General features: G+C 42.3%; 1 protein-coding gene across 6 annotated transcripts; it reads left to right on the top strand.

The window, feature by feature from the left end:
- The first annotated feature begins 42,858 nt into the window (after positions 1 to 42,858).
- SUSD4 (sushi domain containing 4) lies at positions 42,859 to 136,048 on the top strand. Of its 6 annotated transcripts, XR_010439639.1 has the most exons (10): positions 42,859 to 42,970; positions 43,173 to 43,328; positions 86,075 to 86,287; positions 93,278 to 93,457; positions 96,775 to 96,963; positions 111,310 to 111,501; positions 111,996 to 112,140; positions 113,360 to 113,766; positions 117,637 to 118,529; positions 130,695 to 136,048. XR_010439639.1 is itself a non-coding variant. In XM_064709187.1 (9 exons), exons 2-9 carry the CDS (start codon positions 43,208 to 43,210, stop codon positions 117,855 to 117,857), a joined length of 1,644 nt encoding a protein of 547 aa, XP_064565257.1. In that variant the 5' UTR covers positions 42,859 to 42,970; positions 43,173 to 43,207; the 3' UTR covers positions 117,858 to 118,991. The 6 variants fall into 6 exon arrangements, 5 of the variants coding, with proteins under 5 accessions (XP_064565257.1, XP_064565256.1, XP_064565259.1 ...); XM_064709187.1 differs by lacking the exon at positions 130,695 to 136,048 and having other exon boundaries at positions 113,360 to 113,742; positions 117,637 to 118,991; XM_064709186.1 differs by lacking the exon at positions 130,695 to 136,048 and having other exon boundaries at positions 117,637 to 118,991.
- Positions 136,049 to 144,179: the final 8,131 nt, after the last annotated feature.

Here is a 144,179-nt window from a genome sequence, read left to right as displayed (position 1 = left end):
ACTGTTACGTGATCCCTAGTGCAATAACTATATTGAAGAAGCCGAATGGATAAGATCTCCACTGTCATTTAGCCATACTCACCAACCTTTTCCCAGAGAGACTCGATCTGTGGTAAGGGTTGGGGTATAATTAGATTTCTGTCAGCTCAACTTCTGAATTGTTATGACTCAGCATGACCAGTTCAGCTGAACAGTTCCCTGATGTTTGGGGATTCAATGAAAGAAATCTCAAGCTCATTTTAGAAAGGCAAAGTAAAATACATTATCACTAGGTTGTTCCACAATGAAAAGGAATTAATAAGGTGCAAGCTCACCAGTTTTCTTTCTATTGCAGCAATGGCTGCAGCAATGTTCCTGTTATTAAAAAAAAAAATTAATTTCATCATATCACTGTGGCATTCCCTGTTTGCTCTATTTAAATATAAAAGATTTATTTTTTGCCATATTATTCAGCCATACAGATTTAGAAAATCAATAAATGGTCTGAGTACTGAGATACTCAAATTCCTACCCTATAACACAGAAAACCATTTATGTTTACACTGAGTATCCTCACAGCAATGGGAGCAATGATACACCCCACTAGAAATTGTTTGTTTCACTTTTCTCTCTGTCCAGTAACTCTTCAGGGCATTATCTAGAAAGCCAAAATCTTGGCACTAGGGAGTATGAGAACTTCCTTATTTAATCAAACAGAATAATAAAGATGAAGAGGGAAAATGTTAAAATTTTTCATGATGCCTAGTGACCATCTCTGGATTTAAAATTTGGATACTCAAGATGCCTAGAAAACACCTTATTCCCTTCAAGCCCAACTAGATAAGATTGTTGAGGCATATATGAAGTAACGTTTTTACTCTTTGCTCAGGGATTAGCAGTAGAATATGGGGCAGTGTTTTCAGAGGTTATTTGAATAAGGCTTAGTGAACTGCACAAGGAGAGCAGCATCCTTTTGTACCTGGATGTGAGTTACGATTGCTTTTTTACGTGTTACCTCCTTCAGGCTTTTTAGTGCTGCTGGATACAAAGCCTTGCAAGGTTTCAAACAAATGCTTATTTAAATCAAATGTAGAACTACACCACTGTTTTGTTTAGTTTAGAGGCCTGAGTTGGGGTTTTTTGCTATTATGTGTTTTAGCCAGTGGGGAGAGATAAAGAGAGAGAACCAGCAGCTTGCTGGCTTCTGTCTCAAAATGAATTAATATCTAATTGCTTTGTAGATGGTGATACATCCACTTTGCTGCCATAGATTAAATTCTTCAGTGACTGCATCCTAAACAAAACATAAACCCAAATATTGCCACAAAAGGATGTTTTTTCCATTGCTTTTGAGTTTTCAGTTTGAAATTTACCATTTTACACTTGAGTATGTTCATTTTTGTCTAAGTGACTAAAGAACTTTCAGATTTTTTCAATACTTTGTTATTTGTAGAAGAAAATGAGTGTGGTAATGTGTTGTTAGCGCTGGTATCTTTCAAACATGTTTCTCTGTTATTTTCTTCAGAAATAAGCACATAATTATTCCTAACACAGCTTTCCTTCTCATCAGAGTCAAATTTTATAGAGAGAAAGAAATTTACGCAAGACATAAGCATGAACATGAAATAGACAGGGCAGGACACTTTTTCTCCTTTTAATGCTTTTATTAAAAGTGATCAGCTCAGGATTGGGCAGCTCAACGGGGTTGCAGCTTCCTGTCATCTCTCCCAGGGCGACAAGGAGGAGGAGGAGGAGGAGGAGGATATTCGCAGCTTTGTCCACTAGGGACAGAGCTGGGTGTCCAGTCCTCGTGAGAGCCTTTAGAGCCTGGTGACTCCTTCAGATGTTGCTGTTCCCTGCTTCGCTCTGTCCACTCCTGGTTTCAGGACGACTCCCATGCTCAGGGTGAGAGGGACTACGAATGTGTTCCACATCTCTGCAGGCTCAGCACTCCGTTCCTGATGTCCAGACATCACTCCAATTTCTCAAGTCCTAGTTGGCTCGTTGTTTGGGGGTCTTTTGTTAACAAGCTAGAAGCAGTAGCTTCTCATGGCATGCTGGTCCTGGAGTTATTTTGCATATATCCCCCCCCCCCCCAAGTCTCTTCTCCTCACTGTTTGGGGAGGTCCCCACCCTTCACTGTCCCAGAGAAGAGCCATTAACGTGGCCCCAGCTAGGCCTTTACTGATACAAAATCAACTATTAATTGTTATGAACAAAAATTCAGTTGATTTTTTTCAGTTACCACTACTGCTGGGCTGCTGCTTGTGTTATGGTAATTACGGGTCGTTGTTGCTAATAGTTGTTTTTGTCTTAGTAAAAGCCCTAGCTGGGGCGAGGTAATGGCCCTTCTCCGAGACAGTAATGGGTGGGGACTTTCCTGAACAGTGAGGAGAAGAGACCTAGTGAGGGGTTTATGCAAAGTGACTCCAAGACCAGCATGCTGTGGGGGACTACGGCTCTAAACGCACAGAGAAAACCCCAAAAACAACGAGCCAAGTAAGAGTTGAGAGATTGGAGTGATGTCTAGACGTGAGGAGCCAAGTGCTGAGCCTGCAGAGATGCTGAACACCTTCAGAGCTCCTCTTGCCCTGAGCATGGGAGTCGTCCCGAAACCGGGAGCAGGCAGGAAGGAACAGAGAAAACTAACATCGAATGGGATCACCACGCCCTAAAGGCTCCCACGAGGACCAGATCCTCCAGCTCTGCCCCTAGTGGACAAAGCTGCGCATATCCTCCTCCTCTTAGTCGCCCTGGGAGAGACGACGGGAGACTGAAGCTCCGCTGAGCTGCCCAATCCTGAGCTGATCACTTTTAATAAAGGCCTTAAAAAGGAGAAGAAGCCTCCTAGCCCTGTTTATTTCATTAATGACAATGACTCGTAATTATCATAAACACAGGCAGCACCCCAGCAGCAGCAGTGGTAATCTTTTTCTCCCAAAAAAAAAAAATAAAGCAGAATTTCTGTTCATAACAAACACTTTAATGTGATTTGGTTTTAACAGATTTCCTCCTTTTGCAGTTAGAATGAGATTGAAGATTATGTCTCCTACAAAGACTATAGACTAGTCAAGTATTTCTTCTGTTGTGCATAAAAACCTTTTATTTTGCTGGTGTCAATGCACTGCCTTTAAATTTCCAATCTGTAATTGTAGGCAATTGAGCATGGTGTGGAGCACTTTACATGAAAATGCTCACTTGGGGATTCTCTGAGCAGGCAGCAGACTCTCAGACTTCCTTGGTACCTGCAATGGCAATGCCCACCATGGTTGTGCTTTTCACAGCTGAAATCTTCCCTCAGATCCTTGAAAAGGTTAATCCATCATCACAGGAAAATAATAGGAAATTAATTATTGCAGCCTCTGATAAACAAAGCTGGCAGTAAACTTTTGGGGGGCTGGCAGGGCCAGTCTAAGCACCAAGAGAATTCAGACAGGGGAGACTCAGTCTCAGAGCATTAAGCAGTTTAGCTTCTCAGAATGCAGGAACTATTCTATTTTAGAATTATTGACAACAATTGCACCTGAACACCAAGTTCAGGTTGCACCAACATCAAGAATAGGAGCTTGAAATGACTCCAGAATTATTATCTCAGATGGATATGGAATATATCAGCCAGAGGGGATAAAGATATTGCAGAGGCTGAAAAAAAGTGGCTCAGATCACAAGTCCTAGGATGCTCATTTGCTCTGCTGCTAGAAAGAACAGAAGCCACTTTGCATTTCTCCATTTCCAAAGCCATCCAAGATGTTGCTTGGTCAGAGTTGAAGTGAAAGTAGTGCTGATGTGAGTTAGAAGTACTTTGGATGATTGTCAGGGAAAATGTTAGTGCTCTAAACACCTTCTTTTCCTAAAAGAACAGAAGTAGAAGCCCAATTCAGCAGCAGCTAAAACCTAATTGCCATACAGCTGGAATTACAGATTCAATGTTAAATGAAGGCATCATTCCTCAATAGATTTAACGTACAGTGCAAGCATGACAATGATGAGATAAGAGGCAGATATAAGTGGCAATCTAGGAACTAAATCTGCTCTAATCTACTTGAATGTAAATCTACTTCAGTTGCATGGCTCCTGGAGTGATTATAGAGTGAGAAAACAGAATTTCACCCCACTATACTCTTTTGTTGCTATGTCTTTTTCTTTGTGATTTTTTACCTTGTAGTCACAGCACATAAGGTGAAATGGTAAATTGTATATTCTCAGAATTGTGTATTCCCAAGGACTTTTCTGTTTGTAAAGCAGGAATATGATCGAGCATAGGAGGTACAGTCGATAACCCGTGCTAGTAAAACAGGAGCAAACAGAGTGATAAAAGATTTCTATAATGATCCTCTAACTACTGGGGCCAAAGGCAAATCCCCATGAATTACAAAGGACTTGTGATCTCACTTTCCAGCAAGTGCCTAAAGCGGTTGTGGCAATGCTTTATGCCTTTGCTTGGATAGCAGTGAGAATAAACAGACTTGTGAAGGGACCAGGAAAAGAAAGTCTCTTTCTACCAGCATTATTAAACAGTTCTTCCTTCTATTGTGCACGCTGGTTTTAGGTGGAGGGCAGGAGACTTTTTCTCCTTTTAATACCTTTATTAAAAGTGATCAGCTCAGGATTGGGCAGCTCGACGGGTCCACAATCTCCCATCGTCTCTCCCAGGGCGACAAGGAGGAGGAGGAGGATATGCGCCGCTTTGTCCATTAGGGGCAGAGCTGGGGGTCCAGTCCTTGTGGGAATCTTTAGGGCGTGGTGATCCCTCAGCTGTTGCTGATCGCGGCTTTGCCCTGTCTGCTCCCAGTTTCGGGACGACTCTTGTGCTCAGGGTGAGGGGCTACAAAGGTTTTCAGCATCTCTGCAGGTCCAGCACTCTGCTCCTCACGTCCAGGCATCACTCTCAACTCTACATTGGCTCGTTGTTTTGGGGTTTTCTCAGTACATTTGGAGCAGTAGCTTCTCATGGCATGCTAGTCCTGGAGTTATTTTGCATGTCTCCCCCCCTCCTAAGTCTCTTCTCCTCACTGTTTTGGGAGGTCCCCACCCTTCACTGTCCCAGAGAAGAGCTGTTAACTCGGCCTCAGCTAGGCCTTTACTGATACAAAAACAACTATTAATGACAATAACCCGTAATTACCATACCACAAAGGCAGCACCCCAGCAGCAACAGTGGTAACCTTTTTCTCACAAAAAAATTGGCAGATTTTTGTTTATAAGAGAATCAAAACACTGCAGGTTTAGTCTGGCCCAAGAAGCAATGGCTGGGATGTTTGCAGCTCTGCTCCAACAACAGCCAAGGGCTGGTGAAGGAAGCAGAGAGTTGGGATGGCTGGGATGGGAACAGGACATGGATACAACAACAGTCCCCCTCCTCATAGAAAAATTTGTCAGATGTTATAGATGGATAATGAGATGATTGGCTCTCGCAATTAAGGGATAACTTAATTGCGAGAGCCAATCATCTCATTGTTGTGTGAATATTGAGAAAAACTTTAGTGATGTATAGTTATATTATTGTAGTTTAGATGTCCCCATAGTTCCCTTTTCCCCCTATATTGTGACCATCAGACAGCCAGGGTTGTCTAGGACAGGTAAAAGGAAGGTGTGCACACATGCCCCTTGCATGGGGTAGTTGGGAATGGAAAAGCTTCTTGCTTAGGGGGTGTGGCATGGCAACACCTGATCTCCAATCAAATTACAAAAAAGCAGTCTCCACTGGCAAATGGTAAAGCCAAGCTGACTGACAGACTTTGGAGGGAGCCAGTGCTGTCTGATTCAACACCAAGGGTATTAAAGACTGAGCATCCAGCCATGAACGAAAAAGAAGTGAAATAAACAGGGCAGGACACTTTTTCTCCTTTTAATGCCTTTATTAAAAGTGATCAGCTCAAGGTTGGGAGGCTTGATGGGGCCGCAGTTTCGCGGGCGTCGCTCCCAGAGTGACTCGGAGGAAGAGGAATGTGCAGCTTTGTCCACTAGGGGCGGGCACTAGGATCTCGTCCTTATGAGAGCAGTGGTTGTATATCCCATGTTAAAACTTTTGGGCTTTGCCGTCCGAGGTCCTGGCTCCACCTGAGGTCTTTGCTCAGGGCAAGAGGCAACAAAGGTTCTCAGAATCTCTGCAGGCTTGGTACTTTGTTCCTCACGTCCAGACATCACTTTAATCTCTTAATTCTGTGTTGGCTCGTTGCTTTGGGGATCTTTTCAGTAAGTTTGGTGGAGTGCCTTCCCATGGCATGCTGGTTCCAAAGTTATTTTGCATGCCCTCTGACATCCCCCCCCCATGTCCCCTCCTTTCACTGTCCGAGGAGAAGGGCTATCAACTTAGGAGGAGAAGGGCTATCAACTTAGCTTTACACAGCGCAGCTGTAATGATACAAAAGGAGTAGTAAACGAAAATGACTGGTGATTACAATAACAGGTAGAACTCCACCCTGGCAGCAACTGGTTTAACCTGTTAACTCTGCAACCTTTTTTAAAAATTGGCAGCTTTTTTTTACTTACAACAAGAAGGATCTAGAGGATTGTGAGTATATATGTGGGATCCATGAGGGCAGTTCCCAACGCTGCGAAATTTTCCTTATATACTCCTTGTTATGAATAAAAATTCCGTTGATTTTTTTCTGTTACCACTACTGCTGGGCTGTTGCCTGTGTTATGGTAATTACGGGTCCTTGGTGTTAGTGGTTGTTTTTGTCTTAGTAAAAGCCCTAGCTGGGGCGAGTTAATGGCCCTTCTCCAAACCAGTAATGGGTGGGGACCTCCCCGAACGGTGAGGAGAAGAGACCTGGAGGGAGGGGTTATGCAAAGTGACTCCAAGGACCAGAATGCTTTGTGGGACCCCGACTCCAGACGCACAGAGAAAACCCCAAAAACAACGAGCCAAATAAGAGTTGAGAGACTAGAGTGATGTCTAGACGTGAGGAGTCAAGTGCTGAGCCTGCAGAGATGCGGAACACCTTCGGAGTCCCTCTCGCCCTGACCACGGGAGTCGTCCCTGGCGGTGAGACCAAGCCGACTGGGCCAGGAGGGACAACAACGAAGGGATCATCACGCCCTAAAAGGCTCCCACGAGGACGTGATTCCCCAGCTCTGCCCCTAGTGGACAAAGCTGTGCATATCCTCCTCCTCTGAGTCGCCCTGGGAGACACGACAGGGACTGCAGCCCTGCTGAGCTGCCCAATCCTGAGCAGATCACTTTTAATAAAGGCCTTAAAAAGGAGAAGAAGTCTCCTGGCCCTGTTTATTTCAGCTGGGGGCTCTCGTCCGGAATAGCCAGGCCGCAAGAAGGCTCAAGACTGGCCATCTTGGAACTTCAGGACAGCTGGCTACCAGGACCAGACAGATCGGCTCAGGACCAGAAACGCAGAGGAGCACTGGAGCACCGGACTGGTGAGAAAGCTGGAGGCGGGAGTGGGAGACGTGCGCATGTGTGTGTGAATGAGACGAAGGCCAGTAGCCGGACCCTCGACCTGAGAGTGGAACCCTCAGTACCGCGTTTCCGGACTCCTGCGAAGGGGCTGCCCGGAAACAAGGGGAAGCGTGTGGAATTAGCGTGAGTGAGTCGTCTCCCAAGGGGGAATAAAGGGCCCCCCGCTCCGGGCGTGCAGAGGGAATATTTGTATGAGTGGCACGCACCCAAAATAGGCCCTGACAGAGGGAAGTCAGGCAGATTTGTAAGTCCCGAGAAGGATTTGTGTAAGATTTGTCAGTCCCGAGAAGGATTCGGGTAGCTCACAAGCTCTGCAGGCAAAAGTAAGTCCTGACACAGGAGACAGGCACAAACCCTAGCGAAGGAGGCTGTGGTTTGCTTTTAAGTCCTGATACGGTGAAGCCTAAAAATTGGCGGGTTAGGCAAACTAAAAATCAGGCAGTTGCTTTCCTGACTGAGGGAGTCAGGCACGACCCGGTTTCTTAAGGCCGAGGCTTTGTGTGTTCAAGTCCCGATAGATGCAAGACCTGACGTTAGGACAGTTGGGCAATCAAGAGATCGGGCAGATGTTTCGGTATAAAGTCCAGAGCGTCAGGCAGAAATTTGAAGTTCAGTGGAGGAGGCTGAAGCTCCTCAAAGAAGGTTTTTTTTTTTAAATTACTAGTCAATAAAGGCACCTTTGGGATTTTTTACGTGTAAAATGGGAAGGTGTAATAGTAAAAAGACCAGCAAGAGACTGAGGGATATACATCCCAATAGTGTCTTAGGAGAACTGTTAGTAAAATGGGATTCTATAGAGGCCACGGAGGGATTAGACAAAGTGAAAATGATCCATTATTGTATGGAAGTGTGGCCAGAATTAGCGTTACAAGGAGGATGGCCTTGGTGTGGGACAAAGGATAAGTGGATGTGCCAACAATTAAATAATTATCTGACAGCTCGAGGCGATACTGATCCTGAGCAATTATTGTAGGTATCTTGCTGGGTAAAGAGCGCTATTGGAGATGAAGGGGTGTGAATTTGTAAGGTACAGAGGAAGAAAGAGGGGAATGAAGGAGGGGATGATGGAACTAGTAAAAGATGGGACCCCCTGGATTATTTGCCTCCTTCTGCCCCTCCACCTTATAATCCTCTTCTTCAAGCACCTCAAATGGCAGGTCCGGTTCTTCCCCCAGCTGCCATCTCATTGCCACCTGCTGCATTCTCCACCCCTTTGCCAGCTCCACTTAATATCCACTCAGGCTCTTCTCCCCCTCCTATTGCTGTCCCTTTACCTCCTCCTAGTTGGGACACAAATGCCTCCTCACCTGATAAACAGCTATCAGCAAATACACCTGCTGATGGGCAGAACGTTCAGGGTAACCCAGATATCCCTCAAAGTAGTTTGGCATCTGAAGATGGGCCGTACTGTAGTACCAGATCCAAGACCTCCAAGGCGGAGAGACTCTTTCCCCTCAGAGAGGTTCCTATGGGAGGAGTAGCGGGAGGTGTTGGCTTTGTGAATGCTCCCCTAACTGCTTCTGAGGTGAGAGGATTCAAGAAAGAGTTGGGGCATTTAGTTGAGGACCCAGTGGGCATAGCCAACCAAGTGGATCAATTTCCAGGTCCAAATATCTACACTTGGGGGGAGATGAATTCCATCCTGAGTATATTATTTTCTCCAGAAGAGGTCCAGATGATTAGGGTGGCTGGCATAAGAATTTGGGAGAAAGATAACCATCCAGGACCCCAGGTGCCATCAGGTGAACAGAAATTGCCACTAACGGATCCCAGCTGGAACCCTAACCAGGAGGAGGGGAGGAAGGCCATGATGGAATATTGGTCTTTGATAATATGGGGGATCAAAGAGTCAGTTCCCAAAGGAACTAACACCCAACTGGCATTTGAGGGTACACAGGAGAAAGATGAAGCTCCTGCTGCCTGGCTAAACCGCCTAAAGCGGAACTTCCAGTTGTACTCTAGAATAGACCCAGACACCCTAGAAGGTCAAATGCTACTAAAAGTCCAATTTGTTACCAAATCTTGGCCTGATATAGGAAGAAAACTGGAAAAGGTGGAAGATTGGCAAGAGAGGGACATGAATGACTTATTAAGAGAGGCATTGAAGGTGTATTTAAGGAGGGAGGAAGAAAAAGCAAAGGCCAAGGCTAAGATCATGGTTGCTGTAGCTAGGGAAAGTGCAGGGTGGGCAGGTCCACCACCAGGAGGAGGCAGAGACAGGCCAGTACTGGCAGGTGCACAAAGGATAGGGACACCTCAAGTCTCTTTGAGAAAACAACATTGCTATTACTGTGGACAGGCAGGACACGTCAGGATGTTTTGTAGAAAGCTCAGTCTCGATGTGGCAATAGCCAGGGAATAGGATAATTTAGGGAAGATCCTTAGAGGTGACGATTAGAGGGTCAGGGGCTTTACACTATAGGGGACCCGATGCAACATCTGAAAGAGCCCTTAGTAAACTTTGAGGTGGGACCCCTAAATGAAGAATTAGAATTTTTGGTTGATACAGGAGCAGATAAGTCCTGTCTCAACAAAGTAACATCTGAATTTAGACAAAAACCAGCTAGGTAGAAAGGATATCCAATAGCACCAAAACTGGCCAGTAATACTTAACTTGTAATAAGTGGTGTGAAAGTAAAAGGTACCTTATTGTTGTCTTGTTGTGTGTGTGAGAGTGAGTCACAAGCAAAGTCAGCCTCAACCTCCTGGGCAGGTGGGAAGGTGGCAGTGGAAGTGTGTGTGTGACCTGCAAACCAGGCTTGTGTCCCCCGGGCAGGTGGGGGCTGTGACCAAAGTGTGTGTGTGTAGGACCTGAAAACCAGACTAGGGCTCCCCAGATGTGTGAGGGAGCCGTAGCTGTAAGAGTGTGAGTGACACGCAGACAGCCTCACAGGTGAATGTGCACCAGAGGCAACCAGAGTCGGGGCCCTTCCAAGAGGCTCAGAGACCTATAGGCCAACCCCCAGGGTGAAGGGGGGGCTACAGGGACCTGAGATTATCTAGGAATAATGATCCAGTTTTTGTCTTGAGGGTGTGAAGGAATGTGTGAAAGTGAATGAGAAATGAGAGAGTGAATATAAACCAGTCAGAATAGAGGTAATGTAGATTGTGCATTACAAGTTTTACCACATCTCCTTAGAGGGAAGTGTATTGTGTAGAAGAATGGTGTAAGAAGAAGAAAAAAAAAAGTGTAAGGGGTTGAAAGAAGTATTTAAGCTGTAAGTGAAAGTAAGAGACAGAAGCAAGAGATAAATAGATAAGATCTTGAAAAATAGAACAGAAAACCAGTGAATTAAATACACAGAAAAATAGGAGAATAAAAGTACTTTGGGAGTTAAGTTAGCTGAGAAATACAACTCCTTGCAAAATACAGAGTATGTAGAAGTTGATGAGAGAAACATACAAGCTATGGAAAAAGAGAAATTACCAATAACATTAAACAGAGAAACTGAGTTTTGATAAAATCATTAAATAGCAGACCATTAATGCCTGTGTTTGAAAGCCCATTTCAGGTACTCTTCATTACTAATTCGACTGTGCAGACCAAAAAGGAAAAAGGTTGGACACACATCACTCTCACCCCCTGGCATTGGACCAGGATTCAGCGCCAGGTTTTTTTCCCTCTGGCATTCTGGCATTGGACCGGACTCCACCCCTTTCTCCTTCTGGCATTGGGCCAGAGTCCCAGTTTTTTTCCCTCAGGCATTGGGCCAGAGTGCACACCACTCTCACCTCCAGACACTGGACCAGATTCATCTGCTTCACAAGCTAAATCACCTGAGTATACTGTGATAAAAGGACCAAAGGATTTAAAGTTGACTCTCAGGAGGAAGAGTCAAAAAGACTGAACTGTATGGGAAAAATTGGTATCAAGAGTTCTAATATTGCTTAAAATGTTTCAAAACTGTTATGTGTAAACTATGTTGGAAAAAAGTTTAAGACTGTAAATAAGTAATTCTAGTTAAAGTTCCCCAACATATTTCTAAAGACTCCAGGTTAATCCTCTACAGAACACTCCCCTGGGGGGGGAAACTAAAATTGGTATGGAACAGACCAATAGGGATTTAACCAGAGAAGCAAGTAGAAGGGACTCTAAAGAGCTTGGAAGCTTCTCCTCAGTAAAATTCCCCAAGAGGCAAGGCCGGGTGGGCAGGCTGGGCAAGATGACCCATACCAGACTCTTGGAAAGGGTAGTAATGATGGCTCTAATTGCTGGTGGTGCACTGGGGAGCCCAGCTGAGCCGTGCAGTGAATGCTACCAACCCCTCTATGAGGAGGAAGTTAGCTCCTTGTCAAGAGTCCACATCAGTTTTAACAATGATTGTGTTAACCCCTCCCAATTGGTCCTTTATCAGAAAAATAGGAGAGTGTATTGGATAGCATACAATACTGCGAATTTTAGGCAGCCATCCTAAGAGAGTATCCTATAGGGGAAGCCTGGTTGTGTTTTGAATGCGATGTTGCTGAAACAAGCTCAGCAGATCTAGTAAAAAGCAAAGAAATGGTGAAAATGGTAAGAAAAACTTTGTTACAAGTATTTATATGAGAGTACTAGAAAAACCCCTTTTGGAGCACATTTCAGGGGAGCTCTAAACCCCTAGGTTTGATCTCGTCTGGCAACTGCATTGCTAGAGTGATAAAACCAATTTTCTTATTACCCAAATAGACTGGATCAAGTTTGGGAGTTCCTATATGTTATGAACAAAAATTCGGTTAATATTTTTTTGTGAGAAAAAGTTACAAAAAGGCAGCCAGATCTCTGTCCCTGCCAAGGTTCTGCGTGTTTTGTTATTGTAATCATGGGTCGTTGTAGCTTATCGCTCCTTTTGTATTAGTAAAAGCCCTGCCTAGGGCGAGGTAATGGCCCTTCCCCGAGGCTAAGGTGCTCTTTTCCCAGCATAATGAAGACACCTGAGGGGGGGGAGGGGGGTTTATGCAAAGTGACTCCAAGACCAGCATGCTTTTTGGGACCCCGACTCCAAAGGCACAGAGAAAACCCCAAAAACAACGAGCCAAATAAGAGTTGAGAGACTAAAGTGATGTCTAGACGTGAGGAGCCAAGTGCTGAGCCTGCAGAGATGCGGAGTCCCTCTTGCCCTGACCATGGGAGTCGTCCCCAGCGGTGAGACCAGGCCGACTAGGCGAGAAGGGACAACATCTGACGGGGACACGACGCCCTAAAGGCTCCCACGAGGACCGGATCCCCCAGCTCTGCCCCTAGTGGACAGAGCTGCGCATATCCTCCTCCTCTGAGTCGCCCTGGGAGACACGACGGGGACTGCAGCTCTGCCGAGCCACACAATCCTGAGTTGATCACTTTTAATAAAGGCATTAAAAAAGGAGAAGTCTCCTGGCCCTGTTTATTTCACTATATATAATAATTTGGGAGAAAATAAACAGAACCGGGAAAGTGAAATAGAAATTGAGAAAATCCAAAATTGTAAAAGCCAAGTTCAGACTCCAATATCCATGTTAAACAAAGTCATCCGGCTCCAGGCAGTATTAAAAATAAAGAATTCAATTATCAGGAACATTTCAAACGAAATAAAAAGATTAGCATGTGTAAATAATCAAGATCAAACTCCTACACTTGATCCCAGTGGGTGGGCGAACTTGGAGATTTTCAGAAGAGATGTATGGGAAAAGGTGTTTTTTTTCGCTGTGTGCGTACTTGGAGGATTGCTCTTTTTACTATGCTTATTTATCTTTTTTAGTAGAATAGTATTTGCCGTGCAGACCAACCTGAAGAAACCAAGGAAAGTAACAAGGTTAAGTAACCATGATTACCAAAGTGTCGCAGTCGAGGCGGTCACGACATAAAGCAGAGACCACAAGTAGTCTCAGTTGGTAACACTTGGCAACAGTTTATTAATGAAAATGGCTGATCTTTTATACACTTTCCAGTTGTTTACCCTTCTTCTACCTTAGCTATTGGCCACAATAATTCAATATCATGCCATTGGTGAAAAGTTACTCTGACTCCACCTAACTTTCTAAAATCGCTTCGTCCAGCTGCAGAATGCTCTTATCTTCTTTCTCTCGATCTCCTTGGTTACGGCCTTGGAGAAAGCTCCTTATCAGCTTCTTCTTCTTCTTACTTCTTGCTCCTTTAGCTAACAGGCCCGCTGCTAGCCCCTTCCACAATTCCCCCTTTTTTGTTTTTGAACTGTAAATACAGCTGCTATGGATTTTTGCAGGGCCCTTTGCAAAAACCCAAGCAGAGAGGGGACACACAAAATCACAATCACAACCATCAACAAAATTCCCACTCTTAATACAATTGTTCCTGTCCTTCATCCATCTTCAAGTACCGATATATGGTCTTAGCCAGTGTCATCTGCACGCTCTGCTTCAGCTGCAGAACCATCGATCCTGTCCTTTCCCACACGCTCTAGGTAAGGTTTGACACAGCGAGCAGGAACCCATCGAGGACCATTATCTGTCAAAACACAAGCATAACCCCTTCCCCAGGTTATCAGTTCCACTGGACCAGACCATATACCAGTAATCAAATCCTTGACCCATACCTTGACATTTCTATGGAAATTTGGTTGTTTAGAATTCAAAGAAGAAAAATGGCAAAAGATTGGAGATAACTGTGAGTCAGGTAGGGGACGCAAGAAGTTTAACACATAAACAGCTTTATCTAATCTCACTTGAGGTGGCTCCTGTTGCATTCCCCCTTTTTGTTTTTGAACCTGACGTTTAAGAAGTCCGTGAGCTCTTTCAATAATTGCTTGGCCCGTGGGGACATGTGGAATACCTGTTGAATGCTCAATGCCCCAAGCACGAAAGAATGCTTGCATTTTGTGCGAAGCATATGCTGGGCCGTTATCTGTTTTTACATGACACGGAACGCCTAGAATAGAAAAGGCATGATAAAAATGATGAATAGCATCTCGAGTTTTTTCTCCTGTGAATGCTGAAGCAACCATTGCATGAGAAAAAGTATCAACTGTAACATGAATATACTTAAAGCGACCAAATTCTGGCATTTTTGTAACATCAGTTTGCCATTCTTCTAACGCAGAAAGACCTCTAGGGTTGGTACCATAATACTGAGTAACATGAGTCATATGACAGTTGGGACAAGAGGAAAGAATAGACTTTGCTTCAGCAGTAGACAATTTGAATTGCTGCTGTAAAGCTTGAGCACTCTGATGAAAAAATTGATGGGATAAAATTGCCTGCTGCAACACATTGGGTACAGTTTTGATTGCAGCAGCAGCTACTAAAGAATCTACATAGGCATTGCCTTCAGCAAAAAATCCTGGTAATGATGTATGGCTGCGAATGTGCATAATAAAGTAAGAATGTTTTCGAGCACCAATAACTGTCCACAACTTCACTAATATGGTAAACAATGGTTTCTCTTGAATATTATACAACACTGCTTGATCTAAATGCTTAACCAAATTGGCAACATAAACTGAATCAGTAACTATGTTTACAGAACCAGGAAACAAAGTAAAAGCCAAAAGAACAGCAGAAAGTTCAACCAATTGAGGAGATCCCTGCTGAATCACTGTCTGATATTCCCAGTGATCATCCTTTCTCCAAGCCACAGCTGCTTTTCCGGTTTTCCCGGACCCATCTGTAAAAACTGTTATACCTTCCACTGGAACAGGAGAACAAATTTGCTTGCCTTCAAAAGGGATCTCTTTAGTCAGTGTTAGAACAGGATGAGAAGGCAAATGATACGAGATTTGGCCTGTAAAACAAGATAAGGCAGATTGCAATTCATGATTATTTTGAAAGCACCATTCGAAATACCGCTGTTGTACAGGTATCACAATGGTCACAGGGTCCTGTCCCAAAATCTCATGACAACGCCTGCGACCCTTGATGATAATATCTGCAAAAAGCTCATAAAGTCCTGGAGCTGTTTTCCGAGATCTGAAAGATAAAAATATCCATTCCAGAATATGCAACTGATCTTCCCAATTATCATTCCATTGACACAGTATTCCACATGGTATTTCATGGTCCTTCAAAATAAAAAATTGAACATCAACAGAGGGATCTATCCTGTTAACAAATTTGTGTGCTAGGGCTAATTCAACTTCTTCTAGGGTCTTTTTTGCTGCTGAGGTCAATTGCCTCTCATCAGTGGAGGAAGTGATGCCTGAAAGCAAATCAAACAATGGCTGCATCTGATGATTAGTTATGCCTAAATATGATCGAATCCAACCTATTAAACCAACCAATTTCTGTACATCAGTAGCAGTTTTAACATCAATGTCTAACTTTACAGGTTGAGGCATAACTTGAGTGTTGGTCAGCAACATACCTAGGTATTTCCAAGGCATGTGTTCCTGCACTTTCTCTGGAGCAATGATCAAACCAAAGGCTTTCAAATTTGTCACAGCACATTGTCTAAGAGCTGACAACTGTTGCTTGTTGTCAGATGCCAACAAGATATCATCCATGTAATGATAGCAGTAGCAGTTTTTAAATTGCTCCCTCACTTTTGACAAGGCCTGTGCCACAAACCATTGACAAATAGTTGGCGAATTTTTCATGCCTTGTGGGAGTACCTTCCATTGATATCTTTTATCAGGTTCCGCATGATTTATAGAAGGCACCGTAAAAGCGAATTTTTCTTTGTCCTGCTCAGCCAATGGAATAGTGAAGAAACAATCTTTTAGATCAATGACAACTATTTGCCATTCCTGTGGAATCATCGTGGGTGTAGGAAGGCCTGGTTGCAAAGCTCCCATTGTTGCCATTACAGCATTTATCTGCCGTAAATCATGTAAAAGTCTCCATTTTCCCGATTTCTTTTTTATTACAAAAACAGGGGTGTTCCAGGGACTGAATGATTCCTCAATGTGTCCTGCTTGCAATTGTTCTGTAACTAATTCTTGCAGGGCAGTAAGCTTTTCAGTAGTCAGGGGCCACTGGCGAACCCGGACAGGCTTATCTGTCAACCATGTCAGGGGTACAACTGGACGTTCATTGCCCTGCAACACAGTGGCCCCCATTAAAAATCCGTAGTAATTTTGACACCCCATTGAGATAAACAATCTCGTCCCCACAAACTTTGAGGAGCATCGGCAACATAGGGTCTGATGTTAGCTTGTTGGCCATCAGGATGTTTTACATTAATTACAATGGCTGACAGGCCACCTGTTGTAGCACCACCCAATCCCAGGAGTCCAAAACTTGCACGAGTAAGAGGCCAGGATTGAGGCCAGCAAAGTCGTGAGAGTATTGTGACATCTGCTCCAGTGTCAATCAAACCTGTTACTGATATAGTTCCTGGATAACATCCACTGGCGGTGAGAGTGCATGTCTTTTCTGGACGGCTCTCTGTTACTTTCTCAGTCCAAAACACTTGAGGTTCTCCTGTCGATCCAAAGCTTCCTGTGCCGCGACTTCGGTCCACTGTATTTGGAACAGAACTCACAAAAGGTACAAGTTGAGCAATACAAGTTCCTTTCTGAATAGTAACAGGAGGGTCATCAATGGATACCATAGCATGAATCTGCCCTAAATAATCAGCATCAATAAGCCCTAGATGCACATGAATACCTCTAAGTGTAGTACTTGATCTCCCTATCAAAAACGCACTCAATCCCCGTCCTATCGGACCATAGGCATCAAGAGGCACTTTACATATTTCTTTTGTTAAAATGGTTACTGTGTCAGCGGTGGGTATATCAATCCCTGTGGACCCGCTTGTTGCCCCTGAGAATTGTTCGCAAATGGGTAGCTTTGCAGGGCTGGGAAGACCCGCACTTGCTGTTGTGGTTGTTGGGGTATTTGTTTCCCCACGCGCCCCTTCGCGCTCCTCTTTGGGTTTCCCGGCAATAGCTGACCATTTGCATGATATTTACTCCTGCATTGCTTAGCATAGTGCCCAGATTTAGCACAACGGTTGCATACAACATCACTGCTTGCACTTGGCCTAAATGTTGTTTTCCGGACAGTACACTGTGACTTTACGTGCCCTTGTTGTCCACAATTATAACACTTCGCTGAAGGTCTTAACACTGCAGCAAGAGCTGCCATTTTATGTTCAACTGAACCAACTTTTGAGCAAGCAGTAACTATTTCAGACAAGGTGGGTTCCCCAGGCAAAGTGTCAATAATCTTTCTGCAGTCTGGGTTTGCATTTTCTTTAGCCAATTGTACACACAATTTCTCTCGCAAAGTTTCATCATCTACCTGTTTCTCAATAGCGGCAGCAAGTTTTTCTGCAAACTGCAAAAATGGTTCTCTCGTCCCTTGTTGTATAGTAACATATTTCTGCTTTGGAGCTGCCATTTCCATTGTTTTAGTTAAGGCAGTCATGCCAATTTGCTGAGCTTGTGCCAAAATCGAAGGATCCCACCTTGCCTGTAAATCTGGATTAGCAAAAGGCCCAGAGCCCAGTAGGGCATCAACACCCACAGCATGACGAGGGTCATGTTGAGGCAACTGCATATTTGTTAAAGCCGTGCGCTCAGCCACTCGCCTCCAAGTTTCTTGAAATACACCATATTGTACTGGCTGGAATAGAATTGTAGCAAGATGAGTGATATCATAAGGTGCAAGCAAATCTGCATTAATCACACGTATTAACTGCATTACCTCTGAGGAATTAATACCATACTGAGCTACTTTTGATTGGAGGTCTTGCACAACCCTCCAGGCGAAGATGTGATGACTGTCATTCTGTCCTGCTCCAGGAGCTGCTTTGAAAACTGGAAAAGCCATAGGGTTATCACAAGCAACATTTGCATTGGCACTGTTCTCCTGAGGTACTCTTGGAGCACCTAACCTTTCTATGATGTCCCAATTCTTTTCTTCAACTGCTTTCCTCCTAACAAATTCCCAAAACTCCTGAGGGTGTCGAGGAAGCACAGTGACTTGGCATGGAGGCAAAGTCCATGGGGCAGTAAGGCTAGAGCTCTTAGAAGATGAAGGGACCAGAGCTCCTTGCCCCAACACAGGTGTTACTGCAGGAGACTCATCACTTGACTTGCTGTTGCTGTCACTGTCAGGTAAAGGAGGATACATCCTTGCAGGTTGTCCAAGCATCTCAGAGGGGAGCGGGGGGGCGGACGGCTGGACCAGAGAGGAGGGAAGCGGGGGGGCAGATGGCTGGGTTTTTCTCTCTGCTAGAGACATTTCAGCTAACTGGCGTAGCGGTGTAGTATATACAGGCACCATCGCGAGCTGCTGCGCAGGTGTGAGATAAGGAGGCTTAGGGGTCTGATAAGAAGAGGCTAGGGCAGGTTGCCCAGAAGTTTTGGCAGCTTTCCCAGAAGCCTTGGCAGCTTTCCCAGAAGCTTTGGCAGCCTTCCCAGAAGCTTTGGCAGCTTTCCCAGAAGCTCTGGCAGCGTGCCAGGTAACTCCCATGGCGCCCGAACTTTCTTCACCAAGTTCCCCATCAGAGCCCCTTCTACCTCAGAGGCCCCCTCTGCCTCAGCCCCCCGTCAGGTTCTGTTATCAGCCCCGACTCTTCGTCCGCATCTTGCTCCGTTTCTCTCTCTACTTTCCATTCTTTTAAAGCCTCAAAGAGCGAGTTCCAGGTTACTGCTAAATCAACAGTTGTTTTATCTCCCGCTCGAATAACTTGCCAAAGTCTGTCCCCGACTTTCTTCCATGCCTTAACACTAAATGCTGTGTCGGGATCAGTGCCAAAATTCTGTGATTTAGCCCACAGCAATATATTACGAAGCGCATAGTCTGACGTATTAATTCCCTTATTTCTTAACAAAACTTTCCAGGTAGACAAAACACTTTCTTCCTCTTTAGATAAATTTTGTCCCATTATTACTAGTTGGTGGCTCACCTACTTCCAGGTGTCTTGATTGGAGGGAATCAGGTCCGGACCTCCCTGTGGCTTCCACCTGCCACTCTCAGCTGCACCAACGCCGCCTCCCCCACTATGTCCCAGTGGGTCACGGTTGCCAATTGCTAGGACCCCGTATGGGCCCCCACCGACTATGTTCTTATCACGTCGGCGTCACCAAAATGTCGCAGTCGAGGCGGTCACGACATAAAGCAGAGACCACAAGTAGTCTCAGTTGGTAACACTTGGCAACAGTTTATTAATGAAAATGGCTGATCTTTTATACACTTTCCAGTTGTTTACCCTTCTTCTACCTTAGCTATTGGCCACAATAATTCAATATCATGCCATTGGTGAAAAGTTACTCTGACTCCACCTAACTTTCTAAAATCGCTTCGTCCAGCTGCAGAATGCTCTTATCTTCTTTCTCTCGATCTCCTTGGTTACGGCCTTGGAGAAAGCTCCTTATCAGCTTCTTCTTCTTCTTACTTCTTGCTCCTTTAGCTAACAGGCCCGCTGCTAGCCCCTTCCACACCAAAGTGCACAAGAGATTTATAGTAGATTCAAAACAAAAAAATTGTGAGTTGATGCAAGCTTAAAATTTAAGCTCGATCAAAGAAAAAGTGGGGGGACTGTTATGAATAAAAATTCCGTTGATTTTTTTCTGTTACCACTACTGCTGGGCTGTTGCCTGTGTTATGGTAATTACGGGTCCTTGGTGTTAATGGTTGTTTTTGTCTTAGTAAAAGCCCTGGCTGGGGCGAGTTAATGGCCCTTCTCCAAACCAGTAATGGGTGGGGACCTCCCCGAACGGTGAGGAGAAGAGACCTGGAGGGAGGGGTTATGCAAAGTGACTCCAAGGACCAGAATGCTTTGTGGGACCCCGACTCCAGACGCACAGAGAAAACCCCAAAAACAATGAGCCAAATAAGAGTTGAGAGACTAGAGTGATGTCTAGACGTGAGGAGCCAAGTGCTGAGCCTGCAGAGATGCGGAACACCTTCGGAGTCCCTCTCGCCCTGACCACGGGAGTCGTCCCTGGCGGTGAGACCAAGCCGACTGGGCCAGGAGGGACAACAACGAAGGGATCATCACGCCCTAAAAGGCTCCCACGAGGACGTGATTCCCCAGCTCTGCCCCTAGTGGACAAAGCTGTGCATATCCTCCTCCTTTGAGTTGCCCTGGGAGACACGACGGGGACTGCGCCCTGCCGAGCTGCCCAATTTTGAGCTGATCACTTTTAATAAAGGCCTTAAAAAGGAGAAGAACTCTCCTGGCCCTGTTTATTTCACTCCTTTTGTTGTATTCTTGTCAAGGTTTCATAAACCTTTTTAAATTTTCATAGTGAGCAGTTGTTTCTCACAATGGGGACTCGTGCCCGGGATATAAAGTCTCTTTGCCTATGACCCAGGAGATTTAGGACAAATGGCGTCGCTGCTGAGTTTAGCAGATCGAACAACTTCCCTTGGGACCATCAGTGATTGCAGGTAAACCTGGGGACTACAAAGGACTATATAAAGAAAAAGAAGAAGGAGAAGGATCTAGAAGATTGTGAGTATACGTGTGTGTATGCCCAAAGTGCGAATGAAGTAGTTTTGTGAGTGTGCTTATGGTAAAGATCCTCATTATTATTTTGGCCAGAAAATAGTTCTGTAATTCCAGTAGATGAACGTGAGCTTCACATTAGTAATATACAGATCTGTCCTGGTCTGTTGAAGCTTCAGGATAGTGGACAGTTGGAAACAGGGCAGGACGTGTAAGAGAAGAAGGGGAGGAACTCTGGCACTGGCAAGACGCTTGTAGAAGAAGGGCTGAAATGCACCAGTTGGGATGCATAAAAGACAAAAGCAGGGACCTCCAGCCTGGCAGGACTCTTAAGATTAAGGGATTTGTAAGAGCTCACGAGCACTTGGAGGTCACTAAGCTGAGAGCCACAGTGTTACAGTGATATTAAAAATCACCATTTAGCAGAAAATGGCCTGTGTCAGGATGGGAAGTTGAGGTAACTTTCCCAGCCCACAGGTGGGGGGCGGGAAGACTACATGGCTGCTCCACACGGAGCACTGATGTACTGAGTGCTGTAAGCTCCTGGTGCATAAGCTGCACAATAACTTATCAGCAGAGCTTATCATCTGAGGTGCGCCTGACCCCAGTGACTTAGTGGTGGCCGGCACCGGTGGGGCCGCCACTCAGGAGGAGTGCGCATGTTCCCCAGTCAGGGGCCACAGGAGAGGGCGAGCAGGGTTTCACAGAGCCACTGCAGTGGTTCTCCCGATCAGCAGGTGTGGACATGGCCAGGGTCCAAGTTTGCATAGAGTGGTGTTTGCAGCCATGCTGGGCACAGAGAGTCCACCGTGGCTCCTCTGTAGAGCTGTGGGATTGAGATGCCAGGTAGGTGATGATGCCCGTAGGTGGCAGGGGACCATGGGCACTGGGAGGGCTGCCGGTGATGGCTTTCGCCAAATGCGTGGAGTTTCCGGGCCAGAGGCCAAGTGTGGGTGGTAGCGGGTGCGGAGAGTTTCTGATGCACACTGGCCCAGTGGGGACAGAGGAAGACTGATGGAGGTGCGATGCTGAAGTTGTGTGCAGTGCTGTTGGCGTCAGAGAGTGGCTGGAGCACGGGATTTGCCATGGCTGTATTTCGTGTCAGGTACAAACAGGCTATGTGTGTATTTGTGATTGCGATATGTGTGGAGACCGACAGTGGGACAGTTGCGAATTCTAATAATAACTGAGGAAAATAAAGCATGGAAGAAGGCCTTTGAATCTATCTTTTGTTTGCAATTAACCCTGGTTGATTTAGGAGCATTGGAATTAAAGCGTTAAGGATGTTGCTTTTTTGCTTGTATTTAATCCTTAAAGAGTTCTGCAATAATAACCTTTTGGAGTATAATTTCAGAATATTACTTGTATCCTTGAAACTATAGCTTTGGAATATATATAAAGGAAATATGCTTATCTCATGCCTTAGTAAATCAGAGAAAAACAGCTTGAGAAAGGAAGATGAACATCACCTCAAGGATTTATGGTTTCAACCAAGGGAAGCTGGACATCACTGTTATGGGATTTATAGTCTCTGCAATTAAAAGGTGGACCCACATCTGGGGAGCTGGGCTCCACCAGATGGGATTCATCTTTCTTCTTTCAGAAACCGGGCCACCACCATCTGGGGATACTCCTTTTGGGACACATCCTGAGAAAAATTAAATCACAATAGTGTATAGAATTGCGACATAAAAATTGGGAAATAGAAACTGTTGATGAGTAAAAATTGGAATAGAAACTACTGAGAAAGCTGATGAGTACCCCTATAAATACCTGTAACCCTCAACTGTCAGTGTGCAGTTGGAGGGAAAACTTCCCCCACTGGAGCCAGCACTGTATTGCTCATACTTTACCATATTAATTAATAAATTGATTGCTGCTTGAATATTGGCCTAATCAAGCTTCTTATTCATAACAGCTCCTCTGTGGAGCCATGGGATTGGGACGGCCCATGGGCGATGGCGCCCGGAGGTGGCAGCGGCTTTCTCTGAGTGCACGGGGTTTCCAGGCCGGAGACTGTGCGGGCCTGCATGGGTGGTAGCAAGCCAAGAATGTCCGGTGCAGTGGCTTTCAGCGGTTCTGACCCAAATGAGGGTGACCACAGCCATCAGATGCACTGGAGCCCAGGGCTGCCAGCAGCAAAATCTACACTCGTGGACCAGGGGAGTTTGGAGGCACTGGACTGCCGGCCCCAAGTACCTTTGAGCTCGGCGCTGCGGAGGCGTGGAGAAGGGCGTTAGAGCACGGAAGTCTGTCGGTGCGGGCTGCCAGTGATGGGACATGCACTTTTGTGGACCGAGACATTCAGAGATGTGGTGCCGCCAGGGTAGCAAGCGGGCTCAGCCTTGCGAATCACAGCAGTCACCAGCCTGGCAGCAATGCCGGGGGACGTGTTTTGTGTAGTGATTTGCAGAAACAAACAAACTCCACAACTTTTGTGAAAGTTGTGAAGCCGATATGTTTATTACTGTGCTGGACACATGTCGGAATCTTTCCCCTAAACAGGACATGCGTGCCTCTGGGAACTCCAGATCTCTTTTTATCTCCCTCTCAAATACATGGGCATGCGATTTCACAATAGGTTCATACATATTCATTCTACTGATTTCGCATGACATTTGCCACTTATTTTTTCTTTATCAGAAAGAATTCCTGGGTCATTTTGACCCTGCTTTCCATAGCAGCCTCTCTGTTTCAGAGTTCAAGGACCACCCCCCCTTATCCATGTCCTTCGGCTGAAGCAGTTGCTTAGAGCACAGGCTTTTTGTGAGAACAGGCAGTCAGACTAAACAGCTATGTTTGCAAGCTACAGACTTAATTCAAAGAATTCAAATATGTACATTTCACCTAAATCAAAATGGATTTCTACTCTGGAAAATTTCCACTCTGGCTCAGTAGAGACCACTAAGAGTCAAAAACTTCTAGTTGTGCAAGAGCGTCTCCAGAGCCCACCAATGTGGGGCTGACCAGATGCAGAGTGGGAGTGGACCAGTGCAGGGACTGGCGGCCAGCCCTGGCCAAGCCCAATTCCTCCGTGGCGGAGTGCTGTGACTGGCTCCAGATACACTGAACAAAAAACCCGGCCCCGCATGAGCGGCAGCAAGTGTTACAACCCCCAGGCAGCAGGTCTTGCTGAATCCCAAGGCCAAGGGAGAGGCGGGAAATGTGAACCCCCGCACCCCCCCACCCCGTAGCGGTCTTGGGAGATTCAAATCATTGTAATGGAGGATGCCACAGCCCGCAGCAACTCGGGTGCGCCGGGGGGGCAGCTGTGCCCAGAGAAGCTGACCAGGGTATCGAGCTGCAGAAACTCCTCTGCGATAATCGTCTCAGATTAGAGACGCGCGAACACAAGAGCACCACGTGAGTGGCTTAGCAGCTGCTTCCACTGGCGTTCCGAGAATATGTTTTGCTCGCTCTTTCTTTCTTTCTTTCTTTCTTTCTTTCTTTCTTTCTTTCTTTCTTTCTTTCTTTCTTTCTTTTCTTTCTTTTCTTTCTTTTCTTTCTTTCTTTCTTTCTTTCTTTCTTTTCTTTCTTTCTTTCTTTCTTTCTTTCTTTCTTTTCTTTCTTTTCTTTCTTTTCTTTCTTTTCTTTCTTTTCTTTCTTTTCTTTCTTTTCTTTCTTTTCTTTCTTTTCTTTCTTTCTTTTCTTTCTCTCTTTCTCTCTCTCTCTTTCTCTCTTTCTCTCTCTCTCTTTCTCCCTCCCTCCCTCCCTCCTTCCTTCCCTCCCTCCCTCCTTCCCTCCCTCCTTCCTTCCCTCCCTCCCTCCTTCCCTCCCTCCTTCTAACTAATCAAGGAGACAGGTTCTGTCGAAGGAACTGGTAGTTATTCCAAAGCACCCCCTTTTCAGTAAAAAGGTAAGAGGTATCCCTTGACAAAACACAACAGTATAGGTGTGAAAGGGGTAGAGAATACCACAACCTATTTATTTACTCTTTGAGCAGTGCATTTGTAGGGATTTCTTGTTCACTGTCACATATTTGGATGTTGTACGTTACTAGTAAGTTTTGTGTGCAGATCAGTTGTGATTGACGTTGTGGGATGGGTTGGGAGGCCTCTGCTAGCATTCTGCTTTCATTAGTGTGTTTGGGGTCACTTCATTTGCAAACTTGCAGGGCTTTCGGGGGAAAGCAGTTTCCAGGTATCTTGTAGAGGCTTTGCACAGGGGTGCTGTTGTCAGCGTCTCATCTTAGTAGTGTCGGAGCCAAGCTGTTCTCTCTGTGTGGGGGGTTTGATGCACTGCCGGATTGTGTTGAATGGGTTAGGCAGTGCAAGGACTAGCTCAATGGGAATCTTTGTGTTGTGTTTCTAAGTGCTGTTCATTGTATCAGAAATCCTCTTAAATTTTACCTGGCAAAATGGGGGATGTCTTCTTGTTTGAGTAGCTGGGGGAAGAGGACTTGAGTTTAGTTTTTGTGTTGTCCTCTTCTGAGAGGATGCAGTGGATCTGTACTTAGCCTTAGAAGAGTGGAGGTACAGGGTGAGACGTGTTGATGTGTGCCAGGGGAACACTGAAAGTTTAAGGGTTTGGCACCTCTTCATTTCAAAGCCTATAGTCTTGTCTGCTGGGAAATACCTCAGTGTTTTCATCATTCTGGGGGTGGGTGGCAGCAGGTGCTGTGTCTTGTTCTCTCTCTTTTCAGTGCCTTTCCCTCTGATTCTGGCTTGTGCTCATTTCAAGGGAAAGGCCTCTTTTCCTTGTGAGGGAGATAAGCCAAATTTTTTATGCTTGTTATGCTGAAGTTGTACTTTGTAGGAGGGGTGCTGGTCCAAGTCTCCACAGTCTAAATAAATAGCCTCTCCTTCATGCCAATCAAGCCCCTGCAGGAGGACAGAACAAGAAGTGTTCCATTTTGTGCCCTCACAGTTTGTGGGGTGAGAGATGGGGGACAGGAGTCCAACACAGTCTTTCTTTAACCTTTCCTTTAAAACAACACTGTCTGATCCCACTCCAAAGGCACAGAGGGTAAAATACTACAGTGTAGCAACAAGCACTAGATATCCTACTACTCTCTTTCCGGAAGAGCTCTGGGGAGTGCTTTACACATATGTGCCAGTGTGTATCTATGGGTACATGTGTACCAAGTGTGTGGGTCTGCACATGCAATGCCTGTGTGTGCCAGTGTGCACAGCTCTGAGTGCACACACAAGTACTAAAGTGTACACATGTTGTGTGCATTATTTTGTGCATGTGTGTTAAATTTTTCTCTCAGGTATGACTAAGTTGGTGTACAGCTCTGTGTCTGTGAGTGTGCACAGCTTCTGCAACTGTGAGCATAGCCCTATGTAAGATATGTGTGTTAATAACATTACACATATTAGTGTGCACAGATATATATGCTTGTGTTAATGTACACAAGTTGTATGCACAAGCAAGTCTAGGGTTTGTGAGCATGTGTGCATTGGTAGAGACTATACGTAAGTGAGTGTCTCTGTGGCACTCACATGTGTGTAAACATGTGCTAGTGTGTACAAGTAGAGCGTGTGCAGCTCTGGGAGTGTGTGCAGGTGTGTGCTGCTCTGTATGCCAAGGCTTTATACCTGTAAACAAATACCTGTGTGTCACAGACATCTTTTCGTTAAAAATCTTTCCTTAAGATTTTTTCCTCCTGAGAAGCTGAGAGGCCTCAGGGACAGAATGTAAACAACGATTGTCTGCTGCTGTGGAATGCAACAGGTGCATCTGTGATTGGTCTCATGTGGATGTTTGGAATTAATGGCCAATCACAGCAGAGCTGGCTTGCACAGAGAGTCTGAGGCAGCTGCCTTTGTTACCATTCTTTTCCTTTCTATTCTTAGCTTAGCTAGCCTTCTGAGATGAAACCTTTTCTTCTATTCTTTTAGTGTAGTTTTAATGTAACATATATCATAAAATAATAAATCAAGCCTTCTGTAACATGGAGTCAGGTCTATGTCTCTTCCCTCATCCTAAGACCCCTGTGACTGCCGTCACACCTGTGTGTGTGTGTGTGTGTGTGTACTAGTTCTGCACATATCCCTACATGCAGACATGGGCTGAGCACTCCCAGAAACACGGCTCTGGGTGCATGGCTCTGTGCATTTTGCTGCTGTCTTACCTGATAAAACAAATGTGTGTGTTTGTGTGTATCAATATATATGTATCACTATTGAGCTGTACTGACCAGAAGAGCCCCTAATTCCCTGTGTGCTATATGTGGAGTTCAACTTAGTTTATAACAGTAATACAAACGAACCCATTCAAACTGTTGTTATTTACATTCTTACCTTGTGCCTTAATTTTGTTGTAGACTTGTTAAAACATATAAATGTATACTGTACTTTGTGAAAGACAAGTGATAACCTCACTACTCTAACTGCTTTAGATAACTGTTTAACATTTTTGAATGGAAAATTTAAATTGTATTAATAATTAATATAATTGTGCTATGAAAATTGGAAGTATCTGTTAAGGGGAGGAACAATGAAAAACATTAATTTGCTTAGAACAGAAGTATAGTGAGAACCAGAGAGCAAGACCAGGTACTCCTCCCTGTACTCGCCACCAAAAAGTTTATAATAACCCTGCTGCAGGCAGCAACCCTGTAGGCATGGAAGGTGGGGGTAAAAGCCATACTGAACCTTTATTCACAAATTCTACCAATCATTTTACTTAAAACCCTCTTCCACTGTCCTTGCCCATATCAACATATACTATTAAAAATGAGTTAATTATTCGAGCCAAATAACTTATAAAATAGAAAAAGGGGCACTGTTATAGATGGATAATGAGATGATTGGCTCTCACGATTAAGGGATAATTATTGTGTGAATATTAAGAAAACCTTTAGTGATGTATAGTTACATTATTGTAGTTTAGGTGTCCTCTGTTCTCCCCATAGTTCCATTTTCCCCCTGTATTGCAACCATCAGACAGCTGGGGTTGTCTAGGACAGGTAAAAAGAAGGTGTGCACATGCGCCCCTTGCATGGGGCAGTTGGGAATGGAAAAGCTTCTTGCTTAGGGGGTGTGGCATGGCAACACCTGATCTCCAATCAAGTTACAAGAAAGCAGTCTCCACTGATAAATGGCAAAGAAGAGCTGACTGACAGACTTTGGGTGGAGCCAGTGATGGCTGATGCAACCCCCCCCAGGGGTATAAACGACTGAGCATCCATCTTGAAGATGAACTGGTCATGGGGTATCCACGAGGGCAGTTCTCAGCACTGTGAAATTTTCCTTATATAGTCCTTTTGTTGTGTTTTTGTTAAGGTTTAATAAACCTTTTTACATTTTCAGAGTGAGCACTTTCTCACATCAGATAATTGTAATAATATTTTTGGATATATTCCGAATAGCCCATAAATTCTTATGAATCAAAGTGCCTTAGTCAGCACTGCAGCTTGTTACCATTAAATTACTAAGATATATAATCCAGAAAGTAGAACCTCTAAATCTTTTGAAAGGTTTGTTCTTCTGACTAGTAATTTAACAATCTTAAGTAAGAAGCTGAGATATAAGAGACTTCTGGCAGAGAAATAGAAAAGAGGCAATGAAAAAAGTGTCATGTACTCATCTGAATCAATTGTAGTGTCTAACTTACATTTCTGTAATGAATTATGAAAGGTGAAAGGATTTCTCTCATTTTCCTTTAAACTAACCTGGGATCAGACATTGCAATTAAAACTCCATTGAGTATTGAGCCTTGGTCCCTTTTTTTTTTGCATTGTGTGTAGTTTTGTATATGTATTTTTTGTGTGTTTGTGAAATATCCAGTGTTTTTTTGGCATGATAAAATATATATGAAATTAGGATTTTAATGTACTGCATGTGCTTTGTTGCATTTGTTTTCTGTGTCCTGTGCATGCTTAGGGAGATAACAGAATGATTATCAGTATTTGATTAATGTCTTCACTTCAGTACTCCCTTACATATCTCTTGAGGTTTGCTCTTGTTAGGAAAATTAATCCACAAACATCAGAGGTTTATGTCCAAAAAGGAGACAGAGGAGTTCTTTTACTTTATTTGAATAAAGGGAGTGGCCATGGGGCATTCCCCGGGGGGGTCTCTCAAATTTTTGGAGGACGCAGCCTCCCTTTTATCCTTATTTCCCCGCCGCATTTCCCTTTTCTCTTTCCCCATTGGCTGAGGTACTTGAAAGGTACAGACTTCCCGATATACCTGATACCAAAGATTTCCCTTTAAAGTATAACCCTTCCTTTTCATTTTTAATTCCTATGAAATTTAGGATTTTCCCCATTGTTTCTTTCCTCTTTCAATGTCCAATTTAATTTATCAGCAACCTTAAAGCTTATTTGTAAAAGCATATATCTTTTTCCATTCATCAATCAGTGGAATCCTTCCCATTGTTTCTTTTATCTCTCAGTGCTAGTTTTATCTACCAGTAGACCCACAGCTTGTTTGTAAAGGCAAATCTGCCATTCCTCTCACTCTGTTTGGGTTTCCCACTGTTTTTGCAAATCATAACCTGAAAGCTTGACACAAAGCCCAAAGAAATAAATAAGCATATTTCTTTGGCCTTGAATCACTGAAGAAGTAGACAACCTGCTAACTCAGTACAGGGCTGGGTCAGGCAGCTTTTAGCTTTGCTTTTCCTATGCAGATATTTTTCCTCTGAGAATTCTGTCAATGTTGCCTAGAAACACCTGTGCCTCAGAAACATCTGAAGCACAGCAAAATAGCCATATAATAGGTACGTGGAAAAGCCCATCTGTTCCCACCAAACTAAATTTGAGGAGACAATTCCCACACATTTGTGCTAATCAGAACACTGACCAATTTTTTTCCTCAAAGGTGTTTAACGGTGTCTTGCATCACCCCTAAATTTACCAGTCAGCCTCAAAAATTTAATAAGTGCAGTGCATTAATATAAGACTCTGCTCATTCCTGAATAGATATAAGTAAAGGTTTTAATTACTAAAATTATGCAGTTCCAGAAATCATTTTATGAAATTATTCTTCCCATTTGCATTCAGAGGCTGTCTCTATGGTGAGGCGCAGTAAATGGCACTCAACTGTGGTGGAATAATTTCCGGTGCTGTAACTCTGACTGAGGACTGAGCACCTCAATGGTTTCAACTCCCAGCAAAATGAAACCACGGGGAAGTGCTCTGCGTGTAAGGAGGGCTGAACATAATGTATGGCTTTTGAAATCACTCTCCTTTCAGTTTTATGGATGGACTTCAGATCTTGGTGTGGATAAAATGACTTCACAGTCATAATCCAAAGGGAAATGTCTCTGCTTTCAGTGAAGTCCTTTTTGTAACATCTTTAGCCATGACTGGTGCAGAACACGTGCCTTGCAGGAGAACAGTTCTGGATGATGCCTTAATTAATGTGCATCCTCTCTAATCTGCAATGATGTCTTTTTATTTCAAAACTAATTACTTCATTATGCTTTGCTCTGCTAAAAAAATCTTGGGTGCCTGAATGAGACTGCAAACTCTTTGCAAAGACCAGACCACATATAATGAGATCATGTTTTGTTTGCTAAATAATGTATAAGGAAGAAAGGTTGTGAATAAAATATATGCTGAAGTTTTGTAACTCTGGTTATAGGTAAAATTTCACAATTTATCCTGCATTTGCAGTCATAAATAATCATTTTGCTCAGATTTATAAATAAATCATCAGCTGAAATACAACCTGCTACCCTAACAGTCTCAAGTGTTAGAAAAATAATTTCTGACTTGACTATGATGGACTGAACAAGAACTCCTGCATTCAAATAAGTTACAAGAAAATTTCACAGTCCCCCTTTTCTTCATAATCTTTGTGTAAGGAAAGAGCCTCAATGTCCTTCAATACTATTCTGAAGGCATTTTTTTTCTAAAAGTTACAAGCATAACTTTCTAACCTTGAACACTCATCCCAAACAAATCCAGTTTGGACCCTTCTGTTACAGGTGAAGCTAAGTGGTCAGCCATGGAATGGTAATCACTGCTTGCCAGTATTTACAATGGACAAAAATAAAACTGACTTTTATACATTTTTAGTGCTCCAGGACTGGTTCCCCACAGATGAAGAGAGTGAGAGTGAGAAAAAAACCCAGAAGGAGCAAATGTGATTCCAGTGCTAAGAAAGATGACAGCATTGCCTGAAAGCCAAATTTTGGGGAAAAAAAAATTAAAGCAGTAATTAGGAATATGCAGTGATATACAATCAATAAATAAGGGCAACATATAACGATCAGTTATAGATGAGAATTTATGAAGGAGGGGAATGGAGGAGGGACAAAAAGACATGACAGTGAAATCTTTCCATTCCTTTGATTTGCAAAAGCAAACAAACTTCACAACTTTTTGTGAAAGTTGTAAAGCCAGTATGTTTATTACAGAGCTGGACACATGTGCTCGCTGCTCCCCTCAAAAGACATGCTTACCTCTGGGAACTCCAGATCTCTCTCTCAAATACATATTCGTTCAGTTTCACAATAGGTTCATACATATTCATTCTACTGATTTTGCATGACATTTGCTGCTAATTCTTCTTCATCAGAAAGAATTCCTGGGTCAGGCTGCCCTCTCTTGTGACAGTCTCTCTGTCTGCCTCCCCTATCTCTTGTCCTTCAGCTGAAGCAGTTTCTCTGAGCATAGGCTTTTTGTGAGAACAGGCAGTCAGACTAAACAGCTATGTTTGCAAGCTTATAGTCTTAACTATAAGATGTACATTTCACCTAAATCAAAATGTATTTCTACTCTGGAAAATTTCCACTCTGTCTCACCTTTCAGGCTGTGCACAAGGGAGTTTGGGCTTTTCTTTAGGGGCAAGACAGCCCACCATTCAGGCTGGTGGCTGCCCTCATCAGCATGGAGAAATCCCTTTGAAAAAGGGACCATTTGACTATGAACTTCTCAACAGTGAAACCAAGCCTGAAGTTTGCAGCTCTGAAGAAGAGAAGGAACCACCTCTTAAGAGAGAAATATCTGTTTCTTCCTGCCCCTTCCTGTGTAGGACTGAGCAAAGCCTTTTCCACCCTGGCACAGGCTTCTCCCTCCCTGCACAGGAGCTCAGCAGAGCCAAGCTGCTGGCAGCGGCTGGCAAAGATGGGGGCTCAAAACCCTCCTTTCCTTGCTGCTTGATGCAGGAGCAAGCTCAGCCAAGGCCTTCTCTGCCCAGCAGTGCTTTACCTTTAGTGCCACAGCAGTGATGAGCACAGAGGTGGCTTGAGTAGGTTCAGATCACACAGGCCACCAGCTCAGGCATGCCCCTGTGACAGAATAGAATCATAGGATCATAGAGTGATCATCTTGACCATCTAGGGGTCCTGCCCCTGCTCAGCCTTCTCCATGCCAGGTGGTCCTGGAGCTGCTTGAACAAGCTTCTTTTTAATACTCTCAGTGTGAGACATTTGAAGGCCTTGCTCTTGCCTTAAAGAATCTTGAGAAGTGCTTCAAATGTGGTATTGAGGTATTTTCATGAGAAAAAGTAGTTATGAAGGGAATCCAAATGAGGATAAGGGGGAATCCAAGTGAAAAAACCTCTGAGAAATCATTGTTTGTCAGCTGAAGTTGAAAAATTCAATTTGGAGAGCTGGAAATCTTATTTTCACATGGAAAGTAACCAAGTGTTTGAACAACTAACACAAGTAAACTGGATGTCCTGGAAACTTTGGTTTAACCAGACACCAAAGAGCTTCAGCATACAAAATATATTGGGGCCACTGAGAGAAATAGAGAGGTCAGGGACACATGGAAGTTCTGAGCTGATGATGTAATTAGCATTAGATTTTGAAAGCCTGTCATGTGAAGCCCTTGCCATCTCATCACCACACATCCTTGTATTTAATACCTGATGCTTTATTACACCTAAAATGTACTGGCATTGCTATACGAAAAAGAGTTAGTTTGTGTTTCAGTTTGTGTTTTACAGTTTAAACAAAACAATCACATATAAATGATATAACCTTAACACCTAAGTACAGAGAAGATCAAAGCTTTAAATGGCCCCATACTTCATAGAAAGGAATAATTAATATTATGACAATTAATCTGTTGAAGAAGACTAAACCTGGCTGGATTTGCTTTTCATTAGCAAGCATGAAGAATTAGATGACTCCCATGGGGATCTAAATATCTGAAAGTCATCTTATACATGACAAAAGAAAAAAGCAGAATTCCTTTCTCTGTACAGCTAAGCTAGGTTTCAGCCATTGCTCGGGGGAGCTGTTTTCCCTGGAGGATGCAGTAGACCTTGTGCAGAAAAGGCAGGGACATAAAGAAAAGAGGAAAGCAGCACCATTTCAGAGATCTTTCCAATCCATGCTGTTGCCACCTGCAACAAAATGTTCCTGCTGCCCTCTCCTTCTCCAGACCGTGTAGGGCTTGCTCTCAATCCCATGTTTTCTGTGACCAAAAGGATTATAAAAAGGTAACTTGCACCAGTTCCAATTATTTCCTTTTTCCTCACTCTCTTCTCCCCCTTCCTGTTGATTTCCACCCACAGCTTTGCCTCTATGCACCAGAGAGGGCAGGGACGGCCACCAAAGTCACAACCAGATGCATAACCTTCAGGGCTGGCTGGACCTGTCCTGACCTTCTTGCACCTCTCCTTTTCGGAACTGCTGACATAATTTGTTAATTTTTGTTTGTTTGGGGTTTTGTTTTGTTTAGAGTTTATTTTGCTAAAGGAGAATAGCTAATCGAACCTAATCTAGTTTAGTCTTCAATTCAAGCTAATCCTCTTGTTGCTATGAATTTCAGGGTGGAAACAGCAAGCAGGAATGATGATCATGTATTTTCCTGACAGCTTTATATTTGTTATTATTTCACCTGATAAGAGCTGACAGATATAAAACTACAAAAATGCATCAGCAAAAAGGAAGAAAAGGACCACCTGCAGGGAGAAACCTGGACAAACCTGAACTGTTGCCTGTACTGAGAGCCTGATGAACAGCTGATAAAATTGGCACAACTCAGTGGTAATGTGGCTACAGCAGAAGAGAGTTATTTTTGTGTCTGTGAAAAAGGTAGAAAATAAACATGGAAATTAAAGACGAGAAGAGCTCAAATCCAAATCTCTGCATCTTCAAGGTCTGCTCATATCAAACTCTGTCTAGGATATTTCTTTCTGTTCCCTTTCTTCTGGCTGCACGAATTCACACTATATGGCTTTTGCTTCACATGGGCTTTTGTGAACAGTTTTGGAGCCCAATACTGTGGTTCTTAGTATGTGCATCAGAACAGATGCCAGAGGAAGTTACAAAAATTCTAGTGTAACACTGACAGAAATATCCTCTTGCAGCTTTTCTATGGTTTTGCTATGAAATGAAGTTAATGCAAATTGCTCTATGCCCACCAAGAAATATAAAAAATGTGTAGACATAGAATACCTAAGATGTATGTAAATTAATTCTTAATTTTCTGAATTCAGATTTGACCATATGTTATGAAGCTAGGGTTTTGCATGGTATTTAATTAGGACTCAATATAAAAAAAAATCTCAACATCTTAGGAAGTTATGATGGGAGAAACCTGGACAAACCTGAACTGTTGCCTGTACTGAGAGCCTGATGAACAGCTGATAAAATTGGCACAACTCAGTGGTAATGTGGCTACAGCAGAAGAGAGTTATTTTTGTGTCTGTGAAAAAGGTAGAAAATAAACATGGAAATTAAAGACGAGAAGAGCTCAAATCCAAATCTCTGCATCTTCAAGGTCTGCTCATATCAAACTCTGTCTAGGATATTTCTTTCTGTTCCCTTTCTTCTGGCTGCACAAATTCACACTATATGGCTTTTGCTTCACATGGGCTTTTGTGAACAGTTTTGGAGCCCAATACTGTGGTTCTTAGTATGTGCATCAGAACAGATGCCAGAGGAAGTTACAAAAATTCTAGTGTAACACTGACAGAAATATCCTCTTGCAGCTTTTCTATGGTTTTGCTATGAAATGAAGTTAATGCAAATTGCTCTATGCCCACCAAGAAATATAAAAAATGTGTAGACATAGAATACCTAAGATGTATGTAAATTAATTCTTAATTTTCTGAATTCAGATTTGACCATATGTTATGAAGCTAGGGTTTTGCATGGTATTTAATTAGGACTCAATATAAAAAAAAATCTCAACATCTTAGGAAGTTATGATGCAGCGCTATAAAATTGTGACATTTTAACTTTTTCTCTTATTTTACTTTTAGGATTGTAAAGGTACAGATATTTGCACTGGAAGGGTTATCAACCAGGTGCTCTATTTTTTGTCACAGCTTTTCAAAGAATATGTTTGAACACATCTGCTTCATCTCTCTCATTCTCCTCTCTCATGCAGACTCTGCTGCGATTCCTTATTCTTCTCTCCTCACGTCCTCAAGGAATACGTAAAGCTGATCTCCATGCAAGAAAAAAGGTAGTGTGCAGTTTTTTACTTCTCTGCATGGCTTAGTTAAATGCTTCTAGGCAAACACACTCTGTCTACATCAACCCTGCAGAGAAATGAGATGCAAGGACGAGAATCCAAGGGCCATGGAGGCTGATTTCTTCTGCACCTGAGTGGGAAGCTCAGCTTCTCTGTTTGGACAAAGGAAGGCACATCCCTTCTGGTTTGAAAGACATTTTGCTAACCAGAAGCATTGTGAAAGCTTCTGTGAATCCAGCATCCAGAAGTACAACCCTACCAACCAAGCCACAAGATCCCTGCTGCCAGGGCTGAGCTCACCGCCTGAAACACAACTGCAAACTCCTGGGACTTTTTGCCAAGAGATAGTGAAGTTCCTTTGACTTAAACTTCAGCTGAGCTGGGGTCTGGAGGCTGAAATTTTGAATGTAGGTACCTTTTGGGGGAGCTGAGTCTGAAAGACTTGCTTATAGCTGTAAGATCAGGCAGTGGTGGGAAGGAATTTGTGTCTTGCTGTCCCTGTGCTGCCTATGACAAAGGCACCGTGGCACTCATGTCTGCATCTGCCAGACTGATGAAAAGGTCAGAAAGTGGGATTTGGGAACTTTTCCAGGGAGTAAATGGATGGGGGTGAGTACCTTAATTTAAACAGACCAGTGAGTAATGAACCTGTAAGCTGGAGGTGAAAGACACTGGGATCCTCTTATGCAGAACTTCAGGTATCATAATGCAATGGAAATGGACTGTGCCAAGTGTACTGTGGGCATAGGGAAATTCTTCATGAGTTTATACTTAAGGGTGATGAATACCATTCAGGGCTTAGAATGGTGTTGCAAATCAAACACTACATATTGTATTTTGCATTTTCAAGTCTCTTCTTGTCTGGAGGGATGAAATGGAAAGCACTCATAACCAATTTAAATTGTTTGAGCTCCTGGAGTTGTTTGCTTTATATTCTTTTGCTGGAAATTACTGTTTACTGGAAAGCAAGGGCCAAATGTAGTCACAGAACTAGTGGCAAGTTCAACTTGGCTGTAGTCAGAAGAGTACAAAAATCTCCATGCGTTCAGCTGAAGAACTGGTCTTACAGTGTGATTTGGTCCAGTTCTCCAATTAGCCAGGTATCATTTATTTCTGTGATGTCCTCTAAACTATGTCAATGGAAATAAAAATAAAGTGTGGTTTTCTGTTAACTAAAATTTTTCATTACTTATGTAGGTCAGTAGGAAACAAAAAAGTAGTTCAAACTCCATCCTCCTTACATTGCCAGTTTTTCTAATGAAATGTAATTAGCACTAATTGGTAACTACACTGATGGCTGGTTATTAATGTTTGTGTATTGGTCCCAGATGTGAGATTATGGCTGTCAGTACTAATGGCTCAGTGAAGGAAAGAGAATTCTCCTTTCATATTCCTGTCATTTTCTTCAGGGTGTTCCCTGCTCCCTTCAAACAAAAGTGATTATGTTTAGGGAAGAGAAAGATTTTTAAATCCTGACTGTGTGAGAAAATGAATGCCTTCAGCTCTCCTTTCAATTTGGTAGGAGTTGAAAGGAGCCAGCGCTATTTAACATCTGCAGAATCAGGACTCTGCGCTTTTAGGACTGCTTTTCTTGAGCCATCATAACTTATTGGAATATGAATCCCAATATTACCAGTTAGATGGTGCCTGGGCCAGTTCTGACCCTCGCTGCTGGTCCAAAGGCAGCACTGTGGTGTAATTCACCCCAGAGATACCTTGGCTGCTGGAGATTGCAGCAGGGCACTGAACAAGTCCAGGCTTGTCAGGAACTCCATTTACCTCAGGAGAGAGAGCTTCTGGCGATGGTGAAGAGAAAAAGAAGAGGATTCTGCTGGAGGGTTATATCCAGATGTTTATTCCATGGTTACAGAGGTCTGAAGCAGGGCAACTGCTCCACCAGAATGCCAGCTGCATGGTCTGATTAACCTTTTAAGCTCAGGGACAGGGGAAGGGGAGGGGACAGGTGAGCTACCAACCAGGTGAAAGGGGCAGGGTCTCAAGGGAGGATGACACTTAGACAGGCCAATGACCTCTGGGCATAGGGGCATCTTTTGAATTTGACAAACGACATGACACCTTGCTGGAATCTTAAGCCTGATTGACAGGACTCACTCAGCAAGGGGGCGAGGGGGAAGGGAGAGAGGTATAGGCACACCTGGGAAGGGACCCGGAAGTTTAAAACAGGACATTGCAACACACCGCAACAATAACTGTTAGTGGTTCAGAATTCATCAGAATAATTATCCTCCTAATGGCTTACCTGTTTTTGAAAGCACATTTATGAGGGAAGCCTCTCTTATAACCAGTCACCTTAAAGTATTCTGTTTAGAATAATAGCTTTCCTTCAATCCCTGCAATTACTGTGTGTCCAGCAATCACCCTCTTCAGGCTAAGGTAGGTGAGAGAGCTGGCCTTTTTAGCCATTAATGGAGGGAAATGATGAAATCAAGTTTTCCAGTGCAAAGCTACCCAGAGATGTGTAGGGGGTCAGTCTCCTGCAAAATCAAGCAAAGGCAAGTCATGGTGAAGAGGAGGGTCTCCAGGAGTATCCTTCTGGGCACCCTTGGGAATAGATTGGAAAGCACTTAAGAATTCATTAATTCTTGAATATTAACTGTAAGACATCACCACTAACATCTGAGAAGACACAATTTTTCTTGGCAAAGCATCTATTTATTCTTACATGGTTTAATAATGGGCACCTTCCCAGAATCATCCATGCAAACAGGTTTTTTTTGTGAAATATCAGCTCATTAATATTTCTAAGTTAAAAGGGAAATACGGTGTACTCCAGGTATGAAGGAAGTGACTGAATGCCTTATCTGATATATAAGGGAGTTCAACAAATGAGTGTTTACTTGAAAATGCTTGAAAGCTTGAGCCTGTTTAGAGTGCAAGTAGAACAGCATATCTAAGGCCATTATCTTGCATAAGGACACAACATAGTCATTATGAATCTTAGCCCTGAATAGTTTTGTGCCTTCCAAGGCATTTGGAACTCCCTTTAGCAACTCCCTGCATTTTGGAAGATGATGCTTGAGCTCTTTTTCTTAATTTTGTGTGCAGAACTGTATTTACACCAGTAAAAACATGTGAGCTTGAGGCAGCAACAACTCTTCCTTCTGGCCAATAAAATGGGAAGCTGGTCTGTGGCCGAAAGGTCTGGAGGATGTTTTGCAACAATATGTACTTACAGTCTGGATTAATGTTCTGCAGCCAAATCTCAATGCCAGTCATTGCCATTTTATATTTTAAAATAATTAATTGCAGACTTCTGTGTTAAGCTGTTTTTTTCCCCAGGGACTGACCACCCCTTTGCTCATACAGCTGCCACTAACATGCCCTGGGGTCTTTTTTTTAAAGTCTCACACTGTCAAATATAAATTCTCTCTTTACCCTCAGCTACAACCTTCACCACTTCCTTTTCACGCCTTTCTGGAGTCTAGTTTAAGGCTGAAACTTACCTACCCAACAGCCACATCACCAGGACTATTCCTTCTGGCCTTGCTTTTGAGCAGGTAAAACATGCAGAAGGAATATCCTAATGTGATAATTAAAACCCCCAAACAGTTAATCTAATACCCAATATTTTGGGTTACATTTTGCTAGCAAATTAAAGATGCCCATGACCACTCATGCATGCAATGGGGCCAACCAGAGTGTTAGGTACCCAAGAATTTGGACAAAACCTCCTTTCCAGCTGACTCTCACTGCAGTGCCCTGCTTTTGGATGGGATAGAGCTGATTTTCTCCTTAGTGGGTGGTTAATGCTGCATTTTGAGTTCAGTATGAGAATGGTCTTGACAACACACTGATGTTTTACTTGTTGCTGAGTGGTGCTTATTCTAAATCAAGATTTTTCTGTTTCCTATACTCTGCCAGCAAGGAACTGCACAAGAAGCCATGAGGGAGCATAGCCAAGAGAGCTGACCTGAACTGGCCAAAGATATTCCACACCATAAAGAGTCATGCTCAGGACATAAACTGGGGGAAATTGGCCAGGAGGGACCAATCATTGCTGGGCATCATTCAGAGGGTGGTGAGCAACTGTGTGGTGAATCACTTGTTTCTCTTGGGGCTTATTCCTCTCTCTCTCTGTCCACCTTTTTCAGTCAAATTATTACTATCATTGTTATCCTTACTATATTTTACTTTGTTTCAATTATTAAACTGTTCTTATCTCAATTATTAAACTCAGAACTCATGTTCTCTTCTCAACCCATGAGTTTCTTCTGTTTTTTCTCCAGTTCTCCTCCCATTCTTGTCAGGATGATGGAGGACTGGGCGAGCTCATTTATTCCCTAGTCTTTTTTTTTTTTTTTTTTTTTTTTTTTTTTTTTTTTTTGAGTGAATGAATTTGTTCCCTTTGAAACAATACCTGTCAGCAGTTCTGGAAATAGTTTAGTCCAGATACCTTCCCAATGAGCAGTGTGAGTGTGAATGAGACTACAGCAGATTTGGCTGCTCCTGTTCCCATTTTGGTCCTGGGTTTTGAGCATTCTCAAATACTTTCACATGCCATGGCAGCAGCTGTGCAACACAGGTTCAGGTTACAAGGGCACCACTTGGTCTTGTGATGCCACAGACATCCAAGACATTGCCTTGGATGCTTTGCAAGACAGTCCCTACTTCTTGACACAGAGAGAAAATTATTATATTGCATCCAGGACTCAAGGCCAAATGCTGTGTAGGGTGGGCATGCCTTCATACTCCTAGTCCCGCGCAGAGTCAGTAATGCTGCTCTTGTGACTTGGTTTGGAGTGAGGGGCCAATTTTTGGGTTGGATGCATTTAACTGAATTTTCCAATCTAGCTTTTTATCCAGTACAGACTTCAGAATAAGACAATCAACTAAAGGAGGGCATGTGAGAAGACAAAAATAAGAGAATGAAGCAGATCAATGTGTATGGCAAGACAAAACTAAAATCCTGCAACTACAGGAGTTATATGCACAATTGTTTATTCTCAAGGTGATTACAAAATCCCAGGAGAAGATGAGCTGTAAGCCCACAGCCAGCCATAATCTGGCTGGGATGCTCACCCTGCACTTGCTAGAAACAGCTAGGAGCTGACTGTATGCACCAGCTGGAGCAGAGCTGAAGCCTCTTCCTCCAAGGAGAGTGAAGCTGGCCAGGAACATCTCTCACCACATGGCAGCACCCACAACCTGTCACAAGGAACACGTGATCTCCCCCTGGTCCCACCACCACCTTGATGCTCGTGGGCTCAAACAACAGGAACCTGAGTCTGTAGGGTGCAGATGAGCATTGGCACTTTTCATCTTCATCCTGAGAGGTGGCATTTTTAGCTGCAGAAGCAGTGCAGGGAAATGGAAGCAACTTTGTGAGTACATATGAAGCAAGAAAAAAAAAAAAAGTCACATAATCTCTTGGACTTGTTTGCAGCATGTCTGTACCAGGACCAGGGAGGGTTTATCCCCACCAGAGGCAATTCAGAGTTAGTCCCCACAGGTTTGAGGCTCATCTGTAACTTGCTTAAAAAAAAATAGGGGAGGGGCAGCCAAATGTATGAAGGCACAGAAATCATGACATCTGGGTGGGATAACCAGGGGACAAATCCTCCTGTATTTTACAGTCTGTGCTACGTAACAGCAGTTCAGAGCTTCAGGCCCAGCCCACTGATCACTGCTCTGGCCCCACTTCAGCTAAGGAGCATGCAGTAAAATTGATTACAGATGTCAGATTTGGTCACAGAGTGGTTGTAGCCCTTCAGGCAATCCATCCATCCCTTCCAGAAACAAAGTCCAAGCCAAAGCAAAGCAGATCCTTCCCCTCTGCCTCTGTGGCTGGGGTTGCTTCAGGCTTCATCCTCCTCCACCTTTTGCTGCTCCTCACTCAGTTTAGGCTTTCCCGGGCTGCAGAAGTCCTTCCCTGCTCCTGACTGACATAGATTCCTGCTAAACTCCTTCAGCCACTGGGGGCCCAACCCTTCAGCCACTGTCACCACCTTGCACACACATGCCCTGCTCAACAAGAGGAGAATTTTCATTAAGATTTTGAAGAAGAGCTGCTGCACAAGGAAACCTTGATTTCTTGGTGCTGTTTGGAGCAGGGATTCTCCCACTCACACGGGGTGGCTGACAGGTGTCTGGAGCACTCAGTCATCCTTCCTCAAACTGAATGGTGTCAGAGGTGCAGCTGCACACGTGGGCATAGAAACAAGGCAGAAACAAAGGTTAAGTAATACCTATCAACACTGACAGATGAGTTGCCTCTTCTTCCTCAGAAGTATCTGGGTGCTTCATCCACACTGAAGGTAGACATTGCATCCAGCACTTTGCATTTCAATTGATGGAGAACATGAATAGTGTCAGATTGCTCAGGACATTATCTTTTGGTGTTTTAATTTCAAAAATGAAAGCTACCAAATCAGTACCATAAAGATCCTCTTATTACAGATAACAGGAATTGCTGCATTATTGCTCTGTCCTACCACTTGTAGTACTCAATGGCTTATTGCCTCTGAAGAATATCTCTATCATGTAACTGTGTCTGTGCTGTGTTTGCACGGCATATGAGAACTATTACTGCTCTGAACTCCCTCTTTGGGCTGGCTGGGGACATAAAAATAGACCTGATCAGGAAATTATGCTTGGTGAAAATGCTCTATAGTTTCCAAATTTTCCTGTTTAAAGGGAGCAACAAAATTCTCGTAGCTGAAAATTGGCCAATACTTCCCTATTCTTAGCAGAATACCTGCATTTCACTGTGAGATACCCATTTTCTCCAGGGGAGATAAAGAACTATGCTTCTTACACCGGCCTTTGAACTGATACATGATTTGAACTAAAATCTATCCTGAAGAGCCTTAAGTTTTAGCTTGGAGGAATGAGCATCAGATAGCTGAGGCACATGAAAAGAACTTCAGTGTTACCAGTATTTATTATTAACTTTGAAGCATCAGGATGTGCTATGTCCACGTGCCTTTGGGTCTGTGTTTGTACTAAGCATAGGCATGTTTCATTTAAATGTGTATTCTCTTGTCCCTGGTTTTGTTCCCCTTGCTGTGTCTCAGGAGTGTGCCAAACACCTTAATCTGCTTAGCAGAGTCCTTTTCAGCTAGAGGACACCCTCTGCTACCTCTGAGCAAGGGAAGAGGTGCAATGCCCAGCTGTGGAATGGCACGAGGAAACACAGAGCTACCACAGCTGCTAGAACCACGAGACCGAGTCTCTGATTCAGTGATTCGTGGCTGTGAATTTCACAGATTCACTAAATATAGCTGGATGATGATTCGTAACAGTAAATTGCTCCAGCCGGCAGGCCCAGGCGTCCTGCCTTTCCCCAGAGGCAGCTGATGGGCGAGAGTGCTCAGGAATACACCTTCCCACTCCCAAAAACTGTGAAAGATGAGGCACTGGCACCAGCGCTGCTAAACCGTGTCTCGTATCTAACGCTCTGTCTACGTGACAAAGCACAGGACACTCCAAAGATGCTCCGTCAATGCTGTGCACCACGAAACCCCGTTTGAGGTGAAAATGAGCAGAAACCACCTGGAGCGAAGCCTTAACTTCCCCTTCCCCTATCCTTGGCAGTGTTGGGGCGCCTCCCGGCTCGGGACAGGGGTTGCCCCTGCGGGCCGGGCTGCCCGGGCGGCACAGCGGGAGCGGCGGCTCGGCCGTGCCCGCGGCTGCCATGCGTGCTTGGCGCGCCGGGGCTGCCCGCGGCTCGCGGCTCCCCGCGCCTCCGCTCCACGGCGGCCGGGCCGGGCCGGTGCGCGCTGCGGCTGCCGCTGCCTGCCCCGCTGGCAGGTAGGGCCGGCCGGCTGCGGGGTGCGCAGGAGTCCCTGTGCGCCTGTGTGGCGTGTGAACGTGTGTGTGTGCGTGTGCGCTCCGCCCGGCCCCGGCAGGCTGCCGAGCCGCAGCGGCGGAGGCGGCGGCAGCAGCCGCGGAGGTACCGCTAGCTCTGGCGGGGGGGCGGGGGGCCGCAGGTAGCGGCGGCGAGGGTCACGGCCAGCGGAGCCGCGGGGCCGGGAGGGCGGCGGAGCCGGCGGGAACGCGTCCCTGGGCGGGCGGGGGGCGGCTCGGGGGCCACCCGCGGAGCCGGCGCGGAGCCCCGGCCAGCGGCGAGGCGGAGCGGCTCTCTCTCGTTGCAGGTGGCGGCGAACCGGATGCCTTTGGCGGGCAGAAGATGTGTCATGGGAAGCAGCCGAGCGGCGGCGGTGCCCTCCTGGCGGCGCGGCGGCGGGCGCTGGCCACGGCGCTGTGGCTGCAGTTGGCGCTGAGGCTCGGCCCGGGGCTGGCGGCGGGCGGTGAGTGAGTGAGGTGCCCTGGCCCCGTACCCGATCCCCTCCTCCGCCCGGCCCCGGCCCGCGCCACCCCATCCCCAGCCGACCCCGCAGCCCCGACCCGAGGAGAGCAGGAAAGTTCCCCCCCCGCGCCCCCCACCCCCTCCCGTGCCCGCCGCGGGGACGCGCAGCTTTTGGCACCCTGCGTGGGGACCGCCGGCAGGAGGGAGCACTGGCTCTCTGTAAGTACTGCTTCATTTTGAAACAGCATAATTTTTTTGAATCTAAAGCGGAAAAAAAAAAAAAACAAAACCTTGCCCCGCCGTGGTCCGCTCCGACATCTCTTGGATGACTCTCGGTGCAAAATCCCCGTGCAGCTGGGGAAAGCAGGAATTTGGGGAGAAAGGTGGTGATTCGGATTTGCAAATGCAACGTCCTTCAGCACTCTCCTAGTAGAGGAGCGACCCAGCCTTATTTGGCCTTTTTAATTTTAATTACCTTTTTAACACTATAATTTAAATCATTGAGCCTGTGAGACATTTCAGGAGGTACTTTTAATTACAAAATTGTTTTAAATTGATTTCATAATTAGACTTGGATTACTGGAAAAATCCTAAAGTAAACTGCTTTGCTGCAAAATGAACTTAGCTGTGATATGAGAGCAGCTTCACATTCCTACTCCAGCATGGTATTATATATTTGTGTTGGGGGAATAAGCCATTTTTATGATTGAATCACATCACTAATGGCAGGCAGAGCCCGATATAAAAATTGCTTGAGCTTCTTCTTCTCATGCCAAAGATTTATGCCAAAATTTTCTAACTTGTATGCCTAAGCCACAACAGCTCTAGTCCAGATGTGTTTTCTGTCACTGAATATGGACTTACAGGAGTATGGCTGAAGAGAGCTTCAAAAGGTCATCTTGTCCATCCTCCTCCTGATTCAGCCCTATATTTCTCTCTGGAGATGATAATGCCATTTTCCAATAGAAATCCTATGACTGCAAATGTGATTCCAGCTAAAAAAGCTTTTAAACCGTTGCAGTCACTACATACCCCTCTTTAAAAGTCAATGCCTTTTTATTTTTAAGATTTATTTTATTACAACTGTGCAACCTTGATTTCCTGGGCAGTTCATGTTTCAGTGTCGTGGCGCTATTCAGCCTGTCCTGTGCCTTTCTTGGGATTGGAGTTGTGCGTGCTTCTTTCCTTCTCTAACCTTCTTATGGCTCCATTCATAAAAATGAAGCTGCTCCAAGGCCCCCTCCCCCCTGAGGCTCTGCATATCCCACAGTTTGATTGTCAGCACTTATTTGGCCAATTAGTGCAAAAGTTTCTTCAAAATATGGTTTATATCTCCCTCAAATTGAATAGTTTCCATCCCAGCCTGCAATAAATTGTTGTGCGATGCTGATCGTTACTAATGCCACTGCCTTTCACCTCAGTGGTGTAACTAATTCTGTATCAAATTTCATTTGTAAATCACTTTAGTATCTTTCAATAATTTGGGAGTATTTTTGGACAGAGTCTAGGAAAAGGCAATGCACTGAATGATTGTTCATGGGCATAATCACTAGTGAAAAACATTCATTGCTGTTCTGTTTATTGCTATTATTTTCCAGTGTGGTTGTGCTCAGAAGGTAGGCACTGTATAAATCCCAGCAAAGATATAGTCCTTTCATGTGGTAGAATATGCAGTTGTTGGGTTTCTTTCACCCTGAGTCATTTGAGTGGTAAAAATAATGAGCTTTGTAATTAGAGCAGAGGACTGTGAATTAGCATCCCTCCTATTTTAGGCTCTGTTGTATCTGTGAGCAGGCTCACTGTACTTATGTAGCTTGCTGTGTTTGCTGTGGGGGCTCAGCTTTCAGCTCCCCAGCCTGTGACCCAGAGTTTGGGAACTCTGTATGCAGCTGTTGACCAAAGTTGTGATTTTCTGGTACCGTTGAAAATTTAATTTCTGTAGGACTCATTTTATGGATCTGTGTATTTAGACACAAGGCACGTGGCATTACTGACTAGTTTGGAAAATGTAGCTCCAGTCTCCTTCTATCTTCTCATTATCTGTTAAATGAGGATAATCATACTTCTCTCAGAGATTAGAAAAGAGTTTTGATGACATTTAATGAAAATACTATGGAGGTGGAAAGAATTAGTTTCAAAAGCTTTAGAAAAACAGCACTGTCAATATGCTGAAATAAAAACTGCCTCACATATTAAAACATTAAAATGAATAATTTAGGGTTATTTTTTCTAAAAAGCAATCTACAGCTTATATTTTGGATCCCATTTACAGATTCTTCCCTTCCTTGGCTGATACAGGATTTGTCTCCTGTAATAATCCTGTAATGACTTGTGTGTCTTCGTCTATCTTATATCTGACTAAGCTCTATTGATTGTCACGTTCTACCATTTCACCCCAAATCAATACTACTTATAACTCTTTCTTTCTTGCCAATAACCCTACAGAGAATAACTTTGTTACACATTGGCTTTTGCAAAAGTGAATCTAGTGAAAAAATTTGCTGTAGAAGTGAACTCAAATGAGCAAACCTTTCAGCTATCAATATCCCTCAGTCATCCCTGATGTATTAAAAACTCTGTTGCTACTGAGGATAAAGTGTATCTCTCATACTTAGCCTGTGGCTTTCATCTAGTCATTTCTCTTTACAGAATCATTTAGGTTGGAAAAGACCTTTAAGATCATCGAGGCAAGTGTTAAACCAGCACGGCTGACGCCACCACTAAAGCGTGGCCCCAAGTGCCACATTTACACATCTTTTAAATGCCCCAGCGGTGGCTGACTCAACCATTTCCCTGGGCAGTCTGTTCCAATACTTGATTTCCCTTTTGGTGAAGAAATTGTTTCTAATATCCAGTTTAAACCTCCTCTCGTGCAACTTGAGGCCATTTCCTCCTGTCCTGTTGCTTGTTACCTGGGAGAGGAGACCATCCCCCACCTTTCAGGCTACACCCTCCTTTCAAGTGGTTGTAGAGAGTGATAAGGTCCTCCCTTCAGCCTCATTTTCTCTAGGCTGAACCTCCCCAGCTCCCTCAGCTGCTCCTCATCAGGAGGTACAAAAAAAGGACAAAGCAGGAGCAGGTTGAGAAGTCTGGTATGAGGAGAAATTAAATGTGTAGTGGATGGAGCAGATGACAACTTACCCTGGAGTTTTAAGGTATTGTACAGAGTTCACTGTGAAACTAGTATGGAGAAAATAGCTGTAATGATGAATTTTTACATATATTTCAAATTCCTGGAACTATATTAAAATAATGGAGAATGATGAAATCTCAAAGGAGAAGGAGAAAAAAAGTTCAATAAGCTTCTGGTTTTGAGATTTGTTGTGTTGTCTTGTACCCAGATGTCACTTGAGCATGTGTCTGCTTGGTTGTCATGGGTCAGTTGGGTGAACTATGTTCTTCTGCAGGGCCCAGTGGGGAGTCTCAGGCCTGCAGCACACATCACCACAAGCTTGGAGGGGGCCATGACCTCGTTTTGCCTCCTGGCCTCGAGCAGTGTTAGCATTCTGGTTGTATTTCATGGTGTGTTTAATCTCTTTGACATTCTGCTGCAGAAATGCACACTCCAGTTCCTCCAAAGCCTGGATGGCTCCAGTTTTTCTGAACTTTTCCTAAGTTTTTGTTGTACTTTCTGGATTACTGGTCATTCAGACCATGAGCTTGCTCTCATGGAGCCACTTCTCTGTGGAATGTGCCTCAACTGGCATTGAACAGAGCTGAGGAATATCCTGTGCCTTGGAGCTCTCCTCCTGCTCAGACATCCTGAGTTCCTTTGTTGTCATTATAGGATGATGCTGCATTATATTCAGCTTCTGGTTCCCTGTAGCTCCCAGGGCAAAAAAATGTGCTCTTTTTGGCATTGTAATCTGTTGTATTGCACTTACAGTAATCAATTTGTGGTGTTTCCCTGGTTTCATGTTCTGCAGGTGACATCCCTGCACATCAGTAGTGCTTTTGTGCAGATGTGCTGGGAAGCACATCATGCACAATTGCAAAGAAATCTGGCATATTGTGAAACCGTCAAAAAAACTGAATATTAGTTATTCCACGAAGAACAGTGGTGAGATTCTTTCTCTGCACTAAGGCTGAATTGTTACTGCTCTGTGATTGTATTATATTTGATTGAAATTTTGGTTATGCCATGGTTATGGTAACTATCCATTGACTTTGGATGTAGTGGCCATCAAAACCACATCCCTCAGGTTTTTGAGGGTAGTGGACTTGTTTACCTGGGGTAATACAAGTGTTTGATATGTGATGATGATGCAGGTCTTTGATAGGGCTGACTTTTTGGTAACCTGCAGTTGTTTCTGGCAAGAAAAGCCAGCCAGAGATTTGCCATAAGTACCTTCTATGTGATTTTGGGATTATAAAGAAGGTTTTCTGAAAACTCTAAATGTTTTCTGATACTCTCTCACTAAGTCTGCAGCTAATGTATTTTACTGTCTCCCTCTCAGTGCGTCTGCTTTCCTTGTCAAGCAAAATAGACGTCTCAGTCTTGAGTTCCTTGTACATTTGATGGAATCATCAGTTGTTTTGTAGGATTTTCTTAACCTCCAGCTTATTGGAGAAGCTCAGTGTTTTGAAAGGATAAGATTTTTCCCACAGTGACAGGATCTTAGTCCCATATGTACCTCATGCAACCTCTGTTCTCAGCAGTTAGTCACTATTTTGGTGCTGCTCTGATTGCACGTGGCAAGGCTGGTGACATCAGAGCATGACAGTTCATCATCTGTCTTAGTGGCACATCCATCTGCCTACAGACTTGAGAGACGTGGGCATATTTGATAGATTAATCTTAAATCAGTTTCTTAGCACTGTGCTAGAAGGAGCTTTATCACTGATGTGCTGTGTCATTTGGAGGCTGAGGTTAACTTTTGCTTTGCTGCTTCGCTCCCTTACTCCCAGGATTGCAATAGAGTATCTTTGATCTCTGTATTAGAGATGATTACAACTTTAGGAGAATTAATTATGCTTTGCTTGATTTTCTCATCTATAAAGTAGATAAGCGATGTATTTTGTGGGTGTGTTATGAGGGAGTTTGAGAACCTCCCAAAGAAAATGTTACCAGAATGAGAAATAGAAATTTTAGCAAGCATAAACTGAGCTTTATCAAAATAGAAGGTTCTTTACTATTCATTATTTTTGTTGTTGCTATTTGTGGAGTTTAATAATTAAATATTCTTACCAGAATTGGGAAAATGCTATATTTTTTTACTTTTACAGATTCTTAGAGATTTTTTTCTACAGGATTGATCATGTACTCAACATTTTTTTTCAAATATTATTTGAACTCTGATTGCAGTTCATTTACTTTTATTACAAAATACACAGTATTAGAAGCAAGAAACCTTGCACTTGTGCTGTGCATTTTCATGAGGTTTTAGGCAGGAAAAGGACCACAAAATATGGCCTGAATTCATATTTGTGTGTGTGTGCCGGTGCAAATGTGAATGAAGGCTGGGCTGCATTCACTGGTGAGCATTGCTTAGTCAAAAAATGAGCTCAAGGGATAAAGTGATGTAGTGTGTACAGTTTGATTCACTAAGTGAAAAAATTTGCTTTGGTAACATATTAAGGGACTGAAGATACAAGGATCCTAACAAATTCAGCAATTTAACTGTGAAACTGGCATCTCCTCACTTGGTTTTATGTCTCCTCAGCTACTTCCTTCGAGGTAGCACAAGCAGAGCATTATGAAACCAATTACGGGCTGTACATTTATTAATTCTCACAGTGGTTTATAACAGCAGTTTTTGGTGTCCACACTCACCATCTATCTGACTGCCCTATTGCTTTTGGTGGCACCAAGCTTGACCTCTTGCTTTGCAGAGGGGGCTCCCAATGGCTTTTCCTGAACAGTTGGACTGCTGATGGGATTCATCTGAGTCAGGATGTTTCTTTCTCTTTGTACTGTAAACAGTGGAAGTGGTTGGTGGTGCCATCTGTGCTCACTGAGATCCTGTGGGGCAAATGTGTTTCCACATTTGTGACCTTTGATTCTTTTAAATTAAGTACTGTCCATCCTGGGTTGCTCTTCTGCTTGTTGTCAAGCATTTTTTTAGCTAGGGAGAGTCTAGAATTTATCAGGAACATTTCTGTATTAATTGATTTTGTCACTGATGACCAACTTCAGAAAGGAGTATAGGGGCTTTTCTGCCAGCACCCCTGCTTACTTTTGATAAACCTATCTCATTAAACCCATAATTTGACAAATATTCTTGACTGTGGTAGCTTAATAGTAACAACAGTAATAAAAATGTGACTTTTTTTCATATAGTTCTTCTCATCCATGGAGTTTAAAGCACTTTATAAAGGAATGTAAGTTTTATTATGCTCCTTTGTAGATGGAGAAATGACTGTAGAAAGATTAAATGTCTTGAAGACGCATTTTACATAAGAAACAGATGTTGCCATATACAGGGAAGAGATACTTTGGATCTTCATCTGTAACTTTCTTCTGTAAATAGAATTTAGGGGAATTCCTAATCCACATTTTTATAATATGGTCTCTATAATAGGATTTTTTGGTTGTGACTGTCTTCTAATTGAGATGAGCAACTGATTTCCTATTCACTTAAATTGCTACTTAAGCAAATCAAAGAGAGTTTTTCCAGTGTGACTTATTTCTGTGACTCCTTTATGTCTGAGATAGCACATGGCATTTTTCCAGACATCAAAAACATCTTCGGAATAACAACAAAAAAAAAAGTAATGAGTTAGGGTAGAGCCCTGAAAAATGGTATTATGCAGGTTTCTAATGCTGTAAAGTCCATATTAAGAAGAAGGGTATTTCTGCCTTGCTCAGTCATTTGGTTCATGATCACAGTTTACACAAAAGAGCAACATTAGAGAAGTACTGCTTGTGTTTTAAATTAATTCTAACATACTTGAAGAGTTAGAGAGGAAAAGATCATTGCATGACAGGCAGCTCCATGCAGGCTGTGGCTTGAGTGCCATTGCCTTATACTGCCTGTCCTTCTTTGGAAATCAGTGGATGTGTAATGCGTTCCCATAAAAATATGGATTCAGCTTAAAAACGTTTGCTCATGGAAGCATATGATGTAATGCAGAGGACATAGAAGGATGAAACAGGTTTGCTCCCTTGATCCTTTCTGCACATGGTGAAGCACAGGTAAGGGTGCAGCAGAGTTTCTGTGTCGAGCCAAATTCTTTAACTAGAAAAATTTACAAACTGAAAAGAGGAAATAGCTTACAATAGCCTGAGGAAGAAAATAGGTTATGTTACTAGGGGTTAGATTATGTAGAAGTTGGGTTATCAAGGGTATCATGAGATAATATCCTAAAAATACACTCTCTTGTACACTGCTAAAGAAAAAATGAGATATGGCATGTACATGAATCAGAGGAATCGTTATATCACTGGCCTCCCATTCCAGAGACCGAGAGAAAACGCTGAAAAGAAGAGGTTGTCTTTGAAAATGCAAAGCCTTCAGATCTTTTTTAGTACTGCAGAAAGGCAGCAAAACTCATAGCTGTTTATCTGTCAGGAGGCTGGAGAAAACCATACAGATTCAAGAGAAAAGCTGTCATACATGCTGGGAGGGAGGAGAAGATGCTCGGAAAAAGAAGCCTGTAAACATGGTGTCCTGTTCTCACTTCTGTCATTAGTACCAGCGAGTGTGTGCAGTAGAAAACTATGGAACAGAAATTTCATTTCCATCTTTCAAGACATGGGACAACACACTTGAGAGCAGAGTCACAGAAATAGGACTGGAAAAGAGCTCAGAAGTGCCTGTAGTTTCTCCTCCTGCCCTGAGCGCGGGAGTCACACATTTACCTCAGGCATCTTACCCTTTGAGACTTTAGGTTGGAAACTCTACCATCTATCCAAATGCTTCATTCTCAAACCTTTATAAATGTCTTTGTCTAGTCTAACTCGAATTGTTATTGCTGTAACATACGACTCTGAGGATTTCCATCTCTAGTGTGGGATTCCCAAGTGTTACTTCCTCCACTGTCCTGCTTGTCAGTAGAAATCCATCAGTGCTATGTCTTGGGCCATCCTGACTGCTGCTGTCATTTTCCTGGGTCAGGCTGGAAGAATGAAGACTGCCCCAGCAAAGAGTCTTTCAAAAGTTATGGATTATTTAACATCCTGGGACCTGAAGTTTAGCTGGACCTGTCCCAATGTTCATGTGTTGCTGCCAGCACAGAAGGAGCTGTTGTGATTCTTGATTGTGGAACTTCCATTTTTCTGGTTTAGTGAAGGTCACAGCTAAGTTTGTGCTTAACACAAGATCAGATGTTTTACCAGCAGCTATCAAAAAGGTCAGCTTTACCCTGCTTGTTCTGAAGGGCTTGCAGGGATTTTCCAAAGTCACAATTGGAAAGCATCAGGAATAAATCTCAGAGCCCTCCCATAAAATATGCTTATTTACACAGTCTGTTCTCCTTGGGGGTATTAGACCTACTCTTTGTACTTGATCATGATGTAAACAGTATGGTTATTGCCATAGTAAATTGCACCCAAGTGAATTAGTATTTTACTTCTGCAGACTGAGTGAAGTTGTTTATACTGAACAGCCCTGTGGTAATAGATTAAATCCACACAAAAAAGCCAGTCAATAGGTTAAGACTTCCATGTGTGTTTGCAAATAAACAATTTTAACTGGAATTTTGATAAGCAGCTGCTTGACAGCTGTCACCCCTAGTGCCTGCATTCCCATTTCCTGTGAAATGGTTGGTAATTGTGGGTATCCAGAAAGATTGTGTAATTCAGGAATGGCAGGAGGGGAGGTGAGGGACATTCGAGGGATATTTGAGAGTGCGTGGGGAGGAGACTAAATTGGAAGTTAGATTTAGAGCAGCACTAAGAGGTGAATTAGCAAGAGATGATCTGCAGTGGTGTAGGGATGGAAGTCAACAGCCCTACTTGCTTGGGTAAATCTATTAGCTGTAAGAACTTCATGGCATAGAGTGAAGGGTTTTTTAAATGTATTTATAATACTCTGTGGAACCCTACCATGCTATTGCTGTGTTTGTGTGAGAATGATTTGTATTCTGAAAGCAATGGGCACTTATGAGAGAGAGGCATTTTCCTGTATCTCTTCTTTAGTTGACATTTTTAGGGATATTTTGTACACATCATCTTACTCAGAGAGGACACAAATGATCCACTTATAACTGAAAATAAATAATAAATAATTTGGTCTCCTGTAAATTTGACTTATAAAATAGCTTGATTGCAATTACCAGCTTTGCAGTATATTGAAGGAATTAAGATAAAATGGTGTTATCATGAGCAATAGTAAAAATGAAAATACACAGACATTTGTGTTGATCTTGTAAAAGTGCAGAACATTCTTCTCTCCTCTGAAGGGGGACCATGATTCCTCCCAAAAGTTCAGTCACAACCATTCTGAGGGAGCACCAAGCTGCAGCAGCCACAGTCCTGGGTCCTGCTCTATCCCTCCTTGCATTTGGGGATAATAATCCTGGGCAGTTCTTTCCATTGCGGACTCATAACATCACATGCTCTTTTCTCTTCACTCCTTGTTCTCTTCTCCAAGGCCTGGGGTTCTTCTGTGGGGCCAAGGAAGAAGTATGGAGGACACAGTCCCTTATCTTCAGACATAATTCCAGGTTAATACCATCTGGAGTTATATGGTTGAGCTGGAGGGTGTGACATGGCTGTGACGGCACAGTACCCACATTTCAAAACTCCCCCTCACTCTGTCCTGTGGGATTTGTGTCCCAACAAGAGAGGCTGTTGTTTCAGGCCTTGCCCCCTTCTCTTTCAACACTCAGAAATGTTTGCCCAGATGGAAGAATCCAGCTTTCAAGTCTAGCAGAGTTCTTCCCTGCTGCTGGTAGCCTGTGCATCATCTGTCACTGCTGCCCTGATCCATTGTATCTGTCTTAGAGACCAGCACAAGGAAGGTACAGTCTAGGACTGATTTTGTCAAGACTAGGCTGATCTGTAGAGGCTATGATATTTTAGTTCAAGGAGAAAATCCCAGTAAAGAATATATGAATGATTGCACAATGTGTGTAGATGAAGACCAACTGCATTATGCCTATGATCTCTTGGAAATTAGGTCAAGATGGGACATGCCTCTGCACAGTGGCTGTAAGAGATGCCAGTGGAAGAAATTGCAGGAAGGGGCATCTGGTTATAAAGGAGTGGTACCTATCAGTCTTTGTATGCAGCCATGCACTAACACACTTAGCATGCCCCTTATTAATCTTATGGATAGGTGGATGGGTAGGGAGGAAGATTACTAGTGTGATGTATGCATATATGCTGAATAAGAGTAAGAAACTAAGGAAAAAAACTCACAACCCAGGAATGAAACAGCAAAAAATACACTACACTTATTGACAGTCTTTTCAAGATTCTTATGCTGGTTCTTAGCATTTACAAGGTTGCTTTTTACACTGAAAAATGGATTAGTGCTGCCTCTAATGCTTCTGTTTAGATGCAAGAGTGATACTGGATTCATGTGAGGGATGGAGGGCAGGAAAGTGTTTGGTATATTTAGATTCTATTTCATTTTTATTTCATATTCAGTAAAGTTACAGAGACGTACTTCATTTGTAATTTTAAAGAGAAATCCATCAGATAAATTGTGTTCACTGGAGGGAGAGGAATTTTATCAAAACCAAGATGAAAGATGCCTTTCCGCAGTAGCCCTGATGTACTAGGAGGTGTGTTTCCTGAATGCTACTAATAGGTGTATTTTTTAACCCTGTGTTCTACATGTGAAAGAGTTTTCTTGGTTCTTCCAAAAGGCTGTCTGAGAAACCTTTTACTTAGAGCAGGTAGATCTATGCTACTCAGGAAGCCCATATGTCAGCCAAGCCAAGGTTACAGGACTGAAAAAAAGAGTATTTTTTTTTTTTTAATTTTTTTAAGCATGCCAACATTTATTAGAATATAATTAAATGTAAGGGGGGACTCAGAATCAGCTCAGAATTATGTCAACTGGAGGTTTTGCTGCAGTGCATTAGTATCACAGGTAAATGATTCATGACTTTTGCCATCCTGGCCTGTTTGAAGCTGTGATTTAAGAATACAGACTTTCAGGGAAAACAGTTATAAATCTGATCTGATTTTTTAAATATATTTTTTAAATCTGATCTGCTAATTATTTTTTTCCAAAGGAACAATATAGCAGTTCCCAGCTGCAGCTCTGTAGTCATCTTAGCATTTGCTGTTTATGATCCCTTTTTGCCAGACTTAATCTCAGTTTAATTCTTTGGTTGTTTTATTGGAGAGGGAAAAGTCCTTTCGTAGTGCATATATACTTCTAGTGTTAGAAAAAATATTTTCCATATGCTGAGGTTTTCTGTCTTTGCCATCAAGTGATTCTGTTATCATAAAATCTCCTCTGAAGTACAAACCCCAGGTAGTGCAGGAAGCTGCAGCAGGGTTTCAGGAGCTAGTGGGACTGGCAGCTTACTGTGAATGTTAACACGAGGCTGCTGTTTGTTAGCTTGGAAGTCCATTTGCTAGTTTTTCCCTGATCTGAACGTGTTTGGAAATTGGTTGATGTAGGGATTTTCCTGTTCATCAGCTTTCCATTTCTCCTGTGAATTTCCTATCTTGCTCCAAGGCAGTCATTCAGGCTATGGGGACTCTGGTCACCAGCACCACAGCCAAATTTCCAAGAGCAAATCTGGATCCTCTGTATTACCTCCTACACTTGACATAATGAATGGAGGAGGTAGGGATGAGAAGAGTTTGTATGAGATAAAGAGATTTGACCTCATGAAACAGTTCTAAAATGATGCCCCCCTCAATGTACATGCAGGGATGAGGAAAATCTGATTTTTTTTTCTACAGCACAAGATGATGCTGGTCCTTCTGGTTGGATGTACATTCTCTCCTTTCAGTGTCTGAAGATCACTCATTCTTTCTGCCTTACATCCTTGCCAGTCTATACTTATCTCTTCCTCTGGCTTATTTTTAAAAGTACTTACCTGAAAATAAAATAAGCAGGTGGACTAGTGCCTTTTCTGGGAGATTCTCTGGGACGCTACAAGGCAATTAAAAAATGTTTAATATGTCTCTTTTTGTAATTTGGCTCCCAGTCAGCCTTCTCCAGATCATCTGGTCTGTCTGCTGTCTAGATCAACTAGCTTTTAAAAAATGTCTTCATGCACACTTTTAAACCATTTGTCTTGATCAGAAATACACATAAAAGTCAGAAAAACAAGATGGGGATGTGCTAGATGGGGGAAAAATGTCAAGGGATATATTATTGAGAGCTTTATGTAAGACTTACTTTTTTTTCCTAGTTGTAATGGTAGTTTCACTCTTGCCTCTCTTATTGAAATTGACTGTATTAATTTGGTTTGTTATGGGCTATCTTAGTGACTTTTGAAAGCAAGGGCTGGTCAGTGTCCAGTCCCGAGTGTTCCTTAGTATCAGTTCATATGATCTGTGGTAGGAAGGGAATGATTCTGTACGTCCAAGCCGAATGACCTGAATTCGTAAAGCTAAATAGCAAAACTGCTACTGGCATGACTCACTATATTTTAGCTCTGAAGAGGAGACAAAGGTTCATCTTCCATACCAACTGTGCCTTTTGTTGAACAATCTGATCTTGCTGAGAGGTTTAATGTTCATCTTTCTTTTTTTTAACCAGGCTCTGTAAGATGCCATGCATCTGTTTGGCTTCTATTCATAATAGGCTCATTCCTTGAGAGAATAGTTCTATGCTCTTGTGGTACTGTACAGGCCCTGGCACAGGACAGAGACTTTGCAACCTGAATTGTTGCTGGAAACAGCCAAAGTAGAAAATGTGACTGATTTAACTGAATCAGCAACACAGAAGTTGGTTTGTTTTGTTTTGGCTTTGGTTTGTGCTATTTAAAGTATAAATATTTTCTCAATTTTCCTTCAGAGTGCTAATTATTTTACATTTAAAGAATGATTTTTCAGAGGTTAGACATTTGGTAGTACGGAATAATAAAGGAAAAATCACCTTTTCCCGTGGAATAACTGATCCAGATTCAGTTTGGAAAAGTGATTTCTGAAAGCTTTTGCTCCTAATCTCATGGAGTGCTGCAAAGTCTACCAGACTGCATGGGCTCTGCTCCTGCCAGGCTGTCATGGTTTGATGCTGGCGGAATGCCAGTGTCCCCATAAAAATATATGCTCCCTGGTGTCTGCTGTGAGATGTGACCAGGAATAGAGCAAAGCAGGCTCCAACTTAGGAATAAAGAAGAAAAATTTTAATAACCTACAACTATATATAAAAAGAAACACACACAGAACTCAGAATGAATACCTTCCAAAAACATTCCTCCTCTTCCACCAAAGTTCCAATACATTCACCCCTCAGATCACCAACTCTCAGTCCATCACCACCCCTCAGATAATCAATTCTCAGTTCATCAAGGAGAGAGGAGTCCCTCTTGTACCATAGCCTTCCCCTAGAAACACAGTTGAAACCTCGTGTGTTTCCATGTTACATGAGGCACTGCCCAGAGATCATTTGCCATTGTGACATCTTCCTTCCATGCCCAGTGCTTTCACCACTGTGCATGGACCAGAGCTGCTTCTAGGGTTCCCCTTTTAAGGATGCTTTGCCCACTTCCAAAAAAGAGCACTGTCTCTCACTTTCGAGACACTAGTCCCCCCCAAATTCATCCCTTGGGGCCGAGGGGTCTTGAGAACAGAGGTCTTCTTCTTCACTGAAGATCAAGGGCACCACCACTCTCCCCACTTGTCATCTCTGTTCATGCACTCCTTCACGTAACATCACTTCACTCTCTTGGCTCAAGCCATTGGCTCCCCCTAAATGCAGTCTCTGTGTCACAGGAAAAAATGGTTCTGTCCATGGCTGTACAAGAGAAGTCCAGCCAAAGGCCGCTCCATCGCCTCCTCTCACCTAAGATTCTTCTCAGCTTCTCTCGTGGCCCATCTCCTCTTATCTCGTCTCTATCTCTCTTCTCATTCAACTCCAGGAGGATCCTCATTTGTAAGGTTTCCATCATCCAAGAAAAGGGTTAAAAATCTCAGGCTCTGCCTGTCCAGAACTCTCACAGCTGCCCTGCTGGGCACCTTCTCACCACACCCCCCGCTTCTCCTTCTCAGCTGGCTGTGCTATCAAATTTCGAGGTGGCACAACACAGACACCATCTCTCTCTCTCTCTCTCTCTCTTTCTCTCTCTCTCTCTCTCTCTCTCTCTCTCTCGTGGGGGGGTGGCTGCCCGATGCCTCTCAGTGTTCCTCCACCTTCCATCCCACAAGAGAGCTTCCCCTGGGAGTGCTCTGCTTTTAACCGCCTGTGCTCTCAGAGGCGTATCCATGTCCTCAGTGGCCATACCAGGTGCCAGTATTCAAATCTGAGCACCTATTGGTTTGACCATAGCATCCCAAAAATCTCACTTTCTTTTCAAACCAGGGCGTAGGTTTACCTGGGGAATAACTGGTCATTAAAATCCTCTGTTGCATCCAAGCAGTTCCAGTTTCTAACATTGAATTTCTAAGTAAAAGTGAGTGGTGATACTGTCAGATTTGAATAAAAAAACATGTTTACATCTTAAAAAGCAGTCACATGACTTTGGAATTTAAGAACTCCTTTAGAATTAGTTTAAGCACTGAAATAATCCAAAAGTCCCTAAACTTTCAATGAAACAAAGGGCCTGAGCTGATGTGAAGGTGCAGGGCAGACCAGAGAGGTGCCACTGCCTTTGGGACACTTGCTAAGACTGTGACCAAAGCAAAAACCTGCATTCAGATTACTGAATAGTGGGATTTAGGTCCTAGTCTGTGGCTCATAATGGTGATACAGCATACTTGATAAGGAGATTACTGGTTTTATGGTGAGTTGAAGAAAAAAAAAAATTAAATCACTTTAGGAGACTGCACATGCAGCAACCTTTTAATGGAAAAAACCCACCTTACTAGGATTTAAATCTAATTTAAATTATCTCTTAAGAGGGACATATGATGGTGAATGCCAGCTGAATGTTGCTTGTATATTCTCTGTAGTGAGGTCTTGGTCTGCTGCATATGGAAGACTTACCTGAGCCAAAAAGGGAAATAAGAGCAGAGAATAAGGAGCATAGGGGAAGAAAGTGCCTTGCATTATCAGGGGATTGCAAATTCAGATAAATTAAGACACGCATTTTGTCCAAGAAGTTGGGTATGTAAGTTTAAAGCTTGCTCTAGGCAGTTTAACTTAACCAGCACTTCCAACAGCTGATAACCTAAAGTGACACTGACCTTGGCAGACTTACAAGGGCAAGACTTGCACAGGGATAAATTATTTCTTGATCAGTTACTCGAGTATATGAGATGCAGTCCAGCATTCCTTCAGTATTTGATTATGGATGTTTGTTTTATCCCAGAGCAAACATACTGATTGCAGACAGTGGAAGTAGAACAGTCTCTGTATATTTGAGCTTTTCTCTACCCAGGGGCCTAGTAATGCTACTGAGTTTGCACTGTGCTGCTTTCTCCATTCGCTTTCTTGACTCATCGGTTTTTAAAGCTGAAATGCATGGAGTAGGAAGTAGTGGTTTTGTTCAGTAACCGTGCAATCAGGATTTTTGCCCAGATTGTCTTTTTTCTGGCCTCATTGCCTTCATGTCCATGAGAAATTTCATGACCTTGGTGAGTGGACACACTATTCCAATAGCACAGCTAGTTTTCAAGTGTTGTAAGTGGCTGCTTTGAGGCTGTCAGTGTTTAGAGACACAGTGGACGCAACTTAGCCACAACGTCGCTATTTTTAATCCACCCTCTGTATACTGAATCACCGTACCTCCTGCTAAATCTGTCAGGGTCTGTGGGTGGTAAATGATGCTAGGGTGTAATTCCCTTTTCTTGTGAGGCGCTACCCAGATTCAGGAAATAAAATGCCATGGTGAGAACAGAACTCAGCTGTACCCTCCCCATGCTCGTGGTAGTGATTTCTGTATAACAGAATTGGGCTGTTCTGAAGTCATAGTCCTTTCCTGGATTTGTGGCCTAGTGGACAGATCTTGTTGGTTTCTTGCACTATACTGAATGCTGTCAATGCCAAAAGTCCCACAGATATTATCATTTTCAGCTTAATATATTAAAATGCCTGTTATAAGAAAAACACCAACATAATAAAACCCCTGGCCCAAAAATGTTAGGTGATACCTCTGGGAAAGTGACAGCTGATGGGTCTCTTCTAGGTCTTCTGAGTGACTTGCTGCGTTCAGAAATGCTTTTGCACATGCTACTTTGCCCATCTGTTCTCCCTGTTTCCTCAGATTTCCTGAGCAGACAGAGAAGCACAACTCAGAAGACTTCTTTTCTCTCTGCAATTCAGAGATAAGAAATTATATCAATACACTATTTGGATGCAAAAAACTCTGAGCTGGCAGGTAAAAAAACCCCAAATAGTATCCCTGCTGTGTGTGAGTTGCCCAAAGAATCCCAGTCCCCTTGGTTTAGCAGTGACTGAATTACAGACCTGACATTTTTGGACAGCCATGTTTTTTGTTTGCTTACTCCTCTGTTAGACATTTAAAGGATATAATGCTCTGATGAGAAATGGCTTAATATATACCATTTGCTTTACCAGCATGGCCTTTAAGTCAATAATATGTTGTAAGACTCAAGTTCTTTGTGAGCTAAATCTCTGCTGACAGCACATGATTGATTCAGTTTTGCAGATGAGACTCAACCTGTCTTATGATTACCTGTTGTGTCTCAACCTGTCTTATGATTACTTGCACATAGACCTACCCATTAACAACCCAAAAATGTTAATGTGGGTGAATGCTCACACATATGCTTTACATATACGTGAACACCCACTCCTTTATGCATTGCTGGAGGAAAAAATATACTTGTACACAAGAATCCTGTTCTTTATACATGGGGAATGCAGGATGCAAAGTTATGCAGCCAGAAATAGAAGCGGGGGGTTGAAATGTCAGCTTATAAAAAAATTGGAAAATCAATATTGAATGGTTGTATATTCAAGAGGGCTGAGCACGACAGGAATTTGTACTTGATTCATCTTCCTTCAGTAGGTCAGCACTTGTTGGCTCCAAATCTGAAGCTCCTTTCACCTGGAGGCCTTCTCTTACCATACTCTTGTGGGATACCTGTCTGTCCCACAGCCCTAGGCCTCTTGACACTAATTCCCAGTAATTGCTGTCAGTGTTGAAGGAAAAGCTGGTACTGAGTCAGCAAAGAGAGGGAATTGTTCTGCTGTCCCTGGAAGTTTTACATTTAGCAGCAGTTGTGACACAAAGCTGCTGTGGCCTCCCCTGTGTGTTTTCTGAGTGTTGCCTGGTTCAGTGAAGACCACAGAAGTTCTGCATCAGAAGTAAAATATGACAATTAAGTAGAGAAATTAAGTTTCCAAATTTTCATGAAACAATTTCTTATTGTAGAATATTCTGAGTTGGAAGGGGGCCACAAGGATAATGGAAGTCCAACTCCTGGCTCTGCACAGATTGTCTCATGGATAATCCATTTAGGATCATACTTTTGGAGGTGCACTAAGCATTTGAAAGCATTTGAAAATATAAAATTTAGCTCACTTTTAATTTTTTTTTAACTTAGTGCCAATTTAGAAGTTGTTAATAAATTTTGTTCTATAGACTTCAGTTGTAGCAGGCTAATGCCTACACAGCAGAACTTTTCTGCTCTCCTTGATCCTGTCTGTGACTTATGAAACCGAGCAGGGGAGACCCTGGGTCTCTCTGAAGGCTAGATTATGACTCCAGTTTATTTACACAACTGATGGCTTGAATTTCTTTCCTGAGTTTATCCTCTAAGCATTTATTTTCCCATTTAATGAAAAATCTTTGCCTGGGACTGAGCCCTGACACATGAAGTGGCATTTCAAGATCAAATGTTATTAATGTAAAAAAAAAGCACTGGTGACCACTGATTTAATTTAAGGATTTATTTTCAGATGTGATTTATCCCAAATTTCTAGTAAAAGTCCATGGAAGTTGTGATTTTGTACCATTTTGTGAAAGCAGATCCTGACCTAAGACACCTCAATCATACAGCACCATTAGTGAGGAAGGACTTACGGCCACTGTACTGAAATCTCTTTAAAATGTGACCATCTGCCCAATGTTGTGCAAAGGCAGCAAATACTAATTACAGAATGTTCTGACATCTCTGGACTTTTGACACAGCTGAATCTGACCCCATATGTTCACAAAATTGAAGTTGATGTATATTGAAAACTTCACAGCTCAGTAACACTTTGTTTTCTGAACTGCTTTACCTTTGTAATAAGTATATTAGACAAAAGGAGTATATTTTTAAAAGGCATTCAGTTCAAATTTGCATGAAAACGGTACTGTTGCTACAGGATTTGTTATGCACCGTTACATAAATAATCTGCTTTTAAACTGTCGCAGACATATTTTCATGAAAATCTTTTCTTTAGGATTTTTTTTCTTGAAGAGCTGAGAAGCTTCAAGAACAAAATGTAAGCAATGGTTATCTGCTGTTGTAGAATGCAACAAGTGCATCTGTGGTTGGCCCATCTTAGATGTTTGTAATTAATGGCCAATCACAGCTTAGCTAGCTCAGCTCTTTGTCTGAGCCACAAACTTTTGTTATTCATTCTCCTCTATTCTTAGTTTAGCTAGCTTTCTGAGAAACTTTTTCTTCTGTTCTTTTAGAGTAGTTTTAATATAATATATATCATAAAATAATAAATCAAGCTTTCTGAAATATAGAATCAAATCTTTGTCTCTTCTCTCGTCTGAAAACCCCTGTGAACTCCGTCACATTAAACAGCCTGTAAATACCTATTTATGCAATGTAGCAGTTGAAAAGTTAGCCTGTATTTTAAGACTGACAGTAGCTTACAATGTTCAGCATCTTTGGCTTGTACAGCAGAACATTTTTCACTTAACAACATATTTGAAAAACCAAAGCAAATACCAAGAGACACTCTGCACACACACAGAGGATTTAAATACAAATTCAAGTCACATTATGAGTCAGCTGCAAGCAGGAAAATATTAAATCTGACTATTTTTTAGTAGATGTGCTCCTGTGCTTAAATGTTATAAAGGTTATTTGTCAACAGATAATGCTGAACATGCTATGACTTGAACGACCTAAGCTGAAAAGGTTTCTAAATGGATAAATGTTAAGAACTGGAACTACACAGTCTGATCCCCTTAGCCAAGCCCACGAGAGGACTCCTTCAGCCACTCTGTTCAGTTCTGCTTTACTCTGTCTGCAAAACTGCTCACAGACCTGGGGCCTGCTTAACAAGGGCAGTGTCTGCATCGTCTTGCCCTGTTAAGAGCAGTGGCTCTTAGTGTTGTCTCCCTACTTTTCAATCCACATCTGACTCTGCACTGAGAACCTCCGTTATGGCCTCTGGATGAGGTCATGTGTCCTTTGCTACCAAAACTGATTGTGTTCTGTGAGTGGTTTTACCTCTTGTTAGACCATTAATGAATCTTGCTCCAAACATCAAGCTTAACAGCAAAATTGCAGGTTTTTAGTGAGCAGTGAAATAATCTTGACATTGTTCCAAGCTTGTATTTGTGGGATTTTTATGCAACGTGCTTCTGGAATGGAGTGGAATATTGTATTCTGCCTACTCATTCTTCTGTTCTTCATGTAAATATATACTCAAGTGTTTGCTGGAGGCAGTGATTTTTTTAAATCAAACAGGTTATATTTATTTAAGTGTGAATCTCCTATCCACTCCACTCTCACAGGTGACAGTTCCTAAGATTGATTATTCAGAGTGAGCACCTCTCATTATTCATGAATATGTCTTCTGCATGTGCAGGAGGACATTCATTCTATTGTGAAGCGGTCACCACTTCTGCTCAGAGATGCTGCCCCTGCTTTGGCCTCACCATGTGGATTCTCCAGGGACTGCTTGTGCCTCCAGGTACCCTTGGAACCAGTTGCCATACTGTTGGATTTGTCTTGTTCTTAAGTTTGTACGGCCAGGACAAACAGCTGCTGTGTGAAAGGAAGGCAATGCCTGCCCCTGGTCTGCCCCAAAAGGGCTGATCCACTGCGATCCGACTGTGTGTGGGACTTGTCATGCAGGAGTAGCTGAGATGTCTCTGTACACCGTGGTGCACTGGGACACAGTGGTGAGAATCTAACCCATATCCTGCCCCACAGGATCAGTTTGTTTTAGGGGTGCAAATCTGTGGCTTCATATTTGAAATCTGGAGGAATAAGTAGCTGAAGTAATTGTTAGTAAATTGTGTTCCTATTCAATTTTGAAATTAGTAGATGATTCTTTTCAGGAATGTGTTAGTGGTGCCAAGTGAGAAGAGTCCTTGGGCAAAAGATCTGACTACTTAGAAATTAAAATGGTGCAGAATAGATATAATATCTAGAAAATGATAGTTTTATCCTTTGGTCATATGTCTGTGTAGGCTGAAGAAATTAGTGGAGCTGGTTTCATCTTCTTAACGCCCTGTATGTGTTTTATACAACATTTTGGTTTTATAAGCAACCATGCACATGTGCTTTCTGATTTCTCTGTTTCAGATGCTGGAAAGTTCTGACTTGTATAATGGGTCTAGAGTTATAAAGATTTAAATCGTGAAATATGTTAAATAAATAACATATTTCTTTAGAATCATCCTCAAAACTGAAGATTCAAGATTCTTGTTTTGAATGCTTCTTGAAGACTTTCTAAATCTCTGTCTTCTCAATCTCCTGGAAGGAGAGTGTGCTCACTTGTAGCTTACATTTTGTCCTTCTTGTACTAAGTACAATCCTTTGAGATGCAGAGGCCATAGGTAATCAATCCTGCATTCATTTTTCAACAAAAGAATTAATCTGACTGATATTCAGTAGAATTTTGCCTTGAGAGAGAACTGCAGAAATATTGCGAAACATGCACTTTGGCTTTCACATTTTTAACCTGTTAACCCTTGTGCATCTAATGTGTTCAGGTGTCTAAGACTAAAGCTTTCTGTGAAAATAAAAAGGTCAGAAAAGGAAACATTAACCATATATACTCCCCCTTTTCTCTGTAGTGCATTGAGCAAGAGTGCAATGTGGCAAAATTTTTATTGACGCTTTTTCCATTTATTCTCATTGAAAAAAATCCTATAGAATTTTGAGTTATTGTGACCTAAGCCTTTTATTTCATTCTGGTAAGAGTAAGTTTTGAGATCACAATCATATTCCATCGGTGAGATCTCAGAAGAAGAGGTGGAATTCTGCCACCCTTTATCATGGCATCTGTTGTATTGCAGGTCTTGTCTTTGGAATCTTGATCCTGGTTGCACCAGGAGAGGGTGCAACCTTCTCACTGTGTGATTTGGAAGACCAATTTGATTTTGGCTCCTGACTGGGTCATTGGGAATGTGTTCTTCCCTCCCTTAGTTATGAACTCTGTAGCTTCCATCTGCTGCCATGTACAGTGGGATAGGATAGTTGATCCAGAAGATCCAGAGTTGATCCAGAGGAAGATGTAGTGTGCTTTGACCATGTCTTCAGGTCATGGAAGAAGCCTTTAACTTTAGAAAGAGGTTTTGTAGTTACAGAAGCCATGTGGTTATTGAATTAGGAATCCAGAAGACACTTCAGACTGTAACAGGCTACTGATCACTTGCCTTTGATTGGAAGCAATCTTCATGATGTAACAAATTCTGTAGAATATTTTCTTTTTCAAGGATTCTCTTTTCCCTTTGGAAGACCTGGGAGTTGAGATAGCCCAGTGAAAATTTCATCTCTGTATTTGAAATGACAGATGTAGAAGGTTGAAGATGAGTTGTATTTCATAGGAGCCATAAGACTGGTGTTCACACATGTTTATCTTCTTTTGTTGTGCAGGAGAGAGTGGAAACTTATCAAACTACACCAGAGAGATGTTTTCAAAGCAGAAGACTATGACTATCTGTTGTAGTACTGTGTGAATGTCTGAGAGGAATGTTTTAAGTCAGGGTAGCTGCAAGCTGAGAACTCCACTTTAAGTCTCATGTTTGACTCATCAAGACTTCACAGCTGGCTGTAAGAAATTCCACTGCCTAGTCTAGTCTAAAGGATCTCTTTTTTCTTTGCCATTTGTGCATCAACATCCAAGTCTGGTGTTATGCAGGCACACATTTTAAAGGGGAGTTCATTTTCAGACACTTACAAATCTTATTAGTCAGTCTGGGGCTGACCAGATAGAAAGCAGCTGGGGAGAGAGGGAACTTGGGATCCTGGTGGACAAGAAGGTGACCGTGAGCCAGCAGTGTGCCCTTGCAGCAAAGGCAGCTAAGAGCATCCTGGGCTGTACTGGGAAGAGAGAAGCACTGGAGCTTTTTTCCTGTGAGGAGAGGCCAGGAGAGCTGAGACTGTCCTGGAGGAGAGAAAGCTCAGGGAAGCTCTTACTGATGTGTAAAACTAACCTAAATGGGGAGGACAAAGAAGACAGAGCCAGGCTTTTAGTGGTGCCCAGTGGCAGCACAGGAGGTAAAAGGCACAAACTGAAATACAGGAAGTTTCCTCTGAACATCTGGAAACAGTTTTTCATTGTGAGGGTGACCAAGCACTGGTTTCTCAGAGAGATGGTGGAGTCTCCAGCTGAGGAAATTTTTAAAGCCTTACTGGACGCAGTCCTGGGGAGCCTGCTCTAACTGCTTCTGGTTGAGCTGGAGCTGTGGACTAGATGATCAAAAGGCCCCTTCCAGCCTCAGCAGTTCTACTGTTCTGTGATATACCACATATCGACACACATCAGAGGAAGCCTCCCTGTCAGACTTGTCCATTAGTCCTGTCAGGTAACAGGAAGGTGTGGGAGACTCACTCTGTTATATAGACATTGTAAAGTTATGGTATGACTCGATGTAATGTCCAGGTTGTGTCCAAAGTAGATGGACTTATGTGGCAAGGCTGTGGTGTACTCAAAACATAAAGAAGCAGATAAAGATCTCAAACTTGCTATTTGGAATTTTAAGGGCATCCAGCAAGGATTGTGTACACAGATAAGGACATTTTTGCTCATGTTCCAGAACCTGGCTAATTCCAGCCTGGAAATGTGGTCTAAGAAATACTTAATTTTGACCGCATGTAACTACCCTTTTCCCCCTTTCATATCTCTTCTAGCTTTAGTCCAGATAAATGGACCGCTTGCTCAGGGTACAACAATTTAGCAACCCTTTCAATACAGAGTTAAAGATCAATAGTGCAATGTAAGTGAAGGAAATGACAGAAAATTAAAACTATAAAGACATTAGGCACAGCAGTGCTATTGTAGTTTGCTGTTACTGTTACCATCCTTGTTATTGCTATTATGAGTGACATAGTTGTTTTTAGCATAGCCTGGCTACCATCCTCAACAGAAATTAGGAAGTTCATTGCACTGATGTCTTGATGAACACACAACATAACCATATGCTGCCTTGGCTCAAGCAGGACCAAACTGCCAAAGCATAGCTCATTTTCTTCTGTGTCCTTGTGTTGCTGCTTCTGTGGTAGGAACAGATGGCATAGCAGGAGTGTTCCCAGCTTGGGTAAAACAAGATGCAGAAGGTCAAATGAACTGTCTCTCATTGGAATATGCTGGCTATTACAGTTAGGTGTTGTCTAGAAATCAGGCCTAGATGTAATTCTTCACTGCACAGATTATATCAAGCATCTCTCAAATATGGCAAGTGCATACCACACAGAAATAAAGATTTTCAGAAGTTGCGAAGTGACTGATTTCACAGCCAGATGTGCATTTTGAGGCATTTCTTCCCATGTCTGATTCTGAACATTTTCGTTGTGTAGCAATGAAATAACTGATCTGTTGGCAGCATCTCATAGTTGGTTACATAAAACCACAATGATCTTGAAACTTTGAATCTGGACAGAGGGATGAAGAATATTTTAAGCTCATGATTCAGTGACCTTAGTTCACCAGTGACAAGAGATTCCTGCCATCTAAGTAGACAAATGAACTCACGCATGTAAAATGGATTTTCTGGTTGCTCAGATGTCTGTGTCGCTCATGGTCTCCTCATGACCTTTCATGATCTCACCAGAGGTGCCAGTTTTGGATGAGATTGTGGAAGTTGAACTGTGCTTGGTTGTAATCTTTAACTCCTTGGGATCAGAGCGTGCTGCTGGGGCAATGGGAGAAATTTGCAATCACCTTCTACTAAGGGTTCTGTTATTCTACTTCATAGCATCTTACATCCATGCCAAAAGGAAAATAATTATTTTGCTTTTTAGATTATATTCAGTGATGTTTGCTCACTGTTTTTTGGCGTTGTGTGTATGCTATTAGTGGTAAGCTAAGTTGTGGTGGCATGTGATTGCTTGTTGTACTCATTCCTGAAACTCGGGAGGGAAAATGCTAGGAACAGATCTGCAAAGTGATTTTACCTCACTTTTTCCTTGATTGCTTTAGCATTAGATTGATTTACATTCTTTTCTTTGTTCTAGCATGCATTTCTTGGCCTCTTAATTTTCAGCATAAAATGTAAATAGTTACTCACTGATCCACATGTATATGAAAAGGTGAAAGAGGTCAGTGAAGAGTGTAATGATGAGAGGGAGAGGAAAAGTGCTTTTGAAAATATGTTTCCAGTTTGCTTATATTTGGTCCCGGTACAAACTATAAAATCTTTGCAAATTTATAACTCCTGTAACAAGGTTAGGCTATATTCCCAATCAAGTCAATCTTCTGGCCAGCCCACCATTAAGAAGGCATTTTCTAGTTCATAACTGCAGGTGAGACAATACAGCAAACTTTGTGAGGAAGGCCTTGTGTGACTGTGAGATCGTCTGTTTTTTATAATTATCTTAGTTGATATAATTGATCTAATAAAATATATTTATTTTCCTGACAAATGTTGCCTTGATGTATCCTGGAGGCAATCACAGGTACAACAGTATTACTGCTGCTCTGAAAGTCACAGCTGAATGTGTCAGTGGGAACCAAAGTAAAAGGTGAAATAGAAATGTTATGAATTATTATTAAGATACATGAGAAAGCTCTACAGGGAAGAACTGGAACATCTTGGACAAGGGCATGCAATCAGCCAGCTGGGAAGGCTGAAGACAGAATGTTAATAGAAATGTTGTTTTTAAAAATCACCATGACATCAACATTTATATCAAGTGCCTTGTGCTGGAGCTGCTTATATAACTGAGATTATATTAGGTGTGATGAACAGATGTGTATTCAAGAGGGAGGGGTTATGCTCTGTTGGGGAAGGTGGAGTTGTCAGGGAGGCTTGTTGCTAAAGCTGCTTCAGTTGGAATCCTTGTTTTTGGTGCCTTGTAACTTTGTTACAAGCATTTAAACGAAATATTCCATTTTTGTTTTATCTCTGGATTAATAGCTTCAGATTCCGGTAAATATTAGATTTTTTAAATACCTAATTGTGCCCAGTGTGTTCCTCCTTGGGTTGGCTGTGCAGAGTTATTTTGGATATGAGAATGAAAGCTTCAGCTGATGAGTGCTACTGGTGTGGGTTCCAGTGGCATATTTGTGTCAGTTACAGGAAAGAAAAGGCCAGTACTGAGTCCCCTAGCATGCACAAAAAGCATCTTGAGGCGGTATGGTCGTACCATACCTCAGAGAAATCAGTCTGGTATTTCCCTTCATTAGTAGGAAGAGAAAGGGAAGTGTCACTGTTCCTGACCAAGTAAACTAAAACGTGAGTTTCTCTAATTGTGAAGTAAAGCCCCTCTGGCAAAATTTCTTGGTTAGAAGGATGATAGTTAAGAAATACCAACATAAAAAATCTTTATGTGGTATCTTCTAAAAAATGACATAAGCAATTCATAAGTAGTTCAGGGACTAGAAAAAGTGATTAATATTTCACTAAATGTACCGTTGAGGATACTGGTTACAAACATACTGTATCTTTTTTTTATCCTTTAAGCAAAATATGCTTTAAGGCAGATTTCTTCTGAAGAGCCATGGCAAGAATAGGATATAAAGCTCAGATGCTACTCTGTAAAAGTGTACTTCTAATATTAGCTATTTTTATGACATTTTGAAGATCAGCTGTCTAGGGAATATGATAGGGTTATGCAAGATGTTGAGAGGTCTGAGAGAGCTCTGCTGTCTTTTCTGGAGAGCTCTGGTTTCATCCCCCTTCTCACCAAGGTAGCTGTGACATATATAAAACCTGTATGCACACAGACTTCACACAGAGGGAAGAAGCTGCATGTTTCTTTTGCAAAATCCATTTAAAAAGTTTGTGTCTAGATAATGAAAATTTGGTACTATTCTACTACCCTTCTGTATTTATATATTAATATCTGCTTGCAAAGGGCTGGCTCTCTTGAGTAGCCTGAATTGCTTCTGCCACTCACCATGGCTGAAGAGCTGCTGTATTTTTACATTAAGCAACTGTTAATCAAGGTTGTTCTCATCCCAGTCAGATTTTTGTCCTTCCTCTCAATACTTTGCATATTGAAAGGAGGCAGTTATGCTATAAATTACATCTTTTCGCAGAACCTTACACTGAAATAGAATTTGGTCTTAAGGCAAAGTCACAGCTTCTTGGAATTCAATTTCTCAGCTATAATTATTTTCATTAATTTCTCTGTCACTGTCAATAGCTTTTCCTTCTCTACAAAGACATCAGAAACTCCCTCTCATGGTTGCATTAATTTCATTTGGATTTAGTTTTTTTTTAAAAAAAAAGCTGAAAAAAGCAGAACACTTCCTAATATTGAAAGCCCAAACCAAAAGAAAAAGTAGTAGCAATAATAATAATAGTAATAGCTGTTGTACAGAAGCAGCAATGTAGATAGTGAAGAGGGAAAAGGGAATTTCTTGCAGGCAAAGCTGAAGCATATTTGCAGCATGATATGAGCTTTAACACCTTCATACACTATTGCTAATGACCAGGTGCTCAGGTGGGAATGGGATTCATATTTCTACTGAGTGAAAATTAGACCCATTTTCTCAGAGTGGGAAACTACTTAGATTTTTTACTTATTTTTAATAGAATCGTAATGCACAGAGGTTTTTTTGAAACAATGATGGGGTCTGTTGCTCTCAAAAATGCATCACTCAATTCCCATTAATAATTTGTTTTATGTTTATTTTCCTCTCAGGCCTTTCAAGCATATGTAAAATAATTCAGCAGTTGGGTTGTGCTGTTTGTTAGGAATCCATCTGGTAAATAGTGTGGCTGCAGGAAGTTGAAGCCGAAGCATTTTGTCTTATGGGCAAAGAGAGTGCTGCGGCTGTTGCTGCAGCTCAGTTGCCATCTGCTACCTGTGCAAAGGGGATGGGACAGACACCAGCCCCAGGCAGCCTCTGCCAGCCCTAGAAGTGGCACTGACCCTCCCAGCTGCCAAAGCAAGGGCTGATTTTAAGTAGTGCCCTTTCCATTTGTACACTGGGAGTTTGTGCTGTCCAGTTCATTCATTTTCTGTAGGTCATGAGCAAGTTGCACTCCCTCTTCATGGTGTTCTGCCTCTCCCCTTTTGCTCTAAAAGCCGCCCACAAACATAGCAGCCATAATAAACAACCAAAACCTTTTAAAGGGCTCAATGAGTTATAAAACTGTCAAATTTTCCATAAAAGAATCTACAACAAAAAACCACAACTAAAGTACAGAGAAGTTTGTGAGTTATAACTGGATTTTTATGCAGTCATGATTCCTGTGAGAATTTCACAGTTCTGCTGGAGTTTGTAATGGTAGATGAGACAGCTTAAAACACTTCAGAACCTTTCTCCCCAAAGAAAAAATGCATCACACAATGCCATTACCAAAAAGAATATAACTCTTCATTGCCATTATAAATCACACAAAAGCAATTCCCTCCCTCATTTGGGTACACTGGGTTTCAAAAGTAAGTGTAACTGTGTGGGTTTTTGGCACCACAAATTTACGTGATTACTGATTAAATGAATTGCAAAAACCAAAAGCTGAAGTCATCCCAATTTGGAGTATCTGTTCTTGTATTTTTTCCATACCATGTAGAACAGCTAATAACACTGAGAGAGCATCCCTTGCCTCCTGAGAGAAAGATGAGATGTTTCAGCCAGAATTGTGTACAGAAACTTTAAGAAGTAGCAGTTTCCTCAATTTTTCCATGGGATACTGTTATGTTACCTCAGTCTTCACTCAGTTTCCAGTTAGACTTGTGTATGTGGTGTACCGTGTAAAATTGTATCTATGTCATAGAAATACGCTGAGTTTTAAAACACACAAGGACATATATATATACAGGCTCTCCATTAAGATAGTGAAAAATTAAAACAATACAGAGTTATCATTCCCATATCCATGCCTAGTTTCAGCAGGTTGCTGATCAGGCACAAGATGCTGCATTTTCTGAGAGCAGAAGCTGTAAATGCTTGGAGGACAGTGCTGCTTTGTGAGTGGGAGAGAACTTGAGGTGAAGTCATACGTGATATCTCAGTGAAGGAACTTGCAAGTATCTGTGGAGGTACTAAGTGGCTTGAGTCAGAAATCAGGAGCACAGAGACTTCTTTTCATCCCAGAAACAAGTATTTCTTAACAATAAGCCCAGTCAGATTACTGGAAGGCTCTCTGTTTATAGGTACAGCAAGATATTCACAGAAAATTAATGACATGTGAGAAAGGTGGCTTTTTCCAGGAGCAAATAGTTAAAAGTTCAACATTTTCAGTCCAAGGTTAGGGCAGACTATGTCTGAGACCACCAAGTGTGGAAAGATGCTTTCTTGTCTGTGGATTTTATTGCCAAAAGACCTCATGGAGAACAATCCTCAAAGGGGAAAGCATTTATTCTTGGTATGGCAAGAATAAATGAATTAAATGGACTTTTGAGGTGGGATTTAAAAGACAACTGGACTTGAAAGGGGAAAAATGGAGAAATAGGAAGGTGTCATAAAAAGATAAATTCAAGCTTGAGAAAAAACAAAGCAACCAAAACTATATCCTGGGTAGAATGTGGAAGAAAATTAGGATGCAGAAAAAATGGAGAATGAGGACGTATGTCGAGGGAGAACATGTCGAGGCTGAGGGGCTTGATTTTCAGAAGGAAAAGAAAGGAAAACAGTGAAGGGAACTGGGGCTGTGTTCTCACTGACCAGGGCACAGTCCCACAGGGCCTCAGCAGAGCTGGGGGTTGGTGATGGGGTCCAGGAACAGCCCCAGAAGCAATCAGGGGATGAACCCAGTAAGAGCAACAGAATGTGCTGATGGGTCCAGCATTGGTTCAAGGTTCACCCAGAAGATGGGACTGGAGACAGGCATAGCTGCAGCATAGCCCAGACATGATCTGGGAGCCCAAAGCTGAGTTACCTGGAACTCCTGGCCATGGGCAGAGGGTGTGAGTAGGGCTTCCAGGTGGGGCCAGTCAGTGCCCTCAAGGAGGGCACAACCTTTCTTTTAATACAGCTGATTTTAATACAGCTAATACCATTATTACTGGGAATAATGGCAGAGACCTTACTGAGAATATCAGATACATGGGAATTAAGGCAGTTCTAGAAAGGCAGTTTTGGCACTGTATCAAATCATGTTGAGTGACTCCCATCAATCAGAATGGAAAGGAAGAAAGCAAAATATTTTAATAGAGGTGTTTGGAAGGTAGCACCCAGCAGAGCCACAGAAGAAAGCTAAGTAAGGATAGAGGACATACAGAAACAGAGAGGAATTATTGTCCTTAGGAGGACAGTAAGATGGGTAGTGATGAAAAGGATCATCATAAGGTGGTGGTCAGGGAATTGGTGCAAGGACCATATCAATATTCTTTTTCCATCAGCATTATCAACAACCAAGCTCAGAATTTTATTGTGAAACCAGTTTTGAGTTATTGGCAGCAAAAAAATAGCTATGTATTTCATGTGTAGCAGAGACAAGTAGTCTTGCCTAATCCAGAAAGTCCTCCAAGAATTTTGTAATAATTGGGTGGTGAGGCACTGGCACAGGTTTCCCAGAGAAGCTGTGGATGCCCCATCTCTGGAAGTATTCAAGGCCTGGTTGGAGGGAGCTCTAAACAACCTGCTCTAGTGGAAGGGTGTTCCTGCCCATGGTACAAGGGCTGGAACTAAATTGTTTTTAAAATTCCTTCCAACCCAAACCATTTTATGATTCTATAATTTCTGACCTTCCTAAAGCAGTTATCTCTGGGCTCAAACAAGATTTGAGATAATGTCATGTAAAATAAAAATCATGTAAAATAAAAATCTTTCAAGGTGGTCAGAAACTGAAAGTGAAAGTATATTTCGGCATGTTCAGCTTACTTTTAGCCATTGTGTTGTATGACAGACTGACTAAGCACTGACTGAGTGGGGTTTGGCTTTCTGCCCACCACTGTCCCAATAGCCTGAGCTGTTTATGACCTCTGTTTGTCTCAATGCCTCTCATAGATAGTGGTAATCTAGAAGTCTGTTTTCATTACAGTCTGGTTCTAGGAATTAAGAAATCATATGTAATCATTAGATTATGACTGGCATGCTGTAGTCACAATAGCTGCTGGAAGGCCATGCCTGCTTAATAAGCTGCCCAATTAACTCAGTTATTTGGGGTACGTTTGTAGGAAGAGGTTGTAAATGTAAAGTGTAGATATAATAATTAGGAAGAATAAGATTGTCTAAATAACCTAACTGCTCTTGCAAGTCAGGAAGCTTGACGTGCTGCTCCCGTCAGGGAGACTACAATTCCCCACATGCTGGAAGGCGGGCTCAGAAAAGCTGTGCATGGAAAGAAATGGCTGAGCCAAATGTTTTGTAAAAACAAAGTAAGATTTGAAGAGAGAGACCCTGAATTAAATCAGGGAACCTGTTATGTGTGGCTGGAGTCTGCTGGAAGGAGCCAGACTCCAGCATTTATTTAAGTCTGCTTACTATATAATTTAGGGTAGTGAGGTGAACTAAGGATGAAGCATTAGCTTCAGCATGGAATTTTTATTCTGATCGCTGGAGCCTAAAGTTATTAAAAGAACAAACACAGTTATGATGTCCTAGGGGACTGGCACACATATAAATCTGGATATGCTGCCTGTTTCTCACAAAGCATATGTATGGATCTGTATGCTGCCTGCTCTTTATTTTAACTAGGTTTGCTGCAGCTGTTGTTCGGAAAAGAACTAACTAACAGTCTGGGAAAAAGAGAGGCTGCAGAAATCCTCAAATGAATATCTATTAAGAAAAAGAAATCTCAAATAAATTTCTTCTGTATATGGTTAAAACTCCTGTCCCTTGAATAAGAACAAAGAACTATCCCTTCACTAGCTCTAGATTTTTTCCTAGTTCCCAGTTAGTAAACTTACAGTACCATAACAATTTCATAACAACTTATTCTTCCTCTGTTTCTTCAAAATTATAAGAACCTATTTTCATGAAAAGTAGGGACATAAATGCTTTCCGAAGAACAAAAGCCCATAATCTTTACATTTAACTAGCATATGTGATTTTCAGATTGGCTTTTATGAAAATATTTTAAGCATCAAGTAGTTTAGCAATACCTATTATCCATACACAAGAATACCCTAACTCTCAATCTTTTAGCTGACTAATAATGATGTATATACATTATATAAATTGTACAAGACTTGATCTGACTGTCTCGACTTCAGTGTTTGTGGATATTCTCAGTTCAGTTGATGAAAGAACAAAGACAATTTCTCCCAGGCTGAGCCTGGGAATCTTAGATTAAATAATTCAAACAATTATTATCTCTCTTTCTGTAACCATTGTTTATAGTTTTGGTTCTCCACAGTGTGCTATTCATAGTCACTAATAATGTGAGATGTTTCTACTTGAGACCAATCAGGTCCCACTTAGCGAGTGAGAATATAAAGTTTGCAACTTCTTGCTAAATAAAAAAAAAAATTATTCTTTTGCCTTCTGATCCACGTGAAGACTGGAGTATTTCTGTCCCTGACTCAACAGTGTCAAGTGTTGTCAAGGCTGACTACCTTACAGAGTCTGTAGTTTTTAGAGGTATCATCAGAAAAAAAAAAGAAATTCAAGTTTTTCTGATACAAAAGGATAGGCCATTAACCTTTGAGGAGGCTCTCACAATGTGTCACCAGCCTCCAAAGTTGTCCTGTGAGGCACTGCCCATCTCTGTTGCCTGTAACTGAGGCTCTCTCCCTCTCTTCCTTCTTGTCCCTCCCCAGTTCCATGTTTTAACTTTCTAGGAACCCTATTGGGCTGCTTCTTGTGTTCCCATTTCCTCCTCTCTCACCTGCTAGTAGTATTACCATCCAAACTGTCCAAAAGCTGTCAGTCACCTTCCAGGCTACCTTATCTTTGTGTCCCTAGGTCCCAGTTTTGTACCTTTGCCAAGCATCTCCTGCTGTTCCTGATCCAGTTCCTTTGGTTTCACTTCCGTCCTCAGCTGCCTCCTCTTCTGCTTAAGTTCACTGCCATAGAACTGAAATGAAGCAACTTCCAGCATCTCCCTAAGACACTATCTGTAATATTCACAGGTTAAAGGGAAAAAAGAGAAAGAAAACCACAGGACCTGGCAATCAGAGACTTGGTTCTCTCACTTCAGAAATTTGAGATTTTAGAGTTGTTTTAAGGCAGTGAGGTTAAAAATATTGGAGCTATGATGTAAATTAAAGCATAGCTGTATTAAAAGAAACCTTGTGTCAGAATAATCTGTTACTCTCCTGAGAAAACAGCTGGTTTCCCAAGGATGAAAAATTTAGCAGATATTGTCCACCTTGACTTTTGTAAACTGCCACTAGGGAAAGTATTTGTGAAGATTTGGGTTCATAGAAGAATTGGGGAATTGATAGAAAACTTGTCACAGACATCTTTTGTGGAAAATCCTTTCTTTAGGATTTTTCCTTCTTCTGGGAAGCTGAGGCCCCAGAAGAATAATGTAAACAATGCTTATCTGCTGCTATGGAATGCAACAGGTGCACCTGTGATTGGCCCATGTTGCCTGTTTACAATTAAGGGCCAATCAAAGACAAGCTCTCTCTGGGACAGAATCAGGGAGAGCTCCTTTGTTGATTTCATTCCTATTCTTAGCATAGCAGCTTCTGAACTTTTGTCTCTATTCCTTTTAGTATAGTCTTAATGTATTATATATCATAAAATAATACATCCAGCCTTCTGATCATGAAGTCAAGATTCTCGTCTGTCTCTTCACCCCTGAGGAACCCTTGCCAAGCCCGGTAATAAAAACTGACTAGAGGGTAAACAGATTGCATTGAAAGGGGAAGTACTGGATCAGAGGAGACTTTGTACACTGTGTGATTTTTTGGTGATGCCACAAAAACTGAGTGTGCCAGTAGAATTTGTCATTGACATTTTTCTGGATTTTTTTTTTAGGGGGTTTAACATGGTGACTGTGGAGCTGCACAGCATTTTCACTGGCTCTTCTGTGACTTTGCTCTGAGTTGCTTGTTCTGATTCTGTGAGCAGCCTCCCATCACCTTCTATCAGCTGGGAGTTCCTTGGAAGGACTTCATGAGGAAAATGGGCGCATGAGGATTAAATGTAACACCATTATGAATCAATAAAAAGAGAAGAAAAATGCATTTGCATTATCTTAACCTCCCACTGATTTTTCCAGTCTTCTCAGTGTGGACAGAACAACTCACAGGACAGAGCACTTTAAATGAGTATTTTAAGTTAAAAGTGTTTGGATGTGATGACAATACTTCATTGCTAGTGCCCAGCCATACTCCTGGTACCCTTCTGTAAAATTTTGGGATGTATCACATGCTTGGAAAAGAGCAAGATGTTTATGTTCCATTTTTCTTCAAAAAATGCATTCTCATGAAGAGAAACTGAGTAAAACCTGTGGTTTATGCTAACAGTACTAGCAGAGCACTGAAGACATACAGGAACTTTTCAATATAGAAGAAAATCAGTTCTCCTTAGGTTCAGATTAGGACCGAAATCAATAAGGGTATTATTTTTTTTCCCAATGGATATTATCTACTTACTTTCTAAAAGCTTTACTTAGAATAAAATAGAAATGCTTTGCAGGGTGATCTGAAGCAAATGTTGGAGTGCAATGCCAGTTCTCGTGTGGTAAATACTTGGTGAACCCACTAAGCCACTTCATCTTCTTTTACATCTCCTAGACCTGTAGGTAAATAATATCCTAACTGTGCAAGGCTAAGTGAATAAGTATCAGCAAGTAAAACATACACAGAGGAAAACATTAATAAAAAATGGATGGCTGTCATGAGGTCCCCATTTAAGAGCAAAGACCATGGTTTCATGGGTAGGTACGGATAGAGAAAAATCACTGTAGGGCACAAGAGCTGTCAGAGTACCCAGAAGCATCAGAGGATAGTGATAAGGAATCAGTGCAAAAGCTGGAAACAGTGTCTGTCAGCTCTCCTGTTTTAGTATGTACCAGTTTTCTAAATCCCGTCTCTCAGTCTTCTCTAGTGTGCACTTCATTCAAAAGTTTAATATTACAATATTCACATATTAATCGTGATTGTCCCCTTACCCAGCTCGGCCTGGTCTTGGGAAAGTATGAAATTGATTTATCCAGCACAGCCTGAAAAGCAAAAAACTTGTTGGATTACCATACTGTGTACACAGTAAAAATATAGTGTTATCTAGGGAAGCCTGTAGCTGATGAAAGCATAAATATCAACACCCCAACTCATACCCTTGAGTATTTAATTCCTGCATCTTACAGAAACAAGGATCTCTGCAGAAAGTGTGACATTTCATCACTTTGGATTTGCTGTGATGAATAATATTATATGCTATTGGTCTAGAAGAAGTATTACTATAGTAACTAGCTCATGATTCATTTTTGGGTTTTTTGTTTTTTGTTTTTTTTATTTCCTAAGGGTTGCCTGTCTAGACTAAGATTGTTTAACTCATGGTAATTAATTTTTTTCAGAGTGCTAAATATATAGGACAGATAAACAACAATACTTAGATACTGCTTTTTGAAAAACACAGCAGGCCCATAACATGCTTGAAATTATGGGTATATTATTTGTCACATTTTTATTAGTAGCTTTCTATGCTGTTACTGATCCAGTTTAGTGACCTAAGGCTGGATTCCCAAATGAACAGTATTCCAACTCTAATGAAATCCTACGACAACTAATATATAAAATGCTACATCTGAGGATGAAAACAGAAATGGGATTGGTTGGTTTAAATCCAAGTAATGAGCTCACTTTTTCATTTAAATCAGTAAAAAGAAAATCTTGGCATAAGTGATGTATTAATATTTTATAGTCTGGATTTGTACATATTTATTTCCTTATGGTGATGCTTATGGATCACCATCCAAAAGCACACATTGGCAAATATCATCTTTATTACAGTGCCTTATCTGCAAAATGAATAGGAGAATGTGTTAGGTATTTGCCCATTTACTGAAGTATATAGAGAGATTTTACTGCATTCTTGTTTTTATTATGGTAAAAGGTGGTGTTTGACTATTTTTTAAAACTGAATTGTTTAAAAAATTAGTCATCCTTGTCAAACCATGTTTACAATTTTTTGTAGATAGAAATTAGAATAAGTAAATGAAATAGAAAATAGAATAAATAAAATACATAGAAATTAGAATTTACAGATATTCAAGGTTCCGATAAGAAATGTGGAACTACCATTTCCAAGAAGAACCAGTTTAAAGTAGTTTAAATTACCTTAAGGATAATAAATATGCGCACAGATAAGCTTATTTAAGCACAATTTTGTATTTTAAATTAACTTAGAAACATGAAATATTATTGGAAATTGAAGAAGTCATTTATTCTCACATGCTTCTTTTTTACAGAATAGGAAAAAACCTCTCTGGTTTTATACCTTTTTTCATTTCTTGTGGAGTTTGCAGCTTGAATAAAACTAGTCATTAAACTTAATTAACTGGATAAATGGAGATTCAGAAAATATTCACTCTATATTTGCAGAAAGGTGACCAAAATTTGTCTTCAGGTTTTTAATTATTTCTGCCTAATACTTGATTTGAGCTCACCCCAATCTAGGCCTCAGAATACCAGTTTAATAATTTTCAATTACTTTGTTGGAAAAATAAATATCCAGTTTAAGAGTTTAGGATCTGGGAGAAGGTTGTGGGATTTATTGTGTGGTAAATGTGTTTTTATTCACCCTGAATCATATTCCACAATAGCCATGGTAACTTTCTGTAACAAAAACACAAAAGATGTGAGCTCTGTCAGCAGAACCAGCAGTACATTTGCTTTCTGCGTCTTGTTTTTCATTTAAGTGATGGCAAGTTCAGAGGATCACAGAGCAGCATATGACATTTCATACAGGTTCATAAATTATGCAGTTAGACTTGTTACTCCCAGGCTTTTCTAATCCAACAAGTGCTTCTTGCATTATAAATAAAATGGCTTATTTACAAAGATGGCACAGCTATATTAAGTGTGAGAACTTGTGATTAAAGGGATAAGCCTGTGCTGTTTAAGATATTAATTAGAAGAAACTCTTTCTCCAAAAGAAACAAGTGCTTTTTTTTTAGTTTGCTGTGGGTTTACTGAAGTGCTTTGCTGATTGTATTCTGAACCACCTTCTTTTTCCAGCAATTTTAAATGGTTTTTCCGTGTGTATTAGCCTAATGTCAAGGCAATAAAAGAATCCTGCATCAAGGTTCACATCCAAAATTCAAAATGGTGAGGGTTTCTATGGGTAGGAAATTCAGCTTGTTCCCTGCTGCCTGACACTGGTCAGGCACCAGCTGGGATGTGCTGTCAGCTGTGAGTGTTGAATGGTAATTGCAGTAACCCCTGAAAGAAAGATGCTGTTACTACATCTGCAGTCATCTATGCAGGGCCTGTCAACCTGCCCTGCTGACGTTGCAGCTTGTGCTTCTTTTTCCCTGGTGGTATTCCCAGGCAGAAGCAGTTCCTGGGTGGCTCCTAGAAGATCCATTTTGTCCTCTGAGGACACTTCATCCTGCTTGTGGCTCCTCACATTCCATCCCCTGTACCCTCTCTGGAGGGAGCAGCAATTCTTGGGCTTTCTAGGGAGGTGTCAGTTTGTTTTAGCACAAAAATGCCCAGGGACTTGTCATACTTGAGTAGGGATTTTAAGGTTGTGGTGATCATTGCCCTTAGGAACATCTTGAGTGACTGCTCCTTTCCAAGGAGAGGAGGAGAGAGAGAGGTGGTGGGCATAGTGGTGGGCAAGATTTGGTCTTCTAGGAGAGTGCAAGGGCAGATCGGGTGTTGGCTGACAGTGGGTTGTGGTGAAGGAGGATGGAGAACACAGATGGGAGGCTGGGGTTGTGGGAGAAGATGAAAGATCAGAAAAATGAGGAACTGCAAATGAGTGAACCTTTCAGCCTTTTGAATGACCAATTGCCTCTCTTGGAGTCTGCTGCTCTTCATGCAGGGCTTGCATGTTCATTTTTTACTGCAGATGGGTCAGTTTGGTGCTCAGGAGCTGCATTACACACTGATTTTCTTTTTTTCTGCTATGATGCTCTTGTGTTATAAGAAGGATGTTGTGTTGTAAGTAGCTTAATGGTGTTCTTGATTCGATAGATCAGTTTGTGACTTAAGCAAAATACCTGTCCTTGGAGGTCTTTTTTGCTGTTCTGTTTCTCCTACAAAGTAATTTGAGCTTCTCTGTCTCTTCCAGTGGGTTGTTAGTCTGCCCTGGGTAAGGCTTAGCCCAATGAGGAGGGATATGCAGCCATGCTGGGAGCAGTTTAATAATGTTCTGCAAGGGTAGCAAGGGAGGCTGTGATTCACATCCTGAACAACGCAGGGCTTTGCAAAGCTGCTGAAGTCTCAGGGAAGCTTAAGCATTACTGACCTTTCAGGGATTACGGAGAGTTTAGATTTTAGCAGGCATTTCACTAATGAAATCATAGCTTTATAATTAAATTTCACTTCCAAGTCTAGATGCTAATCAAAGCACATCTTCCTTTTCTTGTTCCTAGGGTGCATGGATAGTTCAATTAACATCAGCAGCAGCAAGGAAGCATAAACAGCCAGAGGCACACAGTGCTGTGATTGCATGGCTTTCACAGAAACAGGGCAGAAACTCCTGAAGGGATGAAAACAACTTTTCCTTTGTACAAGACAAGCAAGCCCTTGGCATGTTTACACTTGTGGCCCTTCTATTTTAGTTCCAGAATGGCTTTTTATTGAGAGCTGGCCTAAGATAACCTGCTCCTGCAGTGTTTACAGACTCCTTCTAAAATGTGTGTGCAGGCAGTCGGGTCCTGCCACAGTCTGCGAAGCTTTTGCTTTCCCCTGCTTCTGGTCGAGACAGATTTAGTGAACCCAAATGCAGATGTTGATGTACAAGAAGCCCATTCTCCATCCTGCTGAAGACAAACACTGAAAATACTCTCTGTCTTGAATATTATTGCACATTATATGTCACTTTTCATTCACTGGGTGTATATAACAAAATGGAATGAGAGTGTTGCCTCTGTTTAAGAATTAATGAAGCCAGTTCTGAGCTCACATGGATCAGCAGTGTGTCAGTGAAATGTTTTATAGCAGCTTTAGAGGCAAAGAAGTCCATCAAATCTAGATTAGAAATCACCTTGCCAGCACCATGAATTTACAAGGAGCTGTAAGATACAGAGGTGAGAGAAGAGGGGAAACAAGGAAAAAAAACCACGCAACTGAGAAAAAGAAGCAGAGAAAAATAGATTTATGGGATGAACTGAGGGGCTCTTCCTCCTGCCTTTTTTTTAAGCATGTCTGAAGCTCAGTTGTGCCTGTCACAATTTCTTGTCATCACACATATGTAATGTTCCCCTGGATTCCAACATTTCAGACTTTTCATTGGGGATGAGATGAATAATTTTAAGTTTGAGAATGTACAATGCAGAATTCTCGAAGCAATCTGATCAAGTTATTTACAATGGTTCATTTTATACCCCAAGGAGGACATTGCTCATTTTTCAGTCTTCTCATTAATTTTACATTATTTTACCTGACTGACAATACCAAGAAATTTAGGTAAAGTAAGCACCATATAATCTGCTTGAGGGTTATCTAAATCAAGAGCATTGCTATTTTCTGGTTGGTCCAAGAGTAGAAAAGTGGTAAATTGGTAAATACCAACCCCAAAATATATTCTGTATCAACTGCATGCTTTGTTGATGATGATGACCTTATGTGCTCATAACCTTGCCAAGAAGACATTATTGTCCATGAAATTTTACACAATATCCCTTAAATGTGATACAGAAAGTCTGCAACTTGGACCAAATATTATCCTATTTTGATTACTGAAATAGTCAGTTCCAGCAGTAATTGTGTAGTGTTTACTTTAGGGATATAAAGCCATGCAATAGCATTCCATAAAGTTGCTGCAAATGATGTAGTATTGATTATCATGGCTGCTGGCCTTATTAAATTTTTACTATATAGGCAACATGAAAGTTTACTTCTTTATTTAAGAAGTGTGTTGTATAATTTTTACTAGTAGGTAGTGATGATGATTTCCCCTTCCCTCCTTTTAACCATAAGAAAAAGTCCAGTAATCTTTTCCCCAAAGATTTATTGAAGGGTTTGTCAAGAAACAGAAGCCATTGTAGTTCTGAGTTACTTTCTATCTTATCTGATATACCTTTTACCTAATGGATAGCAGCTTTTTATTATAGCTGAAAGATTGGCTTTCTCTTCCAAAGACCTATATGATGGCTCCAGCTGAGCAGATTTTTGGCTTTTTTCATCAGGTTCTAAAGGGACTAGAGCATAAGATGGCTATAGCATCTCATCTATTATGTAGGATTATTCCTACCATTAGAAAATTACTGTGTCACAACTTGGAGTAGCTGCTCTTAAATGCATAGTTTGGAAAAAGAAAAGAAAACAAAGATTGTGAGAAAAAAAATTTACCAATATATGTCATTGAAGACATATATTTAAATTTTTTTATAGGGTGGAGCTTAACTAGATGAGATTGTATGGATAGGATTATTATGTAAAGGGTCTAATTCTGCCATTATTTAGAAGAAATGGAAGATGGCAATTCTCAGGGATGTTTGAGCATTATTGTTCTTGAATACTGTACCAGAAAGTTTATACTTAAATTGGAAAAGACTGATGGACTTAGCTGTCTGCTAAATAAGCTGTTGGAACTTCACCACAGCTCTTGTGCAAGAGAGGAGCAAGCCTGGTGAAAATCAGAGCAGTTCCTGGCTTCTCTGGAATTCTCTGGTGGCAATTGCCCCTTTGGAGTGCCTGTTGTGCACTGGGAGATCCTCAGCACAGGGGCAGCCTTCCCATACCTTCCTCATACCTCCTTCTTCCCAGCCCCAGCACAGCCCTGCCTTCTCTGCTTTGTGCCTGGATCATCTACACTTTCATAAGAAGCTTGACATCCAGGTGCCTTCCACTGTTTCCAGCAGGATTTTGATTTGAGCTGCGTCTACTCTTCCTATCTATGGAGCTAAGATGCTACTGTATTGTGTGTGCCATCTGCCTAATTGGCTCTTCCCTGAGGCTTTTTCCTTCTTCCTTGCTTCCGGAACAAGCCAGGAAGCAGTGATCCTCTGATGAGTCCGTGTGTCATCTATTATGCAGTAACTGAGTAACAGCTGGCTACTGGCTCTGTAGAAACCAGAGGGTGCATAATTCAATTTTCCCATTCGTGTTCCAGTTTCTACTTGGGAATTCCCCTTGAGGATAGATAGATTTGTCTGCTTGCTAACCGCACTCAACAAAAAGAACCTGAGAGACCCACACACTGCAAAAGGATTCCAAGGAAGAATGGAAATCTTTGCTTGTGGAGGGTCACCAGAAAAGTGGCAGTAGGGTCACAAAATTAGCCTGCTCTTGGGAAGAAAACATTTTTGCCTTCCATGTTCGGTTTTGTGCTGACAAGTGTAAAAATCTCTAACTTTGCATATTTAACTTTTTGAAAACTGAGAAATGAGCTTGGCTCATTTTTTTTACCAGGCAAATTGTGTGTGACCTCAACACCTTTCCTTTTCCTGTGTTGTTGCAGAGGCAAAGTAGTAGGCAGCAGTGTAATTTTTCCTGATGCAGCTAGTGAGAAAGGACATATATCTCAAGGCGAGTTACAGTATTCCTCACCTGACTGCAAATTCCGAGATTACTGAAGTAACAAAATTGATCTAAATGTCATGTTATCCCTTGGTTTAGTGGGAAATAAATAAGATCTTCACTGACATTATTAAAGGATGTGGGCTTGCTGTCTGGAGCATAAGAAGCTTCTTTTTAATCTCCAGTAAAAATGGGCAGCCTTTCTCTGTTAATAAGTATTGCCTACAGCGTGTAATCCCATGATCATAATGACTGTGCTTCTCCTTGTTCATCCCATTGGCAAATTACAGAGTCTGGGGTGATTGACACTGGAGGACTTGAGCTGAGGCAGATGAGCCAGGCGTGGGTGGAATTCAGGGATGTGTTTGTGTGACTTGGCCACTGCACTGATGCTTCAATTCCCAGGATGAACTGCACTGGAGGAGGAGTGAAGCTGCGCAAGAGCAGCTGCTTTGCTGCTCTTGTGCTGTTTCAGCCAGGAGAGGGGATGCTGGGGAAGTGGAGAGGTGTTGGAGCACTGCAGAGGGGCGCAGGGTGGCTGTTGGTCATGGAATTTGGGCTGGGTTCTGTCCATCACATCACCTCCTGGGAATTATAGCCTGGTTGGGGAGTTCAGCACAGGACCTGGAAATCCTGGAATGTGCAATCCACCCTGGTGACTCCACAGTGTGTCCTGCCTCTGCTCACAGAAACAGGTGATGGGACATAGGACACAAGTGGCTTGATGTAGGCCTCCTGCTTCTTCACTAGCAGCTGTCAGCCAGGTGACTGAGCAGAGATATTCAGTGCTCAAATGCAAGAGCCCTTCATCACCTTCAGTGCTCTCCATTTGGCTGCCACAGCGTCACAATGAGCCCTTGGCAGAGGGAATGATTTAGCTTCAGGAAATGGAGATTTATTTCAAAAAGTCCTTTACTGTAATATCTTCCTTCTCTCTGACTGCACCGTGGAGGCATCTGATTCTTACTATGCAGGAAGTAGCTGAGGCTGTCTGATACAATTCTTTTAAAATCAAAACATTAAAATTACCATCCAATGATTTTCACACTTTCCAGGCATCCCTCCCGTCAGCATTAATTGCCCCCCTCCTGTTCCTGTTCCAAAGCTATTTGCTCTTTCTGTATGCAGCCCTTGTTCACTGCTGCACTAAACCCTTGCTGCTTTGCAGTAAAGAAAGCTTCCATTTATGCAAATTGCATTGAAATGAGTTTGAGAAAGTGATAAACAATCACATTTATTGATTGCAACTGTTGGGGTTTAGTTTGTTATTTTACAGTTAATTTTGTAGAGGTAAAGGACTTTACAAATTCCCGTCTGGTATCAATGGAGTAATACAGCACTCCCATAACAATGTGTGGAAAGTGTGGTAGGGCCACCAAGCCAAAGAGATAAGAGGGTCGCATTCATCTAACATCACAGTGTCCCTTTTCCCTGTGGCAGATCTCTCTCCCATCTTGAAATCTCACTGTACTTAGCAATTTTTCTATTTCAATTACTGTGTCTTTGGATGGCAGTTAAGTTTCATGCCCCCTTATTTTCTCTTCCTCTCTGGTTCTGACACATTATTATTCCTACTAGTGACTGCATGAGGCCTCCAAATTCCCACAGTCCCCAGAAGTGATTACAGACACATTACTGAGCAATCCCCACTGGTAGGCTGGGTCAAGTGCTTTATTTTTATCCAGGGCAGCTACCAAGGAGTGTTGTTGACTTTTGCTCATGCAGCTGCTTGCTGCATGAAAAGACAGGAGTACTTCTGTCACCTGAGCATTTCAGCTGGGGGTGGGTCGTCTCCAGCCCTGGAGTACCTGGTACCCAAGCAGGGTTGCTAGTGGTCAATATGGAAGGTACAAGGTCCTTGTGAAGATAATGGATAAAGACAGAAAAAGCATGAGAAGTAAATGAGCACAGTTGGATTGTATCTTTGTCTGACACAGGGTTTGATGACCTGCAAGCATGTGCTGATCCTGGGGCTCCTGAACATGGCTACAAGACGCCCAGTGCAGGTGTTTTCTTTGAAAGTGTGGTGGTCCGGTTCCATTGCCAAGAAGGATATAGGCTCAATGGTACTTCCAAAAAACTTTGTGTGAGACACTTTAATGGCTCCCTGAGCTGGAAACCCAGTGATAAACCTGTGTGCCTACAAGAAGGTAAGTTAGTTTTCTTCAAGGTGTTCACCACATCAGTTCTTCTCACTTGTCCATGTACCATGTCTGTCTGTCTCTGGACAAAACACAACAGGCTGGAGTCCATTTCACTGTGTCTTGTTGGATACATACTTTAATTTTCCATCCCTAATTCTCCTTTGTCAGTTAAATTTGTACCATGAGAGGCTGTGTGTATTGAAAGGAACATAAAGAAATGTGAAAATAGAATTTAAGCTCCCTTTTTAACTAGCTACAAATTGATGCAGAGAGGAAAAACAACCTCCATTGTAAGTTAACATGTAACTATTTATTAAAGCTGCCCACTTAATATTCCTTTCTGCAATATTTTACTAGAAAAATGCAATCAGTTTCCAATGCTACTGCTCCTGCTAATCAGGAATTTTAAACAATAGTATTGGATGATGTATGCATGAGTCAAGTAGCAAAATCGAATACACAGAGGCTGCAAAAGTTTAAAGCCAGGGTAGAAGTTGACTCTGAGATAATTCAGACTATTATGGCATAACCAGTTTATTGTATATTTGAAATTGTATTTGGTTTTAAATACTTTGGATATTTCATTGCTTTCTTCTTCTAGGTCTTAGAGGCAGGATTGATTTGATTTTATAACTGTAAATTTTGGCCAAAGTACACCCAAGCAGCACAAATTATTTATTTCCCCAAGTATATTAAAGATATAACCTGTCCTTGTTGTTGACTTATTTTTGGTCAACAGAGCTATTAAAGTCAACAGATGTGAAAAGTGTTGGTTAAATAAAGTGTTTACATTTTAGTGTTGTGAGTTCTCCACTGAAGACATTAGTCATTGCCTCATTATCTTCATGCTGGAGCAAGATAAATTTTACTCCAGGTTACCTTTCACCACTTAAAATAAATACATGGACTTTATTCAGAGGTAGTTGAATACTTATGTGGCTCACAAACGCACTTACTGTATAGGATCATGAATCACTTAGCCTTTATAAAAACTGCAGGTACTTGTTTGTGATCCTGGGGGGTAGGTGTGAGAATCCTGTACCAGGACAGGGATGTGACATGACAGGGACAAGCACGGCCTGGGAAGACCACACTCAGGAGATGCATGTGAAGGGAACAACCCTAAACAGCAGCCAGTGTGAAAGTAATGCATGAGATAATGGAGAGAGTAGCCAGAGGCAGCTGGTAAGGAGTGCATGGGCTTTCAGGCAGCTGGCTGGTTGGCAGGAGAAATTTTGGTTAAGTATGTTCTCCTGGACAAGTGTGAGGCCATGGGCTACAGAGCCATGAGGGACACAGTCGTGAGCTGTTTCATCAGGTGACAGCTGATGTCTAGAAATAAAGGCAAAGGGGTGCCAACAGCACCTCATCATGCGGCCACATGGGTCAGCTTTAAAGAAATAACCTGATGCCTGTAAAAATAACTATGTATGAAAATCGTGACCTCTTCTGTGACAGCCACTTTTCATAAATGAACTTGTTTGTCTCATTTCATGGTTATTTAAGAAAAAATATAGCGTGACAGCAGCCTGTGTCTAAATTGGCTATTGGAACTACCAGAAAAAGCTTTAATGGTTGGAAATTCTGTTACCTTAAGCACAGCAGGAAGCTAAGAATGTTGATGTGAATCTTTGAAATGTTGCCTGTATCATCCACTGCAGTTGTTAAAATAAACACTAATGTTTTTTATTAAATATTCAAACCTCTTCCCTCCATCCCAGTGGAAATCTGTGGAGGAAGTTTCTGATCACAATGCCATCAGCAACAAAACTGTCACTAATGTCAGTGTGATCAACACTCGAACTAGGTGTTTTCAAAAAAGAAAGAAATTGGAAGATGAGAATGTGATGGATGATGTGGCCACAGTTGCTTTAGAGATAATAATTACTTTCCAGCATAGAACACTTAAAAAAGATTGCTAGCCAATGCTCTGATCAAGCAAAACACTTAAGCTGGAGCATAACTGTAATTATGTGATTAGTCTTGTTAAAGTTCTTTGCTCAAAATAGGCAGATGCAAAAATGCTTCTTATTACTTGGACCAAAGAGTAGGACCCTGATTTAGGATTTAGTGAATCAAGTGCTTAAGTACTTCCCTGATTAACATTATTATAATACCTCAGGTATTAGATTACAGCATTAATTCTTCTTTCCATTGCACAATAGCAGCACTGATTCAGAAGAAATACTAAGCCAAGTCTCAGTGGCGGTCCATGAGGCCTAGGCATTGGCTTAAGTGATTTTTAGACTAATCCTTTTGCACACTGGGAGCAGAATATTGAGAGAGGGCTATGGTAGAGAGGAGTTTTCCCATTCATCATTACCTATCACAAGGTGAAATAAACTTTATGCTGCACTTACCATTTATGGCGGGGGCTGGCTGCTCTGTGGGCTATGGTATGCTCTACACGCCTCTCATCCCAGCATATTTCAATGTCAGGCAGTGCCAGCTGAGCTTGAACACTGAAAACACTGTACTTTGGAGTTCATTTACTCTCAGGAGTTTGAATTCAGAGAAGGATAATTTTATGTCTATATGTTATGTGCATTTAATTGTTGTTATGTGTTTAGTAGCACAATTTCTAATCACAAATGGACGTTATTTACCAAAGAAAGCAAAGCAACCTGTTTCAGAATGTAACTGATTTTAGATCTAATACGTTTGCCTAGAGCTCTTCACCCAATCTATTTGATTTTATAGGTCTGTCATGTCTTGTTAAGAGGCAGGAGATTCTAAGTGTGAGGACGAGAATGAAGTTGCATGACTTGGTGCCCAATAAATGCCCTGTCAAAAATCTGTATGCTTAAAGTTACGTTCTTATGTTGATCTACAGCATGGGGTGACTGTACCTTTCATCAGCTCTAATACAGTTATGCACATAAATACCAAACCTCTGAGGTAGGAATTTTGTATTTACTGTTTAAGAGCAGTATGTCATGTTGTTCACACTTTAATCTAATTTTCTCCCACTGTGATAATGTGGCTGCTGAGGCTGTTGCCCTACTTGGAACAAATGCTTGCTCTTTCCTGTGAGATTGAATCTAAATTTACAGTCTGCATGAAGATGGCAATGAAGCAAAGAGCTGTGTCCTCCTCTCCCTGTGCTTCTGCAGGCAGACACCTTGGAGGTGTTCTCAGTGCCTCATTCTCCCACTGACAAGGATGATAAAGCTGCAGTGAAAGTAGTAGGCTAGTACATGGTTTGGCTACAGCTTTCCTGTAGGACATTTAGCCCTCCATTTGCTTTGCCTTTGTCCCTGAGTCTATGAGATGACTGAAGTATTTTTATTTTTCCATCTCTTATCTGTCTTGCCCAGTGTTTGCTGATTCTTAACCCTGATTATGAGCACTCTGTGACATTTGGAACCAGGCCACAGCTCAATGGCCACAGATTTTAGGTGAAATCTCTCTGCATTGTTGAAATACCAGCAAAGACAATAAAAAGAAATGGTTATTTAATATGCACTAAAACACTGTGTTTGCCATCCACAGAACAATCCTAGTAACACAGTACTATGGATTTAACACTAGTAAAAAAACCAAGGGACAATATTGCTCTTAAATGCTTACTTTGAAGAGAACAGAATGTAGATGAGCTGTCCCTGCATCAAACCAATTCTTTGTGATATTCCTTTCATCCTTCCTCCCTGTTTCTTTCTGTTCCAGCCTGACAGTGGTGTAACTCGATGTAGTCAAGGCTAATTCAGAGACTTGTCAACAGTAAGATACACAGGAGCACCAGACCTCTGCATTTGAATTTACATACGGGTAGCAAACAAAACAGTGCCAGAGCAGGGATTGGGCAGTTCTTCAATTGTACACACTCTTACAGTGTTGTAAAGGTCCTTGACGTGGTTTGGACCAGCCTCTGTCAGGGCAGTACTCCCAAGTAAATCCTGCAAGCACCTTCTTGGATTAGCGTGGACCAGGGATAATTTTTGGATGGTAAGGGCTCACCTGCAATAGATACAAGCCTTCCCAGGCCAGCTGGTACCCATGGATGATGTGGCTATCTCCATGCTGTCTAGGTCATGCCTTCCTTCTCAGTTGCTATTGTGGTCCAAGTGCTCTTGGGAGGAGGTAGGGTGATCTTTCTTCCCCATGGGGTGGAAGGAACAGTTCTGAGAGGTTCTGCATGGTTTGCACCTGAGCAAAATACTCTAATTATATTGTTTAACAAATTTTATTCTTCAGACCAATCTTCTGTGATGGGGGACACTTTTGGTTTGCTAAAGCCAAGAGTTCCTAATGTACAAATCTTCATGAAAGTTAGGGCAAGGTGAGCTCTTGTCCCTGTCAGGCTGTTAAGCCTGTTGGCTCTACCCCAACTCTTTCTGCTCCTGCAAGATAAGAAATGTGTCCTTTTGGCTGGCCTATTTAAATACTCACACAGTAGATTTAAGCAGATGATGTAAAACTGCCAGAAAAGAGTGTAAGTCATAGCCTTTGCTGCTCGATGCTGGTTAAAGACCATATATTCCCTTAAATGGTTTAGCAGCTTCCACAGATTTGCTGAGAAGGACTTAGAATAAAGTAGTTTATTTTTTAGGACAGGACATTTTAAAATTCAGTCACTTTCTTCTAGCTTTTCCAAGCAGAATTTGTGCCAGCTAATCCAGTTTTTCGTGGGAGGTGGCTACTGCAGGTTATATCTCAGTGCTAAATATGAATTCAGCCATTGGGAAAGCATTTGCTTGCAAGGCATCAGGAAAAAGAGCTGTAATATTGTGGTCCATTGGTCTGGTGTTTAGCTGGGGCTTGTAATAAGCCGGTTATCAAAGTCAGCCAGGATGTGGCAGGTGGACGACAGTGCAGTGAGCAACTTATCTCTGTTCTCTGCCAACATCTACCTGGTTAAAATGATCTCATCTACAGCTGTTCCTTGGAATAATAGGGATGGAGTTGCTGTGATAATCATTGTTACAGAATCCACTTTGAAAGGGAAATCTTATGTTTTGCTGTGTGTACATACACCATCTTTATTTGTATAGCAACAGAAAGACATTGTAGAAAGAGAGGGAGCTGTTCACTGATGTTATCTTCTGGCATCCATCTCCAGTCTCCTACTGCGTGGCTGCCAAGCAGGTTCTCCATCTATTTCATCCCATCCTTGTGGGGTGACCAGGACAGCCTCTTCATGACAGCATTTATGGCTTAGCGCAAGGCATTTCTTCTGAGGCATCCTCTGCTGTCTTCTCTGCTGATTAACTTTATAGTGAGAGAGAAAACCGTTCTGTCTTTGAAAGCAATGTGTGCACCCTCGCCAGTGTATTTTACGACCTCTAGTTAGGGCATGGATCCTCCCAGACTTGTGCATTTATAAATAAATAAATTCTAAGAAAACTTCTTGCTGCAGTTTCTCACCCTGCCTGGCAAGCTGCCAGCCCTTCCTGCTACCAGCAGCAGGAGGCACCTACAGCAGCTGCCAAGAAGCTAAAAAGTAATAAGAGAAGTGGAAGAATTGTTAACTAATAATGTGCTCAGGCCCCATACCAAAAAAGTAGCGAAGTACAATGAATTTTAGAAACATCCTTGTGATGCGAAGGTACAAAGTCTGTTTTAACTGGGGGAGGAACACTGTCCTCCTTCAGGTTAGTAAAATATAGTGATGGAATCTCAGTTTGCCTAACTAAATAAAAATATTATGAAATACATTTGCTCTTAGTAGTTTGTGAGTCCTCAGCTAAATGACAGTTTATCTTCCTTCTACTTGTGCTTTGAAACAAACAAGCTGTCACTATCACTTTGCTTAGTGCATTCTAACAATTAGGTACTAAATACAGATTTAGCTTTGCCTCTTCCTCTTTAGCAAGAATTACCCATGAAAATGGCAGAAACTTTCTCTTCTATGCAAGTCTCAAGGGATTTTTTTTCCTTAATAAATACAGTATTCCTAAATTAATATAATTGTCTCTCATGGTAGAGGTGTTGGGGGAATAAAACAGAGTAACACAGGCTTATAACATTTTTCTGTCTTTGTTGTGTTTGATATACTTCTTGGGTTTTGATGCCTGGAAACTTATTACCATCTCTGTCATGGATTGACTGCTGGCAGACAAAAATTTTCTCCCAATATTTAATCTTTCCCTGTCTTCTGGTTCATCTCGTTTCATCTCACTTTGCCTTTGTGATGAGGATGAACTTTGAGTCACCCAGATTATTCCCTCAGACCCTCTTGGCTTTTTTCTCAATTATTCGGTATTACTAGGGGATTTTCCCCCTGCTTCCCCTTTCCACTTTGTACATCTTTAAAGTGTTCTGAGTTTCATTCTGTATTTTGATGTCTTTGGCACTAGTACCTAGAGTGAAATCTGTGACTGTCTGATGCATGTGTCACAGACAGGCACTAGGCTCCATCCCTGTATATCACTTCAGATTTGCAGTCCCTTCTTGAGAGTATTCTACAAGCACTCAAGATGCTGCTTAGGACCCTAAAAATCATGTCCTCTAAAGGCATATGAATGCAGCCACATAAAACTATCTGGTTTAAAACATAATCAAGGAAATTAAAGTGAAGGCGTTCTCATAATGAACTCTGGAATGGAGCTGGATAAACCCTTGTAAATGTACCCGATTTTCATCTGTCTGCTAAAACTGCAGCTTTTCTGTATTCCTCATGCCATATCTGTATTTTATCTTTTCCTTTGTCTTGTCCTTAGTGCTGTCACAGTCTGCCTTTGCATGGAACCTTGGGATAGTCAGACTTTGGGGTGTAATTGCACACATGATGAATGGAGGACCAAAATCAACCACAGCCTTCCTAAAGGCTCCTAATTTTGTTAGCTTTTAAAAGGCTGGGGGAGCTTCTCCTACCGTGCTATAGACTTGGTAAAATGATGGTTTACTAGGGAAAAGGCACTTTTACTGAAATGCATGTATTTTCCAAACCGTTTAAGCAGAGCACTTATATTAAATGCTTACTTCTTTTTAAGAGCTTGATTACTAAACAGCTAGCTGTGTTTTTTAATTAAGTTACTATTTCTTTTTCTCATGAAGTCACAGATTGCCTTGTTCCACATGTTGAAGATGCAGAGGTTCATAACAAGACATACAGGACTGGCGATAAGTTAATAATCAGCTGTCATGAAGGATTCCAGATACGTTACCCTGACTTAGACAACATGGTTTCCATATGCCAAGATGATGGAACATGGGATAATCTACCCATATGTCAAGGTTTAGTACTCCAGCACGTCCCATTTTATAGCTCATACATCTTGTCATAGTTTGCCAATATTTTTTGCTACAGCTGTAATAATTTAAGTGATCTGATAAGCTCCACAGTGCAGTGTTTGAGTAGTGCTGCTGCTAAGATTTTTTGATTTCTCTTCCCCTTTGCTCTTTGCAGGAAAGGTGTCACTCCCTGACAATTCCCATGCTTATACTACTATAAATACTGCTTTTTTGTTTGCAAATCTCAAATCTGACACAGATACACTGCATCAAAAAGTAAAAAACAATCAAGATAATCAGTCAGAAGTTCTGATGGGTGTCTTGCATTTTTTCACCAATTTGTGTAAATATTTAAGCTTCTAACTGCACTTTATGTTCCTTTACCTTGTGTAGAAGGCAAGGGTAGAGGAGAGAAACTGGTACCTGTTCTCCTGTCAGAGTTTTCAGCAGAGCTGTTGATTAGATTCACAGTCCATTAAACCTTTACGTATTGACTGAAAATTCAGCGTGTGCACAGGGATGATTTTGGCCAGAAAAGCCATTATCGTAGAATTAGAAATATCAACAGCATGGGATCCCAGCTCAACTTAGACTGTGAGAAATGGCTGGGGGTAAGCCAGCTTTAGTGAATGGAAATTCAGTAACTCTGGGTTCCCTTTCCCTTCATATTTCTAATAAGCATATCTGAGTACCACTGATTCTGTTTTAAGCAAGTTACGTCTTGGTAACAAGCTTGGCCCACTGAACAGCAGCAAGAGATTTTAACTGAGGAGCAGAATGGGTTAGTCCCAACTTTCTTCAAAGCCATCTGTCCTCTCATAGAGCTAACACTTCTCTGTAGGCACTTAATTTTACTGTCACACCAATTTCCAGAGTCAGGGCAGGCAGGCAGGTGAGCTGGGACACTTCTCAGGAGCAGTAGCACATCAGACTGTCGCCCAAGATCCTGCCCTCCATTGGGGCAGAAGCTTAGACATATTACCAGGCTAGGTCACCATTTTAGATCCACACAGGGGAGATTTTGCAAAACCATAGCAAAGCAGGCGCCAGTTTTGGGGTGTCTTATCAGCGATAGCATCACGTGTGGCAGTATGAAGTGTACAGCCCCTTTCTGTGGGGGTGCACCTCACATCTAACTTAAGTAGATTAAAATTTTTGCAGCGGGGGGAGATGAATGCTTAACAGATTGATTTGCAGATGCTGTATTTGCCAAAGATCCAGGGGCAAACTTTTTGACGCGTAATATTTACTGAGTTAGTAGCAGTACCCCAAATACCCTTTGGCTTGTTACTTCTGTTGCTGTGTTTATACTGTGTAACACAATCAATTACTCCTACTTAATAGTCAATATTAACTGCTTTTCAAAATAAAAGCAGTGCTAATAAAAGTTAAGAAATCAATTTCACAAGACCCGTCTGCTGTGATTACTGGGTAGGCAGAGAATAGGCAATTCAGATTCAAGACCCTGCCATATTTTGCCAAACTCCATAAAGTTACTGCAGAATTCCAGAATTTTCTTTTTGACATGTCAGGCACTGGTAAGATCAAAGTCACTTGTCTTCTTGCTCTAGGTAGGCTGTCGGTTACATTTCTATGGCCCTTTCATTACAGAAGGCAGGGGAGTCTTATGACACTAAGATGCCTTTTTTCCTTGCCAGAGCAGTGGGGAAGGATTGTGGAGTATATAAAAATCTAACCTCTATTTTTGCCATGAGATAATAATATTAATTACTGGTCTGGATGATGTTACTTAGCAAAATAATGTCAAAATGGAGTTTTTCAAGCAGTGTTTGAAGACCTAGGAATTTTCACAAATGCTTGGCTGTCATACAAATTCAAATAAATCTCTGTCCTGCATGAACAGGAACATAATGAGCATTAAAATTCTGAGCCAGCAGGACCAAATTTTCCTTGATACAGTACAGAGAAGAGTAAGCTTGGTCTTGCTTGGGCAGTCTCTGCTCTTTCTGTCCCACTGGGGGCTGCTTACCTCGTCCTGCTCGATGTGCTGCTCAGTTTGCAGGAATGAGTGTGGTGTGTGGGGCATTCTTGATCAGGGTAGAAGTAGCAGCCAGCAGACAGGATGAAGCTTTATTTGAGAGGGACATAACCAGCTGCTTCAACAGCTATTGAAATTGTTGCTCTGGTGGTACAGCATGCTGCAAAAAGCTTTCAAGCTTTTTCTTTTATTTTCTTTTGGTTTTGTTCCTCTCCCTCAAAAGACTGTTGCAAGGAAATGGCTGCTTGAAATGCTGCTTAGGCTTTTTGTTTTAAATTCCAGTACCTTACAAGCAGTTCTCAGACTGATTTTTGTATCCTCCTCTAGCTTAAAATTATGGGAGTCCTATGAACATCCTTCACAAATTCCTAGTAGTGGCAAGATACCCATTTATGGACAGCCATAATGCAGCTTCCATTAGTCACATAATTCTAAAATATTATTTGTCATTCCATGATTCCTAGTTATCTTTTCTCCACATTATTGCAAATTAAAAAATCAAACAGTGTCAAGCATTACCCAGAGGGTCATTTCTAGGGCCATGAGGAATGACATGTTATAAAGACATGCTATCTGTTAAATTCACTGCTCTTTGTTGCCCCAAATTTTGGTTGGTGACCATTTAACTGTCGCTGCTCAGTACCAGCCATGGTACAAATCCCTCAGGAGTAATTCCAGAAGTAGCACTGGAACACAGTATCTGATTCTGACTACATTTACAATTTATGATGATAACAGATACCTTAAATTTTTGATAACCTAGTCTAAGACCTCGCTCAGTATTTATCATGGGACTGCTCCTAGGAAGTCATGTCCCTTTAGACTTTCTCAATTCATGACTGGAATTTCAAAGTCATGAATTCTGCCTGCAAATCTTTTACAGTTGCATACACTTTGTCACAGAAGCAGTTTTAATATATAAGAGTGTTTACATACCTGTCATTTTTTAGGAGGAGGAATAAAACTCACCATTTATATAAATGAAAATCTTTATTTATTAAAGATTCTACCTCAAAAAGAGATTGCCATCTGCTGAAATGGTAAATGTTTGTTAAACAAAATACTGTCGGTTTCGGAAAACCTTTCCTGGATTTGTTGGGAGTGAAGCCCATGCTAGCAAAGCGTGTGGGCTAAACAACAAAAGGGTTTGAAATAGAATAATGAGGCAGATCTATCTGAGGGAGATCATGCAGACATGCCATTCATTGTGGAGAGGATGAAAAATCACACTCCTCAATTTAGAAAAAGTAACTGAGATGTGTGAAGATGACTGAGATAAGCACTTGATAATAAAAGAAATCTCCCTCTTCTTAATTTGCAGGTTGCCTGAGGCCGTTGGTTCTTCCTCATAGTTACATTAACATTTCTGAGTTCGGGGCCTCCTTCCCTGTAGGAACAGTGGTGTATTATCAGTGCTTTCCTGGATATAAACTAGAAGGGGCAGAGATCCTTGAGTGCATGTATAACCTTATCTGGTCAGATAGCCCACCTAGGTGCCTTGATGTGGAAGGTAAATGCCTTACTGTTTGTTTCTCTTTCTGGTTTGCAAGACCTGCATGCTCTCTGTGGTTTTAACTCAGGGCTGTAGCCACGGTTCCATTCTCAGTGATATTCTCACTGGGTGTGCAGAGCCTTTGTGGGTTCTGATGTGTTCCTGCTGTGCTTCACTGCACCCTCAACTCGTGGTGTTCCCAAGTAGTGTTTGCTCTCACAGTGTCCCAATGCAAGAGGGAAAGCTCCTAATGATTGCTTTGCCTTTAAAATGAAAACTCTCTGCTGCCTTTCTGATTAAAACACTGAGGAAGTTACATAACTCACCTTCCTGTGCAGATGGTCAGAGCTCCTACACATATGGATAGATTTCCATGATCAGCTAAAATATACACCACAGAAATCCTTGGTTTGGGCTGTGCCAGCTGCAGTCATTACTCAGTGCCACATGGTGCTGCACACTTGGGTATTTGCTGTCTCCCCTACCTTAAAGAAGGATTGACAATGAAAAACAACTGAGCTAGTTTATTGATGAGGAGCATAAAAACCATTCATTGTGAAGCAGCTGGATCCTACCGAGCCAAAAGGCTCTGTGACTAGAGCTGGGATGGAGGGTGTTGTAGTGTGTTTATCTATGCAACCCAGACATCTAAAACAGCGATACTGGATGGATTGTTCCATACATTGCCAAAACTGCATAAACTACCCTCCTCCATCTTCACATCGTGAATGAAACATCCTAGGAAGTCTTGAGAGTCCAAATACATCCTCTGCATTTCATTCCCTTAAAAAAAACCACATTTTTGTTCTATTTCAAGCCTGTTAAGGGAGCTCTCTATATGTAGAAATTAGCTAAAAGCAATTATAGGAATTCATATGTGATGCTTATGTCATTGAACTAAATGCTAAGTATTCTGGAAGTGCAAAAATTTGCCAAAAGCATCAACAAAGTGACAAACTGCACAAAAATAATTTCATTATCCTTATTTTTAGCTGACAATTCAAGTTCTAAAATTCAAACATGCTTTTGCAATTTTGGAATGACAAAACAAGATGATTTTTTTGTTGTTGTTTATTTAGCTTACCATGAAAGATTAATCCTCAACCAGCTGTATGTAAGCCATTTTTGGAAGGTTTGTTTGTTGTTGTTTATAGCATGGAAAACACATTAAAAAATCAGAAGGGCCCTGTTAGGCTTAATCCAAACAATATAACTGATTTGAGAAAAATTACAGTTCTTCAGTTAGAAAGATAAGAGCATGAAACTCAAGTATGTGAAGCAGGAAAAATTGTGTCTTACTGTTACTTAACACAGGTGAGCATCCCAGCTGCTATCAAAATACCCAAGAAAACTCATGTGCTCATTGTTTCTTGCTTGTATGATGAAATCATAGAGAGGCTCTTTTTCTTGATAATTTAAAACATGAGGTAGGAACTCCTGCCCCTGACAGTTCTATATTTTATGTGTCAAAAATTATAATCCCCTATCAACTACGATGATCTGTGATGGGGGGATCGGTGTGTGCTAAGGCCATTGGGAAGGCCTCCTGAGTTCTGATGTCAATTCAGCCTCCCTTTGAATCACTTTCTTCCTGCACTCTTTAAACGCCAAAACTTCCTATGGTGGTTTCATGTGGGCATCCCATCAGTGCATTCATTCAGTGAACCACAGGAGACCAAATCGGGAGCACAACACTTGCAAGAGCTGGTTCTGCTCAGCTTTGGGGGAGAAGAGAGCTTCTGGCAGCACTGAAAGGTCACTCCTGACAGCTCCCCTTGTGAACTCTGCTGTAGGGCTGCTTCAGCAGGTGTGCAGTGATCCAAAATGAATCCAGACTGGGTAAATCAACTCGAGATGCCCTTGTTTGAAAGTGCTTGTTCAAGAGATTTATGCAAGGAGTGCCAGTCTCCAGGAATCTTGTTAGAATCCACTACTCTTAATTACTGGACAGAATTCCTTTCCTGCATTTTTTTTTATTCTCCACCTTGCATTCCAGTGTCAAGCTAATTTTTCAGCGTTCCTTTTATGTGTGCAGTGTAATCTGGCCAAGCAGTATTTTTCACAGAGGAAATCTGCAAATAACGAATTAATTCCATTTCTTTCTTTCCATGTTCAATTTAAAAGGTATTGTAATGATATTTCCTGCTTAGTATTTTAATATGGTAATGATTAAAAACAGATGACTGTTAGGAAGCTACAGCAAACCTTTTGAGAACTTTTATTTTCCTATAAACCATGCTGCTTACAGCTTCCTCATTTAGATGTATGTTCTTATTGAAGCCTCCACAGAAGGGATTTCCTAAATTTGTGTGTAGTCACAAAAATACTATGCATCAATCTGGTGAATTTTTTTCCTCTTTGTTAAAGCAAATAAATTCTGAAAGAAGGGTTTGTAGCTCTATTTAAACAGAAGATCACACCAGAGACCATGCAGCTCCTGCACATCAGAATTTCTAATGATTCTTAGCTTTACTCTCAATATTGGTAAGCACAGAGTTCCCACCAGCTTGGGTGAGACATTAATTTTTGCTGTTAGTGAAGAAAGGTTTTTTTTCTGATAAGTGTAATCAGTCAGTGCAGAGCATAGAGACTGTGTCACCTGGCACTGAAGTGCGGCCAACAGTGCAGAGCTGAGCAGCCACTGCTCAGAAACAGCCGCTTGCAGCTGGCCAAGGCAGTGGTTATGGCTCTGGCAAAAACGGATGCGTCTATCTCAGACTGCCAAGTGCTTACTGGTATGAGATCCTCTTCTTAAATGCTGGTACCTTTGCCAGATTTAAAACATTTGGATTGACTTTTGAGTGTCAGCCTCAAGCTGAATAATTTGGGCAGCTTCAGTTGAAATGGTTGAGCAATATCAGATGAGGTCAGTGAAGGAAACGGTGTTATTTTAGCAGTTCTAGAAAATTTTGCAGTCATGTAGAGGATCAAATGAATCATCACACTGAACTTTCTTATTCTTTAACTTTCTTAATTTCCTTTTTTTCTAGTGGAATTCCACAATTATGCAGAAACTTTTTAAACCTTCTTCTGTACTGAAACTCAAGAGACACTTCCAAGAAAACTGAAGGAAATGGGCTTTGGGTTTTTTAATATGATTTTTTAATTACTAGTTTGGGGTTAATTATCCATCTGTAGAAACTGGTGTAAGTTAGTGATTCCCTTCTGTAAAAGCTGGTTTGCAAAATATGGGTGCAGAATTAATGAGTGAAGAATACCACATGGGGTATAAATATTAATTGTAAAATAAATCAAACAGCTTTCAAAACATCAGAGGAGAACAAACACTTGAAAACATACCTGTATGGAACTCTGAGAAATGAAACATTTAAAACCAGGAAATCTTTATGATATGGTACTTTTAAGTGAATTAAGATACTACACAGTATTTTCAGGGGAAAAAAAAGAAAAAAAGAAAAAAAGAAAAAAAAAAACCCAAACCAAACTGAAAAAAAAAAAAAACCCAAAACCTGGGCTATAAGTACTTTAGCAGATAAAGAGAGGCAGAGCTGGGAGAATTTGATTGCAGTGCCAGAAAGTTAAGCAGTTGTATGGATAGTGTCACTGGCAATTTCCAGCTTTGTATTTAAGAGTAAAAAGGAAAACAGGTTGATTCAATTTGCAAACAATAGACATGTTCCTGTTACCTAGAATGTCTTGTTTCAGCATCATCCCAGCTGAACAGAAAAGCTGGTCTTGCAAGAAATCAAATATATTGCACTATCAAAACTTCATTCTCTTTGTGAGACCACCAGATTCTCTAGCGGAGGTTAAATTTGAAAGCATGTAAAACAGAAAATTTCAATTATTTGTAGGTAGATTTGAAATTAAAATGCAACAAACATGAGTAATAGACTTCAAAAGGGAGATTCATTAAACAGAAGAGAGTCAAAACGCAGAAAAAACCTGAAGGTATTTCTGAATTTTGGAATACAAAACCACCTCATTGTGAGGGTAAATGAAAAGATACAAAGCTAAGCAGCCATAAAGGTACTGACAGGATTCTGAAAATTTTGGAAACTGTGGAAGAAATGTAGAAGAAGGAAGGAATTAAAAAAAATTTATGACAAAGCCAGAAGTGCAAGGGAACCCAACCCTCCTTACTTGGGCACCAGGAGATTTCTGGAGAATAAAAAAGGGTTAGCCAGATGAAAATCCAAACCAACAAAATATGCTGCAGAGGAAAAAAATACTCTGGAAAGACAGGTAAGAATGCAGAACAGAGCTTTAAAATTTTCCTTCTTATAGGCCTGGGGATAGATACTCATAGAAAGGGGCTGATAATTCTGACTTAGAACCTAGAAAGTAAAGGGTATAAAGGAAGAGGGTGGTATTATAGATGAAGTGCCATAGCCTTGTAGTAGTTAAAAACCAAATAGTTGAAACTTTGTTACCAGCCATGTGCAGGACACTTTGAAGGAAAGCTTCACAGATCCACATTCTTCCATAACAATTCCTAATGCTATGAACAGTGACTGACACTGAGCTATCTATCTGATAAACTAAGCACTAAAAATTCTTTTAAATTCTTGAAGGAACATAGAGCAACAGTCTGAGATAAAGGGATAGCAGCCAGCCTGTTATCAGTTATGTTCAGGAGACAGGAGGAAGTAAGCAATCCTAAGCCTTAGGCATTACACATTGGTACAAATGGATTTCTCTGTGTTTCTCTGCTGACTTTGAGAAGGCTTTAGATAAATTCCAACTTGACAGACTGACATGTATCCTCGGGGATGATAATGTTGATGCAGCACATCTCCAACAGACAGAAGTCCTGTAAAGGGAGCAGAGGGCAGCAATACAAGCAAGTTATGAAACACTGTGGTATTGAGCAATTAAGTGAGGTAGATACCAGGATTCTGTTTTAGGTTTGCAACCACTCATCTGGCAGGCAGGAGGAAGAATAAAATAAATAGCGCTCAACTGCCGAAGAGGTCATCCAGGTTAACTGAATTAATGTTAACTTACGACAGACACATTGATAGCCTGATTTTTAATAGCTCTGACTACAGTGGTATTTCACTGCCTACAGCAAAATGTGTGACTCAGAAACTACAACCAGCAGTAAATGCTCAAATAGCGGCAGACAACCACATATCTAAGGACCTTTACTAGGGCAACACCTTTATGTCAGTAACACCTCTAGCCTGATACCCAAAGGACTAAATAGGCTGACAGTGTCTTACCCTGGGGGTGCCTGTTGTGGAAAGCAAGTGTGATGAAGGTGTTAGAGTATATTTTTCTTTAGAAAAAGTTATTCAGTAATTCTGCTTGTTTCTGCACTGAAATACCTGGTGAATTTTTTCCTCTTTGTTAAGGCAAATAAATTCTGAAAGAAGGGTTTGTAGCTCTATTTAAACAGAAGATCACACCAGAGACCATGCAGCTCCTATTGCACATCAGACTTTCTAATGATTCTTAGCTTTACTCTCAATATTGGTAAGCACAGAGCTCCCACCAGCTTGGGTGAGACATTAATTTTTGCTGTTAGATTGATTCATTGATCAGTTGATTCATTCATCACCCAGGAGTGCAGAAATTACATGCATTCATTATGAGTGTGGAAGATGAACACTTTAACCTGGAGTATCTGGATTTTTGTGCTGTTGGAAAATGCTGAACTTCATCTGTTACTCTTCAACTTACCCAGCTGAAGAGAAGAGGTGTGAAAAAGAATTGAATTCAAAAGGAGCACAGAGACATGGAATGCTAGACAGAGAAGTCTAGCAGAAGTTATTCTGCTAAATAGTCATCCAATTTTGTAACTCCAGCAGCTATATTGCTAAGTGAAACATGAAGAAAAATAGTCCAAACCCAAGACAGAATGGATACATAACAAAATGGGCTTTTTGCAGCTCTTGTTGTGAGAGATGGAGGGCTTAGAGAACAGACTCCAAGTCAAAGACATTGAAGAACATAAATAGCATTAGATTCCTAAGTGACTGCTCCTTTATTATATTGCAGAAATCTTCTTTGATTTCTGGGGCTGGGCTTTCTCCACTGTTCATAGTTTTTCAAGAAAGCAACAGAATAACATGTAATTTGTTTCTTTCATGTTTTTGGTGTTGCTTGTTGCACAGGACTTCCACAGTATATCATTGTTGCACACCTGCTCTATCACCTCTGCACCTTTCAGAAACTTCTTAGCGTTTCCAGAATCAGCCAGACATCCCAATTTGTTCATGGAGCCATAATTTCTGCCCTGAGTTCCATATTAACTGCCAGATGCATGTAGTGTTTTATCCATAGTGCTTTAAATATACTGTGGATTAGGTGGGGAAAAGCAGACAAAAATTCTTCCTGAGGGTTACTTTATGATATTCATCTTTAACTGACAAGTCTGCTTGGAAGGGAAAATAACACATTGCCTACCTTGAAATGAAACATCTCTGCGCTTTATGGACATGTTCATTAAATTTGGCCACATGATGCACTCACAGAACATCTTCCACAAATGGAGGGAACTGTAGCTACGGACTCTGTGCAGCAAGAAGTCTACTCACTTGTTCATTTCCAGAGATAAAACCCAGTATTTAAAGGGTGGCACTTTCACCAATCAGTGTAGGCAGGCACTTGGGAACTGAACATAACAGAAACCAACACTCCTCCATGCCTTCCTGGTCTGTAAGATGATTTGTGAAATTACAGTGCTAAGATTATCTGCTGGTTTTCCTTGCCCCTCTTTTTTTTTTTTCCTTGCAGCTCTCCATTGGGAATGGGACCTTGTTCTTTTTCCTTCCTTATGTGGTATAGCTTGGTTTCCTCAGTCTTCAGCTAAGCCCTGGATTACAGCTTGTCTATTCCAGCATTCCTTGTCTCCATCAGTCCCTGATGACGGGTGTAGGTAACCCCACACAAAGTCAAGGGATTCTCGCTTATAACAGAGAAGAAAAAGCTGTTCAAAAAAGAGGGATTAAAGTAACATAAAAACCTTCTGATACATCCAGTTTTCAGTGAGCACTGGCTTTTTCAGACATTCCTAACAGGAGCCTTTGGCTGCCTGGTTTTCTTAGCCAGCTTCCTGACTGCTCTCTCTTTCCTCTCTACCTCCATTATACTTCTAAGCACTTTGACCTCTTCTAGTCCTCAGGTTATTCTGGGATGCCTGTCAAATACCCAAGCCTTGATTTATTTTTAAGTCCTTCCTGTGAAGTGTCTGTGTAGTACCCAGCATCTGCTTCTCAAAGTCCTGAAAAGACCATTGCTGATCATAAAGCCATCCAGTCATGAGGGAAGGAAGAAACAAAATTGGAACAAAATTATCTGGTGTAAATGAGACCACAGTGCTCCAAGTACTCACATGTTAATAATGAATATAAATATTTCCTTAAATATAATTGCGGGCCATTTGCTAAAAGAAGTCCTATTGCTCTAGCTGCAAACTTGTCATCAGTTTTTTGTGGTTTAAATGAAATGTTCTCTGTTTACCTTATAATTTATAGGAAAACATCACTTAGGGTGTGTTTCATCGTGTATTTGTTGTGAAATGCATTTGAAACTAAAGACTTCAGCATTGATATCAATGTTTCATGGGGCACAGTTGTGGGAAGGGCCAAGTTGTTGAGGCTGAGTGTGAATTTGGCATAATGCTCCTGTAGGAGCTCAACTGACTGGTACTGCAAAACCTGCAGTGTAATTTGCAGTTCCAGGAAGGAAGTGTGTATAATAAGTGTTTGTAAAATACCATCTGTTTCCATTTTGGAATCAGCTAACATTAAATTATTATTAAAATATGTTTGAAATTAGTTTTATATTGTTTCATGAAATTCTCATTAAGATGGTGTTTGTCAAAGCTAGACCAGAGAAGCAGCTTTTCTTTAAAAAACTTGATTATTCAATTCATTTCATACTCTGTAGAAGGTGAGAAGTTCTTCTCACTGTGTGCACATTGAAAGGCTTACCTTACTGTCAAAGCTGCTTCAGAATTACCCCAGGGTGACTTCCTAGGGGTACAGCCAGCAGTCTGGAGCCAGGAGACCTGGGTTACGTTCCTGGCTGCTTGAACATTGACTTACTGAGTGGTTGAGAAGAAATTGCTTACCTGTCAGGTGTCTTTTCAGTAGACAACATCTAAGTCGCATTGTGAAGGTTAAGTAATCAAGAAAGGTTAAGATTGAGAATTTGGATACTATTGGCCGAGAATACAATATTATTAATAATTCTTGCTCTAGGCTTTCAATAAATAAATTCTCTGGCAACCTGAGTGTTCAAAGTTAACATCTTCATCTTCATTACTTTACATCTTCAGTCAGGCTTAAATAGGTTTTACTTTATATATGAGTGCTCAGTTGTTTCCACCAAACTTTCTATTCTGTTATACTCTTGGTGTTGGGTTTTTTTTTTGCTGTGGGAACAAGTAATCAGAAATGTTTTTGAAAGCATGGCATCACTTTCAGAACACAAATTCAATGGCCTCCAAGTTTGTTCCAGTACACCTGGAAGTCTCCCTTCACAAAGCCAGCAGAATTTGTTGTAGGAATGCTTCATTAGGATATTGTTAAGTTGATGTTCACAACCATGAAAATGTAAACCAGTAATGCTTTCTGTTCTGCTTACATTCCTGAATAGTGTAATTTTTTAAAAGTCTCATTAAGCAGCTGATCTTAGAAGGAGATGTTTTCACAGGGCTTATTTTAAAGCAACTGGATTAGCTATTTCCTTCCTTTTACAAGCCTCTAAATTTCTTCTAGCTTTTGATTGGATATAAGTGGTTAAGTCCAGTAGTTTTTTCTAGCATCTTAATTAGAATACTGGGCATTTTAATGGAAATTTTTGGTTTGCTATTTTAGAATTAAAATACATTGTTTTGTATATTTCTGTAAATTGAAATCTAAGTATAGAATAGTAAAATCCCTTTTTTAGTACTCAAAGTGTAGAATTAATTTCCTCAGGCTCTGTACTTTGCAGTGCAGGTGTGATTCATTTGCTAGTAATACCTGTGGAAATGGACAGGTTTGTCAGATGAACTGGACAGGAATCCTTCTGAATATGAAAGAAAAACTTCGTAGTTGATGATTTGTTTTATTCTGGAGGTATGAAGGGTGATGACACTGAGGGAACCAAGAAACCAAGTTTATTAGCACAGTGTTCATAAAGAAGCAGGAAAAGGAACAAACATAATCTTCATCATCTATGTTCCTGTAAAAAATACAGTTTTCAGATCTCACATTCCTAAGCGTGTGTTTGTATGAAGGCAATATATGGAACAGGATCCCTCCTTAGGCCCCAGAAGCAGCCAGTAAGTTTCAGGTGGGGACCTGGCCATCCTCAATGGGAAAGGTCAGACCTGCTGGGGCATACACAGCTGTGCTCTCATGGAGTGACTGCTTGAATTAAACATTGGTTGGGGTGCTGTAGCCAGGTGACAGGTGTCCAGATTCCTGGTGATAATTAGTGTCCTGATGTGTACAAAAATATCAAGTGAGGTTCAGGAGAAATTCTTGTTCTCTTGCAGTTTGTGAGCAAAGCAGAGAGTGTCTCCCCCTCCCAGATGATTCTCTGAGTGAGATACACCAGCATTTTCCTACACAGTGGAACTGGCAGGCTTTTATTTGTGTCTTTCTCATCTGGAAGTTTCATCTTAATCTGTTCTCATTCTTTGCATAATGAGCAGGAATTCACAATGTGTTTGGAATAAGTGTTATTCTTTACAAGGTGCAAATGTGTCTAATCCTCTCCATCTCTGTGTCAAACAGAAATGGCTGGCCTTTCACTGGGGCTTTCTGCTAACCCAGCTAACCAAGAAATTAATGTCCTACATAAAAGGTGAACTAGTCGCTTGAGACAAATTATCATGGGTGGAAAATAAACTTGCTTGTTCCTGCCCCTTCTTTTTTTAATAAGTGTCCTGTACTTCAAGACATTTTTGTTTTTAATTTTTGGCTCATATAAAAAATGCTGGGCAAAACCTGAGTGATTAGCACCTGTCTACTTGGACCACAGACTAAAACCACTAGCCTTTGAACATTGACTAAAAAACAGGTTTTGAGCAGTGTAAATATCTGTAACTCCACTGTTATCTCTCTACCAGTGGCTTTTAAAAAGTCGTGCAATGTCTTTGTTCTGTGCCATTGATGTTAACTGAGAATGTGCTAATGCAAAAAAGTCTTCCCTGCGTCCTCCAGTTTCAGTGTCAATACTGCAGAATTACTGCAGCGTCCTCCGGGCAGAGTTTAAAAAGCTTCTTGACCATAATGGGTAGGAAAATGTCACTGGGTGAACCTCATTAACTCTTCCATTAATAAAGAATGGAGCCTGTGCCATCCTCCTCGGCCCTGCTCCAAGAGATGTGGCTCGGTGGAGGCTGTGATGGAGAGGATACTGTGGGGCAGACCAGCCCTTGCCTTTGCTCCAGGCCACAGTGCCACACTGCTGGTAACACAAGACTCAGCTCCCCAGGTTTTAAGGTTTTCTTGGTAGTGCTAGTTCTTCATTAAAATCAGCCAGAGCAGAAAGCTGATCTTAGAGGAGAGCTCTCAGCTCCAGCTGCTCTTAGGAACAGACAGGGAACTCCAACAAATCAAATCAGGAATTCTTCCCTTCAACTTCCTTGTGTAACAGGACTCTTGAGCATCCAGCAAGGGATTTATTTACCATATAAATATAATTGTTCTTTCTTTTTGATGAATGATTCAACTTTTCAGCTGTGAATGCTGAGCTATAAAGTTCCTGTAAATCCCCTTAAAGTGTGTGGCCAACTGCTGTACAAAGACAGATCCAGAGACTCGGGATCACCTGCTGCATGACCACCAGCAGACACTGTTTAAATTACGTCTGTTGCTCTGCCAAGCTCCAAAGTTAAGGACACAGGCATGTGGTCTTTTAATGCTGGTCGCCAGATAATAGTACTAGATTATCCATGCTGGATGCTGTAATTAGAGCATTAAAGTCTCCAAAGCCTTATAAAATGAAGATGCTGAAAGTTACTGGTAGTAAAGAGTTAGTATTATATTTAAGAGCAGCACTTAGGGCTTTTTTGATCTGTGAGAACTTTCTGAGGGAGAATTCCCTTGTTTCTATGATTATTGTGCATACTACTGTTGGCTTTGGCAGTGAAAATGTACTTGTCAGATATGCTTTTATTGTAATCAGTTTATGGCCATTTTAATTCTGTGAGTTTGATGCAGTTGCCTGAAGTCCATGGCCTGTAATTTCCAAACACAATTAGGGCTCATCACTGGGAATGCTAGAATTTTAACTTTCCTAAAAAACTTCAGTAGCCCTGAGTTTGTCACCCGAGTTTCCCTCCATATTTTATCTGACACATTCCTTTAATCCATGTAACCACTATCATTCACTGGCATCTGGCATAAATAAGTGTTCAGACCCTGTAACATAACCGGCTCTGCACTAAAAATTTTCTGTCCAAGACAGCCAAGAGAGTTCAGCAGCCCTCTAGCCTTTCTTAATATTTCTTTTCTATGATCAAAACCAAGGCTACTTGCTGGCTGTCTTTCCACTGGCTTTAAAGGATCTTGGATCAGGATGACCATGGGAATGAAGTGAGTGGAGAAAAGGACTGAGTGTACGACTAACTACCCAGAGCTCAAAGTGAGTTTATTGAAGGTTGTTTGTGATGTACTATCACCAAAGGGGTATCGGGACCATACACAAGGGATACAGAGACTTTATCATCAGAAGGTATGAAAAGCACTTTATTATTAGAAATTCACAGTTCTTATGGAAACAATGGTGGACCTAAGACCTGATTGGCCTTTAGGAATCTTCTCTCACCTACTGGTCAAGAAGGGACAACTCTTTCTTGTAAACATCTTTGACAAACAGTGATTGCCTGCCAGGTACAGGGATTGAGATAATAATTGTTTTAATACTTTCTGTGAGCTTTCTCACAGCTTCCCAGGAAAATCCTGGGAGAGCTATGTCTCTCTCTGTTCAGAGGGTATGTGATTACCACAACATACCTTTGACTTGATTTGTGAACAGAAGCTTTGAACCTGAGTACTACAGACTGTACGTGGGGGCCAGTTTGCCCATGGAAGTGTTAAAGGGATCCTGAAACTGGTTGAACATAAAGTTCATCGGAAGTGGTGAGTGACACTCCAGATGAGTTAGAATCCATGACTCCTGCCATCCAGCTGACATAAGAATGAAGCACTTTTTTTCAGCTGAGCCAAAAGCCCTCAGTTTCAAACCTGTTGCATTGCATCTGTTGGTTCCCAGTGTTTCATGCAGGAGCTGTTGGCAGGTATGACTCTGTAAACCTCAACTAATTTATGACTAACGCTTGACAGGACAATAAAAAATAGTTCGTAGGAGTTTCCAGGCAGCACCAATACACAAGCATTTCCCTTGAAAGATGGATGTGTCCTTGGAAGGTGTGGCACCCTTTTTAGTACTGGGGACATGTCCTACACAAAGAGTGATACTCGTTTTGGGCATTATAAAATAGACCTCTATTTGTAAACAGACTGACAGCTCCATATCTGGGTTGTTTCCACAGTGCATAGCTTTAAATCTGCCTGGAAATGTGTCAATCCTGAGCTGACCCACATTGCTGGGATGCCAGCTTTGAGGGATTTTTCTATTCAGCAGGCTGCTTTGGCTCTCAATGACATGAAGAGGTTAGGGATGATGCAGCAGCTACATTGCAGGAGGGGAAAATTAGTTTTTCTGAGTATTGCTCTTTGTGATCAGGTGTTCCCTACTTGTTCATTGCTAGAAAGGTTGTGGGCATCTACACATCTCTTGCACACTGCCAGAGCTTGGCAAAATTCAGTTGCAGAGGAGTTTAAATTGTTCTCTTCCTTTGTTCTCATGCTTTAAGCATAGGTAATCAAAATATACCTGGTTTCTTTATGGTAGGCCAGGATCATGGCTTTCACCGATCATTTTCTTTTTACGTACAAGAATTTTTAATAGGTGCTTTCCAGCTATTTCAGTCTGACAACCTCACCTTTATCTTAAGAAAATTGTTTTCAATCTTGAGTTGACTTCCCGGTAAAGTATTCATCTTTCTTGTGGGCCCAGAGACTTTGGAAAGTGTGCAGAGCATTGAGGATGTGAATTTTTATGTGAATTACTTACTCTGATTTCAAGTTATTATTAGGCCTTGCCAGTGAAAATGCAAACAAAACTGTGTCTCTAGAGGATGGGGAATAGACATAGCTGCACATTGTAATCAGCCTCTCTTGAAGATTCATTTAATATCTTGTGTATTTTTTTATGAAATGCATTATTCATGTAACAAGCTTCACAGGAAGAAGAAGCTGAATTGTAATTTCTGAGAAGATTCTTCCTTCAAGAGATATCATTTTCATTATTTAAATCAATGCAGCAGGTCTTGCCTGCATGGGAGAGGCATGAAGTGAAGGGAAGGGTGTGTAGATGGGGCACTGAGCCAGCCAGGAATTGCCTCTGAAGGGAAATAAAAGTAGTCATCCAGTAACTGAAGCCCTTTTGGGTCAGTATGCAGTCATTTGAAACATCATTACACTTTGTAGGATTTTTTGCCCAGTGCTAGAAGCACTTAAGAATGCAGTAATCAACCAACACTTACGCGATGGAAAAGTTTTCTCTCTTGTAAAAATACTGCTTGTGAACTGCTTTCCCCACTGCTGTCTTCCAGAGTACTTCCTCAGTTCTCCATGGAGTTCATCTGTCTGGGCTGTGATTCCAGGGCCTACAGGAAAAGTCCCACATGTTTATATTGCAATTCTCTCTTATTCACCTAACCCTAAGTAAACCAGTCTACTTAATTAACACAGGCTCAGCCTCTGCTATATTTAAGACCTCACACCACCAGTGGTTCCACTGAGATCAATTGGGCTGTTCAGAAATAATAAAACACAGATACCACCGGCAGACTTTAGGCTGAGCTTAATGAAATTACAGTGATACAGACTGCACATGCGTAAGCAACTCTAGGTGCTTTGCATTTCTTACAGCACTGCTGATGGCAAACTTATTCTTAAAAGGAATTTAATTAATGCATATAACCATTTAATTGTGTTAATGAAACAAAAAATAGCATGTTACAGCTGAATTATAAATGCTTCGTGAAGAGCATGATTCTCCTTATTTGGACTGCCTTGCTCCATCCCTATGCAGTCACCTGATGAGAATGTGTCCCCTTTTGTCTTCCTCTCACCCTCCTCTTCCCACAGCGGGTAGGAAGCTTTCTAGATCCCACTTCAGTGACCCCCTGGCCTGTGCATCCCTCCACTGGTGTGGATGGCCACCTGGCCTGCCAGGGCAGTGGCCTGGTGCCACTGAGACATACCCAGAACCACAGGGAGCTGAGAGGGAGCCCAAAGTTTATCTGCTGCATTTTGACACTCTGAAGCTGCCGAGTGGTAAACTCGGCATTAATGCCTTTCTCCTCTTCCCTTTGTTTGTTTGCCCAAGTTTGTCCACTACCTCCAATGGTGAGTCACGGAGACTACATCTGCCACCCACGGCCTTGCGAACACTACAACCACGGGACAGTGGTGGAGTTCTACTGTGACCCTGGTTACACCCTCGCCAATGACTACAAGTACATCACTTGCCAGTATGGAGAGTGGTTCCCCTCCTACCAAGTATACTGTGTCAAAACAGGTAAAGGACTATCCTATCCTAACAGCCCTGTCTTCTTACAGCCCCTCATTTCAGAGCAAATTTGTAGGTTGGCAATGCCTGGTGAACTTTGTCTGTTTCTTGGTTAACTGATGAGCACTGATTTTAAGATGCTGCTATTTTCAAACTCCTTTGCAAGATTTTCAAAAAGGGTAAATATAATTCATTCTCAAGATTCTGAATGGTTCTAAACCATTTTGATCATTACCTCTTCAAATGTATTTTTTAACATTTGAATATTTTATATGTATGCAAGCTAAGGTCACGATTGCATGTATAAAAGACCAGTCAAGGGGAAAAAGCAAGATCCAGTCTCTGTGACAGCTTTATGTTAAGACTGCTTTTGGTACATGGCAAAGGGTTTATTTGTGTTTTTACAAGTTACATATAAAAAATGTGCACTTCTGAGTAGTGCTGAATATAAAATAACAACGGGAATATACAAGCACAACTCTTGTATTGTCTTTCTGTTACAGAACAAACGTGGCCAAATACACAGGAGACCCTCCTGACTACATGGAAAATAGTGGCGTTTACTGCTACCAGTGTTTTATTAGTACTGCTACTGGTTATTTTAGCCAGGATGTTCCAGACCAAATTTAAGACACATTTCCTTCCACGGTTTGTACCGGTTTCTTTCTTATTTTGAAGGTTGAGGGCCTTGATTCTGTTTTCACATACAGCACTCCTTTCTGGAGAAATGGAGCAGCTCATGAGCCTTGCAGATACTTTGTTCTGCTCTGAGAAGTCCCTGAACCACTAGTGTGGAAGGGCATCCCCAAAAACCTTCACGCAGCTAAGATAAAAAGCAAAGTTTGCCAGATTCATTCTGGGAGTAATTACTGCTCTTCTATTGAGAGCTGCTGCCTCTGCCTGTAAAAATAGCTGACAATATTTTTAGGTACTCGTTTTCAGGTGCTGGGGGGATTAATTTTTAAACTATGTAGACATTACTTAGTAATGTAAGTTTTAAGAAAGATTTTATTTTTTCTCTGTGGACAAATTTATATTAAAGATTTGCTTTACTTTCATTAGTGTTATTTTCATCATGATTCATAAACATCTCCCGCATCTTCCTTTATTTCTATAAAATATCCTGGAGATGGGAGCATTTGTCATTGATTGACACAGTGTTCTCCACGAGGAAAGCCTATAGCCTGGACTTGTCTTGCTTACTAAAATGGTTTTTAGTCCTCTCCTTTTCAGATATTTTTATGTGTTAAGGGTACCTAGGACCTCCTGCCTGGACTATACTGTGTTTAATAGGCTACTAAGCAGAAACTTTAGGTTTTAATGGACCTTCCCAATTAATAGAATTGCTTTGCTTAAAAAAGAAATCAGCTTAATACTGGTTAAAGAAGCCTCCATCCTTTGAAAGCAAGACCTGAAGGAGGCCACAAGTCTTGCCACCAAACCCTTGTCAACCAGAAGTGGTGATCTCAGCACCCATTTACTTGTGCTGTAAACACTTTTGTGCTCTAGCATACATTTTGCCAGGGGTTCAGACACTTTTGCCTGGTGAACTACATCTGTGATCTTATATCCATGACACCTACTGTGCACAGCACAGCAAATGGTGCTCCTTATCTCTTCCACATACCTGTTTACCTTCCCTTCTTGGAACTGTTTTTCCCATTACTGGTTTCATTTTTTCCGATTGTAACAGATTCCACCTGTCAACCCAAGCATAGTTTGGCAAACATTTTTGTGAATGTTAATGACCCTGTAGCTTCATTTGGGGTGACTGGAAAGTACTGTGCTTACTGGAGTTCAGCAGTTGCTCCGAGGTGCTGCTGACATGCTCCTGCTCTCTGCGATAACCTTTCTGTGTTTGATGTAGAGGCAACCAGGAGGGCTCCATGGGCGACCCCGACTTTGTGGTGGTGGATGGTGTTCCTGTCATGCTGCCTTCCTACGATGAAGCTGTCAGCAGTGGCTTGAATGCCCTGGCACCCGGATACTCAGCTGCTGCAGACCAGGGGCATATTTTGCAGACAGAAAATCAAAATCCCCCTGCTTACCCCGGTCCCAGGATTCCAGACATGCAGCCCAGTGAATGTGAGACCTGTGACAGTAGGTTGGGTTCCTCTGAACTGCTCCAAAGTTTGTACCCATCCCTGACATGCCAAACGGCAGCACTTCCCAGCTCAGATCGAACTGATGTATCCCACAGCACTGATGGGGATGCTGTATCCACAAGTCCCCGGATCGATATCACAGATGGTGAGTCTTGCATAGGTGCAATAGGTGAGTCCATGGACAGGGGACATCATTTTTTTGTAGGAATTCTACAATTCTAGGAATTCACCCAGCTGACTCACTCCTACTTTCTCCATGGTTTTGTCTACACCCTAATTTAAAACTTTTTTTAAAATCGTAAAACTCCATGGTTATAGAATTTCATGTCTGTGATATGTCCTTGCTAGCTGTGGTGCACGTGGTTTGAATGCCAGGCCAGAAGGCTCCTGTCCAGACCCCAGTCTCATCAACAGGGATGTCAGCAAACACCTGTTTACAGCAGCAAAGCCAACCCTCATCTTGCCTGTGCTTATCTGTTCATCTGCTCTTCAACTCCTACGTTCACAGCTCCCTCACATACCATGGCTTTCACAGCAAATAACAGGATTTTCTCCTCAAAAAGGAAATAAATCGTATTTTCATACTGGGCCAAAATTAGCAGCCTTTATTAGCAAACTCATCACGTCTATGCATCCAGCAAAATGTTCCTTCCATCTGAGGCACATGACCCTTAAGCCATGGACACGGAAATCAGAGCATAAGGATAACGTGCCACAGGTCCATGTGCCAGGAGGGAACTTGCCATGTATTATCACCCACCTTTAAATCAAACACGAGAGCATGTAGTGACACGGTTTCATGGAGTTCTGGTTGGTGTTGCTCAGCATGTTAAGGAAACTGGATGGCTTTCCTTGGAGGCATTTTGAGGGAGAGGCTCATATCCCACTCTCCATTGTCATTGAGCTGTAGCCCAGTGTCTTAAATGCAGTATGGGTGAAGATCTGGGTGGAGGAAGTCTTCTGCTTCAGAGGAGTTTGGATAGTTTTAGTGGTACAACAAGGGGAATAGGAGACCCAGGAGGAGAGGAAGAAATTACAGGGCTGCCAGGTAAAGTCCCTTCCACCTCTGAATGCTGCTTCAGTGATTAATGTAGTAGCAAGGATGTTTGCATTTAGGTTTTTGTGGTCCTAACTTATTGGAGAAGATCTGTGTAGTTTTAGTTATCTAATTTTCACAGAGGTGTTAGAGTCCGAATGGGTCTAGAATTGGCAATATCCCATGTCCCATGTTTTGTTCAGATATTTACAATGTCCATTTCTGGTTTTGTAGAATTGATAACAATTGTACTTTGCAAAAGCAAAAAGGGAAATTGCAATCAGCAGTCAATGCTATTTCTTTGTTTCTCCTAGAGATTCCTTTGATGGAAGAAGACCATTAGCCTGCACTGAGTCGTGTCCTCATCACATTGTACTTTTGGGTGACATGAATCATGAGGATTCAGAGATAGAAAAGACTCTGTGGATTTGGGGAGGGTATTTTCCTACTTACCAATCTTCCACACAATGATGTCACCAGGTTGGGTGTATGTGGTGATAACAGCATCAGCATTCCGAACAGCAGCAGTTTTATGAGTGAATCCTGGGGATTTGATGAGAGCAGATGTAGAAAAATAACTGTGGCTTTTTAGAAGTGAAACGTATATCTGCATCGCAGAAAGTCATATGGCTCTGTAAGAAAGGCTATTGGATTTTGATACTAACTGCCTCACAAAAGCATGTCAAAATATGTAAATTTGCTTATAAAGACTACTTTAAATGATCTATGGACCTCTAGTTTATGAAGAATCCTTTCAAGTTTAAAAAATATCAGTACTGAAACAGACACAAAAAAAGAGGAAAGATCCTCTTTAGCTTTCCTACGATAACCAGGAAGTTTTTGATTTAGTTGTTGGTGATTTTGCTTCAGACCATGTCTGCAGAAAATATGACAGAAATTATGGGATTCATATATACTTTGATGTACAATAGCAAATATATAAAAAATATATATATATGTATATTTAAAAACTCTTAAAGAGAGAGAAAAGGAAAGACTCCCAGGTCACATAACGATCTAGAGATTTTTTTTAAAGGTAAGGCAGAATTTATATCATAGACAATATTCAAAGTATCAATATTTGTATTTATGCAAGACTTCTGTGACTACATTGCATTTGATAAATCCTGCTGTAATATGAGAGATCTAAAAGGTGTTAAAATTATGAAATACATGCTTAAGAAATGTTGAAGTGCTCTGCTTCAACCTTTCTTAAGCTTAAAAAAAAAAAAAAAAATATATATATATATATATATATATATAAGAGTAATCTACAGTCATAGCCCAGAGCACTGCCTTGTCCCTTTACTTTGTGGTAGTATTCTGAGCCGTTATTGTAGAATACTTTAAAAAAAAAAAATAAAGCTGAGTTTCAGTTCTTTTGACTTATCTGACTACTGTGTAGTTGGCTTTTTTTTTTCCTTCCTCACCTCTTTCACCAGCTCGTACCTGAAGGCAGGAGGTAGCAAAACACCTGTCTTGTGGCATTTTCAGCTTTACATCCATTATCCAGCTGGAAATTTGGAGTGGTTTTGGTTAAACAGAGCACACAGAATGGGTGCAGCAGGGGCACAGCTTCTGCAGATGCAATGTGGGTTTCATTGAGGGTTTTCTCTGCTCTGCAGGCTGTGCCAGAGCATTGTGCTAAAGCCTCTATGAGGGGTTCACTCTGTGGTGTTACAGGCTATTTGTACTTTTGTCAGGAAAATTCCTGGCTGTTTCATGTACTCGCTGAAATCCAAGATGATTTTCTTGTCTTATTTTGGGTATTGTGCAGATGAAACACCTTAAATTTGCAGTGTTTGAAGGAATTAACACTGTGTGTTAATGAAAGAGATTGCCATCATGTGGGCTAATCCAAACCAAATGTGAAAATACGACTGAACTCTGATTTTATGTACAAAGTAAATTAATAATATCTCTATTGCCATAAATAGAGGATCACTACAACCTGCTCTGTTATTTTTTCATGATTATTCAATGATTTATTTGTATTGTGGTAGCATTTAGTGGGTCCACTCATGAGCCAGGCTAGTGGAATAATAGATGTGCTGCAACCATTCAAGAAAAGTGTTTATTAGCATCCTGTCAGCAACTGTTCATGACTGCAAGAAGCAAAGGCAGACCAAAAGCTATGGCGAGCAGAAGTAATTCTGTCAATTATCCTTCAGTAAGATTGATGGAAACACAGTGATTGGTACTCAAAAATGAGACTTATTCCATTTTATCTTCCATCCTTGCTTATACAATATTTCCATTTTTCTTCTCCTGAATTGTCTCAGTTGCAGCTGCATGCTCAGGTTTATCCCACAGATGTTTGTACTTTCATGGCTACCCCTTCCTTTTATGATCTCAAGCTTTCCAGAGGTGTTTGCACGATCACTCAGAATTACCACTCCAGCAAACAAGACAAGAGTGCTCTAAAACCAACCCTGAACTGAAGCACGCCCCAAGCCTCCAGTCAGTTATGTGATTTCAGTTTCATAATGCCATTGAAAAGTATTGGATTTATTTTAAATGCCTTATTAGGAAATCTTTGCTGGTCTTTTAGCAGCTCATGAATTTTCATCCCTTATTAAATTTTTTTTGCTTCCATTTATTAATTTCTATGAAAGCTTCTTGATTAATATTTGGAGCTCTGAGGTTTTACAGAGTCACACTGCTGTGTGTATTGTATTGCAGTCATTTTATTAAAGGAGCCAGGCGGAGTAACTGAAGAAATGTAAATTTATGACTTATTAGAACATTTTTATTTTAAAAAGTGCAAAACTGCAAATACACCAAAAAACAAGAATGTATTAATTTTGCTTGATAGCCTTTTGATAGGACTGTGCCAAATACAATTTTTAAAGGAAAGAAAGTTTTACCATTTTTTGTTTATGTTGGATAAAACTTCATTAAAGACTGTTTGCGGGGGGGATTGTTTGTGAGTTTGGGGGTTTTGCATGCTTGAATATCTGGGGGGACAGAATTTTTTTCTTATGCTATTTTTTTTCCATATAGAGCTTGAATTCTCACGAGACGACTACCTGCCTCTGGATCCACACCTGTGTCCCCACCCACAAGGTGACACCCTGGGCTGGGGGGTACCCCCAGCTTTCCCAGCAACCTGGACACCCTGGAGAACTGCACAGCTCCCTGGCCTAAGACCTCAGGATGTTTTCAGGACCTCAAGAGACAAGAGGGCTGCTATGACCAGGGCAGGATGTTCACTGTGTAAATGAGACCAGATGGGAGGATAAGCACATCTTATGCAGATCATAAGCTGTTTTCCCTTGAGCTAACTGGATGTGAATTAAAACAGATCCAGGAAACCTCTTATTGGTGAGGGGTTAGTGAAGATGGAACCCATGTGCCTTCAGCAGAGAGAAAATTGTTGTGTACTGAGAACTTCAGGAAATAAAAACAAGAACTGGCTTCACCCTGCCAATATTTCTAAAAATGAGAAAAGAGGAGCAGAAGTGAGCAGTGTGTCAGCCTTGAACAGTGACTTACAAACAGGGACTTGACCTGCAAAGTGCTGGGTGAAGGGTGGGGTTCCAAGGTCTCACAGGAGCCCTGCAGGTAGTGAATCACAACCTGAGCATGAGTCAACAGAATCTGGCTGTTGTGAAAATGTTGAATGTCAACACAGTGTTTACACAGAACTGTAACTTATAAAGTGCATGAAGCAATCATTCAGCTGCACTCAGCACTAGTAAGGCCTCAGATAGACCAGTGTGTCAAATGTTGAGCAATTTGCTTCCTCTTCAAGGGAAATGTGGTGCAGCTGGACAGCAGCCAAGCAGAGAGAATCAAGCAGAGAGAATTGGAAGAACCTGTCCCGTCCTCACAGATTATGTGGTATTCAGTGTGAACATTAGGAGACCAAAGACAACACAGAAATTAAGTTTTCTGTAAGAAACATATTTTCAAAGAAGGTGCAATTTATCCGTATAAGTAGGACAAGAATAATAGACTTAATTGAGGCTTGAGAGAATTAGGTTATATATTAGGAAAAACATTCTAGTTGTAGGAATAGTTACTAGGAGAGAGAGATGGTCTGAAGAAGCTGTAAAAACCTCTGAGAGATTTTTTAAGACTGTTTTAAATAAGTAGAGGCGAGGAAAACATTGGGGAAGATGCACAATGTGAGTTTTGGGCCCCTTCTCATTCTGTCTCTGCATGATTCCCAGCTTGTGAGAACTAAACTTGGCTGATGCCCAGTTTTGTCCATGGACTAATTCCAAACTCATGGTACTGGGCACACTAGTCAGTGCTCATCAAAACCACAGCTAGAAATAATCTCAGTTCCACCAACTGAAGCTTTCATGTAGCATGGGCTGAACTCCAATAAAATCCTGTTAATTAAAACTTGTTGCATTGAAGTAACATTGATTTCAGAATTTTGTTCTGTAACTGTCCTGGTTTAGGGCAAATTTGGGAGAAAACCGCCAAAAGGGGCCTCCTAGAAAGCCAACCCACATAGCCCCTCCCCTCAACTGGTTCAGAAAAACTTCCTCAGAGGGAAGGGGAAAGAACCTCTTTATTTAACAGGCAAGGCACTCCTCAGCACAAGAAATGAACAATACCAGATGACAAAACTCATTCACCGCTCTGTAGAGACGACAAATTCAGAAAGTCTCTCATGTGGATGCTCGCTCTGTTTTCAATCCCTCCGGCACTGGCAAAGGCTGCTGCCCAGAGTAGGCCCCTGTAGGCCACAGAGTGCAAGCTCTCGGTGCTCCCCAGGCCCCACTCCGGAGCACATTCAAATGGTTCCAAGAAAAAGGGAAAGAAAAGCAGTCCAGGGAAAACTCAGACTGCCTCAGCTAGCTGAACTAACTAAAAAGCAAAAGGAGCGTGGTGTTCTGCCCTGTCCATGCCCAGACAACAACAGTGGAGTTCTGTGTTCCAGCAGACTGAGGGAGAGCGCAGCTGATAATGTAACTCTGTGCTCCTTCTTGTCATAAACAAAACAGACTACTGGGGATACAAGCATCGTAATGTCACCCTAGGATAGTGACAAATCCAAACTTGAGATTTTCTGGTCTTCATGTCTATCTTAGGCAGCTAAATGAATGCAGCCCTGCTAATATTCCCTGTGCATTAGGTGAAGTAAATCCTCTCTTGGCAATTATCTGAAGACACCTATTGTGCTCAATGAGAAATAGCAGCTCAGGCAACTGGAGCACAGACCCTATTGTCATGCTTATGCAAAACTTGCTTCCCATGCCCAAAAGCTGTTTGTTCCTCCCTGCTCTGTGCTGTGGATAGTAGCACAGCTTAGCATGTCGGCTGTCAGAAGGGGAGTAGCACAGATAAAAGAAGCACATCTCAAGTTCCTGTTCTTGATCTCCTGTGGATATCCACGCATGACTTGGGGGCAGAAAGAATTACAAAGCAAGTAAACATGTGCCCCAAACCCAGTCAAGGACACATCCAGTCCCTTCAACATGGTTCCCAAAGAAATTGTACTATACTGGCGGGAAAGCCCTGTGGCAGAGGGGAGATGGGCCCTGCTTTGCCTATCACTCTCCCAGGCCAAGGTGTGCAGCCAGAATAGGCCCACAAATCTTTCTCTCCCTATATAATGTACATAACTTACTTCATGCATCCAGATTTCTCTCCTCACTATTATTATATAGTGGCACACAGCCACTACATTTTCCAGGACAGGAAGGTTATTTAACAGCAACAGAAAGGGCTGAGATTGAATTATCTTCTGTCCAGGTGTCAGAGCAGACTTTTAATAATTCACAAAGACCCCATAAAGAAATTGGATGGATGAGGCTGACTGGGATTCGAGGCACCCTTCCTCAGCAAGGCAAAGGGGCTACTGTACAGGGCAGGGGCAGCTGCTATGTGAGGACATTTTAAAACCCAGGAAAATTACATTCTGCTAAAATATATTAAGCAGAAACTGGGAGAAGGAAGAAAGGAGAAGAAAGAAAAGACATCTGTCCTAAGGTGACGTTATGATGCTTGTATCCCCATTCGTGTGTTCTGTTTATGCTGGATATTATGTTCTGTGCCTTCAAGTCTGGCTCTGAAGAGTGAATGTTTTGTTTGGGTTTTGCTATCAGTCGCCCCCCCCACAGATGGCAGGACACACAGACGGAGCAGGACATAGGGCCGCTTTTGCTTTTTGCTTGGCTTTTTTTCTTTGCTCTTGCTTTTGCTTCTGCTTTGCTTCTGCTTTGCTCTTGCTTTTTGTTTCTGCTCATTAGATAGTTTAGCTAAGCAGTCCAAATTTTTCCCTGGACTGTAAGAATCCATGTATCTCGGGCTGTTGTATGAATCCACTCTGGCTAGCTCAGACTCTAGCCCACATGGTCTTACATGGACAAAGTAAAAGATGAGAAGCACTCTTCTCCCCGTGGGGACGGATGTCCTGTTTATTGGCTTGGGAGGAGACACTTCAGGTTCTAGCTACCTTCCAGGTGAAAAAAAGCATGTGGATATTTATACCCGAGGGGGCAGGGGAATAGAACCGCAGCCAATGGGATACCATTGAGGAGGGGCGAGGGGAGGGGTAACCAAGGGAAAGACCACCAGGGGATACAGCAGAGGGGTACATGAGGGAAAGACCATGTGATGGAGAAGAGAAATAACAATCTATGTGACATAACATACTCATTACAAATTTCCAATCACCCAGTGCAAAACAACAACTAAATAAAGTATTTAGTGCAATACAACACTGGACTGTTTCTCCTTTCCCTTTTTTTGGACCTACTTGAACCTGCTCCGGACTGGGACCTGGGAAACACGCCACAGGGACTGATAACAGAGTGACCACCCCCCAAGAGAGACTTTCTGAATTTGTCATCTGTTTTCAGAGTGGTGAAAGGGTGGTGTAATCTGGTACTGTTCATTTTGTGTGCTGGGGGTTGCTGTGCCTATTAAATAAACAGGTTCTTTCCACTTCTCTCTGAGGAATCCTTCCCGAACTGGTTGGGAGGAGCGGCCATGTGGGTTTGCTTTCTGGAGGGCCCCCCTTTTGGAGGTTTTCTCCCAAATTTGCCCTAGACCAGGACAAAATTTGGCAGTCAACACATGGGGCTCGAAAGAGAGTGGAAAAAACCCTGTTGGTTGCCATTACTCTGTGTTCGTATAAAGCAGTTAATAGCCATGTTTTTTGAATTCATAGTGTCTTTTGGGGTGAAGGTTTGTATGCATTTCTGGTCCCTAGGTTTTTTTTTTTTGAGATCTTAATATCTCTATGGTCCCTAGGTTTATTTTCTTATCCAGAAATAACTCTAGTAGCTAATTCACATAGCCTCTGGATACAGGTCTTGGAAAGTGTTGCACCAAGACCCCTGTGTGCAGATGATCTTTATATGCATCAAACACAGTGGAAGACCATAGAGCAAGGGATCCAATGCCTGAGAGAAATGGCAGTGGCAGAGATTATCTTCTCAGATAACACAACAGCTAGGAATCCAGACTTGGTACCATGCACATCTGTGATGTGGCAAAAACTCATACAACTTGGGCCACATGAATATGCTTCTGCTTTGGCCATAATGGAGTGGGATGAGAGGGATGAGACTGTGCTTGATATGGCAAAGAAACTCCAAGCATATGCAGATGCTGTGCATGGCCCAACACATGGAGAATCACAGCAGTGGGAACATGTCTGCAGAAATTAGAGGACAAGATAGAGGAGAATCACCTTTTCCAAATCTCGGCAATACAGATCAGAGGTTCTGGTATCCAAGGCAGACGTTCCCCAGATGGAGAGAGAAGATACACCCCACGAGCTGAGCTGTGGTTCTTCCTGCGTGATTGTGGAGAAAACATGAGGAGATGGGATGGAAAATATACTGCTGCTCTGGCACAACGGGTGCATGATTTGAAGGAAGACAGGGCTCAGAGAGGAAGTTGCATCAAAAGGAAAGCAGCTCGAGTTGCCCATAGCCAAACTGCCAGGTATGATGATGATGATGATGATGACATGTCCGATCCCCAAGGAACCTCCAAGACGTATGTCCAAGGAAAGAAGGATAACCAGGCTTAGAGGGGCCCTGCCTCTGGCCAGGTAGAGGCCAGGGAAAATTGTGTTTTCTGGACCATGTGGATTCATTGGCCTGGCACATCTGAACCACAAGAATACAAAGCTTTGGTTGACACTGGTGTGCAATGCACATTAATCCCATCGAGACACCTGGGGATGGAATCTGTTTCTATTGCTGGTCTGACAGGGGGATCACAGGATTTGACTTTGGTGGAAGCTGATGTGAGCCTGACTGGAAATGAGTGGAAGAAACATCCTATTGTGACTGGCCCAGAGGCCCCATGCATTTTTGGGCATAGACTTCCTCCGAAGTGGACATTTTAAAGACCCAAAGGGACTCAGATGGGCATTTGGAATAGCTGCTGTAGTGACAGAGGGCATCCAGCAATTGAACTCCTTGCCTGGACTGTCCGAGAATCCATCTACAGTAGGACTTCTGAAGGGAGAAGCGCAGCAGGTACCAATTGCCACTTCCACAGTGCATCGTCCACAGTATAGAACACCCATCTAGATGCTGTGATTCCCATCCATAAGATAATCCAAGAGGTAGAGAGCCAAGCGGTGGTCAGCAAGACTTACTCATCCTTCAACAGCACCATTTGGCCTGTGCGTAAATCTGAAGGAGAATGGAGATGGACTGTAGAGATTCACTACCATGCATTTAATGAAGTGACTCCACCACTGAGTGCTGCCGTGCCAGACATATTAGAGCTCCAGTACAAGCTTGAGTCCAAGGCAGCGAAGTGGTACATCACTACTGATATTACCAATGCATTTTTCTCCATTCCTCTGGCAGCAGAATGCAGGCCTCGGTTTGCTTTCAGGTGGAGGGGAGTGCAGTATACCTGGAACTGACTGCCCCAGGGGTCGAAGCACAGTCCTATCATCTGCCATGGACTGATCCAGACTGCACTAGAAAAGGGTGAGGCTCCAGAGCACCTACAGTATATTGATGACATGATTGTGTGGGGGAACACAGCCATGGAAGTGTTTGAGAAAGGAAAGAAAATCATCCAAATCCTCCTGGGAGCTGGTTTCACCATTAAAAAGAGCAAAGTAAAGCGACCAGCTCGTGAGATTCGGTTCCTAGGAGCAAAGTGGCAAGATAGACAGTGTCCGATTCCTACAGATGTCATCAACAAGATCACAGGTATGTTTCCACCAGCCAATAAGGAGACACAAGCTTTCCTAGGTGCCAAAGGCTTTTGGAGAATGCACATTCCTGAGTACAGTCAGATCGTGATCCCTCTTTACCTGGTCACCCACAAGAAGAACAATTTCCACTGGGGCCCTGAGCAGCAACAGGCCTTTGCCCAGATCAAGCAGGAGATCGCTTATGCAGTAGCCCTTGGCCCGGTCAGGACAGGACCAGATGTGAAGAACATGCTCTACTCTGCAGCTGGAGCCTTTGGCAGAAGGTCCCTGGGGAGACTCGAGGCCGATCACTAGGATTTTGGAGTCGAAGCTACAGAGGCTCTGAAGCCATCTACACTCCAACAGAAAAAGAAGTCTTGGCTGCCTGTGAAGGAGTCCAAGCCACCTCACAGGTGATTGGTACAGAAGCGCAACTCCTCCTGGCACCCCGACTACCAGTGCTGGGGTGGATGTTCAAAGGCAAGGTTCCTTCCACTCACCATGCCACTAGTGCTACATGGAGCAAGTGGATTGCTCTCATCACTCAGCGTGCCCGTATAGGTAAACTGAATCGCCCTGGGATTTTGGAGGTAATTACAAATTGGTGTGAAGGTGAAAATTTTGGTGTCACAGATGAAGAACAGGAACCAGTGACATGTGCTGAAGAGGCTCTTCCATATAACCAACAGCCACCAGAGAAAACACGCTACGCTCTTTTCACTGACAGTTCCTGTCACATGGTAGGGATGAACTGGAAGTGGAAAGCAGCTGTATGGAGCCCCACACGACAGGTCACAGAGGCCACTGAAGGAGAAGGTGGATCAAGCCAACTTGCAGAACTCAAAGCTGTTCAACTGGTCCTGGACATTGCTGAGAGAGAGAAGTGGCCAAAGCTCTACCTTTATACTGATTCATGGATGGCAGGCAATGCTCTGTAAGGATGGCTGGAGAGGTGGAAAGAGGCTAACTGGCAGCATAGAGGAAAAGCAATTTGGGCTGCTGATGAGTGGAAAGCCATTGCTACCAGGGTAGGGAAGCTGCCTGTGAAGGTCCGCCATGTAGATGCCCATGTACCCAAGAGCAGAGCTAATGAGGAGCGCCAAAACAATGAGCACATAGACCGGGCTGCAAAGATAGTAGTCCAAGATAGACCTAGATTGGTAACAAGGGAGAGTTATTTCTAGCTCAATGGGCCCATGGTGCCTCAGGCCATCAGGGTAGGGATGCCGTCTATAAGTGGGCATGAAACCAAGGGGCGGATTTAACCATGGACAGTATTTCTCAGGTCCTCCATGACTGTGAGACGTGTCCTGCCATCAAGCAGGCCAAGCGAGTGAAGCCCCTATGATATGGTGGGCAGTGGTCCAAGTACAAGTATGGGGAGGCCTGGCAGATTGACTACATCACACTGCCCCAGACACGCCAGGGCAAGCACTATGTGCTGGTACATTTCCAACTGGATGGTTGGAAATGTACCCTGTGTCTCATGCTACTGCCCGGAACACCATCCTGGGCCTTGAAAAGAAGGTGCTTTGGAGGCATGATACCCCTGAGAGGATTGAGTCAAACAATGGGACTCGTTTCAAGAACAGCCTTATCAACACCTGGGCTAGGGAACATGGCATGGAGTGGGTGTACCATGTCCCCTACCATGCACCAGCTGCAGGCGAAGTAGAGAGATACAATGGACTACTAATACTCTAGCTGAAAGCTTTGGGTATGGGGGATCTTTCAAAAATTGGGAGCAACATTTAGCAAAGGCCACCTGATTAGTTAACACCTGAGGTTCCACCAACCAAGCTGGTCCTGACAGTCTGAGTCCCTGAATATAATAGATGGAGATAAAGTCCCAGTGGTACATATCAGAGGTTTATTAGTGAAGACTGTGTGGATCAATTCTGCCTCGAGTAGAGACAAACCCATTCATGGGGTTGGCTTTGCTCAGGGACCAGGTTGTGCATGGTGGATAATGCAAAGAGATGGTATGACACGGTGTGTACCTCAGGGAGATCTGATTGTGGGGTGAGAATGATATGCAAATATCACTGTTCATTGGATGTTACTGCCATTGTCTGTACATTAAACCTCACAGACATGAGATAGAAGGAAATGTCTAAGTGTTGAAGGTCTGAGCAAGTGAAAGATGGAGTTTTGAGTGAGTAAAGTGAAAGTGGGGAATCCTGCAGCTATGTAGTGTGGGGCCTGGATTCAGTGGTCTGGTGTAGGGAGGTGATGAGGGCATGATAGGCATTGCTTGTAATTTTTGAGGGAACAGATGGAAGTTTTATGTGAATAAAGTGCATGATGTGTGGTAGTATGTTGACCATATGGGGATAAGGTTTGGAATGTCCTAGGGTGACGTTATGATGCTTGTATCCCCATTTGTGTGTTCTGTTTATGCTGGGTATTATGTTCTGTCTGGCTCTGAAGAGTGAATGTTTTGTTTTGGTTTTGCTATCAGCCGCCCCCCCCCACAGCTGGCAGGACACAGAGACAGGGCAGGACATAGTGCCACTTTTGCTTTTTGCTTGGCTTTTTCTCTTTGCTCTTGCTCTTGCTTCTGCTTTGCTTCTGCTTTGCTCTTGCTTTTTGCTTCTGCTCATTAGATAGTTTAGCTAAGCAGTCCAAAATTTTCCCTGGACTGTTTCTCCTTTCCCTTTTTTTGGACCTACTTGAACCTGCTCTGGACTGGTACCTGGGAAACACCAAGAGTTTGTCCCTTGTGGCTGCAGCAGCTACCCCAGCGCCAGAGGGACTGATAACAGAGTGACCACCCCCCAAGAGAGACTTTCTGAATTTGTAATCTTTTTCAGAGCGGTGAAAGTGTGGTGTCATCTGGTGCTGTTCATTTTGTGTGCTGGGGGTTGCTGTGCCTATTAAATAAACAGGTTCTTTCCACTTCTCTCTGAGGAATCCTTCCCAAACCGGCTGCGGGGAGCAGCCATGTGGGTTTGCTTTCTGGAGGGGCCCCCTTTTGGAGGTTTTCTCCCAAATTTGCCCTAGACCAGGACAACATCTAAATTTTAATTAGATCAAGGAGACATGGATATATTCCCCATGCTCTCCAGTAAGAACAGAGGGAGCTGTTTGTTTAATACAACCGGTTCAAAAGAAAGTCAAAAGGCAAGCACAAACTTCCAAACTTTGGGGGCTTCAGTATCTCTTTTCTTTCACCTCTGCATTTCTGCCATCAGACTGGTTCAATAAGGGCCTTGGATTTAGTTTGGATTCACTTTTTCCATTTTACTGTGTTTGCCTTCATTTCTCCACTGCTTATCCTTCTATTCACTCAGCTTTTTTTGGTAATACTGTAGTTCCAGCTTCATTCTGCCACCCCAGTCATGCTGGGAAGCAAAACAAGTTGCTTACCTGCAGAGCAGGACCCAGCAGGACACTTTCCCTCCTATATATAAGGTCGCTCTTATTTGCCTTGCTCATTTAAATTCTCAGCAGACAAGACAAGAAGGGACGTGGAGTTCCTCACTCTGCTGGCAAATGGTCCATGAACATGATTAGACACTGAGGGGAGCCCACATTGCTTCATGAGTGCTGTGTCTATGCCTTGGTCCCAGGATTGTCAGCTCACTAGCTTTCATCAGCCCAATATTCACAGGTGCCTGTGAATGCTCCTATGAAAACTGCAATAGCCCAAGTTTTTAAGAATTTGCTGATGTTTTAGGGTGTTGTAAAGAACCTTTTGAAAGACCCACTCCTTTCTGAAACTGATGAGCTCACATCTTCAGGAAATTGGCACTGATATGGTCCAGTTAGGGAGCACAGGGTGCACAGCATGTCACTTCATCTGCCTGCTTCTTGCTGCTCCAGTATGAATTTCTTGTCCTCTGGATAACTGCTTGAACTAAAGAATTGCCAGTTTCTGAGCTGTCAAGTTGACATATTTTCTTTTTTCTTTTTAACCTATTAAGGCTGGATTTATTTTTAATGTTCCTTATTACCATCCACTTCTGACTTCCATCCATCTACTACTGAGAACATGCTGCTCTTGCCAAAGCAAGTGTCTTCGAGTAGCTCTGTGAGCCCCTGGAACCGCACTGCCCTGCAGGGGATCATATTTGCCATCCTTGTCCCTTCTATTAATTCCATGGCAGCACATGCTGCTCGCCTGCCTTGTTCACTGCTCTCATGCTAATAACCATGCAACCAGTTGATATTTCTCATAACCATTACCAGAGCTGCTGTTGTTAATAATTCAGGGCGAATTATTTACTAAAAAGTTTAGCAGAACGATTTAGCTTCACTTAGCCTGTTCATTGATGAAGACTATAAATGTCTGCACTTATCACTGATAGAGCCATTACTGGCTGCAGCAAAAATGAGGATTAGTCCAACTGTCTGCTTGTATACTTCCTGCTTGGTTTTCATTAGATTTTGGGCAACCATTTGGGAAGAGAAGTGCAGGTTATTTTAGCAATAATTTAGCAGGTTTTCTTACATATCCATTGACATTGCACCAGTATGCAGTGTAGACAGAGCTACAGAAGTGCTGAAGCCTCGCATTAAAAAAGACATCGTGACAGCTGTGAAGTGTCCAGCTTCTCAGTTAAGGTGCTGAGCTGATTCTATCACAAATACATTTTACTGGGGATAGGCATACCTACAACAAGGTTTAGATGATAGTGTTCTCTTTGGTTTATGGAAAAAGTGAGAGGGAAAATTGCCAAGAAGAAGCATCATTAAAGATAATGATGACTCTTCAGTCAGTTTTGTCTGGTCTGGGAGGCTCCTGTTCCCTGAATTTCTGAATTTAGGAGCTGTTACAGACAGAAGGCTCTGGATGTACACAATGATCTCAGTTTCCAATGAAATGAATGAGAACTGGGACCCCTTTCAGCAACGAACTCTTTCTGACCATGCCATCAGGAGTCCCCATCTGATTTCCAGAAGCAGAAGAAAGGCCATGTGCTGCCTTCCAAGGGAAGGCGGGCTTTACACTTCTTTAGAGTAAAACTGGGCTCTGGAAAATCTACCCAGACTTCTGATTTTACCTGCATTACAGCATTTGCAGTGACTCCAGGCTGACTGGGTGCATTGTGGTACTGTGGATACATTTGAGTCTTCACAACATGTGAGGGCTGTGCAACAGATCCTCAACAGCCTTTGGCTGCTCTAGGCAAAGACAAGCAAGTGAACTAAAAGTCAGTTTCCCTCTTGGGATATTTGGAAATCCAGAATAACACTCTCTTCACCTTTGGATCTTAAGTGTCCTAAATATGCCTACAAGTCTTCATATTAAATTATGGGCAATGATTAATTAATGATTAATTGTCCCCTGACCTTCAGTCTCTTCATTGAGGCTGTGTCACCAGCATTTCATGTCATTAGGTGACAGCAGATGTAAATCAAATATGCCTCCTCTAAAATATATAAAAATAGAGGAAATGAAATATAAATTCAAGGAATGACGTGAAATGAAAAGGCAGTAAAGGAAATAGAATTAAGTGGAATTGAATATATATATGGAAAAGAAAATACTAAACTGGAGGGGAAATAATGGAATGTAATGAACTGAAGTGTAGTGAAATGAATTGAAACAAAATTATACTCATTCAAATATTGAGATTTTAGTTCATGAAAGGAAATTAAGAATTTTTATTTCATAAAATAAAATGAAATGAGAAACCAAGGAATGAAGTGAAATGAAAAGACAGAAGAGGAAATAGACTGAAATTAATTTGAAAAAAAAAGTGAAATTAAGTAAAAAGAATGGAATGGGATAGAATGGAATGGAATGGAATGGAATGGAATGGAATGGAATGGAATGGAATGGAATGGAATGGAATCAACTGAACCTTGCTGAAATGATACTCATAAAAATCTCAATATTTGATTTCATGAAAGGAAATGAAATGAGAAATCATGGAATTAATGGAATGCAAAAAAAAGAGTAAATTGTGAAATTATATGAAAACAATGAAATGGAATGGAATGAAGTGCAGTGAAATGAACCAAACCTTACTGAAATAATACTCATTGAAATCTTGAGATTTCATTTCCTTGCATGAAATGAAGAATTTTCACTAAAGGAAATGAAATGAGAAATCAACAAATGAAGCGCAATGGATAGAAAGGGAAGGAAATTTAATTTAATTGATAACATATATAATTTAATTTAATTGATGAAATACAAAATTCTGAAAGAAATTGGAAAGAATGGAATGGAATGGAATGGAGTGTATTGGTTTAGCATTTCCTGGTTTTGGTAGCTGGTGGGACTACTGGAGTGGCTTCTGTGAGAATTTGAAGCTTGAAGCTTCTTCCATGTTTAGCAGACCTAGTTCCTGGTGACTCCAAAGATGGACACGGCACTGCTCAAGGCTGGCCCAATTAGAAATGGTTGCAAGTCCTCTTAGGTTTTTGCCTCAGCAGTATTCAGCACTGTCAGATCTTTCGGTCAGGATGTCTGTCAGGTCTGGCTCTGTGAGGCAGTGAATATTTTCAATTCCCATCAGCTCCAAAGTGAGTACCATTAAAAACTAAACAAATTATTAAAAAAAAAAAATCAAGCTTAGGAGTAGCCTGGTTGTTATGTTGTCCTCAGGCATTAATTTTTCTCTCCAGATTAGTCATGCACTTGAACGGAAAATTCACAATAGGGAAGCCAAATCTCATGATCATAATTTGGACCCTGGGAAGAAATACAGCCTGTAAACCAGATAAATATTAGCCCATGATTACACTGAAACCTCAACACTTAGTGCAAGATGTTCACAAGCGATTTTCCTAGGAAGCAATAGCCTCTGCCCTGCATTTACATATTTAAGCGCTGTGGAAAAGATTTGTTTACTGAATGAGAAAGGCACAAATCCCAGGCCGCTGGTTAGAAAGAGTCCTATGCAATCATCAGGATTATACCAACACAACAGTTCAAGGACCTTTGACATTTGATGAGTATTTTTCTCTTTTACAGGGTGAAGAGAGGTTGGACCTCAAAAGGAAAGTGAACTGAGGCTTTGATTAGAAGAGCCACAGAAAAAGAAATGAAGAATGATTGTGGAGAGCCATAAGTATATGTTGAAAACTTACAGGGAAACTGCTGCCAAGCAGGTTGTGATACATTTTAAATTCCAGATATAGACAGACTTGCATGTGCACATGCAAAACACACTTGTTTCTATATAACTTTTAAAAGGTAGGAAATGCAAGAAACCCTCAAAAGCACAAATTTGTGATAAGTGGCAAATGTTCTACTTGAGCAACTGCTTTACCCCTTGGCATGATCATAGAGAATTGATTCTGCTCTCTTAAAAACAACAGCTGTTCACTGCTGAAGGCTATTTCAGCTCAATCAGTACTGGTGCACTGGCCACAAAAGCCAGAAACAAAGGTGACCAGGCACCAAATTCTCTCAAATGTACAAAGAAAACAATATCAGAAATGGGTGGTGTTACTGAAAATAGCAAGCATGGTCTTTTCAGGAAAATAGGATTTGTGAGGTAAAGGTTGCTTGGCAGTGAGTCAGAGGAGCTTCTCCTTGGCATCTGCAGCATCTGTCTTTTCTTTAGGCAGTGACATTTCATGGCAGGAACAGGTGTAGATAAGAGTAGTGTTTTAGGGCTTGTGCTGATAGCACAAAATGAGCAGAAACATCAGAACAGGCAGGAAAAAAATACAGAAAAAGGCCATACAAAAATGAAACACATTTCATGCCTGAAAGGCTGGACTTTCAAGTGTGGATGAAGCCACAAGTGATGTGGCATACCGCTCCAAGCATTTTCTCCAGTTACTTCTGGCTGGCATAAGATCAGGAGTGCAAAGCACCACTTAGTGCTGAATTTGGCTAAACTGAACACTGGGTGAGGTGGAAGGAACTGCAGAACAAATTCTTTATTATTCTATTCTGTATTCACCCCATCAGTGTGATTCCCTGCTGTGAGGCAGGAGCTGGAGTGGAAAGGCATCTCTCCAGAGAGGGCTATAGTGGCCATTAGGAAGCATGGCCTCCGGCACAGTTCTCTGGTGGGTGGGTCCTGCTTGCCTGCACCACTCTGGGGCCCCTTCTGCCCTGGACGTAGGAGCCAGAGGCAGCAGCAGCAGAAAGGCTGCCACCCAGCTTGGGAGTTCATGTGGTCACCCAGCAGTCCTCCCTCTAGAACAGAAGATTACTTCTACCTGCTTCTTGGTATTAAGTATTCTAGTACTAAGACTTCAGGTTCTTTTTTTAATGCCTGCAGGAATCTTTCCATGTGAAAAAAAAAAAAAAAAAGGATTTTTTCTCTAGGATGTCATATGCTCTGCTACTAAACAACTCTGGAGATCTTTAAAAGAATAACATTCTGGGAGTACAAGAAGTGACGTGCCTGTTTTACGCTCTCCTCATCCACTGTGTTTTTAAGTGGCACAACATGACATGTCACAATTCATGTGTCATTTTTACACTTGGAGAAGTAGCCAGCATGGACCAATTCAGCCATCCTGGCTGAGTATGCTGTTATTGACTGACACATCTCGAGTGCCACAGGAGCCACAAGTATACAAGGCTGTTGTGGAGGTGCTGACTTTTAAATCCCAGCTGCATGCACAACCCTGGCATATTGTCAGCATGTACAGTTTTCAGTTTCGTGGGACATTTCTTCTGGTGTTACCAGGGGATTTTGTTTTACCTTCATCTCTTCTTTCTTTTAACACTGCAGAAACTCATGTCTTGAGGCTCTGTCCTGTCTTTCTCAACATCACGTGCACTATATGATTCCATGGAAAAACCTGAGCTTGCACACATACTTCACGCGTACACTCACATCCCAAGGCAAGACTACTGAATAACATGAAAGCTGTCACAGGTCATTTTGCTACAGCCCCAGTGTTTGAAAGGTATTTTAGGTTAGAGTAAAACCAGATTTCAGCTCCACTCAGCCCTTTTTTTGCAGGATACAGGGAACAGCTGGCTGGTGGATATTGCCCAAACAAGTCTCCTTCTACTTCTAGTGGCCTTGAGGGGCAACTGCTGCTGCTGCTGCTACTATTGCTGCTGCTGCTCAGACTGGCTGGCCTGACAGTAGGACCCAAAACAAGGATTTATCCTGTACAGCTGTGGAGGTCAGCCAATCCAGGGCTGTATTTTATCCATAATAAACTGTAGAAGTACATTTTTCTCCTACAATCTACTCAGATCCAGGAGAGAAACAGAACGAGCTGAACCAGTTCCTCCATTACTATCCTTTCCCATATTTCTACTTGGGTTTAAGAATCTAAAGCAGGGTAAGCACAGCTCTGATGTGGTATTCACATATTCTTTGAACGAAGAGAGAGAAATAATTCTCTCTCCCAGGATTTTTCCTGAGGAAGGCAGTGAGAAAGCTTAGAGAGAGAAGAGAAGAGAAAACAATTCTTATCTCTGTTTGCTGCTCCTGTTGTTTGGCACATGTGGAATGTGTTATGGAGATTGTTTACTGAAAGGGATTTGTTAATTGGACTCTGGTGATGGTTGTTTGGATTGATTGACCAATTAGGAAAAAGCTGTGTTGTGACAGTCTGAAAGGGTCATGGGTTTTTCTTTGGTATAGTATAGTAGTAGTATATTATGGTGTAATATAATATAGCTTAATCAAGCAATTGTTCAGCCTTCTGAATCATGGAGTCACTGCATGTTATTCTCTGTCTGAGGGTCATCCTGCACTGATACTCTGAGGGTTTCTTTTTGACAAGACCTGACCATGTTAACTTCAACAGAGAAACTTTGGTTTCAGTGTGTGCTAGAATGAAAATATCATCATTTTCAAGCTAAAATGTAATACATTGAATTATCCTTATGTTGAGATGAACAGAGCACTTTATTCAATTGATCAAGCTTTGCTCAGTTAGCCTTTACTGAACTTGCTTTTCTCTTCTTTGCTGAAATTAACAGTCATTTTTGTAACTGAAGTCAGTGGTAGCCAAGGCTCTAAAGGCAGATAAATGCAAAAACCTGCCTCTCCAAAGTCTTTAGTCTCACTAAGAAAAAAAGCTCACAGAAGGAGACTGAGATCAAAATCAATGCTACCTAGCCCGGGAAAAAATTAATTTGCAGTTCATCTTAGATTCTTTTATATACATAAAGTGAGAATAATTAGGTTTGTACATGTAGAATTTCATCTTTTCTTATTCTCTTCATTATGTGGACAAACTGTTGAATTCACTGCTTTGATAAAAATCTTTCCAGAACACTAATTATTCCCAAAATACTGGTTTTTTCCCTGACCCTTTTTTTTTTAAGTTAGAGATTTATTAAAGAGATAATAGATTTTTCCAATGTTAGTTGCGAAATCCATATGGGAAAAAATCAAATAATTCTTGGCATTTATTATGATAATTTTAACTGGGACTCATAAGGTAAAGGAACTTCATGACATTACCTATGCAAGATCTGAGAATGTGCATCTCTAGAAATAATGACCTTATTACAGCATTGATCTTGTGTGGGTGGAAGCCTGGTGTAGAAGGAGGCTGGGGGAAATGCTCATGTATTTCACCTGCCTATTGTACATTACAGGTGAGCTCAGAGGTATAGTAAGACACACATTTTTAAGTGTCCTACATGTAAAAAAATGGGTAATATAATGCATTAATCACTGGAATGCAATTACAGGCCTTAATTTAAAAGGTATTAGTCACTTGCCATAGATAACCTTCTGTGGCTATTAGAATTTCATAGGCTGAGTACATTACAACTAGCAGATGTCATTTGCACAACCAGCACACACAAGGGGCTGGTTTTAGCTGTAAGCGCTTTTTCCCCCCCTGTATTAAATCTACCCCATTAAATACAAGAGAGAGCACCTGTTTAGGTCTTATTTCAATACAATAAAGACTATATCCTGGCTGCATTTTAAGGGGGCTTTATAAAGATCGCATGCTATTCATGTATTTTATTAACATGTTTAAAATGGGATGGGATACACTGGAAAGGTTATGAGCACATCAGTAGCTGGTGATAAACCCTGGCAATAAACAGCCTATTAACCTGTTGCAGTCTTTATCAAAATGTGAGATAACTGTAAAACCTGTTACAGCATTTACTGATCTTTTATAAATGAAGTATGGTATTTTCTTGAAATTAGTAACATGCTTAAAATTAGGTCTCTCTGTGCTTAATTTCAAGAAGCTGATAAATCTAGGAGACAGTAAAATCCTGTAAGCAATTGTTCCTAATTTTTGGTTTTTTCCTGTGCATATTGGAGAGGAAATCTTTACCGCTTCCATCCTAATCCCTTCTGGTGCCTGCTAGGTGTCTAGCTCACTGTGTGTATGTGACTTGCATAAGACAAGGGAGAAGCAAGAAACATGTCTGTGCTTAACAGAGGCACCTTTGCAGAAAGACAACTTTTGGCTTTGTTTCCATCATTTCTTTCAAGTGACAGAACAGCATGAGAGGACTGTGTCGGTGTGCCTTTTTTCATCAAAATATAACATGCAGGACATGCTTATCTGCATCATTTGGAATTGAATTACTTCTTGTGAGCTAGAAGGCACTGAAAGGTGTCTGCACAGTGCTACAGAAAGTACAGCTGCATTAACAAGCAACTTGCCTGTTTCTTTTCTCTCTAAGAGAGAGAACAACCACAGTAGCTGAATATTTTGGCATCTTTATTATAGAGTCCTGTGATTTACACCCATGAAGCCTGGAGGTTTTTAAAAACTGAATCAAAAGGATTCAATCCAGAAGCAAGTCTACAGTCATAACAATGGTGTACAAGCATTGTTCAGTGGCAAATCAGCCAATACACCAACCAAGAAAAAGTTCCAGCTTGGATTTTCAACTATAACTTAGTAAGAACTTTTGCAAAGAAACACTTGTGTAAATTCATGACCATTTGTTAGCAGCAGGTGACTGTACAATAAGCAGCAGCGGATACATTTCTTCCATGCTGAAATGTACATTGTGTATGAAACAAAAAAGTTCTTAAAAACTATAGCCATGAAAAGATAACAATCCTGCTTACCTGCTGCTTCAGCCACTTCTGAAGTTTACACAAACTGAGACTGGCTTAGCTAGCACCTAAACTCTCACAGCATTTCAGACCTTGTTTTAGTAATGTCAGTACAAAATACGTCAGCCTTTAAGGTAAATGGGCAAACAGTTGGAGGCCCAAGGTGACAGGATCTACAAAACCTGAGATGTTTCCCACCTGCAACAATAGGATTATAAGTGAAAAGTCTACATCAGACAGATGTTTGTGGCCTGTGAACTGGGGGTAAGCATGGTAAAATCATGATGCTGGTTCTTAATGTCACAACATAAAAAGAGGTGCTGTGGTGGTAGAATCAATAGAAAAGAGATTTACTACAGACTTAGTGTCTTTTCCTATTATTTGTAGCTAAGGGTAACCCTGAAAACATTCAGAACTTAAAATATCCAGTATCTTCTATTCAGTTATAAAAGGGAGAAACAGGACTGCAGCAAGGTGTGGCCTTAAAGTCAGGTGTCCGGCTGGCAGAAGGGCGGCCAACACCCAACTGCAAATGTGTGAGCACCCCTCAGAGTCAGAAGGCTTCGGGCTGTGCTCACAGCGGACTGAATCGCTGCTGGCCGACGAGAGTAAAGAGTCCGGACACTCACTGGGAACTTGTCAGATTTATTGTCAACCACGGAGTGAGAGACACCCAGATGTTGAATCTAACGTGTCTGCCAGAGAGTGACCTCGAACAAAAGGTGCAACAGGGTTATAAAGGGGAGGAGGAATCTCAGGGAGGGGTTTACAAAGGACCAATAGGGGAAGGTAGGGGAGTGGACTTAACATAATAGGCACTGGGGAGAAACCAATAGTTACATTATAAGGGAAGGGCCCCAGAGCCACAGCTAATCATAACTCCCAGGTAGAAGATGATTCTGGAAGCTTGGGAGGAGTGGGGAGTGATTGACTGGGCCCAGGGAGAAGAACAAATTCACATATAAGGAAACACAGGGGAGGGGAAATTATATAACAGAGAGGATTGACATAAACTGTGGCAGAAGTAACCAAGGTAACCAAATGACAGACAATACCATGGCAGGAAGAACTGGTGAGGGCAGAACCATTACAGAAAATGGGGGAGTGATACAGAAAATAGGGGAGTAATTAAATAAACTAACAGAACACACTACAACACAGGACCAAAAAGAAAACAAGTTATATTTTTGAGCATAAGTATTGTAGTAATTACATATCCTCTGAACAGAGGATGGTTCTCCCAGGAAAATCCTGGGAAGCTGTGTAGAAGCTGTGGGGAAACTTAGAGGAAAAGAATTCAAACAATTATTATCTCTCTTTCTGTAACCATTGTTTATAGATACGGTTCTTCAGGGTGTGCTATTCATAGGTCACCAATAGTGTGAGAGAAGATTCCTAAAGGCCAATCAGGTCTTAGGTCCACCATTGTTTCTATAAGAACTGTAGATTTCTAATAATAAAGTGTATTTTCATAGTCTCTGTATCACCTGTGGCTGTCCCTGATACCCCTTCGGTTATAATTGGTGACCCCGAATGCATTGCATCGATCACCCCTTTGTGGGGTCACATGAGAATCAGTGACCTCCAATGTTGGGTGCACCCAGAGGAGTTCGCACGATAATTGGTGACCCCTCATGTGGGTGAACACTCTGCCTTGATTTTTTGATGACTTCTCTGAAGTGTATCTGAACATCAGCCTCACATTGCTGACCCCTCTGAGGGTACAGACAGATTGGAGTGACTGTTACTGACCTAAGCCACGTGTCTGACACAAACTGGAGACCGTCTGGATCTCTCCATCAGAGGACCCTGCAAAACAGATTGGACACCTTCTGCCGTCCTAGAGAGATAACTGTGATCTGCCCCGTGTCTTCCTGAGAAGACTGATCCCATTGGAACCACGGGCATTGGCCCCAGGAGGCCGAAAACTGAGTGGGGGACGGATTTTTCCAGCACAGCAGACTGTCTCTTGAAGTGGATGCCTGCTGAGGGATGGGTTTTCCTTAAAAGTGGGGAACCAACTTTCCAGAGATGAACAAACGATTGTCTCTTCCTCAGAGACAGCGTGAGGCTCACTGTCTCTGAGGAAGCCCTCTGCGATCTGCTGGCCTGGGCCAGATATCATGGGTTCACAGCAGATTTGGGCGCTGCATTCAATTCAGACACTTGGGAACCCCTTGGTGATTGTTTCCTAACTGCCGTCACCGCAGGGGATGCCACCGCATCCGCACCGGTCATTCCCTAGAGACACATTTCTAAACCCCTTCAGCGCAGACCCCGGGGAACAGGAAAGTGACAAAGCCAACAGGTATTTTGCCTGCGACGCCTCCGGGAACCGTGTCCCGATTGGCTGCAGCGGAACGTCCTGCTCCCTTTCCACCGGCTCCAACTCTCCTCGCACCGAGGGCGGTGGCTGGAGTGCAGTAGCACTCACTGGCATTTCCGGCATTCCCTGCCCCGCAGGCACTGGTGGGCTTGCCCCCGCTGCAGGCCGCCTGCCAGCACCCACCCCCGCTCCAGATGGAGCAGCCGGTGTTTCTTTGTTTCGACCAGCCCCAAGCTGACTGCCACCGCCGGCTCCGCGACCCGTTTCGGTAGCGGCAGAGATGCTGCCACCGCCACCCCCGCCAGGACCAAAAGAAACTGTGGCAGCACTTTCTCGCGTACCTGTGGCCGTCGCGCTGATCGACCCTCCTACCTCTCCAGCTGCAGTCCGCGGCTGGGCCCCCGGCCATGGCAGCGCCGGGAGCCAGCCACCCCCCCCCCGCCGCCACACGCTTCGCAGAGACTGGCGGTGCACCACACCACCGGGGAAGAACCCCTGCAATCTGCGGCGTCTGCTGCCGCCGTGCTGGTGGACGCTGCAACCTCCGCTTCACAACCTGCTCTTGCAGTCGCTTTGCTCTGCCCCCGACCGCCTTCAGAGGCTCCGTCCTCCACTTTGCAACCTGCTTCGCAGCCTGCAACCATCCCAGTCTCCCCTCTGCCTTCTTTAGACTGTCTCGAGCCGTGCTTCCCTGAGGCGAGGGCTTGGACAGCGAAAGGAGACGCCAGCTTGTTCCGCAGCAGAGGCACCGCTTGACAATTGACTGCTGGTGCCGCCAGGCTGAGAACTTTGAAACTCAGTGATTTTCTGGAGAACAACATTATTATGAACAAGTTCACAAGTTAATACAATTAGAGTTGTTAGTGTTAATCTGAAACTGTAACGAGTTAATAACGAGTGTTATTTAAATTGTTGTTAAATGTGAAAGCTTTAAGTCACCCCCACCGTTAATGTTAATCTGAAATTTTAACAACTTAATTGTGAACCTTTAAGTTACCCCCGCTGTCAATCCCCTTACCTTACCAGTAACTTTGTTGGCATCTGTCGGGTACTGCCTCCTCTGCTCCCCAGCATGGCGTCAGGTAACCTCCCCGGGAAAATATGCAAACTAAGAGACAGTCAAGAAAATCCATTTAAAGACCCTAAAAACAACGAGGCGGTTGAAGATTTGAGGAACTAAGCAACGAGTCCTACTAGCAAAACGTTCTCCTACTCCATCAGCAAGGTTTTAGACGTCACCGTGACATAACTAGAACTGGGTCAGAATGAGCACTCACAACGAGCCCAAAACTGTCTTCCTAGTCACGCCCATAAGGATGTAGGCTCCAGTTCTGCTGTGAAGCAAAACTGTCTATCTCCTTCTCTGCATTGCCAAAGGGAGCAGCAGCGGTGTGTGCGACTTCTCTGGGCCTCACCCACAGCTGATCACTCAATAAAGGCATCCAAAAGCAGAAGGTCTCCTTGCCCTTTATCCATTTTGTTATAAATTATCAAATCCATAGCAAAATTTATAAAAATGTATCAACGATTTATTGGGTCAATTACAAAAAAAATAGATTTTCAAGCAATCACCACATTCAGGACAGTGTCAGTCCTGGGAACAGGCACTGGGTGAAACCATAGGTTTGGCCGAGAGAGTGGCAGCATTCCCCCAAAGGTTCACACCAAGTGTTTCCAGCTCCTGCTTATATACAGTTTATTCTGCCTGAGGCGCAGATGCCCACATCTTTCTATTCACTTCTTTGAATTCAAAGCTATTTCTATACATATGTTGAAATAGACAAAGATGGGTCCCAGTTTTCAGACAAGTGTCTGAGCATCCAGGCAGTGTTTGTTTTCACATGTAATAAGTTGGTATCGGTTCCTGAGTACCACAGGTGCAATCAGAACGGGTCTGAGTCTTGTGAAATTCTTGGGACACTGCAATTAATCATGGGCCAGGAAGGCCCTGATGTTATCTCCCAGGTGCAGGTGCCAAGGAAATCATCACTGATTGTCCAGGATGGTCCAATTCAGACGTTAACAGATCTGATATTATCTCGACGCTGCCGGAATTAGTAACAATTTGAATAGAACTCTGCTCCTGGCTGGAGTGGTTAGAAAGCATAACTTCTACAATATTTTATACCCACACATATCTACCAACTCTCTTTTGGACAGGGGGGTGCCCTTGCTCCGTGGGGTTTCCACCAGGGCTCGGGACACCTCACCCCTCCTGCTCGCATCTGCGGGGCGGGAGGGGCAGTCTCTAAGAATGCTGCCACTGGTCTCATGCCTGGGGGGAATGGGGGTGGGACCGCGAATCAGGGAGCTGGGCAACAATCACTTGTATCATGGGGGAGAGAGGCACAGGGAGGAGCACAGATCACCTGCTTGTCCTGGGCAGACATGGGTGGTGCCAAGAATCCCGAATTCACGATGGAATTTCATATTCCTGGAAAAACCTCTCCTTCATATTTGTCAACATGGACCAGGGGTCTTGGAGAGAGTGGGGGGAGGAGGAGGAGGCGTTCGGCCACTCCTGCAATTCTTCCTCCCATTTAGACGAGGGGGGGGAGGGGCGGAAGGGCGTAATGCTGGAGGAGTTGGCTGAGACACCGGCAGCATAGTTGGGGCGGGCAGTGAGAAAAAACACCCTGCCCCGCCAGCTGTGTTTGGGTGACTTGGGCTCCCCACCGGGACCGGAGCCACTTCCCTGCTCCCTGCCGCTGGGTCGTAAGACCCACTGCTACTGCAGTGGGCCTTGCTGGAAAGAAAAATAAAGGCATTGTCTTCATAGGTGGCTCGGAGCACTAGAACGTCACAAGTTAGGCTCGTCTGGTCATATTAAAGGCTGTTGCCATGGCTTCCCAGCACTTTTCTTAAGTGTCTGAATTTGGTCAATTCTGCTTATGCAGCAGACACACCAAATTGTTTTTAAAACTTTGGGGATGTAATTCAGGCCTGAGTTCATTTACATCACTCAAGTTGTTCATTCAGGACATGACTGCATAGGCCAAAAGCCTTCCATGATTCTTCTATCAAAGTGCACCTGCTCTGCAAGAAGCAATTTCAATGCCAATTGTAATATATGTTAGAAATAATTCATGCTATCGAAGAATGTATTTTATAAAGATTGTGAAATCCGAACATGTCCACATACACATACAGCCCGAGAGCGGATGTCTATTTAGACTCTGAGATTCCCAGGCATGGCTAGATAGTGATCGACACTTTAGGGTAAGAATGGATGCTCCCAGCACAATGATCTCGAGTCATCGGAAACTGCCTAAGAGCGATCATTGTCCTGCAGATAACATCAATCAAGATAGCCAGGGGTGCCAGGATCATACATGTGAATACATGACTTCCCCGAACTCAATCAACACTGGCTATCAACAAAGAGACGGCCTTTGTCCAGCTCTGCACAGTGAAAGAAACAACTATGAATGTGAAGAGTTACAAAAGAAATTTGGACTCCTTCAGGCACAATAAACTGTATAAAACCTCTTCACTAGAGGCGACTTGTGTGAACAGGGGGGGGATTCGATGTGATAGAGGTAGGATGCAGGTTCACCCAGCACCGATCCCAGGCTTGACACAGTCTCTTTGGCTGTGGTGGTTTTGAGGACTGTATTTTGGTCGAGCAAAAAGATAAATAAATCTTTTCACATTTTTGATAATTTGGCTTTCAATTGATCATTTATAACAATTCTAGTGACATCGCAACATGATTTGAATTTGGGGTTCGGTGACCCCTTCCCAGTCAGGAGGTGCCCCACTGATTTCAGCAATCTGATATGACTGGGAGTTCACGAAACCAATCAAAACACTGAACCTAAACCAGAACCACAGCCAAAGAGGGATAAAAAATGGGCCCAGCTCTTGGAAACTCAGTACGATCCAAAGATGGATCCTCAAGACCAAGGTGCTTTTTCCACTCGGAAATCAACGTGCACGAAGAATCCACGTGGGAAAGGAACCATAAGTATCTCGTGGTTGAGTGGGGTGTGATCAAGCGCGTGTGTGAGATGTGATTCTGTTACGAAGCAAGTGTGGACCCCACAATCGCATTTCTACCCTCCTGCGAGGGACGTGGTCGGTCAAAGGAGAAGTGAGTGCTTTTTCTTAAAACACATGGAACCCGGGACTTGTAGGTAGTTCAGAGAATCGATCACGGTTGGGTCAGGAAGGGGAAAAGACATTCCCGGAATATTTCGGGAGCCAGTCTACCTTCTGATCTGGAGAAACAGGTAAGAAAACTTGAAACCAGTTGAAAGACCCATGGAATGGTTCTCCGTGTGGCTGAATAAGACTGGTGGCATTTTGCAAACTCAGCAAATCAACATCGTACAGAGACTCGAACTCCCATCGAGCGTTCCAACCAAAGGTGACAAGGTGAGAAAATTTGCAAGCGGGTTTTTTGAAAAAATGGGGTTGGGAAAAGGTAGGTTCCACAAAAAGCCCCAAGAGAAGTGTCCCCAAGGTCCTGGGAAGGTTCTGCCTGAAATCCCGAGGGAGAGCCCATTGGGATGGACGTTAGAACATTGGGGTGACATCCCCAGGAGAATGGGAAAATCCAAGGAAAAGGTGATACAGTTTTGCATGGAAAAGCGTGGAGGGAAGGAGATCACAAAATATATGGTTTGGCCAGTGTTCGGCATGTTCGAAACATGGATGTGCGAGTCCCTGTATGACCACGTAGTCGATCGCCACCCACAGGATTTTGAGGAAATTGAATATGCCGAGATGTGGAGATATGCTTGTACAGGTATATACCCGATCCGAGCTCTCAGACACATGGCAAACCGGGGCAAGGAGTGAGAACCACTGGACAACCTTCCACCTCCCTACCTTGTCCCTCCACCCCAGCCCACACCAGCCCAGGTACGACTGGCGCCCACATTGCCTCCCAAGGCATCGATCCCGCAGGAACAGATTTCAGTGCCACCGCTCCCACCAGAGCTGGCTGCAGCGCCTTCTCTCCTACGTGGGCAGGCAATGGCACTCCTGCTCCCGTGCAAGCAGTCCCAGCCACCAACCCTCCCCAAGACCAAAGAAAAACAGGTAATTTTCCCCAAGAAAGTTAGCTCTCCCCTGGCCCATCAAACGAGGTGGGGAACGAGGAGGGCGTCCACTGGAGACAGTGATGATGAGGAGAAAAAGCCCAGTATCTTTTCTTTACGGGAAGTGCCTTACAACGGCTCCAGGAATTAATGGCCTTGTACATGCACCGATCAACACTGGATATGTGAGGGCTTTCAAGAAAGAAATGGGGAAATTGATGGACAATCCTTTGCGGGTGGTGGAAAGACTAGATGAATTTCTAGGAACCAGCACCTACACTTACGAGAGTCTCAATGCGATCCTGAGGGCGCTGTTCAACGATGAGGAGAGAGAAATGATCAGACAAGCTGCAGTCAGGGACTGGGAGAATAGGAATCCCCAGGGGTAGAGGGGAGACCAGAGGTGGCCAAATCAAAAGCCATCTTGGAGTGCCCAGACAGAGAGAGGCAGAAAATGATAAATTTGAGAAACATGATAATCCAAGGTATCAGGGAGGCAGTGCCGAAGGGGCAGAATATAAGTAAGGTACTCAGGGAATGTTAGGGAAAGGATGAAACCCCCACAGAATGGCTGGAGAGGTTCCTCTGAAAGAGCCTATGGAAGTATTCCGGGACGGACCACAATTCTCTGGTTGGGGCAGTTTTGCTGAAAACTCAGTTTGTCGCAAAATCATGGGAAGACATAAGGAAAAAGTTAGAAAAGATAGATGGATGGCAAGACAGGGAACTGCAGGTTTTGCTCCGGGAAGCCCAGAAGTTCTGCATGAGGAGAGATGAAGAAAAGCAGAAGATTCAAGCAAAGGTACTGGTGGCTGCAGTGAGGGAAGCACAGAAACAGGAACAGGTCAGAGACTCGGCGAAAACAGCGCCAGCAAAGAAGCAAAATCCTTCCCAAGGAAAAGTCTCGAACAACCAGAAAAAGGATATCGAGTGCTACTACTGCAAGCAAAAGAGGCACATCCAAAGGAATTGTCCCAACAAGGTCAAGGATCAAGTGATATTTCAGGAGGATTAGGGGTGTCAGGGGCTTTTCAGATTGGGGTCTGGAAGACCGAGAGAGCCTTTCACAAAATTAAGAGTGGGACCCACAGACAGGAAATTTGGTTTTTAGTAGATTC

Source organism: Zonotrichia leucophrys, chromosome 3 (genome assembly GCF_028769735.1).
Source record: "Zonotrichia leucophrys gambelii isolate GWCS_2022_RI chromosome 3, RI_Zleu_2.0, whole genome shotgun sequence".
Taxonomy (NCBI): Eukaryota; Metazoa; Chordata; class Aves; order Passeriformes; family Passerellidae; genus Zonotrichia; species Zonotrichia leucophrys.
This window is presented reverse-complemented; position numbering and strand designations above follow the sequence as displayed.

What these genes read in the sequence shown, in the direction of transcription:
- SUSD4 (XM_064709186.1), top strand. Translation starts at nt 43,208, where the DNA reads ATGTGTCATGGGAAGCAGCCGAGCGGCGGCGGTGCCCTCCTGGCGGCG. An exon ending in TAATCTACCCATATGTCAAG is followed by an intron (nt 93,458 to 96,774) that starts GTTTAGTACTCC and finishes CTTAATTTGCAG; the next exon opens with GTTGCCTGAGGCCGTTGGTT. An exon ending in GTCTTGCATAGGTGCAATAG is followed by an intron (nt 113,767 to 117,636) that starts GTGAGTCCATGG and finishes TTTTCCATATAG; the next exon opens with AGCTTGAATTCTCACGAGAC.